General features: G+C 42.9%; 3 protein-coding genes across 20 annotated transcripts in view; 1 reads left to right on the top strand and 2 right to left on the bottom strand.

Annotated features, from left to right (window-relative positions):
• Positions 1-3,029, bottom strand: part of mthfs (5,10-methenyltetrahydrofolate synthetase (5-formyltetrahydrofolate cyclo-ligase)) — a 78,426-nt gene extending 75,397 nt beyond the window's left edge. The window contains exon 1 of the mRNA XM_072564871.1: positions 2,835-3,029. Coding sequence (XP_072420972.1) covers positions 2,835-2,987 — 153 coding nt within the window. The 5' untranslated portion in view covers positions 2,988-3,029. The remainder of the gene's footprint in view (positions 1-2,834) is intronic.
• Positions 3,030-23,549: 20,520 nt separating this feature from the next.
• LOC140468838 (bcl-2-related protein A1-like) lies at positions 23,550-78,748 on the bottom strand. 8 transcript variants are annotated; one of them, XM_072564874.1, is made up of 7 exons: positions 78,592-78,699; positions 47,316-47,368; positions 37,941-38,129; positions 36,281-36,550; positions 26,356-26,422; positions 24,029-24,503; positions 23,550-23,905 (listed from the first exon to the last, which is right to left on the bottom strand). In XM_072564874.1, exons 6-7 carry the CDS (start codon positions 24,449-24,451, stop codon positions 23,759-23,761), a joined length of 570 nt encoding a protein of 189 aa, XP_072420975.1. In that variant the 5' UTR covers positions 24,452-24,503; positions 26,356-26,422; positions 36,281-36,550; positions 37,941-38,129; positions 47,316-47,368; positions 78,592-78,699; the 3' UTR covers positions 23,550-23,758. The 8 variants fall into 8 exon arrangements, with proteins under 8 accessions (XP_072420975.1, XP_072420978.1, XP_072420976.1 ...); XM_072564877.1 differs by lacking the exon at positions 47,316-47,368 and having other exon boundaries at positions 78,592-78,619; XM_072564875.1 differs by lacking the exons at positions 47,316-47,368; positions 78,592-78,699 and adding an exon at positions 47,159-47,295.
• A 296-nt stretch (positions 78,749-79,044) lies between these two features.
• zfand6 (zinc finger, AN1-type domain 6) lies at positions 79,045-123,212 on the top strand. Of its 11 annotated transcripts, none has more exons than XM_072564865.1 (8): positions 79,050-79,152; positions 83,632-83,785; positions 86,995-87,157; positions 91,402-91,516; positions 96,025-96,120; positions 109,559-109,668; positions 114,596-114,712; positions 119,163-123,212. In XM_072564865.1, the coding sequence occupies exons 3-8, from the start codon at positions 87,010-87,012 to the stop codon at positions 119,309-119,311; spliced, it is 735 nt and encodes a 244-aa protein (XP_072420966.1). In that variant the 5' UTR covers positions 79,050-79,152; positions 83,632-83,785; positions 86,995-87,009; the 3' UTR covers positions 119,312-123,212. The 11 variants fall into 11 exon arrangements, with proteins under 11 accessions (XP_072420968.1, XP_072420966.1, XP_072420965.1 ...); XM_072564864.1 differs by having other exon boundaries at positions 79,055-79,167; XM_072564862.1 differs by having other exon boundaries at positions 79,072-79,229.
• Positions 123,213-130,075: the final 6,863 nt, after the last annotated feature.

Genomic DNA, 130,075 nt, shown 5'->3' with positions numbered 1-130,075 from the left:
GGAGGGAGACGGGGAAGGGGGGGAGGGAGGGAGACGGGGAAGGGGGGGGGGGGGGGAGGGGGGGGGAGAGGGGAGGGGAGACGGGGAAGGGGAGGGGGGGAGGGAGGGAGACGGGGAAGGGGGGGGAGGGAGGAGAGACGGGGAAGGGGGGGGGAGGGAGGGAGACGGGGGAAGGGGGGGGGAGGGAGGGAGACGGGGAAGGGGGGGGGAGGGAGGGAGACGGGGAAGGGGGGGGGGAGGGAGGGAGACGGGGAAGGGGGGGGGGAGGGAGGGAGACGGGGAAGGGGGGGGAGGGAGGGAGGGAGACGGGGAAGGGGGGGAGGGAGGAGGAGACGGGGAAGGGGGGGGGGGAGGGAGACGGGGGAAGGGGGGGGGAGGGAGGGAGGGAGACGGGGAAGGGGGGGGGAGGGAGGAGGGAGACGGGGAAGGGGGGGGAGGGGGGAGGGAGGGAGGGAGACGGGGAAGGGGGGGGGGGGAGGGAGGGAGGGAGACGGGGAAGGGGGGGGGGGAGGGAGGGAGGGGAGACGGGGAAGGGGGGGGGGGAGGGAGGGAGGGAGACGGGGAAGGGGGGGGGAGGGAGACGGGGAAGGGGGGGGGGGGAGGAGGAGGGAGACGGGGAAGGGGGGGGGGGAGGGAGGACGGGGAAGGGGGGGGGGAGGGAGGGAGACGGGGAAGGGGGGGAGGAGGGAGACGGGGAAGGGGGGGGAGGGAGGGAGACGGGGAAGGGGGGGGAGGGAGGGAGACGGGGAAGGGGGGGGAGGGAGGGAGACGGGGAAGGGGGGGGAGGGAGGGAGACGGGGAAGGGGGGGGAGGGAGGGAGACGGGGAAGGGGGGGAGGGAGGGAGACGGGGAAGGGGGGGGGAGGGAGGGAGACGGGGAAGGGGGGGAGGGAGGGAGACGGGGAAGGGGGGGGAGGAGGGAGACGGGGAAGGGGGGGGAGGGAGGGAGACGGGGAAGGGGGGGAGGGAGGGAGACGGGGAAGGGGGGGAGGGAGGGAGACGGGGAAGGGGGGGAGGGAGGGAGACGGGGAAGGGGGGGGAGGAGGGAGACGGGGAAGGGGGGGGAGGGAGGGAGACGGGGAAGGGGGGGGAGGGAGGGAGACGGGGGAAGGGGGGGGAGGGAGGGAGACGGGAAGGGGGGGAGGGAGGGAGACGGGGAAGGGGGGGGAGGGAGGGAGACGGGGAAGGGGGGGGAGGGAGGGAGACGGGGAAGGGGGGGGAGGGAGGGAGACGGGGGGAGGGGGGGAGGGAGGGAGACGGGGAAGGGGGGGGGAGGGAGGGAGACGGGGAAGGGGAGGGAGACGGGGGAGGGAGGGAGACGGGGGAGGGAGGGAGACGGGGGGAGGGAGGGAGACGGGGGAGGGAGGGAGACGGGGAAGGGGAGGGAGACGGGGAAGGGGAGGGAGGGGAGACGGGGAAGGGGAGGGAGGGAGACGGGGAAGGGGAGGGAGGGAGACGGGGAAGGGGGGGGGGAGGGAGGGGAGACGGGGAAGGGGGGGGGAGGGAGGGAGACGGGAAGGGGGGGGGAGGGAGGGAGACGGGGAAGGGGGGGGAGGGAGGGAGACGGGGAAGGGGGGGGAGGGAGGAGACGGGGAAGGGGGGGGGAGGGAGGGAGACGGGGAAGGGGGGAGGGAGGGAGACGGGAAGGGGGGGGAGGGAGGGAGACGGGGAAGGGGGGGGAGGGAGGGAGACGGGGAAGGGGGGGGAGGGAGGAGACGGGGAAGGGGGGGAGGGAGGGAGACGGGGAAGGGGGGGGGAGGGAGGGAGACGGGGAAGGGGGGGGGAGGGAGGGAGACGGGGAAGGGGGGGGGAGGGAGGGAGACGGGGAAGGGGGGGGGAGGGAGGGAGACGGGGAAGGGGGGGGGAGGGAGGGAGACGGGGGGGAGGGAGGGAGACGGGGAAGAGGGGGGAGGGAGGGAGACGGGGAAGGGGGGGGGAGGGAGGGAGACGGGGAAGGGGGGGGGAGGGAGGGAGACGGGGAAGGGGGGGGGGAGGGAGGGAGACGGGGAAGGGGGGGGGGAGGGAGGGAGACGGGGAAGGGGGGGGGGAGGGAGGGAGACGGGAAGGGGGGGGGAGGGAGGGAGACGGGGAAGGGGGGGGGAGGGAGGGAGACGGGGAAGGGGGGGGAGGGGAAGGGGGGAAGGAGGGGGAAGGAGGGGGGGAGGGGGAAGGAGGGGGGGAGGGGGGGAAGGGGGGTGGAAGGGGGGGGAAGGGGGGTGGAAGGGGGGGGAAAGGGGGGGAAAGGGGGGGAAGAGAGGGGGGAGGGGAGGGGCGGAAGGGGGGGAGGGGGGGAAGGGGGGAAGGGGGGAAGGGGGGGAAGGTGGGGGAAGGAGGGGGGAGGGGGGGGAGGGGGGAGGGGGGGGGGAGGGGGGAGGGGGGGAGGGGGGGGAGGGGGGAGGGGGGGAGGGGGGGGAGGGGGGGGAGAGGGGGGAGAGGGGGGAGAGGGGGGAGGGGGAGGGGCGGAAGGGGGGGAAAGGGGGGAAAAGGGGGGTGAAGAGAGGGGGGGAAGGGGGGAAGGGGGGGGAAGAGAGGGAGAGGGAGAGGGGGAGGGGGGAGGGGGGAGAGGGGGAGGGGGGAGGGGGGAGGGGGGAGGGGGGAGAGGAGGGGGGAGGGGGAAGAGGGGGGGGAGGGGGAGGAGGGGGGGGGGAAGAGGGGGGGGAGGGGGAGGAGGGGGGGGGAGGAGGGGGGGGGAGGAGGGGGGGGGAGGACTGGGGGGGGGGAGGTGGGTAAAGGAGGCGGGGCCTAGGTTGTTGCTGGATCCCCTCCTCCGGGGGTTGGGTCTGCTCCAAACGGCGGGATATGGCGGTGGGCGGGTGTCTCCCCGCTGTCACTCACCCGCCGGCTGACGGCTTCCGTCTGCCTCCGTCTCTCGGCGTCACTCAGCGCCGCCACCTTCCGCTTCATTTCCAGACGCAGAGCCTTCTTCGCAGCTCTCAGCGCGGCCATGTTCTCTGGACCGGGAGCGAGCGGCGCGCCACCGGCTTCCATCAGCAACGGGAGCGCGTGTTGACCAGGAGCTGGAATGTACCTTGACCCCGGAGGCTCCGCCCGTCAGCTCTGACCACGCCCATGGCACCATAGCCCCACCCATCGGTCCGACCTGACCATGACATGAACCGAGCTGGCCTGGAACCTGTCCCTGAGCCTAACCGAATATAACCTCAGCAATAACCCTGCCCCTGATCTTAACCATAACGTTGGGCTGCGGTGGACATGGTTAAAAATCATACTACACCAGACTTATTTCAAAGTACAAGCTTTCAGAGCATCCATCCAAATAAACCTGTTGCATTATAACCTAATCTTCATGCAAATCCTACACTGACCATTGGCAAGCATAACCACCTGCCAACATTCTCAAAATAACAATTTCTACAGTTAACACCTAACTTGATACTAAAACTGATATTTCTTATTAAGTAATAGTGACTAAAAATGTGGCATGTCTTGAATTGGGTCAACCAGAATGTGAGGCTCAAATCATGTGCTGGTCAAACTAAGCGTGAGATAGGTTCTTTGCTACTTAGGAAATTTTGAGAAGCAGTTGATTTTTCTTTCTCAGTTAGAAAAAGCAGCTTTCGGGATCAGAAACAATCAATTGTATTAAATGAAGCATCACCTACGTTCTGTCAGCAGAAATGACCCTAAGCTTCTGGTTGCCTGCCACTTGAACACACCACTGTGTTCCTTGGCCAACATGGTTGTCTCGGGTTTGTTACAGTGTTCCAACGAAGCACAGTACAAGCTGAAAGAACAGTACCTCATTTTCCACTTGGGAACCCTACAGCCTTCCGAACTTAATATCGAGTTCAACAATTTTAGGGCTTGAACACTTTCTCCTATATTCTCACCCCAATCCCTACACACCAAACCTTGTCATCACATGGCCTGTTATCACAAACAACCAGTTGTCATCCACTAAGGGTCCCCATGAGCAACTATTCTTTTTCTCGGATGACCTGTGCCTATTTCTTTTCTACCCAACTGTTGATTTCACTCTCTCTGGGATCCATCTCCACTTGTCATAGAGCTCCTCCACCGCCAAATCAAGTACACCCACTAACTGAAGGAAAATCGCCTCATCTTCTGCCTTGGAACCCTTCAACCAAATGGCATCAATATCGACTTCACTAGTTTCCAAATCTTCCTTCCCCTCACTTCATCCCAGATTTAACCTGTCCTACCTATCCATCTTTTTTTCCACTTATCTGCTCCACTTTCCCCACTGACCAATCACAATTATGTCCTACCTCTATCCACCCATCACTTTCCCACCTATCTTCTCCCTCAGCTCCAGGCCCACCTCCCCTTTCTCTCATCCCCTTCCCTTTCAACATTCCTAATGAAGGGCTTATGCCCAAAATATTGACTCGCCTGCTCCTCGGATACTACCTGACCTGCTGTGCTTTTCCAGCACCATCCTTTTAGACCGTTTACAAATACATGTAATCTCTCAGAATCTCTCAGAATCCCCTCCAGCAACTTACCTACCACTGATGTCACACTCACCAGTCTGTAGTTCCCTGATTTTTCCTTTCTTAAATAATGGCACCACATTAGCCACCCTTCAGTTTTCCAGTATCTAACCCATAGGTATCAAATATCAAATACACAAATATCTCAACAAGGAGCCCAGCAATCACTTCCCCAGCATCCCACAAGGTTCTGGGAAATACCTATTGGAACCCCAGGGATTTATTCACCTTTATGCATTTTAAGATGTCCAGCACCTCTTCCTCTGTAATTATGGACACTTTTCAAGATATCACTGTTCATTGTCCAAATTCTCCAGATTCCATATCCTTCTCCACAGAAAATACTGATGAAAACTTTCCTGTGATTCCACACATAGTCAGCCTTGTTGATCTATAAAGGACCCTATTATCTCCCTAGTTACTGTTTTGCCCTTAATGTATTTGTCAAATCTCTTTGAATTCTCCTTAACCCTATTTGCCAAAGCTATCTCATGTCCCCTTTTGCCCTCCTGAGTATACTCCTAATGCCCTCAGATTCACTCAATCTCTGCTGTTTATACCCCCATATGCCTCCTGCTTTTTCTTATCCAGAACCTCAATTTCTCTAGTCATGAGGCATTCCCTACTCCCACCAGCCTTTCCTTTCAGACTAAGAGGAACATACTACTTATCGTTATCTCATTTTTGAAGGCCTGCTACTTTCCAATGGTGCCATTACCTGTGAATATATGATCCCAATCAACTTTTGAAAGTTCTTGCTTAATATCGTCAAAACTGGTCTTTCTCCAGTTTAGAACTTTAACTTTTAGATCAGGTCTATGATTTTCCATAACTACTTTAAAACTAAAAATCATACAGTCAAACAGGTTATAGTCAAACAGGTTTATTTGGAAATACTAGCTTTCGGAGCATTGCTCCTTCATCAGGTAGCTCTGATAGAATAGAATTATGATCACTGGCCACAAGTGCTTTCCCACTGACACCTCAGTCACTTGCCCTGATTTATTTCCCAAGAGAAGGTCAAGTTTTGCTCCATCTCTAGTAGGTTCATCCACAAACTGAATAATGAAATTTTCTTGTACCCACTTAACAAATTCTTCTCCATCCAAGCCCTTATCACTATGGCAATCAGTCTATATTTGGAAAGTCAAAATCCTATACCATTACAACCCTATTGTTCTTATAGATATGTGACATTTCCTTCCAAATTTGCTTCTCGATATCCCACCGACATTGAGGGTGGTTTGGAGGGGTGGGGGGGGGGAGGTGTTGGTGCTGCTATAGTATAATCCAATAAAATGATCATCCCTTTCTTACATAATTTTATCCCTAATCAAAAATTCGCCCGCCTCTCTTGCCCCCGTTCTATCCCTCCCATAGCATCTATACACAGGAACATTAAGCTGTCAGTCCTGCCCTTCCCTATGCCACATTTATGTAAATGGTATGATAGCCCAATCCTATGTTTCCAACCATGCCCTGAGTTTATCTCGGTAAAAACAATGACTGCAGATGCTGGAAACCAGATTCTGGATTAGAGTGGTGCTGGAAAATCACAGCAGTTCAGGCAGCATCCGAGGAGCAGGAAAAATGACATTTCGGGCAAAAGCCCTTCATCAGGAATAGAGCTCTATTCTTGATGAAGGGCCTTTGCCTGAAACATCGACTTTCCTGCTCCTCGGATGCTGCCTGAACTGCTGTGCTTTTCCAGCACCACTCTAACCCTCAGGTTATCCGCTTTGCCTGTCCGGCTTCTTGCATTGAAATCAATGCAGGTTAATTTATCCCTCTTACCTCGTTCTCTGCCTTGCTCTTGCCTGCTTTGACCATTCGACTTGCTTCAGTTCTCAACCGTACCAGTCTCAGACTTATATCTTTTACAGTACCTCTTTGAATCTCACCCCTACTCCCCCACCTCCTCTTATTGCTTTGAAGCCTCCTGAATAGCACCGAGCAAATCTCATCACCAGGATATTGGTCTCCTTCCAATTCAGGTGCACACTCCTATCTCAGAAGAGATTCCAATGATCCAAAACTGTGCCCCCTGCAGCATTTCCTCAGCCACACATTCATCTGCTCAATCCTCCGACTCCTATTCTCACTAGCACATGGCCCCAGGTGTAATCGAGATATTGCTACCCTTGAGGATCCACTTTTTAAACTCCTGTGTAATTTCCTACATTCTCTCCTCAGAACCTCATTCCTTTCTCTTTCCATATCATTGGTACCAATGTGTACAACAACCTTCCACTGGTCCCACTTCCCTTTGAGAATATCTGCGCCCTCCCCTCCTGGCACCTTTCCCTCCCACTGCAGGAATTGCAAAACCTGCGCCCTCACGTCCATCCAAGGCCACAAAGGAAACTTCCACATCCATCAGAGTTTTACCTGCACTTCCAAACATGTCATTTATTGTATCTGTTGCTCCTAATGTGGTCTCCTCTACATTGGGGAGACAGGACACCTACTTACAGAGCGCTTCAGAGAACATCTCCGAGACACATGTACCAACCAACCCCATCACCCCGTGGCCAACCACTTCAACTCTCCCTCCCACTCCACCAAGGACATGCAGGTCCTGGGCCTCGTCCAGCGCCACATCCTAACCACCCGACGCTTGGAGGAAGAACGCCTCATCTTCTGCCTTGGGACCTTTCAACCACACAACATCAATATGGACTTCACCAGTTTTCTCATTTCCCCTCCCCCCATCTTATCCCAATTCCAACCTTCCAACTCGGGAGTGCCCTCATGACCTGTTCCACCTGTCCATCTTCCTTCCCACCTATCCGTTCCTCTCTCCTCTCTGACCTATCATCATTACCCCCGTCTTTGTCCCCCTATCACACTCTCAGCTATCTTCCCCCTCAACCCCCCCAGCCCCACCCACCTCCCAATTTTCTGTCCACCACCTCGGCGCTCAAGCCTCATTCCTGATGATGGACTCTTGCCCAAAATGTCGATTCTCCTGCTCCTCAGATGCTTACTCACCTGCTTTGCTTTTCCAGCACCACACTCTCAACGCTGATGTCCAGCATCTGCGGCCCTTACTTTCTCCATAGTGTTCAGGAATGTGTAGGTGAGGTGCATTAGTCAGGGGTAAATGTAGAGTAATAGGGCAATGGGTCTGGGTGGGATACTCTTTGGAGGTTTGGTGTGTACTTGTTGGGCCAAAGGACCTAATTCCACACTGTAGGGTTTCTATGATTCTGCATGTCCAACAGTTCCTTTATCTGATTTATTTCAATGGTAGTTGATATTTACAGACTCTTCTCATAGAACCAGATCCAAATAGGAATTCTAATATTGTAGCAAATCCCTTACTATCAACAGGAAGTGATATCACCCACCACAACAGACCAGGACAGATAAATCAACTAGGAGAAAATGAGGACTGCAGATGCTGGAGATCAGAGTTGAGAGTGTAGTGCTTTTCCAGCACTACAGTCTCAACCAAGACAGATAAATAACAAGCAGGACAGAACACCAGCGCTTCATCGGAGGCTCGCTGTTGATATTATCTAGCAAGGTGATGAAACGTCTGAGAACAAATCTACCAGCTCAACGAGCAAACTTACAACCTGACCCTTACTATTTCTCAGCACAACCCAGAGTCTATCTGACCAGCTCATTTAATAAAAAAAACTATGATTTCCCATTTAACCCTAAGTTAATTATTCCAGCACTCTTCTTCGTTCCTAACTACCTTATTAAAATATCATAGCTGTGAATATCTAGTTCCCAATCTTGCATTGTTTATAGCCACCTTCCTGCCAAGATTATGAAATAGTTTCACTGTATTTTTCTGATGTCGCTTCACAATCGTATGAAATCAAATATTATTATCCTTCCTTTGGTGTCCTGATTTATTTCATCTTAGTTTTGACAGTGTTAGCTCATGTGGTTTTGAAGTCACATGTCAGCCAGACCAGGTAAGGACAGAGAAGTTTTAAAATACTCAATCACTGATTTATGATCATTAATATTGAGACTGGATTTTATTGCCAGGTTTATTAATTGAGATTAAGTTCCACCAGCTCCAGACCATTAACATAGGCCTCCAGATTACTAGTCTAGTGACAGTAACACAATATCACTGTCTCCCTGTTAGTTAATTGCTGACAGTAGAAAAATAAACAAAAATGTTGACGATATTTCTGATAGGTCTTACTACTCCAAAGTGACAGAAACCCAAATCCCAACCATACACAAGGTCTCTGTTTGCAAACTGGTAGTGTCACTTGAAGAGATTACCACAGATTCTTTGTCTCAATAAAGATCACATAGATAGGTTATTTAAAACTATTTTGTTTTCAGTTTCTATGAGAGACAAAGCATTACTATTGGGTCAAAATTCTGGAACACTTTCCCTTATGGCACTTTGGACATGCCTGCACCAAGGATTGCAGTGGTTCAAAATGTGGTTCAACACCATTTCCTCCAGGGCAATTAAGGACAGTCAATAGTTGCTGGCCATATCCTGTGAATGCATTTAAAGCAACATAACGTTGTGAACAAATTCCCTTCATGAATAAACCTTCTATTGCTGGAAGACTTGTTATGTGTTAGTCATCTCCCTATTTTAATGTTGCTAGACTGGAAAGGAAAATTGAAGATGAGGTAGTATAGTTGTAGTCCATGTGGACTTCAGTAGAGTTTTTTAATAGATATTTTTATTGATAATTTAATATGTTTTTACAAGTTTACAAAAGAAAACTAAAAAAAGACCCAAGTATAAACATTGATAGACAGTTAAATCTTAAATAAATGATCACCAAAATCTATCAAACAAGAAACAGAAATACCAACAGAAAAAAAAGACAAAACTCAACTAACTACTCATCTAACTCACAACTAACCAGAGTGTATCATTAACATTCTTACATTATTCAAGAGGAAAAAAAACCCAACAGATAACATATAAATTGAGCAGTGATATACACGCTCGGAATGTGTTAACATCAGATCACAACAAAACCCGTATTTATCCAAAACATCCCGAGCATAGAGCATATAAAATTCACAAAAATAAAAGCTCTTTAGTACATTCAGATCAATATAATAAAAAAACTACTTCTAAATAGTAAAAAAATGTATAAAATGTACTTAAATGGAGATCTTCCCCCTTATTCCCAGGGGGCATCACTTACTTTCCAAAAAACCCATCATAACCTCTCCCAACCAGTGCCCCACCCTTGACCCAGGCACCCCACGATAGGATAAAGAAAATTCAAATATACTACTGAATTAGAACGAACAGAGAGTACCCGATCCACCCCACCCACCCACACCAACACCAACACCTGGGTATATTTGGTAATGTTAATACCATTTATGAACATAAATGACTATAAAATTACAGTCTCAGCAAATAATAATTAAATATATTAATACAAAATAACAGGGGAAAACAACCCCGCTCCCAAGGACAAAGATAAAATAAGATAAGGTAGCCACCTTTCCCCAATCTACATTAGCTAGACCCCAGCCTATATATATTAAAAAAAATTAAAGAAAATCGCTAAGCAAAGGATAAAGAAATAAACCCTTCTTCCCACCCCCCGGAGATAATATTAAACAGTAAGGTAATGAAAGGAAAAAAAAGGGGTAAACCGGGGTGGGGGTAGGGCAAAACAACATCAAATAACTCTTATAATTTGTCTAAGAGAGTCCAAAAGTTCCTTGGCCTTCTCTGGTGATCCGAAGTTATACACGGACCCTTCATGGCTGAAGCATAGTGTAGCTGGGTAGCGCAAGGAGTATTGAATGTTTAAATCCCTTAAATGCTTCTTCGCTTCATCAAACGCCTTCCTCTTTCAGACCAAAGCTGGGGAAAAGTCTTGAAATAACTTAATCTTAGATCTTTTATAAGTCATGGCTTGGGGAGCTTTCCCAAGATTTCTGGAGGCTTCCAAGAGTATCTGCCTCACCTTATAGCTCTGCAGCCGGAACAGGACCGGGCGGGGCGCTGGTTCAAGCCGGGCCCGTGTATTGTAACCAGGTAGGCCCATTCCACCCTTACCTGGCCTGATCCAGCCTCCAGATTCAATAACTGCGGAAGCCACTGTTCAAGGAACCTTGTAAGCTGGCCTTCTTCTTCCCATTCGGGAAGGCCCAGCAAAGGAATATTTTTTCGACGACCTCGATTCTCGAGGTTGTCAATGTGATTCTCTAAGTTCCGGACTTGCTGCTCGAGAGTCCGGACTCGATCCACGGCCGATTCTGCAATGACATCGGAGGTCGCGGCCTTTAGCTCCGCCCCTCCGACTCGGCATTCAATTTCTTCGATGTGCTTTTGTAGCGCGGCCGAGAATCAATTCCATTGACTTCGGGACTCTTCAATGAAAGCATCGATCTTCGCATCGAGTTTGGAGATTATTTCCACGAGGCTCGCCACCGTAGGTAAGCCCCCCGGGGCGGCTGCAGACACCTCTGCTGCAGCTGGGGAGGGTGGGGGAGGGGCTCCTGCCTGCTGAGAACTGCAGGCTCCTTTCCCCCTAGTCATTTTTACAGGAGACTGAACTGTTTAAATTTAGTACTAAACCACTAATTACATTAAGTAAAAACTATTTTTAATTGATTTGGTGAGTGTGGTGGAGTAGGGTGGCCCACTTTGCCTAGGTCTTGGGAGGAGCACTATAGACTCAGACTTGCTGAGTCGCCGCCATCTTGGATCTCCTCCAGTAGGGTTTTTGACAAGGTGTCAACAGAGAGACTGCTCAAGGAAGGAAGAGGCCATGGAATCCTGGGCCATTTAATAATTTGGTTGCAAATAAGCTCAGTATCGAGAGACAAAGGTTGATGGTCAAACGTTGTTTTTGTAACTAGAAACCTGTGTACAGTGATGTACTGTGGCCTTTTGATGTTTGTAGTCTACATTAAAGATTTGCACACAAATGCAGGAGGTTTGATCAGTCAGGAGGTTTGATCAGTCAGGAGGTTTGATCAGTCAGGAGGTTTGATCAGTCAGGAGGTTTGCAAATAACACGAGAACTGATGGTGTGGTGAAGAGTGAGGAGGAAAGCCTTTGACTTGATGACGATAATGTACTGTCTGGTCAGATGGGCAAAACAATGGTGAATGGAATTTAATCTGGAAAAGTGTGAGGTGATAAATTTTGGATGACTACTAAAGCGTGGAAGTACTTAATGAATGGTAGGATTCTAAGAAGTAAAGAGGATCGGGAGACCTTGGTGTTCATGTCCAGTTTCTTGAAGGCAGTAGGACAGTAGATAGGGTAGTTAAGAAGGCCGGGATGATACTTGCTTTGTTAGTCAGAGTACTGAACACAAGATCAAGGAGGTTATGATGGAGCTGTATTAGATACCAGTTGGGCAACAACTGGAGTACTGTGTGCAGTTATGGTCAATATACTGGAAGAATGTAATTGCAGTAGAGAAGGTGCAAAGAAGATTCACCAAGATGTTACCTGGGCTGTAATGATTCAACTCTGAAGAGAAATTAGATTGGCTTGGATTTCCTTAGAGCAGAGAAGGCTAAGGGGGGAGCCTTATTGATATGTACAAAGTTATAAGGGACATTGACAGGGTAGATAGGAGCAAATCTTTCCCTTAGTAGAGAATTTAATACCAAAGGGTATAGATTTAAAATAAAGGGCAGGAGGTTTAGAGGGGATAATGGATTTTTCTCCCACTCAGAAGGAAGTGCTTATGCACTTTGCTTTGTTTTATTCATAATCAATCAGGTACCCTGATAGCTTTGTTTGTCATTCCTCCTTGTGACCATGTACTCCGACTATCCCTAACAATCTCCTTTTTAAAAGTAGCCCATTTCTCCTTTACAGTTTTAGACTGTAAGACTATAAGAAATAGAAACAGAAGTAAGCTATTCAACCCCTCAAGCCTGCTCCACCATGGAATAGGATTGTGGCTGATCTGACATTACTTGCATCCACTTTCCTGCCTTTCTCCCACAAACCTTGATTCTTCAAAAGATCAAGAATCTAACTATCTCAGTGTTAAACATTCACAAAGTCTCTGCACAAACTCTGTGACCCCACAGCTCTCTGTGGTTTGGAGTTCCAAAGACTCTCAATCCTCTGAGAGAAGAAATTCCTTCTCATCTCTGTCTTAAATTGGCACTTCTTAATTCTGAGACCATGTCTTCTGGTAATAGACTGTACAATGATAGTGTTTACCCTATAAAGCCCTGTAAGAATTATTTTGTTTCAATGCGATCACCTTTCATTCTTCTAAGTTCCAATGACTAGAATCCCAAACTGTTTAATTCTTGCTCATAAGAGAATTCCACCAAATCAGGGATCACCCTAATGAGCCTTGTCTCAACTGCCTCCAATGAAATAATGTACTTTCTTAAATAAGGGGACCAAAACTGCTCAAAGTGACCAAAACTCACTTCCTTTCTCCAAGTCAATAATGTACATTGTAAACAATTATTGCCCCAGAACACATTCTCATGGCACAACACTACTTACAAGTTCCATTCTGAAAGTATCCTCCTTTTCCCCTTTCCCAGTTTCATCTCCATGACCCAATTCTCTATCCACGTCAATATACTACCTCCAACATGGTGCATTCATCCTATGACGTAACCTTTTGTGAGGTAACTTGTCGAATTCCTTCTGGAAGTCCAAGTACAACATTTCTACTCCTTGCCTTCTATGTACTCAGGTTACTCAGGACTCTGTGCTTGATTAAATTATAATTTTCTAAATGTTCTGCTACTACTTCCTTAATAATTGATTCTAATACTTTTCCAACAATAGGGGAGGGGATGGTATAATGGTATTATCACTTGACTATTCATCCAGAGACTCGGGTAATGTTCTGGGGTCATGGTTTCAAATCCTGCCATGGAGAATAGTGGTATTTGAATTTAATTTTAAAAATGTAGAATTAAGGGTCTAATGCTGACCAAAAAACTCTTGTCAATTGTCAGGAAAAGCCCATCTGGTTCACACGGGTGGCACGGTGGCTCAGTGGTTAGTACTGCTGCCTCACAGCACCAGGGACCCGGACTTGATTCTCAGCTCGGGCGACTGTCTGTGTGGAATTTGCACATCCTCCCCGTTTCAGCGTGAGTTTCCTCCCACCATTAGTCAGGGGTAAATATAGAGTAGGGGAATGGGTCTGGGTGGATTACTCTTCAGAGGATCTGTGTGGATTTGTTGGGCACAAGGGCCTGTTTCCATACTGAGGGGAATCTAATCTAACAATCTTTAAGAAAGGAAACCTGCTATCCTTACCTGGTCCAGCCTACATTTGATTCCAGACCCAAAGAATGCAGTTGACTTTTAACTGCCCTCTGGGCAAATCGGGATAGGCAATATTTGCTTCCCTAGCCAGCAATGTCTATATCCCATGAATGAATTAAAAAGAAGTTAGGCTAGTTGTCTCCCTCCCTTTTTGAATAGGGATGTCATATTGGCAGTTTTCCTATGCTCTGATACTTTTCCAGAATCCAAGTATTTTTGGAAAATTAAAACCAATGCATCCACCATCTCTTTAACGACCTCTCTTAGGATCCTACTTTGCACGCCATCAGGGCCAGGGAATTTATCAACCTTTAACCCCATTAGTTTTCCTATTGCTATTTCTCCAGCAATGTTGATGGTACTTAATTCTGCACCTGCCCCCGACCTCTGTATTCTTTAGTATTAATGAGATGTTTGAAATATCTTTCACCATAAAGATTGATGTAAAATATCTGTTTAACTCTTCTGCCATTTCCTTCTTTCCAATAACTGCTCCCCAGTTTAATTTTCTAAGAGACCTGTGTTCATTATTACCTCTCTCTTCCTTTTTGTCCTGGTAGTTTATCTTCTCTGTGTTATTATCTTTTTAGTCCTCCTTTGCTGGATTCTGAATTTATCCCAGCCTTTGAAGCTATCACTGACATTTGACTTCAGTATGCTTTTCTTTCAACTTAATACTCTCCCTAACTTCCTTCGTTAGCCATGTATGGTTTATCCCTCTCTTGGAAACTTTCCTCCTGACTGGGGATATATTTTTGCTGACAGCCATGCATTACCTCCTTAAATGTATGCTGCTGCTTGCTCACTATCATTCCCATTGATCTATTTGCCAAGTTCACTTTAAAGGTAATCCTGTTCTCATTTCATTGTAATTCCCTTTATTTAAGTTAAATGCAATCATTTCCAACTTATATTTCTCGCTCTCAAATTTAATATTAAATGCTGTCATGTCATGATCACTACTTCCTACAGTCATGATTTGGAGATGCTGATGTTGGACTGGGGTGTACAAAGTTAAAAATCACACAACACCAGGCTATAATCCGACAGGTTTATTTGGAAGCACTAGCTTTCGGAGCACAGCTCCTTCATCAGCGCTCTGAAAGCTAGTGCTTCCAAATAAACCTGTTGGACTATAACCTGGTGTTGTGTGATTTTTAACTTTGTACTTCCTAAAGAATCTTTTATTTGGAGGTCATTTCTTAAACATGCATCATTATCCATTACCAGATCCCAAGTAGCCTGCTCCTTGGCTGGCTCTGTGAGATATTATTGTGTTACAGGTTATCTTTATTAACTCACTCACCAGCTTGCTATATTCATTAATAATGGGGTCATTCATAATCCTTTACTAATCCATTAAATTACTATTACATAATTTCATTCATTCATAAAACCACAGTTCTGCAATATATTTTACTATCCAAATTTAAAAACAACCCTTTCAAACCCATTACTGCATTTTCAAACCTTGTCAGCCCTTACTACAAGCAGTGTTTACCTCAGAATAAATGTAGCATGCAGAACACTACCATCCTCATCAAGTCTCCATGAAACATTATAATATTAATCAGCCCTTACCAACCATCTTCTGGACATGAATAGATTCCCCAATTAGTAAGTACCTGTTAAATAGCTTTTAACTGGGCCATTATCCCTTTAAGAAACTAACTGACAAAACAGCGTTTCCACGAAATTGCATGAATGAATGGAATTTATACCGGCAAACAGTTAATAAATCTAATAACCCAGCTGCAGTGATCAGTTTAATATCCTTTATTCTTTTTATTATGTATAGGTACAATTTATAACATAGTTAGAGCATAGAGGCCTACTATTTTTTACTACATTGCAAAATTTGACAGACTCTTGGGAAGTAAGGCAGGGCAGGTGACTGAGGTGTCAATAGGGGAGCACATTGGGGCCAGCGACCATAATTATATTAGATTTAAAATAGTGATGGAAAAGGATAGACCAGATCTAAAAGTTGAAGTTCTAAGTTGGAGAAAGGCCAATTTTGACAGTATGAGGCAAGAACTTTTGAAAGCTGATTGGGGGCAGATGTTTGCAGATAAAAGGACAGCTGGAAAATGGGAAGCCTTCAGAAATGAGATTACAAGAATCCAGAGAAAGTATATCCCTGTCAGGGTGAAAGGAAAGGCTGGTAGGTGTAGGGAATGCTGGATGACAAGAGAAATTGAGGGTTTGGTTAAGAAAAAGATGGAAGCATATATAAGATATAGACAGGATAGATCGAGTGAATCCTCAGAAGAGTATAAAGGCAGTAGGAGTATACTTAAGAGGGAAATCAGGAGGGCAAAAAGGGGACATGAGATGCCTTTGGCAAATAGAATTAAGGAGAATCCAAAGGGATTTTACAAATACATTAAGGACAAAAGGGTAACTAGGGAGAGAATAGGGCCCCTCAAAAATCAGCAAGGCAGCCTTTGTGTGGAGCCGCAGAAAATGGGGGATAGTATTACTAAATGAGTATTTTGCATTAGTATTTACTGTGGAAAAGGATATGGAAGATATAGAATGTAGGGAAATAGATGGTGACACCTTGCAAAATGTCAAAATTACAGAGGAGGAAGTGCTGGATGTCTTGAAACGCATAAAGGTTGATAAGTCCCCAGGACCTGATCAGGTGTACGTACCCTCTAACTCTGTGGGAAGCTAGAGAAGTGATTGCTGGGTCTCTTGCTGAGACATTTGTATCATCGATAGTCACAGGTGAGGTGCCAAAAGACTGGAGGTTGGCTAACGTGGTACCACTCTTTAAGAAGGGTGGTAAGGACAAGCCAGGGAACTATCGACCAGTGAGCCTGACGTCGGTGGTGGGCAAGTTGTTGGAGGGAATCCTGAGGGACAGGATGTACATGTATTTGGAAAGGCAAGGACTGGTTAGGGATAGTCAACATGGCTTTGTGCATGGGAAATCATGTCTCACAAACTTGAATGAGTAACAAAGAAGATTGATGAGGGCAGAGGGATAGATGTGATCTATATAGACTTCAGTAAGGCGTTCGACAAGGTTTCCTACGGCAGACTGGTTAGCAAGGTTAGATCTCACAGAATACAGCAAGAATTAGCCATTTGGATACAGAACTGGCTCAAAGGTAGAAGACAGAGGGTGGTGGTGAGGGTTATTTTTCAGACTGGAGGCCTGTGACCAGTGGAGTGCCACAAGGATCAGTGCTGGGTCCTCTACTTTTTGTCATTTACATAAATGTTTTGATGTGAGCATAAGAGGCACGGTTAGTAAGTTTGCAGATGACACCAAAACTGGAGGTGTAGTGGGCAGTGAAGAAGGTTACCTCAGATTACAACGGGATCTTGATCAGATGGGCGAGTGGGCTGATAAGTGGCAGATGGAGTTTAATTCAGATAAATGCGTGGTGCTGCATGTTGGGAAAGCAAATCTTCGCAGGACTTATACATTTAATGGTAAGGTCCTAGGGAGTGCTGCTGAACAAAGAGACCTTGGAGTGCAGGTTCATAGCTCCTTGAAAGTGGAGCTGCAGGTAGATAGGATAGTGAAGAAGGCATTTGGTATACTTTCTTTTATTGGTCATAGTATTGAGTACAGGAGTTGGGAGGTCATGTTGCGGCTGTACAGGACATCGATTAGGCCACTGTTGGAATATTGCGTGCAATTCTGGTCTCCTTCCTTCAGAAAGATGTTGTGAAACTTGAATGCGTTTAGAAAAGATTTACAAGGATGTTGCCAGGGTTGGAGGATTTGAGCTATAAGGACAGGCTGAACAGGCTGGGGCTATTTTCCCTGAACCGTCAGAGGCTGAGGGGTGACCTTATAGAGGTTTACAAAATTATGAGGGGCATGGATAGGATAAATAGACAAAGTATTTTCCCTGGGGTTGGGGAGTCCAGAACTAGAGGGCATAGGTTTAGAGTGATAGGGGAAAGATATAAAAGAGACCGAAGGAGCAACTGTTTCACACAGAGGGTGGTACGTGTATGGAATGAGCTGACAGAGGAAGTGGTGGAAGCTGATACAATTGCAACATTTAAAAGGCATTTGGATGAGTCTATGAATCGGAAGGGTTTGGAGGGATATGGGCCAGGTGCTGGCAGGTGGGACTAGATTGGGTTGGAATATCTGGTCAGCATGGACGGGTTGGACCAAAGGGTCTGTTTCCATGCAGCACATCTCTATGACTATGACTCTAATTTAAACGACAGAAGGGCTAACACCTCCTAATTATGCAAGTAGACCAGACAGACATCCCATCAGTAGCAGCCAGCACTTAGCACGTTTTAACCCATCTCCTATCTCCCAGGACAGAAGCCCTTAAAATCTTTGTGTTCAATAAATAAAACAATGTAACACCATAGTAATGGAATTTTAGTACATGTAAGAACAGTGTGCAAAGGAGCTCTTGTAGGTCCTGTAACTCGGGATTGTCTTGCTGCCTCGAACTTGCACTGTGGTTACTGAATAAAAGAGGCTACTTTCACCACGTACTGATTTAGGTCATTATTTGGACACGATCCCACAACTCCATGACATAACGTTCGAAGAAGCTATCCCAAATGCTCTCTATGAATTTGTTGTTGTAGCTACATTTCCGGTTTGGTTAATCCAATTGTCTGTTAATCTTTCATTTCAATTTATCAGAGCCAGACTCATTCTCATTGGTCTTCTGATTGATGTATTTTGCTCTGGATTGCTATGGCCAACTTAAATGTTATAGTTGTCACTGTCTCCTAAATGTGGTCCTAATGACACATCATATTCTTACAGAGCTAGCTACACCAAACTGACACCAACCCATTCAATACATTTACTGCCAATGATAATTCATATAATGCTGGTCTGAAGTATTGGATGAGCTCCTAAATGACTGCTTGGAGTTGGTGGACTGGTCCACGTTCAGGAACTCCTGCTGTCCTAGACTTCATGCTACTTAACAATGTGATTTGCCTGTATTGCTTGCAAGGCAAAGCTTTTCACTGTAACTCGAACACATGACAATAAATTCAATTCAATTCAATGAGTAAGTGTGTAGAGGATAGCATGCTAAAGAAGTTAATCCCAGTGTTCCCCATGGAAACCATGGATGAACCAGAAGATCCACTCCCTATCAATTTTAAAACAGCTATGGACAAGGACAAAACTGGTCTACGGGTTCAATTTCTAAATTGGTGTAAGGTGAATTTTGATGGACTTAGGATCTTGATTGGAGTAGTTTATTTGCAGTTGGAGGCATTTAAAAGTGAGTTAGTTAGAGTTCAGGGTCTATATGTTTCTGTGAGGGTGAAAGGCAAGGTTGGCAGGAATAGGGAACCCTGGATGACAAGAGATATTGAGGCTTTGACCAAAAACCTCAGGTACAAGTAGCTGGGATCAAGGGAATCCCTGGAAGTATACAGGGAATACAGGAGGTGAAAGTGAGGACTGCAGATGCTAGAGATTTAGAGTCAAGAGTGTGGTGCTGGAAAAGCACAGCAGGTCAGGCAGCATCCGAGGAGCAGGAAAATCGACGTTTCGGTCAAAAGCCCTTCATCAGGGAATACAGGAGTTTACTGAAGAAGGAAATAAAGAGGACATCAGATAGCCTTAGCTGAGAAAATTAGGGTGAATCCAAAGAGGTACTTTAAGTATATTAAAAGAAAAAGAATAACTCAAGAGACAATAGGGCCCCTCAAGGACCAAGGTGGACATGTATGTGTAGAACCACAGATGATGGGCAAAGTTCTCAATGATTATTTCTCCAGTGTTTACCGTGGGGAAATACATGAAGACTTAAGAACTTGGGGAAGTTAGTGGTCATATCTTAGGGACAGTCCATATCACAGTAGAAGTGGTGTTGGATGTATTAGAATGTATAAAGGTGGATAAATCTTCTCATCCTGACCAGATATACCCAAGGACACTGCAAGAGGCTAGAGAAGAAATTGTGGGGCCCTGGCTGATATTTTTGTATCATCGTTAGCCACTGGTGAGATCCTAGTAGTGAATATTGTGCTCTTATTCAAGAAGGGCTGCGAAGACAAACTGGGAGCAATATACCAGTATGCCCAACATCTGTAATAAGTAAGTTACTTGAGAAGACTCTTAGAGATAAGGTATACATGCATTTGGAAAGTCAGGGTTTGATTAGAAATAGTCAGCATGGCTTTGTGCATGGGAGATCAAACCTCACAAATCTGTTGGAGTTCTTTGATGATCATAATTCCATGAAAGTAGAGTCGCAGCTGGATAGGATAGTAAAGAAGGTATTTGGTATGCTTTCCTTTATTGGTCAGAGCATTGGGTATAGGATTTGGAAGGCCATTTTGCAGCTGTACAGGACATTGGTTGAGGTCACTTTTGGAATATTGCGGGCAATTCTGGTCTCCCTCCTATCGGAAAGATTTTTCAGACTGTAGGCCTGTGACTAGTGGAATGCCACAAGGATTGGTTCTTTTTGTCATTTATATAAATGAATTGGATGTGAGCATAAGAGGTACAGTTTGTAAATTTGCAGATGACACCAAAATTGGAGGTGTAGTGGACAGCGAAGAAGGTTACCTCAGATTACAACAGGATCTGGACCAGATGGGCCAATGAGCTGAGGAGTGGCGGATGGAGTTTAATTTAGATAAATGTGAGGTGCTGCATTTTGGGAAAGCAAATCAAAGCAGGACTTATACACTTAATGGTAAGGTCCTAGGGAGTGCTGCTGAACAGAGACCTTGGAGTACAGGTTCATAGTTCCTTGAAAGTGGAGTCGCAGGTAGATAGGATAGTGAAGAAGGCGTTTGATATGCTTTCTTTCATTAGTCTAATTGAGTACAGGAGTTGGGAAGTCATGTTGTGGCTGTACAGGACATTGGTTAGGCCACTGTTGGAATATTGTGTGCAATTCTGGTCTCCATCCTATCAGAAAGATGTTGTGAAACTTGAAAGGGTTCAGAAAAGATTTACAAGGATGTTGCCAGGGTTGGAGGATTTGAGCTATAAGGAGAGGCTGAACAGGCTGGGGCTGTTTTCCCTGGAGCGTCAGAGGCTGAGGGCTGATCTTATAGAGGTTTATAAAATTATGAGGGGCATGGATAAGACAAATACACATAGTCTTTTCCCTGGGGTGGAGGAGTCCAAAACTAGAGGGCATATGTTTAGGGTGATAGGGGAAAGATATAAAAGAGACTCAAGGGCAACTTTTTCGTGCAGAGGGTGATACGTGTATGGGAATGAGCTGCCAGAGGAAGTGGTGGAAGCTAGTACAATTGCAACATTTAAAAGGCATTTGGATGGTTATATGAATAGGAAGGGTTTGGAGGGATATGGGCCAGGTGCTGGCAGGTGGGACTAGATTGAGTTGGGATATCTGGTCGGCATGGATGGGTTGGACTGAAGGGTCTGTTTCCGTGCTGTACATCTCTATAACTCCATGACTCTAAATAAAGGCAAAATACAGCTGATGCTGAAAATCCGAAATCAAAAAAACAAAGTGCTGGAGAAACTCAGCAAGTCTGACAGTACTTGTGGAGAGAGGAACAAAGTTAATGTTTCAAGTCCAATACGACCGTTCTTCAGAAATATTAATTAATCCTACTTAGCTTTGGAAAATCACATTTGGTCCCCAACTTCAAATCATTGGTATGTAATGTGATCAGTTAGAGCCCAAGGACCCTTTGGTCCAAATTGTCCATGCTGATCAGGATATCCTAACTTACTCTATCTTAAAGAGTGGGGATGGGGGTGTGTGGAATGCACTGCCAGCAGTGGTAGTAGATTCAGATACATTAGGGATATTTAAGTGACTCTTGGCTAGGCACATGTAAGATAGTACAATGAAAGGTACATAATTTAGTCTGGTCTTAGAGTAGGATAAAAGGCTGGCACTACATCGAGGCTGAAGGGCCTGTACTGTGCTGTACTGATCTATGTAATCTAGTCCTATTTGCCAGCACTTGGCACATATCCCTCGAAACCCTTCTTATTCATATACCCATCCAGATGCCTTTTAAATCTTGTAATTGTACCAGTCTCCACCACTTCCTATGGCAGCTCATTCCATATATTCACTCTTTGCGTGAAAAGGTTGCCCCTTAGGTCCCTTTTAAATCTTTTCCCTTCACCCTAAACCTATGCCCTCTAGTTTTGAACTCCCCACTCCAGAGAAAAGACCTTATCTATTTACCCTATCCATAACCCTCATGATTTTATAAACCTCTATAAGGTAATCTCTCAACCTCCAACGCTCCAGGGAAAACAGCCCCAGCCTATTCAGCCTCTCCTTATAGCTCAAATCCTCCAACCCTGGAAACATCCTTGTAAATCTTTTCTGAACCCTTTCAACTTTCACAATCTTTCCTGTAGGAGGGAGACCAGAATTGCACACAATGTTCCAAAAGTGGCCCAATCGATGTCCTGTGCACCTCCCAACTCCTGTACTCAATGCACTGACCAGTAAAGGCAAACATACAAAATGTTCACTATCCTATCTACCTGCGACTCCACTTTCAAGGAACTATGAACCTGTACTCCAAGGTCTCTTGGTTTAGCAACACTCCTCAGAACCTTACCATTAAGTGTATAGGTCCTCGCGGAATTCCCGAGCCATTGCCTAACAAGTCACAATTTATCCATTTACTCCAAGTCTGTTTTCTGTCTGTTAGTCAATCATTAATTCAACAATATCAACTATCACATACGCTTTAATCTTTTTAACCAACCTAAGTGTACTGTGTCCATCAACTCTCCTTGATCAATTTTGTTTGTAACAGCTTCAAAAAGCCTCAACAAGTTCATCAAACACAATTTCCTATTCACAAAATGTATTATTTCCTACTCTAATGTTCTTTGCCAATCCCAAACATTTAAAGGCTCCTAACTGTTCTCTCATATAGATGTAAAGGATACCACAACTCTACTTTGACAGGGAAATATCTTGGGGTCCTAGCTAAGGTTTATCTTTTATCTAACTTCACTCGAACAAATGACATGGTTGTTACCATATTGTCCTTTAACGATTATCCAATGTTACGACAGTGATGTTACAACAGTTACCCTCCACTCCTTGCATCTTACCTTCCACTACAAGAAGTGCAAACGCTGCATACACACCTCCCCGTCACCACTGTCCAAGGCCCCAAAGGATCCTTCCACATCCGACAGAGCTTTACCTGTACTTCCACACACATCATTTACTATGCTCATTGCTCTTGATGTGGTCTCCTCTATATTGGGGAGACAGGATGCCAACTTGCGGAACATTTCAGGGAACATCTCTGGGACAAAGGCATTAACCAACCCCACCGCCCTGTGGCTAAACACTTTAACTCCCCCTCCCACTCCACCAAGGACATGCAAGTACTGGGCCTCCTCCACTGCCAAACTCCAACCATTCGATGCCTGGAGGAAGAACGCCTCATCTTCTGCCTAGGGTCCCTCCAACCACATGGGACCAATGTCGATTTCACCAGTTTCCTAATTTCCCCTCCCCCTATGTTATCCCAGTCCCAACTTTCCAACTCGGCATCATCCTCTTTACCTGCCCATCTTCCTTCCCACCTATCCACTTCACCCCCACCTTCACCTACCTTTCGCATTCCCAGCTACCTTCTTCCCAGCCCCAAACCCTTTCCATTTATCACTCAGCCCCCTTGGGCCACCCCCACCATTCCTGATGAACACATTATGCTTGAAAAATCAACTCTCCTGTTCCTCCGATGCTGCCTGACCAGCTGTGCTTTTCCAGCACCACACTCTTCCACTCTGATCTCCAGCATCTGCACTCCTCATCTTCTCCAATTACAACAGTGAAATGGTAGATTTGGCTGTAGTGTTTCCAGGCATCCTGGGATTATGACAGGCTCTACACAAATGCAAACCTTCTCATTGTAATATTTATTTAAATAAAAAATATACATTTTATTACAAATCAGAGCTTACTGTATTTAACCTTATGTATTCGAATGAGATGCAACAAACTTTACGAAAGGTTCATAAAACCCAAATGCAGATTCTCCCGTCAGGAGCCAATGTTCTTCCGCTGAGCTGTTATGCTGTGTTAAAGAGCTCAGGTATTTCCCTGTTTTCAGTGTTGGTAAATCACAAAGGAGAATGCAGCAATAATCCCTGTGACAGCTGCTAGTTTTGCATATGAAAATCGGGGACTTTTCTGCCGGAAATAATCCACAAAACCGGTGTCTTCCCGTTTAAAGTATTCTACGAACCCCTTCTCCTAGTTAAAAAAAACAAAAGTAAACTTTATGAATGAATGCAACACCGTAACACAAACATCTGTGATCTCAAACAGCAGAACAATGGGCAATCTGGCGGTGAATGTTTGGAAGTAATTCCCTACCCAGCTACCGTTCTCCTTGATCCACGCAGCTTTGAAGGTCCACGTGTGATGAGCCATACACTGAGCCACGTCCTCAACCAGTTCTTCTTCTGGAATGCCTCTCCTTTTCAAGTGCCTCACTAACTCTCCACAAAAAGCATACAAAGCCACAAGTCTGCTCCAGTTATCCTTCCCATCTGAGGAGATCTCGCTCATTAGAATGGGAAACGCCCGCTTCACGTCCTCTGTGGAAGTGATGTTGAGTTGTTTGATGTAGAGTTCAAACTCCTGCTCTCTGGCTCCCTGGAAGAGGGAGGCCGCCTTACGCAGTGTTTCAGCCGCGCTGCTACTCGCAGGAGCTGACTGAGGTCCTTCCAATGCAAACTTCAGATAATCCTTTATCAACATGTAGACGAACTGTCTCGAGTGTGAATCGTGGTTCATGATCAGTGCTGATCTTTCTCAGTTGCTCGCTCAGTCTCAGCCCAGTGTCATTCTGCAATGAACACACCGACCTTGGTTTTATTAGCAGCAACCTGACCCGGACTTTCCATTTTGCAGAATTGATGTGTTACTGAGATCCGCCCACCCGCCTCTGACCGAAGCAAATTTCCCCTCGGTAATTAACCGGAACAATTCTGTTCGAGTAACTCTCCCTCAAAGGGGAAAGTGGAAATCGCCCAATTGCAGGAACCTTGTCTCAGCAGAAAGGAAAATCAAACGTTCAAAACATGTTTGTAACTGCTCTGCGCCTATTTACATACGTTTTCGAATCGATTCTGTAATCGGCAGAAGGCGCGCACCATGAATAAATATTAGGTTAAAAACAATGACTGCAGATGCTGGAAACCAGATTCTGGATTAGTGGTGCTGGAAGAGCACAGCAGTTCAGGCAGCATCCAAGGAGCAGGAAAATCAAACTGCTCCTCGGACGCTGCCTGAACTGCTGTGCTCTTCCAGCACCACCAATCCATGAATAAATATGGTTAATCTGGAGACACTCTCGGAATCTCAGGCCATCTCAAAAGGCTACACAGCCAATTAGGTACCGCCGAAGTATAGTTACTATTCCAATGTGTGAGTCAGCTAATTTGAGCACGGCAAGATCCCAAAATATGAAATGTGGTCATCACCAGATAACCTGTGGGGGGAAAAAAAAGCTACTTTAAAGAGTCTGACTTGGAAGTCGCACTTGGCCTCCATTTTGAAGGATAAAGACAAGACAGACCAGTATGTCTCACTGGGAGAAAGTGAGGACTGCAGGTACTGGAGAATCATAGTCAAAGGGTGTGGTACTGGAACAACACAGGAGGCCAGGCTGCATCCCAGGAGCAGGACTGTCGGCTTTTCAGGCTTATGCCCGAAATGTCGATTCTCCTGCTCCTCGGATGCTGCATTACTCGCTGTGCTTTTCCAGCACCACACTCTCCACTATGTCTCATTCCCCATTTTTATTGATGTGGGTTCAAGGATAGTTAACCTTGAGAATATCAGGGAGATTACCTCAGCTCATTGACCCATGCCACACTATCTGCTACATTCATTTTGGTTTGATTTATTACCGTCACGTACTGAGATTGAGTGAAAAGTATTGTTTTGCGTGCTATTCAAACAAATTGTACCTTACACAAGCACACCAAGATATAGAATAGAATGCAGGATATAGAGTTACAGCTATAGATAAGGTGCAGAAAAACAGCAATACTAATATAAGAGAGGTCCATTCAAAAACCTGATAACAGCGGGGAACATGCTGTTGATGCATGTTTTCAAACTTCTGTATTTTTTGCTTGATTTAAGAAGGTGGAAGAGAATATAACTTGGGTGGAAGGGGTCTTTGATCATGTTGGCTGCTTTGCTGAGGCAGTGGAATCCTGAGACAGAGGCAATGGCTGGACTGGTTTGCATGATGGACTGTGTTACATTCACAACTCTCTGTAATTTCTTGCAGTCTTGGGCAGTGCAGTTACCATACCAAGCTATGACACACCCTACTAGGATGATTTCTGTGGTACATCTATAAAAAAGTCTTAGTTTAACTTCCCAAGTGAAATCTACATCAGTACAAAATCTAGGCTGACATTCCAGTGTGGGAATATTGCAGAAGCCACTGTTCAGATGGCACTTTGTGAAAATAAAAACAGGTGGAGAGTTTTCCTTGTATTCTAAACAAATTGTCTCCCTCAACCAAGGTCACCAATACAGGTCACTTACCTTATTGCTGCTTATTGCAGCTTGTCCACCATATTTTCCAACATAACAATGATAATAATTAAAATAATTCATGAGTGTGCAGTGTTTTAAGATATTTTGAGATTGTCAAAGGTGCTATATAAATACAAACTTACTCTTTCAAATAGGAATGACCAATCCCAGTTATTTTCTGTACATCAGATTGTTGCTTGGAAATTGATTCTGAAACAAATTGGGCAGAATATTTTAATTCATTGAGTGACAAAAACAATTTACTTAAGGACAAGAACTTCATCATTCAAATTATAAAAACAGAAATTATGATCATTGAAAAGGTCAGAACCCAAACACTTCCTACAGCATTAGAACTCACCTATCCACACACAATACATCTCCGTGTGAATCATTTACTGTATATTTGATCACAATAGCACAAAAAAGTCAAATTAAAATCTGTGAAATAACTTGGTCTGCTGTACACTGAGGAAAACATTTTACTTTCTTTCAGAAGCAGCAGCTAGGATCGTGCAGCATTAATTGATGTTCTTCAGGTCAGGACACACCTGTAGCCTGCACTCCCAAGGTGCAGCAATCTGCCCTTACGTAGATGATTAACATGAATGTGAGGGGTCCTTATTTGCTGTAAATGATGGAGTGATTCTTAGATTTAACATTTTTATTCAAATATCAAATACATTTGTGGTGAGTATTCTCTGTTGCTAAATAAACAAAATCTAGATGTCATGATTATTTAGTATCCTGATGGGCTACCTAGATAATGTTTCTTTTAATTTGCTTACTCCTAACTGATCCTGTCATCAGCTTTGGGATTTAGCTGTTTTAAAAGTGAAGAAAAACAAAATCAGCACTTTCTAAAACTGAAATTGACATGTTTTTTTTTTAAACTGCAATTGTAACTAAGTAAAACAGCAAAACACAAAGCAAATAGACCAACATATGCTGTGAAAATGCAGGCTGCAGAGGTTTGGGAAAGTTGAAGTTAATGGAGGCTGGAGAATGGCATTACTTGGCTGGTGGTGAGAAGGGTATTACCTGTGAGATCCTTCATGTAGACCTGATCAGTCTACGCTGCTCTCAAAACGGCTGGTAGGGGTGGGGGCCGTGGTAGAGACTATTACACAATCTTCTGGAATGTGCTTTGGCAAAGGAAGTCTGGAGAAAGATACAGCAGTTTTGTCACGATTTGTCCCGAGTAGTTCCGTGACACAGGACTCTAGTTCTACAGCCTATTCCCCATGACACACAATGAGACAAACATCAACTGCACCTGGCAGACCATCAACTCAGTGAAGGACACTCTTTGGTCTGACCAAAGCTTGTTGGTCTTCCAGAGCAAGGAGGTGACCTTGAAGGGCTCCTGCCCAAAACGTTGATTTTCCTGCTCCTCGGATGCTGCCTGACCTGCTGTGCCTTTCCAGCACCACTCTAACCTTGACTGAGTGTTGCAGACTGGTACATTCTAAGGTCCAGGACTATGTGCTAACAGACTCACTAAAGCTTGGGACAGCTGCTGCTAAGAAGCAGTGGAGAAAGACCACTGAGATCTTTCTGCTGATGTTAAGTGGGAGTATCCAACCCTCCACTGCCTCAAATGCATATAGTCTTGCATGTGTAAGAAATGTCTTTGTTTTATTTGGATGGTGTCAAACTCCAATGTTTGTTTGTTTGTTTCATTGATACACTACTAGAACCGAACTGCATTTGTGACTATGTATATATACAAAGATTTTTTTTACGAATAAAGTATATTTTTTAAATTAAAAAAAAAAGAGGCTGGAGAATGGCATTAGAGCATTGAAATCACCCAGTCTGGCACTTTCTACCAAACAGACTGAGGCAGGCTACTGACAGGCAATGTCATGGGGCAACAGGAATTTTCTTGTGGTGGTGAAATTACGGAGGAACCTCAATTATCCGAATACCAATTATCCAAAAATTGGATTATCCAAAGGAAATGTCGAAGTCCCGAGAGAAACATTACATCAAAGACGTGTTTCCAGCAGTGATCGCGTCTTTTGTTTAGTGATTAAAGAGGCACCATCTCAAATGACTGATCTCCTGCCCCCTCAGTCTCCGCACACTTTCCCTTCAGTTCTACAGAGAGGTGTACCCTAAACTCCATTCCCCAGATAACCTCTCTAACATAATCTCCTGTACGTGTGTGTGTGTGGGTGTGTTGGAGTTTGGGAGCGAGGGGGGGGGGGCGACGGCGTTGAACTGGTTTGGGGCAGGTGGGGGGCGGTGTTGAATGGGTTTGGGTGCAGCTGGGGGGGGGGCGGTGTTGGACGGGGTTGGAGGCGGGCAGGGTGCGGTGTTGGACAGGGCTGGGGGCAGGCGGGGCGCGGTGTTGGACGGGGCTGGGGGCAGGCAGGGCACGGTGTTGGACGGGGTTGGGGGGTGGGTGGGGCGCGGTGTTGGACAGGGTTGGGGGTGGGTGGGGCACGGTTTTGGACAGGGTTTGGGGGACGGGGCGCGGTGTTGGACAGGGTTGGGGATGGGCGGGACACGGTTTTGGACAGGGTTGGGGCGGGGCATGGTGTTGTACAGGGTTGGGGGTGGGGGCAGTGTATGTGGTTTGGGGGAGGACAAGGGTCAGTGTTGGATGGGGTTGGGGATGGGTAGGGGACAGTGTTGTATGGGGTTGGGGGGCGGGGCAGTGTTGGGTGCGGGTGGGAGGCTGTGTTGGGGGCGGGGGGTGGTGTTGGATGGGTTGGGGGTAGGCGGGGGCTCGTGCGCTGTGTGCTGCTGCCTCATTTCCTGAACGGGGAGCAGACTTTAAAAACTTCAAGCCCCAGAGAGGAAACGTATTTAATGGATTAACTGAATAATCAATTATCCGAACGAAATAGTGCTCGCCCTGTATGTGGTTAGCTCAGTTTTGTTCTTTATTGAGTACCTTTACCCTTTCTAATTATATTATTTCTAAAGATGACACCTTTCAGTTTACACTCAAGTGATGTCACGTTATAATTCAGAATGCTTCTTGTGTTGTTTACAGTTGAGTACATGACAAATCTACATAGTCATGGCTCACATCAATCTTAGCTTCCCAGCCTACCTCAATCCATTGAAATTTGCCTACTCGTGCAACAGGTCCATGGCAGACTCCATTTCCTAGCCCTACTCTCATCTCTGGAACATCTGGATAATAAGGATGCATACATCAGGCTTCTACCTATTGACTACAGCTCTGCTTCAACACTATAATCACAACAAAACTAACCTAGGCCTCTACTCTGTCCTCTGCAACTGGATCCTTGACTTCTTGACCCACAGACAGCAATCAGTGAAGATAGACAACAGCATCTCTTCCCAGACAATCGTCAAAACCGATGCCCCACAAGGATGCACACTCACCCCTCTATTGCACTTTCTGTACACTCATGACTGTGTGGCCAAATTTCTTCCAAATTCCATCCACATGTTCACTGACAACATTATTGTAGTAGGTCAGATATCAAATAACGACAAGACAGAATACAGGAAAGAGGTAGAATACTTGGTGACATAGGGCAAAGATAACAATCTCTCTCTCAATGTCAACAAAACTAAAGAGCTGATCATTGACTTCAGGAAAAGGAGGACATACCCTGATCTACATCAATAAATCTGAGGTGGAGATATTCAAAAACTTCAAGTTCCTAGAAGTGATGATCACCAACAATCTGTGCTAGACCAGCCATGTTGATGCAATGGTCAAGAAGGCTCAACAATGCCTCTTCTTCCTCAGGACGCTAAGAGAAATTCGGCATGGCCACTAAGATGCTCACCAACCTTTGCAGATGCACGATAGAAAACATTCTATCCAGAGGCATTAAGGTTTAGTACAGCAACTGCTCTGCCCAGAACCGCACGAAACTACAGACAGTTGTGAACACAGTCCAGTTCATCATGCAAGCATGCCTTTCATCCATTGACTTCATCTTGTTACCTTTAAGGTAGAGTAAAAGCTGGCACGGACCTAGAAAAGCACAGAGTGTGCTGAAAACATTTAAAATGTAATATTTGACTGAGAAACAAATAACTGCACTGGGTTGCTATGTTACACAACAAATTCAAATTTGGCCAATCAGTTTAAAACCCAATCAAATTTGAATTTTACTGTTTTGACGACATTCGACCACTGAGATGATGCAATGCTGTGGGGTTTAAAATCAGGCATTTTGGACAGTTAGCCAGAGAGACAAAGAGCACCATACTGCCTGCAGACCCTCTCTCTGAAAGGTACCTTTTCATATGAAATCTGCAGCAGATGACCCAGGAAAATCTACAGAGGAAGATACAAAGGGAATTCCAACAGCTAGCTAGATTTGAAATTTGATTTTTGTTTTGCAAGTCTTAATCGGGGTTTTATTGGATCAGTATGTTGTTGTAGAGTGGGAGATAGATAAATCGATCAGACAAAAGAGGCTTACATGTTCGAAGGTTGTTATTTAATGTTCTCTTTCCTTGGAGTTAAAGAATAAATTGTTTAAATAAATTGTTTAATAAAAGTAACAAAAAAATTACCTAAATCTCAATATTTAAAGAAACAATTGTCACTCATACTTTAATAGGTTATGATGCGAGGTGAGCTTTTCTGTATGTCTGAATGTTAAAATAGCAAAAGTGTTTACCCCTTGTCATAACAATCTACACTTCTCGTTGCTGTGGAAAGGGAGCCAACATTATCAAAGACCCCTCCCACCCTGGGCTTTTTAAAAATTCATTCGCAGGATCTGAGTGTTGCTGCCTAGACTAACACTTATTGCCACTCCCTAATTGCCCAGAGAGTACAGAGGAACCTCAATTATCCGAAAATCGGGTTATCTGAAGGAGATCTCGAGGTCCTGATGGAAACATTACGTCAAAGATGTGTTTCCAACAGTGATTGCGTCTTCTGTTTGGAGGGCAGTGTTGAATGTGGTTGGGGAGCGGGAAGAGGGGCACTGTTGGAATGGGGGGGGGGAAGGGCGGTGGCTTGCACACAGTGTGCTGCTGCAGTCTCCTGAATGGGGAGCAGACTTTTAAAACTCTGAACCCCAGAGGAAAGGCATTTACTTGATTAACCAAATAATCGATTATCCGAACAAAATAGTGCCCACCCATCTCATTCAGATAATCAAGGTTCCCCTGCATTGAAGAGTCAAGCACATTGCTGTGGATCTGGAGTCACATGTAAACCATACCAAGTAAGGATAGAACTTTCCTTTCCTAAAGGAGATTAGTGAACCAGATGGGTTTTATGACAATCAGTAATGGAATTATGGTCATCATTAGACTCTTAATTCCAGATATTTCAGTAAGGCCTTTGACAAGGTTCTACATTGTCGGCTTCTCTGGAAGGTTAGATCGCATGGAATCCGGGGAGCCAGCAAATTGGATGCACAATTGACTTGATGGTAGGAAGCAGAGGGTAATAGTGGAAGGATGTTTGTCAGACTGGAGGCATGTGACTAGTGGAGTGCCTCAGGGGTCTGTGCTGGGCTCATTACTGTTTGTTATCTAAATCAATGATTTGGATGAGAATGTACAAGGTTTAATTAGTAAGTTTGCAGATGACACCAAAATAGGCGGTATCATGGACAGTGAAGAAGGCTACCAGAAGTTGCAGCAAGACCTTCATCAGCTGGGGAAGTGGGCTGGGAAATGGCAAATATAGTTTAATACAGATGTATGAGGTCTTGCATTTTGGAAAATCAAATCAAAATAATAGTCTCATGATGAATGGTAGGGCGACAGGAACAGAGGGACCTTGGAGGTCAGGCACACGGTTCTCCGACACTGGAGTAAAAGGTAGACAGGGCAATGAGGAAGGCTGTTGGCACATTGGCCTTCATCAGTCAGGTCATTGACTAAAAAAGTTGGTAAGTTATGCTGCAGTTGTACAGGACATTGGTGAGGCTGCCCTGTTGTGTTCAGTTTTTGGTTACCTTGGAAGGAAGGATGTTATTAAGCTAGAAAGAGTGCAGAAGAAATTTACAAGAATGTTGCCAGGACTCAACAGTCTGAGCTATAGGGAGAGGGTGGACAAGCTAGGAGTTTTTTTTAGAGCAAAGAGATTGGGGTGGGGGGAATCTTATAGAAATGTATAAAATCATGAGAGGTACGAACAGGGTGAATGTACTCTTTCTTTTTCCCAAGTTTGGGCATCAAGGACTAGAGGGCATCAGAAAGGAAAGAATAAAAGGGAACCTGAGGGGCAACCTTTTTACACAGAGGGTGATACGCAGATGTGATGAGCTGCTATCAGAAGTGGTTGTGGTGGGTATATTAACAACATTTAAAAGGTATTTGGACAAATACATGGGCGAATCCATACATCTGCCATGGTGAGATTTGAATCCGTATCCCCAGAATATTACCTGGGACTCTGGATTAACAGCCTAGTGATAATACCACTACGCCAATGCCTCCCCTATAATTTGTTCCAACCTCTTCAGTCAGGCAGAAGATAAAAATGCTTTTACTAACAGATTCAAGAACAACCTCTTCCCTGCTGTTATTAGACTTCTGGATGGACCTCTCAAATTTTGAATCTAATGTTGTTCTTGCTTCTTGAACAACTTCTTTTCAGCTTAACTTTGTATTTCTCGCTTTGTTCAATCACCCTTTGAGCTTGATGTCTTTGTATGTTGTGATCTGCTGTACTGCATGTAAAACAAAACTTTTCAATGTCCTGAGGTACATAGAGTCAAAGAGATGTCCAGCAAGGAAATGGGCCAACTCATCCATGCCAACCAGATATCCTAACCTAATTTAGTTCCATTTGCCAGCACATCATGGCCCATATCCCTCTAAACCCTTCCTTTCCATATATCCATCCAGATGGCTAAAATATGTTGTAATTGTACCAGCCTCCACCACTTCCTCGGGCAGCTCATTCCATACATGAACTGCCTTCTGCATGAAAAGGTTGCATTCTAGGTCCCTTTTAAAAATTTTCCTTCTCTACCAAACCTATGCTCTCTAGTTTTGGATTCCCCCACCTCAGAGAAAAGACCTTGTCGATTTACCCTGTCCATGCCCTCATGATTTTATAAACCTCCATAAGGTCACTTCTCAGCCTCCAATGCTCTGAGGAAAACAGGCGCAACCTATTCTGTCTCTTCCTATAGCTTAAATCCTCCAACCTTGGCAACATTCTTTTAAATCTTTTCTGAACCCTTTCAAGTTTCACAACATCCTTCCAATAGGAGGGAAACCAGAATTGCACACAATATTCCAAAAGTGGCCTAATCAATGTTCCATACAGCCAGAACATGATCTCCCAACTCCTGTACTCAACACTCTGACCAAGAAAGGAAAGTATACCAAATGCTAAAAATCTCACAACATCAGGTTATAGTCCAACATGTTTAGTTGGAAGCACACTAGCTTATGGAGCATTGCTCCTTCATCAGATCATTATACCAACTGCCTTCTTCACTATCCTATCTATCTACGACTCCACATTCAAGAAACTATTAAGCTGTACTCCAAGGTCTCTTTGTTCAGCAATACCCCCCAGGACCTTACCATTAAGTGTATGAGTCCTGCCCTCATTTGCCTTTCCAAAATGCAGCACCTCACATTTATCTAAATTAAACACCATGGGCCCACTGGCCCTCTGATCAAGATCCTGTTGTATTCTGAGGTTACTGTCTTTGCTGTCTGCTACACCTCTAATTTTGGTGTATTCTGCAAACTTGCTAACTATCCTTCTATGTTCACATCCAAATCATTTATATAAATGATAAAAATCAGTGGACCAAACACTGATCTTTGTGGCACACCACTGGTCACAGGCCTCCATCTGAAAGGCAGTTTGTCACCAGCACCCTCTGTCTTCTACGTTTGAGCCAGTTCTCCCTGTATTCCAGATGAGCTAAACTTGCTAACCAGTCTACCATGAGGAACCTTGACCAATGCCTTACTGAAGTCCCTGTAGATCTTGTCCACCACTCTGCCCTCATTAATCATCTTCGCTACTTCTTCAAAAAACTCAATCAAGTTAGTGAGACATGATTTCCCACGCACAAAGCCATGTAGACTACCCCTAATCAGTCCTTGTCTTTCCATATATATAAATGCTGTCTCTTAGGACTCCCCCCCACCAACTTGCCCACCACCAACATCAGGCTCACTGGTCTATAGTTCCCTGGCTTTTCCTTACCACCCTTCCTAAATAGTGGCACCATGTTAGCCAATCTCCAGTCTTTTGCCACCTCACTTGTGACTATCGATGACACAAATATCTCAGCGAGGGGCCCACTAATCACTTCCCTAGTTTCCCACAGAGTTCTAAGGCACACCAGATTAGCTCAGAGGGATGTGTTGCCTTAATGTCGTTTATACCTTTATGTGTTTATGACAACCAACACCTCCTCCGCTGTAAGTTGGACATTTTTCAAGATGTCGCCATTTATTTCCCCCACATCCTATATCTTCCATGGCTTTCTCCACAGTAAACACTGATGCAAAATACTCGTTATTATGTGACAATAATAAATCAAATCAAATAATAACTCTTTCTCTTAACGATGAGTTATATCAATCTATCTTCTCCATGATATTCTGGTTGCATTTGTTTCACCTTCTCATTACTTGTGTCTTCTATTTGCACAGATTCAATTTCATCTGTTAGTAATCTGCCTGAGACCCGGGTTCAATTCCCGCCTCAGGCAACTGTCTGTGTGGAGTTTGCACATGTTTGTGTGGGTTTCCTCCCACAGTCCAAAAATGTGCAGGGTAGGTGAATTGGCCATGCTAAATTGCCCATAGTCTTAGGTGTAGGGGAATGGGTTTTGGGTGGGTTGCTCTTCGAAGGGTCAGTGTGGGCTGAAGGGCCTGTTTCCACACTGTAAGTACTCTAATGTAAGTAATCTAATCTAATGTATCCAATTACAGGTTATATTTAACTCACAATTATCAGACCCCATGCACTATCTCCATCTCCATAACGCTTCCTAGTTTAGTATCATCTGTGATGTTAATCAGTTTGCATTGAGTACGTGAGCACAGATCAAGTCAGTAGAGCTTCAGCACCACTCCTTTAACTACCTTGAACAGTAAGATTTTCTTATTGTTTTCAATTTCTGCAGCAGCCTTGTTAACGCTACCAATGCCAACTTTTTCAAGAAATGGATGTTCGGCTGTACAGAATTTTCCACTTTACCAGCCATTATTTATTTCATTATGCACAACCTTTGTAGATTTCCTCCTGGTGTTTAAGATTAGATTAGATTCCTACAGTGTGGAAACAGGCCTTTCGGCCCAACCTTCCACACCGACCCTCCGAAGAGTAACCCACCCAGACCCATTTCCCTCTGACTAATGCACCTAACACTATAGGCAATTTAGCGTGGCCAATTCACCTCACTTGCACATCTTTGGACTGTGGGAGGAAAACGGAGCACCCAGAGGAAATCCACGCAGACACGGGAAGAATGTGCAAACTCCACACAGACAGTCTCCCGAGCTGGAATCGAACCTGGGACCCTGGAGCTGTGAGGCAGCAGTGCTAACCACTGAGCCACTGTGCTGCCCCTGAACATTCAAATAGCAAAATTACAATATTTTACAAAGTATTGGTGTGTTACTCTGGTCGGTCTTTCGCTGTCTGGTTGAAATTTGTCCACTTTTTTGTGCAAACTATGTCAGCGTGATTTCATACTAAATCTGTATCTGTTAATTCGCCAGCTCTTAACTCCGCTCAAATGTTATATATATTCCTTTATCAAATACGATCAGGAATAGGGTTGCTCTGAGCCATCCTCTTAGCTTGGCTAGAAATCGTGGGTTTAAGCCTAGATTCATCACAATCATCAATCCTGCCTCCAGGAGACAGTTGCTTTCTGTTTTCATAAGTTCAAATAAATCTGCGTTAAACAATCCAATTAACTGATCTTCAACCTCATTTCCTTTGGCATTCTTCAAGGTTCTCACTCCTTCCCCGACTGCCTTCATAATATTACATCAGCAGAGAAATATTTCACGTTGTATAGCATCTGCAGTTTATTAATTTCTACTTCCTTTTAATGACACTTTTGATGTACTTCTGAAATTTCTGTTGTAAACCAAGAGCATGTCCTCTCCTACCTGTTACTTCCTGCTGGGTTTTTGGCACCAATTTTTCTTCCTCTTTTCACTTCTGATTTTCTCAATGAACCATGTGTATGATGCTATTTGAATGTTCAGTTTAACTTTGCCTTGATAATGAGAGATGTCCTTTTCTGTAGTTTCTCTGTACTTTCCCGAACCTTGATGACTTGTTTGGTCATGAGTTTTCACGCTATCCATTTACTAATTTTTGATTTTTATTCACGTCCTGTTTAAAATTTGGCAGATTAAAATCTCCCAATTATACTGCTGAAATGGAAAATTAACAAAATTAACATTTACTCTGAAATCCATTTACTCTGAAACCTGAAAGACAATGCTTTACTAAATTTAAAACTTTCTGACACTTTGCAACTTTGCTGAAGTCTCTTGTCTCTGCGGAAATTTGTAAACATTCAACAAGAGAAAAATATAAGAACAGTACGTCCACAACAAGGGAATGAAAAGAATAACAACTCAAATCTTCACAGTCTTTTCCCTTGATAGTGTGATAAGAAACAGTATAAGACGAATATCCGAAATATGCTCAATGCCCTTGCACAAGGCATTTTTGTCAAGTGCATGTGGTCCCTCTGCAATGCAGAGGTTAAAAAAAAATTAATAAAGCTTTTTGGTTGTTCTTGCTAATCGTTGAGTCAAGTCAATTTAATTTCCATGACAGTAAACATGGGGGTTCGTCCCGGCACCCCGCAACTGGGTGAGATTCTGAGGATTCCCAGGAGGTGCAGGCGCCAGTGCCTTGAAGGTCTTTCACTTCATCTCGAGCGCTGAATTGGCCCCTTTGCATGAGAGGGCTGTGAATCTGTGGATCGCCCCAGCGCAGGGAGATCGAATCGAATAGAGTTGGGATAAGAGTCATGGCTTAAGTAATCCTGTATAGAGACTCATTCGAAGAGAATAAAAGAAGCAGGAAAAGGGTTCAGTAAACTCTCGCGTGGTATTTGAGCAAAACCCAAGGGAAGGGGATTGCTGTCTCTACAGTGTTTGAGAGACAGCAAGTTTAAGGGTGGTTTTAGACTTGGAGCCACCATTGGCTGAATTGGACTTGCCAATGACATACCGGGTACGTGGTTTCTTGGTTTATGAAAACCAAGGCATTGAGGCGGATGTGCCCAATGCAAAGGGGGACCTCCGGAGGTAAAAGCAACTAAAAGGGAAAAGATAACGGTACCGGAGAGAGAGAGAGAGAGAGAGAGAGAGAGAGAGAGAGAGAGAGAGTTGAACACTTTTCCAGTAACACTGAAAATAGGCTCCAGCAAGAGCAAACAAAAAGAGGGTCCACAGAGGACTTGAAATAGTCAACCAAAAATACAGTACATGCAAAATAATTACGGCCCAGAGTCTGTAAAGCAGTTAGAATTGTGGATTAAGGAATGTGGTTTTCTGGAGGGAGGAAGTTTTAGTAAAAGACAGTTGGAAATATTGAGGTTGAGGTTGGAGGAGAGAGAGGAGAAATGCAAGAGAAAAATAGAACCTGTGAATTGGAGTGCTTATAACATGTGGAAGGCTGAGGCTGATATCAGGGAAAGAAAATCTCAAGTAAAAGATAGATCAAATACGTGTACAAACACCAGTGCACATGCGCGGCAAACAACCTAACGAAGCTGTACAGTGTCTTAAGTCTGTTTCAGATCCTGACCTTGATGACTGCCCTCCGAAACCTACAGCCCTCCCTACGAGATCCGCCTGGCGAAGGTTCCACGTCAGCGGCCGCTGCCTCAGGGTCTGCTGGATCACCGGTAGCATCTCGTACCCGCAACAGATTGAAACAAGAAGCCCAAGAGAAGTATAAATGGCCAGCTGCAAACGTCCATGCCAGAGCAGCCCGCTAGTGGAAGAGAACAGAGACTTTAATGCTTTTGCTGCAGTGCTGGCAACCGCCTGTAGGGAGGCATTTCCAATGCGAATGGACATGACCAAAATAGCAATGTGTAAACAACGGGAAGGTGAGACAGTGTCCCAGTACCTTACACGCTTCACTGAAGTCCATAATGTCCATAGTGGACTGAGACTACCTGAAGACATCACGGCAGCAGAAATCATGCCGTATGAAGCACACCTGAGGAACAGCTTCATCAATGGAATGAAAGATGAAACAGCGAAAAAGGTAAAAGACACATGTATTACCTGGGACATGGGAAAGCTCAACTTGATAGAACAGCATGCGATACATGCTGAAAAATTGCTTACCCAAGAGAAGGATAAAGGGAAATTGAAGGTGGAACAGAAAGCACATAAAGCTCAGCTTATTTTGATGCAAATGCCCAGCCGTTAGAGGGAGGTGCTGCAGGAAAAGAGGGCGGAAGAGGCGATGGCAGAGGTAGATCTGGCGGGTGCTCTGTTTGCGGAGCAATGGCCTACTGGACGAGGCAGTGCCTGCACAGACAGCCTCAACTGGCCCTGGAGGCTGGACAGCAGGGTGACTGATAGGGGAAGGCTGAGTGGAGGTGGACAGCCCACAAGATGCAGGTCAGCCTCTTTCCCTTATGCTTGTCAATGAAGACTCGCTTATGCTAATCTATTCTACTAACCTTACAGGCAATGAAACAAGTCCCACCCCTAAATTGAGCGCTGAGATTGCACAGCGTGGACCATATGTTCAGTACAATGATGATATGTATAAGTCAATGCCTATCTCTATGTTATATGTGGAAGGTACCCCAGTTACCTTTTCTGGTAGATACAGGGGCATCCCTGAAAGGCTTAGTAGTGACAATGGGACATCAGTGATTATTTGGGAATAAACATGAGACAACATTGTGCTTATCACCCAGCGAGTGGTGGGGCAGTGGAAAGAGAAAATTATACCTTAAAAAATAAATTGACAAAATGTTGTGAGGATCTAGGGGTAGCATAGACAAAGGCACTTCCAATTGTGCTATAGTGTATGAGATCTAGGAGGAGAGGAAGAGCTAATCTTGGCCCGTTTGAAAGTTTGTTTGGTAGGCCGCCCAATACAGGAATTGACCCAAGACCTAGGGTAAGACAAATAACAGGCCACTGTGAGGATGAGATGTTGTGTTACTGCATAAAACTCTCTGCACGTTTGTCTCAAATACAGAATCAAGTGAACAAAGTTTGGGAGAAGATTTGTAGCTCGGGTGCTCGTTGTTGTGGTTCTGTTCGCCGAGCTGGGAATTTGTGTTGCAAACGTTTCGTCCCCTGTCTAGGTGACATCCTCTGTACTTGGGAGACTCCTGTGAAGCGCTTCTGTGATGTTTCCTCCAGCATTTATAGTGGCCTGTCTCTGCCGCTTCCGGTTGTCAGTTCCGGCTGTCCGCTGCAGTGGCCGGTATATTGGGTCCAGGTCGATGTGTTTGTTGATAGAATCTGTGGATGAGTGCCATGCCTCTAGGAATTCCTTGGCTGTTCTCTGTTTCGCTTGTCCTATAATGGTAGTGTTGTCCCAGTCAAATTCATGTTGCTTGTCATCTGCATGTGTGGCTACTAAGGATAGCTGGTCCTGTCGTTTCGTGGCTAGTTAGTGTTCATGGATGCGGATCGTTAGCTGTCTTCCTGTTTGTCCTATGTAGTGTTTTGTGCAGTCCTTGTCTGCAGTGCAGTGTGTTGTGGCCTTCTTGAATAGTGTCTTGATGTAACTTATTTTGTGTGTGTTGGGGTGGTTGCTTTCATAGTTCAGGACTTGGCCTGTGTGTGTGGCTTTCCTGTATACCTTTGTGGTGAATTCTCCGTTAGGTGTTCTCTGTACCATCACGTCTAGGAATGGGAGTTGGTTGTCCTTTTCTTCCTCTCTCGTGAATCGGATTCCTGTGAGTGTGGCGTTGATGATCCGGTGTGTGTTCTCTATTTCTGTGTTTTAATGATTACAAAGGTCTCATCCACATATCTGACCCAGAGTTTGGGTTGAATTTGCTGTTTGTTCTAACCGTTTGTTCTAACCTTTGCATTACACACCGGAGAACACCGAACGGAGAATTAACCACAAAGGTATACAGGAAAGCCACACACACAGACCAAGTCCTGAACTATGAAAGTAACCACCCCAACACACACAAACGAAGTTGCATCAAGACACTATTCAAAAGGGCCACAACACACTGCAGCACACCAGAACTGCAAAAAGAGGAAGAAAAACACCTATACAATGTATTCGCCAAAAACGGATACCCGCGCAACTTCTTCAACAGATGCCTAAGGGAAAGACAACGGAACGAGGACATGCTGCAACCCAAAGGACTAGCCACACTACCATACATCAGGAGCATTTCCGAACTGACAGCCAGACTACTGCGACCACTAGGACTCATAACAGCACACAAACCAACAGCCACTCTCAGACAACAACTCACCAGAACGAAGGGCCCGATACCCAGCATGAGCAAAACTAATATAGTGTACAAAATCCCATGCAAGGACTGCACAAAACACTACATAGGACAAACAGGAAGACAGTTAACGATCCGCATCCATGAACACTAACTAGCCACGAAACGACAGGACCAGCTATCCTTAGTAGCCACACACGCAGATGACAAGCAACGTGAATTTGACTGGGACAACACTACCATTATAAGGCAAGCCAAACAGAGAACAGCCAAGGAATTCCTAGAGGCATGGCACTCATCCACAGATTCTATCAACAAACACATCAACCTGGACCCAATATACCGACCACTGCAACGGACAGCTGGAACTGACAACCAGAAGCGGCAGAGACAGGCCACTATAAATGCTGGAGGAAACATCACAGAAGCGCTTCACAGGGGGCTCCCAAGCACTGACGATGTCACCTAGACAGGGGACGAAACGTTTGCAACACAAATTCCCAGCTCAGCGAACAGAACCACAACAGAATCAAGTGAAAGCAGCACTACCCCAACCAGCAGGAGGGAAGCTGCACGATCTAGAACCTGGAGATTGGATAATGGTGAAAGACTTTAGGAGGAAAAACTGGAAAGCGAAGAGGTGGCTGGAACCATTTAAAATGCTCCTTACAAAACAGAAAGCTCTTAAGATCGCTGATTTTTAGCTATCTGGCTCTGTAAAATTATTTTTTAGTCTGGCACTATTTTTTGTTGTCCTGGTTGTCATAAAATGACAAAAAGGGGGAAAATGTAATGGAAAATTAACAAAATTAACATTTACTCTGAAATCCATTTACTCTGAAATCTGAAAGACAATGCTTTACTAAATTTAAAACTTTCTGACACTTTGCAACTTTGCTGAAGTCTGCTGTTGAGGGACCGCTTGTCTCTGCGGAACTTTGTAAACATTCAACAAGAGAAAAATATAAGAACAGTACGTCCACAACAAGGGAATGAAAAGAATAACAACTCAAATCTTCACAGTCTTTTCCCTTGAGAGCGTGATAAGAAACAGTATAAGACGAAAACCTGAATTATGTTCAGGGCCCTTGCACAAGACATTTTTGTCAAATGCATGTGGTCCCTCTGCAATGCAGAGGTTAAAAAAAATTAATAAAGCTTTTTGGTTGCTCTTGCTAATAGCTGAATCGAGTCAATTTAATTTCCACAACAATTGCCTCTTTGTTTTCTCTATTGCTTCAGGAAGTATTTTGTCCTTCCTCAAATTAGGAATTGATGTTCAATAACAAATTGAGTGACTTTATTTGGCTGAATTAAAAATCTCCAGCCAAACTATATCACTATGCATTTTCTCCTTCCAACAATGTACCATTCGTGTGTGATAACATACAGAACTACCCTTATATCCGCCATTTTTCTATCCACAGAATTGTTACAGAATGTGAAGAGGGTATTCGGCCCATCATGTTCTGTTACCTAGTGTTAATTTCATGCTTTTCCCCCATATCCCAGCACACCATTTATATCCAAACATCTAACCAATGCCCGTCTTGAATGTCTCAATTTAACCTGCCTCCACCACATTTCTAAACAGTGCATTCCATATCCTAACTACTTACTCTGTGACAGTTTTTTCTCACATCTCCCTTGCTTCATTTGCAAGTGTTTCAAATCTATGCCATTTCATTCTTTTTTCTGTTACAAGCAGGGACAGCTTCTCCCTGTCCACTCTGTCCAAGCTGCTCATGACTTTGAAAACATTTATCAAATCTCCTCTCAGCATTCTTCTCACCAAGGCTCAGTATTGGGACAACTTTTCACTTTACACATTAACCATCTCGATGAAGAAACTGAGGGCATTCTGACTAGGTTTGCAGGTGATACAAAGATAGGTAGAAGGACGAGTAGTATTGAGGAGGTGAGGAGGCTGCAGAAGGATTTAGACAGGTTAGGAGAGTGGACAAAGAAGTGGCAAATGGAGTATAATGTGGGAAAGTGTGAGGTCATGCACTTTGGTAAGAAGAATAGAGGCATGGACTAGTTTCTAAATGGGGAGAAAATTCAGATGTCTGAAGTGCAAAGAAACTTGAGAGTTCTGGTCCAGGATTCTCTCAAGGTAAACGTGCAGGGTTTTTACAGCTCTTGTGAAAGATGATACCATGCAAGAAATGTGAAAAACACTACATTGGACAAACTAGCAGGAAACTTGCCACCAGGATAAATGAACACCAACTGACCAGCAAAAGACATGACCCCCCATCAGTAGTTTCTATACATACAGACAAAGAAGGACACCACTTTGACTGGGACAACACACACATCCTTGGACAGGCAAAACAAAGACAAGCATGAGAATTTTTAGAGGTATGGCATTCTAACCAGAACTCCATCACTAAACACATCACTTTCGATCCGATCTACCTTCCCTTGAAAAAAGAACCGGGAATGACACAAACCAAGACCTATAAATAGAGAGACAGGACATAACACCAGCGCTCACCGGAGACTCTCACTGATGATGTTACCTAGTATGGTGACGAAACATCTGAAAACAAACCTTCAAACTCAATGAGCTAACTTACAGACTTACCATCAACCTGAGCTACAAATGTTCTCAAAAATTGCTACCACTTTTTCTTAGCTGCTATCAGTTCTGAACACAGGTCACTAGACTTTAAGTGCTGACTCTGTCATCTCTCCACAGATAGAACATAGAACAATACAGTGCAGAACAGGCCCTTCGGCCCTCGATGTTGCGTCGATCTGTGAACTATTCTCAGCTCGTCCCTCTACACAATCCCATTATCACCCAAGTGTTTATCCAAGGACTGTTTAAATCTCCCGAATGTGGCTGAGTTAACTACATTGGCAGGTAGGGAATTCCATGCCCTTACCACTCTCTGAGTAAAGAACCTGTCTCTGACCTCTGTCTTAAATCTATCACCCCTCAATTTGTAGTTATGCCCCCTCGTACAAGCTGACCTCATCATCCTAGGAAAAAGACTTTCACTGTCCCCTATCTAATCCTCTGATCATCTTGTATGTCTCTATCAAATCCCCTCTTAGCCTTCTTCTTTCCAATGAGAACAGACCCAGGTCTCTCAACCTTTCCTCATAAGACTGTCTCTCCAGACCAGGCAACATCCTGGTAAATCTCCTCTGCACCTTTTCCAATGCTTCTACATCCTTCCCGAAATATGGCGACCAGAACTGTACACAACATTCCAAGTGTGGCCAGACTAGCATTTTGTATAGGTGAAGCATGATATTGCAGCTCTGGAACTCAATCCCTCTACCTATGAAACTTAACACACCGTATGCCTTCTTAACAGCACTATCCACCTGGGTGGCAACTTTCAGGGATCTATGTACATAAACTCCAAGATCCCTCTGCACAGCCACACAACCAAGAATCTTTCCATTGACCCAGTACTCTGCCTTCCTGTTATTCTTCCTAAAGTGCATCATCTTACATTTAGCTGCATTGAACTCCATTTACCACCTCTCAGCCCAATTCTGCAGTTTATCCAAGTCCCCCTGTAACCTGTAACATTCTTCCACACTGTCCACTACTCCACCGACTTTAGTGTCATCTGCAAATTTACTAATCCATCCACCTGTGCCTGTGTCTAGCTCATTTATAAAAATGACAAACAGCAGTGGTCCCAAAACAGATCCTTGTGGGACACCACTAGTAACCGGACTCCAGGCTGAATATTTTCCATCAACCACCACTCGCTGCCTTCTTACAGAAATCCAGTTTCTAATCCAAACTGCTAAATCACCCTCAATCTCATGCCTCTGCATTTTCTCCAACACCTACCATGTGCAACCATCAAAGGCTTTACTGAAGTCCATGTATACCATGTCAACTGCCCTACCCTCATCTACATGCTTGGTCACCTTCTGAAAAAACTCAATGAGGTTTGTGAGGCACGACCTGCCCTTGACGAAATCATGTTGATTATCTGAAATCAAATTGTTGCTTGCTAGATGATTATAAATCATCTTATAACCCTTTCCAAAACCTTTCCTACAACAGAAGTAAGGCTCACTGGTCTATAATTACCTGGGTCATCTCTATTGCCCTTCTTGAACAGGCATACAACATTTGCAATCCTCTGGTGCTAAACCTGTAGACAATGACAGCTCAAATATCAAAGCCAAAGGCCCTGCTATCTCCTCCCTAGCTTCCCAGAGAACTCTCGGATAAATCCCATCCGGCCCAGGGAACTTGTCTACTTTCACTCCTTCTAGAATTGATAATACCTGGTCTAACTAACCTTGATCCTTTCTAGTCTAATATCTCGTACCTCATTCTTCTCCTCCACAATATTCTCCTTTTCCTGAGTGAAAACTGATGAGAAATGTTCGTTTCGCACCTCTCCGATCTCCACAGGGTCCACACTCAACTTCCCACTTCTGTCTTTGACTGGCCCTATTTCTATCCTAGTCATCCTTTTATTCCTCACATACCTGTAGAAAGCTTTAGGGTTCTCCTTTATTTTATTTGCTAAAAACTGCTTGTGTCCTCTCTTTGCTCTTTTTAACTTTCTTTTTAAATCCTTCCTAGCTGATCTGTAACTCTCTATCGCCTCATCTGAACCATCTTGCCTCATCGACATGTAAGCCTCCCTCATCTGCTTAACAAGAGATGCAATTTCTGTAGTAAACCACGGTTCCCTGACCTTATCACTTCCTCCCTGTCTGACAGGGACATACCTATAAAGGACACGCAATATCTGTTCCTTAAACCAGCTCAACATTTCCATTGTCTGCATCCCCTGCATTTTGCTACCCTGTTCTTTAGTAATTGCCCTTGCCCCATCAATAACTCTTGACCTGTGGCATGTACCTATCCCTTTCCATCGCATTATGCTCACTCTCTCCAAAGTGCTCACCTACAACTAAATCAAACATCTGGCCTGGTTCATTACCAAGCACTAGATCCAGTATGGCCTCCCCTCTTGTCAGCCCTTCGACATACTGTGTCAGGAAACCCTCTTGTACACATTGGACAAGAACTGTCCATCCGATGTACTAGAGTTATAGCATTTCCAGTCAATGTTGGGGACCACCCTATTCCTTTCACTCCTAACCAGAATCATTTTGCCAATCCTCTCTTTCACCTCCCTCGAACTCTGCGGAGGCCCATAAAAGACTCCCAGCAGTGTGATCTCTCCTCTCCTGTTTCGAACCTCAGCCCACACTACCTCAGTAGACGAGTCCTCATCAAAAGTTATTTCAGCCATCATTATACTATCCTTGACTAACAAGGCCACACCTCCCACTCTTTTACCATCTCTCCTGTTCTTAATGAAAGATCTAAGCCCTGGAACCTGCAACATCCATTCCTCACCCTGCTCTATCCATGTCTCCAAAATGGCCACAACATCGAAGTCCCAGGTACCTATCCATGCTGCAAGCTCACCTACTTTATTTTGGATACTTCTGGTGTTGAAGTAGACACACTTCAAACCAGCTTGCTGTTTGTCAGCACATTTCCTGTGACCGTGAAATCCTGTCCATGTCCTCCCTACTCTCATCCTCCTGTGCACTGCAGCTACACCTCAGGCTCCCATCCCCCTGCTGAGCTAATTTAAACCCACCTGAATAGCACCAGCAAATTTCCCACCCAGGATATGAGTACCCCTCTGGTTCAATTGAAGACCGTCCTGTTTGTACAGGTCCCACCTTCCCCAGAATGAGCCCCAATTATTCAAGTACCTGAAACCCTGCCTTCTGCACCATCCTTGCAGCTGATATCACTCCCTGGTCCTCGCCTCGCTATCATGTGGCATGTGTAACAAACCAGAGATAACAACTCTTTGTTCAAGCTCTCAGCTTCCACCCTAGCTCCCTGAAATCCTGCCTTACATCCCTATCCCTCTTTCTACCTATATCGCTGTACCTACATGGACCACGACTTGAGACTGGTCACCCTCTCCCTTCAGGACCCCAAAGAAACGATCCGAGATATCACGGACCCTGGCACCTGGGAGGCAACACACCAACCGTGAGTCTTGTTCGTTCCCAACAAACTTCTATCTGACCCTCTAACTATTGAGTCCCCAATGACTAACACTCTCCTCCTCTCCCTCCTTCCCTTCTGTGCAACAGGGACAGACTCTGTGCGAGAGACCTGGGCTTTACTGCATATCCCTGGTAAGTCTCCCCCCCCCCCCCCCCCCCCCCCCCCCGCCCCCCAACAGTATCCAAAATGATATACATGTTTTTCAGGGGAATGACCAAAGGAGATTCCCTCCACTGACTGCTTTTACCCCTTGAACAGTTACACAGCTTTCTTCATGCCTAGGAGTAACTACCTCCCTGTAACTCTTATCTATCACCAGCCTCTGCCTCCTGAATGATCCGAAGTTTATCCAGCTCCCACTCCAGTTCCCTAAGGTCTTGGAGGATCAAGAGTTGGGTTCACTTCCTGCAGATGTACTTGGATGGGACACTAATGGAGTCCCTCACCTCAAACATCATGCAGGAGGAACATTCCTCTCCCTGCACTGCCATCCCTGCTAGTCCCCTTATCACAAAGTAAAAAAGAAGACACGCTTACCTGATGTAGTTAGATGGGAGGCCCTACAAAGATAAGGTCTCGGGTTTAGAAAACACTGACTTACATAACTGGACGGAAATTAAAAGAAGAAGTCCCTCCTTTCCCAGAAACCTCTGCTCTCTGATTTCAAATATAAAAGCTCAAATCAGTGACTGACCACTCCCAGCAGGCCTCTGGTCCAAGCTCCCACCCTTTGAGTTGCTGCTGTCACTGAAAAACAAAAAAAAAACACACCTGCTGAGTTTCTGTATTTGACATTTTATATTGACTGTTATTCTATTCTCATATTTTCTTTGCCAGCCTTATTTCTCTATTCTACTTTCCTCTCAATTCCTGGATCTCTGTTGAAGAGTTCACCTGATGTGCATCATCTATTTGTTTTCTTACATTTAATCATTTTTCTCTATCTCCCTTATCATCCCAAAACCCAAAAGCATCTATTTGTTAAAATCGCCCATGACTCCATGACATTTTTCCTATTTGTTTTTGTTTCCAATTTACTCTGTATAGATCCCTTCTCAGTTAATTGTAATTAGTATTCTTCCACCTTAGACTTTAGATTGTTCTCATTTGTTTTTAGCATATGTGTCATGGAACTAATCACTATCAGATGGTAGTTAGGGTAGAGTGCAGCTATCAATTCTCCTTTCTATCCTTCTGAAGTAAACATTAATCAGGTTAAATAGGCCCTGATGGGTTCCTCCATTCTATACTGAGTCAGAGGAAGTGTTGGTTAGTCTGAAGAACAGGAAATTGTCTTAACAACATGATGTCTTTTATTGCATGATTGCAATAAGTATGAATTACCAAAAGACTATAAGAAATAGGAAATTAAAGTTGTTTTAATTTATACAAACTGATTAGATCTCATGGAATACAGGGAGAACTAGCCATTTGGCTACAGAACTGGCTCAAAGGTCGAAGACAGACGGTGGTGGTGGAGGGTTGTTTTTCAGACTGGAGGCCTGTGACCAGTGGAGTGCCACAACGATCAGTGCTGGGTCCTCTACTTTTTTGTCATTTACATAAATGATTTGGATGCGAGCATAAGAGGTACAGTTAGTAAGTTTGCAGCTGGCACCAAAATTGGAGGTGTCGTGGACAGCAAAGAGGGTTACCTCAGATAACAACAGGATCTGGACCAGATGGGCCAATGAGCTGAGGAGTGGCAGATGGAGTTTAATTCAGATAAATGCGAGGTGCTGCATTTTGGGAAAGCAAATCTTTGTAGGAATTATACATTTAATGGTAATGTCCTCGGGAGTGTTGCTGAACATAGAGACCTTGGAGTGCAGGTTCATAGCTCCTTGAAAGTGGAGTCGCAGGTAGGTAGGATAGTGAAGAAGGCGTTTGGTATGCTTTTTTTTATTGGTCAGGGTATTGAGTACAGGGGTTGGGAGGTCATGCTGCGGCTGTACAGGACATTGGTTCGGCCACTGTTGGAATATTGTGTGCAATTCTGGTTTCCTTCCTATCGGAAATATGTTGTGGAACTTGAAAGGGTTCAGAAAAGATTTACAAGGATGTTGCCAGGGTTGGAGGATTTGAGCTATAGGGAGAAGCTGAACAGGCTTGGGCTGTTTTCCCTGGAGCGTCGGAGGCTGATAGAGGTTTACAAAATTATGAGGGACATTGATAGGGTTAATAGGCAAGGTCTTTTCCCTGGGGTGGGGAATTCCAGACTAGAGGGCATAGGTTTAGGGTGAGAGGGGAAAGGTATAAAATAGATCTGCAGGGCAACATTCTCACACAGAGGGTGGTGCGTGTATGGAATGAGCTGCCAGAGGAAGTGGTGGAGGTTGGTACAATTACAACAGTTAAGAGGCATTTGGATGGGTATATGAATAGGAAGGGTTTGGAGGGATATGGGCCGGGTGCTGGTTGGTGGGACTAGATTGAGTTGGGATATCTGGTCGGCATGGATGGGTTGGACCAAAGGGTCTGTTTCCAAGCTGTACATCTCTATGACTCTGACTATGACTCTGACTCTCAGTGTTGGCCATTTAGCCCCTTTGAGCCTGGTCTGCGATTCATGGTTGATCCGACATTCTTCACGTCACTTTCCTGCTTTTTCTCCTACTGATTGATAATCTATTTATTTCAGCCTTCAATATACACAAGAACTCTGTCCCCACAGCTCTCTATGACAAATAGTTCCAAAGACTTTGAGAGAAGAAATTCCTCTTCACCTTAGTTTTAAGTTGGAGACCCTTTTGTTCTGAAACTATGCCCTCTGGTCTTAGACTCTCCCATGAGCGACAACATTTACTCTGTCAAGGTGCTTAAGAATCCTGTGCGTTTCAGTAAGATCATCTCTCATTCATCTGAACTTCAGTGGGTAGAGTCCCAACTGCTTTGGTTTTTGCTCATTAGACAATCCCTCCATACCAGTATCATCCCAGTGAACCATCTCTGAACTGCCTCCAATAAAATAGTATCTTTCCTTAAATAGGTGCATCAAAATTGTTCACAGTACTCCAGATGTTGTCTCACAGGTGCCTTATATAGTTTAGTAAGAGTTCCCTACTCTTATACTCCAACCCCCTTGAAATAAGGGCCAATACTCCATTAGGCTTCCTGACTACCTGCTGTACCTGTGTGTTTTGTGCACACATACCTTCAAGTCCCTTTGTGTTGCAGTTTTCTGCAGTTTTTCTCGACTTAAATAATACTTAGCTTTTGTTCTCCTTTCCAAAATGAAAACATGCCCATTTTTTACAACATACCACATTTGCCAACTTTTTGCTGTCTTACTTGACAGTTTAGATTCAGTGGGCTGAATACTGTGTGCACTGTATGATTCTATGATTCTTAGCTGATCACTATCTCTCTGTAAACTGTATCCTCTTGCACCTTGTCCTTCTGCCTATTTTTGTACTATCTGCAAATTTGGCTTTTTACTTCCTTCCTCCAAGTCATTAATATATATTTTAAACAGTTTACTGTCCCAGCACTGATCCCCATGGAACCCCATTGGTCACAGATTGCCAACCTGAAAAAGAACCCACTTGCTTTTCCTGCCCATTAGCCAATCCTCTACCCATGCCAATATATGACCTCCAACACTATGGGCTCTTAGCTTTTGACTTAAACTTTTGTAAGGTACCTTATCAAATGCCTTCTGGAAGTTTAAATATAATCCTTCTACTGGTTTCCCCTGTATTCACTCTGGTTGAAACTTTCTCGAAAAACTCTAATACCTATAAATTAGTCAGACATGATTTCTCTGGCTGACTGCTTGAGTAGATTATGATTTTTCCAAAGGTACTGCTATCGTTTCCGTAATAATTAATCCAACATTTTTCCAACAATGGATGTTTGGCTAATAGTTACCCACTTCTTGCCTCCCTCCTTTTTTTCAGTCAGGATGTCACATTGGTATTTTTTCAATCTTCAGGTACATTGACTAGTTAGGTATATTTGCTATGACTATCAAGAGCTGAAGTTGGCACATCTGATCTCATCGGGATGTCAAGCTGGACTCCTTTGTTACGACCCAAAGCTACATGATGTCTTCAGATTGGATGGAACTTAATGCAGTCCCCAACATTAATCCTTTTAAAACCGTTCCTACACAAAAGTCTCCATTACTAAGCTAAACTTTATAATATGATCACTCAGCAACAACATGTGACACAGAACAAGGCAATTCAGAATAACCAGTCCATTTTGATGTTTATGCTGCAAGTCAGCATTCTCCTTTCTTCTCTCTACAAAACTGTCAGCAGACCCTCTCTTCCCTTCACATTTTTAATAGAATCCTTATAGTTTGGAAACAGGCCCATCAGCCCAACACCAACCCTCCAAACAAGAACCCACCCAGACCCATTCTCTGACCCTATTAGGTAAAAACAATGACTGCAGATGCTGGAAACCAGAGTCTAAATTAGAGTGGTGCTGGAACTGCTGTGCTTTTCCAGCACCACTCTAATCTAGACTCCGAGCCTATTATCCCATATTTACCCCTGACCAATGCACCTAACCTACACACCCCTCTACACAGTATGGGCAATTTAGCATGGCCAATTCACCTAACCTGCACATCTTTGGACAGTGGGAGGAAACCGGAGCACCCGGAGGAAACCCACGCAAACTCCACACAGACAGTCACCTGAGACTGGAATCTAACCACTGAGCCACTGTGCCACCCCATGTCCGTCTACTACTTAGATTGGTAGCAAGTTCCATATTCTCACTATCCTTTGGTAAAGATATATATTTCTGAATTTTCTATTCAATTTCTTCATGACTATCTTGTATTGGTGGTCTCTTTGAGATGAGAAACATTTTCTCCTTATTCATTCTACCAGAAACTTGACTGATTGTAACGATCTCTCTGATTGTAATGATTTCTATGATTGTAACGATCTCTCTGATTGTTGCAATCTCTCTGATTGTAAGGATCTCTATGATTTCACCCACCAGACTTTTTTTCAGGAAAAACCAGCTTGTCCATCATTTCTTGATATGGACACCCTATTATTCCTGGTAACAGCTTCTCTGCACCCCTTTCAATGTCTACTTTTAATAACATGGTGACTAGATTGCACAGAATACTCTGAATGTGGTCAAGCAAAGTTCGATGCAAGTTTTGTATAACTTCCCTACTTCTCAATTCTATTCCCCTAGAAATACAGCTTGGTCTTTGGTTTGTTTTCTGATGATTTTGCTAACTTGGAATGAAAATCCCAAGCTATTATTGACTGGCCAAGAACCAATTCCTTCTAAACAACCCAGCAGCCCAATAACATCACCCTATGATCTGCCATCAACAAAAGCCCAAGGGGAAACCAAGAGCACCTCATTAATCCTTTAAAAAAGAGGTTCCCGTCTCTGAAACTGCACTCAGGCAATCAAAAAACAATCCTCATTCAATTCTCTATCTCTTAATTCTACTTACATAAAACTGTATAGTACAGTACAGGCCCTTCAGCCCTCAATGTTGTGCCAACTTTTTATCTGACTTGAAGATCAAACTAACCGACATACTTTACATTTTACTATCATCCATGTACCTATCCAAGAGTCGCTTAATGTCCCTAATGTATCTGACTCTACTATCACTGCTGGCAGTGCATTCCACGCGCCCACCACTCTCTGTGTAAAGAACCTACCTCTGACATCTCCCCTAAATCTTCCTCCAATCACCTTAAAATTATACCCCTGCATGATAGACATTTCCACCCTGGGAAAATAGTCTCTGGCTATCCACTCTATCTATGCTACTGAATATCTTGTACACCACTATTAAGTCACCTGTTATCCTTGTCCAATCCAATAAAAAAAGCTCTCGCTCCCTCAACCTTTCTTCATAAGACATGCCCTCCAGTCCAGGCACCATCCTGGTAAATCCCCTCTGCACCCTCTCTAAAGCTTCCACATCCTTCCTATAATGAGATGACTAGAACTGAACACAATATTCCAAGTGTGATCTAAACTGGGCTTTACAGAGCTGCAGAATAAGATTGAGACTCTTAAAATCAATCCCCCTGCTAATGAAAGGAAGGCTGGAGGTTGGCTAACGTGGTACCACTGTTTACAAAAGGTGGTAAGGACAAGCCAGGGAACTATAGACAAGTGGGCTTGACGTCGGTGGTGGGCAAGTTCTTGGAGGGAATCCTGAGGGACAGGACGTACATGTATTTGGAAAGGCAAGGACTGATTAGGGATAGTCAACATGCTTTTGTGCATGGGAAATCATGTCTCACAAACTTGATTGAGTTTTTTGAAGAAGTAACAAAGAGGTTTGATGAGGGCATAAAGATGTGAACTGTATGGACTTCAGTATGGCATTCGACAAGGTTCCCCATGGAAGACTGGTTAGCAAGGTTAGATCTCAGACAAGCAGAACTAGCCACTTGGATACAAAACTGGCTCAAAGGTAGAAGACAGAGGATGGTGATGGAGGGTTGTTTTTCAGACCGGAAGCCTGTGACCAGTGGAGTGCCACAAGGATCGGTGCTGGGTCCACTACGTCATTTACGTAAATGATTTGGATGTGAGCATAAAGAGGATTCTGGGTAATCCAAGATGAAGAACGGGAAAAATTTCTGGCTGTAACAGCTGCCCCTTTATTGAGGCATTTTAGCTGGTGGAGGTGATTTCGTCGAATTGCAGGAGCAGCAATCACTGTTTTATATGCTATTGCATTGTTTTGGAACTTTGGAAAAAAAAGTCAAAACAACAGCAGTTTGAAAAGGGAGAAGAACAGACAAAGGAAACACCTGGTCAGGTCAGTGCAGGAGAGAGAGAGAGAGAAAGAAACTGACACAGCAGTGTACCTGCACAGTTACTGCCTTTGCTGTAAGAACTCATGTATCACTGGACATGGGAGTCTGGGAAAATTAATAAACAGTGACATTCACAACTGATCTTGGAGGAACTGTTGGTTGAAGTTCACAGCACAGAAGCAGATAAGTGTATTGTTTTTAAGTGGGACCAAAATAAAGTCTGCAATAGTGAGTAGAGTGAGTTCTTTCCTGGTTACATATTTTTTGAGATATGTCTCTTGATTAGAATAAAAATATAAGCCATAACTATTAATTTAATCTGGGGCAGTGTTTTGTAGAGGAATAAGACTGTTATTTTCTGGGTCTGTAGATTGTGAAGAAGCAAAAATGGCCTTTAGTAGAGTGATATGCACTTCTTGTCAGATGTGGGAGTTTAAAGAGAATTTAAGGGTTACTGCGGATAGAGAGACAAATGCTGTCGGTTGCGAGTCTTATCAGTACGGTTGGAGAGACAGTTAGAAGCAATGAGGAATTTGCAACATCAACAGTATGTGATGGATGGCAGTTATAGGAAGGAGAGAAAGTCTCAGATTCAGTCACATAGATGAGTTAACTCCAGGAAAGGTAAGAGAGGTAGGCAGCTAGTGCGGGAGCCTTCTGTGGCTACACCCATTTCAAGCAGGTATGCTGTTTTGGAAAATGTAAGGGGTAATGGATTCTCAGGGGAACGTAGCATAAATAGCCAAGTTTCTGGTATTGAGACTGGCTCTAACGCAATGAGGGGTACATCGGGGTCCAAGAGATAAATTGTGTCAGGGGACTCTCTAGTCCGAGGTACAGACAGACGTTTCTGTGGCCAGCAGTGAGAAATCAGAATGGTATGTTGCTTCCCTGGTGCCAGGATCAAGGATGTCTCAGAGAGGGTGCAGAATGTTCTCACGGGGGAGAGACGTCATTGTCCACATTGGAACCGACGACATAGGAAGGGAAAAGGTTGAGATTCTGAAGGGAGATTACAGAGAGTTAGGCAGGAATTTAAAAAGGAGATCCTCAAGGGTAGTAATATCTGGATTACTCCCAGTGCTATGAGCTAGTGAGGGCAGGAATAGGAGGATAGAACAGATGAATGCATGGCTGAGAGCTGATGTATAGGAGAAGGTTTCACATTTTTGGACCATTGGAATCGCTTCTGAGGTAGAAGTGACCTGTACAAGAAGGACGGTTTGCACCTAAATTGGAAGGGGACTAATATACTGGTAGAGAAATTTGCTAGAACTGCTCGGGAGGATTTAAACTAGTAAGGTGGGGGGAGTGGGACCCAGGGAGATAGAGAGGAAAGAGATCAATCTGAGACTGGTAGAGTTGAGAACAGAAGCGAGTCAAACAGTCAGGGCAGGCAGGGAATAAGGTACAACTAATAAATTAAACTGCACTTATTTCAATGCAAGGGGCCTAACAGGGAAGGCAGATGAACTCAGGGCATGGTTAGGAACATGGCACTGGATATCAATTACAGAAACGTGGCTCAGGGATGGGAAGGACTGGCAGCTTAATGTTCCAGGATACAAATGCTACAGGAATGATAGAAAGGGAGGAAGGAGAGGAGGGGGAGTGGCATTTTTGCTAAGGGATAGCATTACAGCTGTGCTAATGGAGGATATTCCTGGAAATACATCCAGAGAAGTTATTTGGGTGGAACTGAGAAACAAGAAAGGGATGATCACCTTATTGGGATTTTATTATTGACCCCCTAATAGTCAGAGGGAAATTGAGAAACAAACTTGTAAGGAGATCTCAGCTATCTGTAAGAATAATAGGGTGGTTATGGTAGGGGATTTTAACTTTCCGAACATAGACTGGAACTGCCATTGTGTTAAGGGTTTAGATGGAAAGGAATTTGTTAAGTGCGTACAAGAAAATGTTCTGATTCAGTATATGGACATACCTACTAGAGAAGGTGCAAAACTTGACCTACTCTTGGGAAATAAGGCAAAGCAGGTGACTGAGGTGTCAGTGGGGGAGCACTTTGGGGACAGCGACCATAATTCTATTGGACTTAAAATAGTGATGGAAAAGGATAAACCAGATCTAAAAGTTGAAGTTCTAAATTGGAGAAAGGCCAATTTGTACGGTCTTAGGCAAGAACTGATTGGGGGCAGATGTTCGCAGGTAAAGGGACGGCTGGAAAATGGGAAGCCTTCAGAAATGAGATAACAAGAATCCAGAGAAAGTATATTCCTGTCAGGGTGAAAGGAAAGGCTGGTAGGTATAGGGAATGTTGGATGACTAAAGAAATTGAGGGTTTCGTTGAGAAAAAAAAGAAAGCTTTTGTAAGGTATAGACATGATACATTGAATGAATCCTTAGAAGAGTGTAAAGGCAGTAGGAGTATACTTAAAAGGGAAATCAGGAGGACAAAAAGTGGACATGAGATATCTTTGGCAAATAGAATTAAGGAGAATCCAAAGGGTTTTTACAAATACATTAAGGAGCAAAGGATAAGTAGGGAGAAAATAGGGCCCCTCAAAGATCAGCAAGGTGGCCTTTGTGTGGAGGCGCAGAAAATGGGGGAGATACTAAATTAGTATTTTGCATCAGTATTTACTGTGGAAAAGGATATGGAAGATATAGACTGTAGGGAAATATCTTGCAAAATGTACAAATTACAGAGGAGGAAGTGCTGGATGTCTTGAAACGCAGGATCCCCAGGATCTGATCAGGTGTACCTTATCAGAGGTGAAGGTGGGAAGCTAGAGAAGTGACTGCTGGGCCTCTTGCTGAGACATTTGTATCATCGATAGTCCCAGGTGAGGTGCCGGAAGACTGGGGGTTGGCTAACATGGTGCCATTGTTTAAGAACGGTAGTAAGGACAAGCCAGGGAACAATAGAACAGTGAGCCTGACCTCGGTGATGGGCAAGTTGTTGGAAGGAATCCTGAGGGACAGGAAGTTCATGTATTTGGAAAGGCAAGGACTGATTAGGGATAGTCAACATGGTTTTGTGCGTGCGAAATCAGTAAGGGGTTCAATAAGGTTCCCCATGGGAGACTGGTTAGCAAGGTTAGATCTCACAGAATACAGGGAGAACTAGCCATTTGGATACAGAACTGGCTCAAAGGTAGAAGACAGAGGGTTGTGGTGGAGGGTTGTTTTTCAGACTGGAGGCCTGTGATCAGTGGAGTGTCACAAGGATCGGTGCTGGGTCCACTACTTATTGTCATTTACATAAATGATTTGGATGCGAGCATAAGAGGTGCAGTTAGTGAGTTTGCAGATGGTACCAAAATTGGAGGTGTAGTGGACAGCAAAGAGGGTTATCTCAGATTACAACAGGATCATGATCAGATGGTGGATTAGTGGTGCTGGAAGAGCACAGCAGTTCAGGCAGCATCCAACGAGCAGCGAAATCGACGTTTCGGGCAAAAGCCCTTCATCAGGAATAAAGGCAGTGAGCCTGAAGCATGGAGAGATAAGCTAGAGGAGGGTGGGGGTGGGGAGAGAGTAGCATAGAGTACAATGGGTGAGTGGGGGAGGGGATGAAGGTGATAGGTCAAGGAGGAGAGGGTGGAGTGGATAGGTGGAAAAGAAGATAGGCAGGTAGGACAAGTCCGGGCAAGTCAAGGTGACAGTTACTGAGCTGAAAGTTTAGAACTAGGGTGAGGTGGGGGAAGAGGAAATGAGGAAACTGTTGAAGTCCACATTGATGCCCTGGGGTTGAAGTGTTCCGAGGCAGAAGATGAGGCGTTCTTCCTCCAGGCGTCTGGTGGTGAGGGAGCGGCGGTGAAGGAGGCCCAGGACCTCCATGTCCTTGGCAGAGTGGGAGGGGGAGTTGAAATGTTGGGCCACGGGGCGGTTTGGTTGATTGGTGCGGGTGTCTCGGAGATGTTCCCTAAAGCGCTCTGCTAGGAGGCCCCCAGTCTCCCCAATGTAGAGGAGACCGCATCAGGAGCAACGGATACAATAAATGATATTGGTGGATGTGCAGGTGAAACTTTGATGGATGTGGAAGGCTCCTTTAGGGCCTTGGATAGAGGTGAGGGAGGAGGTGCGGGCACAGGTTTTACAGTTCCTACGGTGGCAGGGGAAAGTGCTTCCTCATTTCCCCTTCCCCCACCTCACCCTAGTTCTAAACTTTCAGCTCAGTAACTGTCACCTTGACTTGCCCGGACTTGTCCGACCTGCCTATCTTCTTTTCCACCTATCCACTCCACCCTCTCCTCCTTGACCTATCACCTTCATCTCCTCCCCCACTCACCCATTGTACTCTATGCTACTCTCTCCCCACCCTCCTCTAGCTTATCTCTCCATGCTTCAGGCTCACTGCCTTTATTCCTGATGAAGGGCTTTTGCCCGAAACGTCGATTTCGCTGCTTGTTGGATGCTGCCTGAACTGCTGTGCTCTTCCAGCACCACTAATCCAGTATTTGGTTTTCAGCATCTGCAGTCATTGTTTTTACCATCATGATCAGATGGGTCAATGGGCCGAGAAGTGGGAAATGGAGTTTAATTCAGAGAAATGGGAAAGACTGCATTTTGGGAAAGGCAAATCTTAGCAGGACTTATACACTTAATGGTAAGGTCCTAGGGAGTGTTGCTGAACAAAGAGACCTTGGAGTGCAGGTTCATAGCTCCTTGAAAGTGGAGTCGCAGGTAGATAGAATAATGAAGGTATGCTTTCTTTTATTAGGCAGAGTATTTAGTGCAGGAGTTGGGAGATCATGTTGTGTCTGTACAGGACATTGGTTAGGCCACTGTTGGAATATTGCATGCAATTCTGGTCTCCTTCCTATCGGAAAGATGTTGTGAAACTTGAAAGAGTTCAGAAAAGATTTACAAGGATGTTGCCAGGGTTGGAGGATTTGAGCTATAGGGAGAGGCTGAACAGGCTGTGGCTGTTTTCCCTGGAGCATTGGAGGCTGAGGGGTGACCTTATAGAGGTTTACATAATTATGAGGGGCATGGATAGGATAAATTGACAAAGTTTTTTTCCTTGTGTGGGGGAGTCCAGAACTCGAGGGTGAGAGGTTTAGGGTGAGAGGGGAACGATATAAAAGAGACCTAAGGGGCAACTGTTTTACACAGACGGTGGTACGTGTATGGAATTAGCTGCCGGAGGAAGTGGTGGAGGTTAATACAATTTCAACATTTAAAAGGCATTTGGATGGGTCTATGAAAAGGAAGGGTTTGGAGGGATATGGGCTGGGTGCTGGCAGGTGGGACTAGATTGGATTAGGATATCTGGTCGGCATGGACAGTTTGGACCGAAGGGTCTGTTTCTACGCTGTACATCTCTATGACTCTATAAGAGGTACAGTTAGTAAGTTTGCAGATGACACCAAAATTGGAGGTGTAGTGGACAGCGAAGAAGGTTCCCTCAGATTACAAGATCTTGATCAGATGGGCCAATGGGCTGAAAAGTGGTAGGTGGAGTTTAATTCAGAAAAATGCAAGGTGCTACATTTTGGGAAAGCAAATCTTAGCAGGACTTATACACTTAATGGCAAGGTCCTAGGGAGTGTTGCTGAACAAAGAGGCCTTGGAGTGCAGGTTCATAGCTCCTTGAAAGTGGAGTCGCAGGTGGACAGGATAGTGAAGAAGGCATTTGGTATGCTTTCCTTTATTGGTCGGAGTGTTGAGTACAGGAGTTGGGAGGTCATGTTGTGGCTGTACAGGACACTGGTTGGGCCACTTTTGGAATATTGCGTGCAATGTTTGTCTCCTTCCTATTGGAAAGATGTTGTGAAACTTGGAAGGGTTCAGAAAAGATTCACAAGGCTGTTGCCAGGGTTGGAGGATTTGAGCTACAGGGAGAGACTGAACAGGCTGGGGCTGTTTTTCCTGGAGTGTCGGAGGCTGAGGACTGACTTTATAGAGGTTCATAAAATCATGAGGGGCATGGATAGGATAAAGAGACAAAGTATTTTTCCTGGGATTGGGGGGAGTCCAGAACTAGAGGGCATAGGTTTAGGGTGAGAGGGGAAAGATATAACAGAGACCTACGGGGCAACTTTTTCACACAGAGGGTGGTATGTGTATGGGATGAGCTGCAGAGGAAGTGGTGGTGGATGGTACAAGTGCAACATTTAAAAGGCATTTGGATGGGTATATGAAGAGGAAGGGTCCCACCTGCCGTGTGCTGACAGGTGGGACTAGATTGGGTTGGGATATCTGGTGGGTATGGATGAGTTGGACCGAAGGGTTTGTTTCCATGCTGTACATCTCGATGACTCGATGACGCCATATGCCTTCTTAACAACCCTATCAACTTGGGAGGCAACTTTGAGGGATCTATGGACATGGACAGCAAGATCCCTCTGCTCCTCCACACTGCCAATAATCCTGCCTTTAACCCTATAATCTGCATTCAAATTTGCTTTTCCAAAATGAACCAGTTCACACTTTTCAGGCTGAACTCCATCTGCCATTTCTCAGCCCTGGTCTGCAACCTGCCCAAGGTCTTGTTGCAACCCATAACAGCCCTCCACACTATCCACAACTCCACCAACCTTCGTGCCATCAACAAACTTACTAACCAACCTTTCACTTCCTCATTCAAGTAATTTGTAAAAGTCACAAAGAGCAGAGGTGGGAGAACAGATCCTGGTCAAACACCACTGGTCACTGAGAAGCAGAATGAATATTTTCAATCAACTACACCCTCTGTCTTCTATGGGCCAGCCAATGCTATATCCAGACAACCAAATTTCCCTCTGTCATATGCTTCCTTACTTTCCGGATGAGCCTACCATGGGGAACCTTACAAACACCTTGCTAAAATCCATGCACACCACATCCACTACTCTATTTTCATCAATAGGTTTTGTCACATCCTCAAAGAATTCAGTAAGGCTTGCTAGCCATGCTGACTATCTTTAATCGAGCTATGTTTTTCTAAATAATCATAAATCCTATTTCTCAGAATCTTCTCTTATAATTTGCCCACCACTAATGTAAGGCTGACTAGTTTTTAATTCCCAGGGTTATTCCTATTCCCTTTCTTAAACTGGGGAATAAAATTTTCCACCCTCCAATCATCTGGTACTACTCCAGTGGACAGTGAGGGTGCAAAGATCATTGCCAAAGGTGCAGCAATCTCTCTCTCGCATCCTGTAGTAACCTTGGGTATATCCCGTCTGGCCCAGGGGACTTAACCATCCTCACGTTTTCCAAAATTTCCAGCACATCCTCCTTCTACATATCAACCTGTTTCACACTGTCTGCACAAATGACAAGGTCCCTCTCAGTAGTAAATACTGAAGCAAATTAGTCATTAAGGATCTCCTCTTCCTCCAGGCACAAATTCCCTCCACTATCCCTGATTGACCCTACCCTCACTCTGACCATCCTCTTGTTCCTCACATAAGCGTAGAATGCCTTGGGATTTTCTTTAATCCTACCCACCAAGGCTTTTTCATGTCCCCTTCTACCTCTTCTAAGTCCATTCTTCAGTTCCTTTCTGACTACCTTGTAACCCTCTAGAGCCTTTCCTTCTTCCACCTGACTAGATGTTCCATATCTCTTGTCATCCGAGGTTCCTTCACCCGACCATCCCTTCCTTGCCTCAGTGGGACAAACCTATCCACCACATGCAGCAAGTGCTCCCTAAACAACCTCCACATTTCTGTCATGAATTTCCCCTGAGAATATTTGTTCCCAATTTATGCTCCACAGTTTCTGCCTAATAGCATTATAATTCCCCCTCCCCCAATTAAATATTTGCCCATACCACCTGTTCCCATCCCTCTCCATGACTATAGTAAAGGTCAGGGAGTTGTGATCACTATCAATGAAATGCTCTCCTATCGAGAGATCTGACACTTGACCTGGTTCATTGCCAAGCACCAAATTCAATATGGCCTCTTCATTAGTTGGCATATCTCCATATCAAGTCAGGAATTCCTCCTGGACACACCTGACAAAGTCTGCTCCATCCAAACTATTTGCACGAAGGAGTTTCCAATCAATATTAAGCAAGTTAAAGAAATCCAAGACAACAACCCTGTTCCTTCTGTACCTTTCCAAAATCTCCCTCCTAATATGCTCCTCCATGTCTCTGTTGCTGTTTGGGAGTCTACAGAAAACTCCCAATAAAGTGACTGTTCTTTTCCTCTTTCTGACTTCAACCCATACTGACTCTGTAGACAAACCCACCTCGATGACCTACCTTTTTGCAGCTGTTATAATATCCCTGATTAGCAATGTAAGTCCCCCACCACTTTTACCTGCCCCATATTCCTTTTGAAACATCTAAACCCTGGAACATCCAACAACCATTCCTGCCCCTGTGATATCCAAGTTTCTGTAAACATAGAATCATAGAATAGAATCATTGAATCCCTACAGTGTGGAAACAGGCCATTCGGCCTAACAAGTCCATATCAACACTTCAAAGGGTAACCCACCCAGACCCATTCCCCCTACCTTATTATCTTACATTTACCTCTGACTAATGCACCTAACCTCCACAGCCCTGAACACTATGGACAATTTAGTATGGCCAATTGACCTAATCTGCATATCTTTGGATCATGGGAGGAAACCGGAACACCTGGAGAAAACCCATACAGACATGGGGAGAATATGCAAACTCTACACAAATAGTCACTTGAGGCTGGAATTGAATGGAGGTCCCTGGCGCTGTGAGGCAGCAGTCTGCCCCCCCACCGCCAAACAAGTTTAAACCCTCCTGAAAAGGTCAAGCAAACCTCCTGCCCCAGGGTATTGGTGCCCCTCCACTTCAGGTGCAACTTATCCTCCTGGTACAGGTCCCACCTTCCCCAGAAGGTATCCCAATGATCTATGTATCTAAAGCCCTCCCCCCTATACCAGCCCTGCAGCCACGTGTTTAGCTGCACTCACTCTCCGTTCCTAGCCTCATTGGCCCATAGCACTGGTAGTAATCCTAAGATTACTGCTCTGCTCATCCTGCCTGTTAGTTCCAACCTAACTCACTATATTCACTTTTCACATTCTCCTCCATCTTCCTAGATATGTCATTGGTACTGCTGCGTACCACAACTGCTCCCCCTCCCCTTAAGGATCCTGTAGACTCGATCCGAGACATTCCTGACCCTGGCATCCGGGAGGCAACATACCATCTGGGAGTCTTGTTCGTGACCACAGTGTCTGTTCCTCTTAACCGCGAATCTCTTATCACTATCGCTGTCCTATTCTGCCTCATTGCCTTCTGAGCCACAGAGCCAGACTCAAGGCCAGAGACCTGGCCGCAGTGGTTTTCCTCTGGTAGATCGTCCACCCCATCAGCATCCAAAGCAGTATACTTATTATTGAGGGGTAAAAACAATGACTGCAGATGCTGGAAACCAGATTTTGGATTAGTGGTGCTGGAAGAGCACAGCAGTTCAGGCAGCATCCAAGGAGCTTCGAAATCGACGTTTCGGGCAAAAGCCCTTCATCAGGAATGGCGATTTCGAAGCTCCTTGGATGCTGCCTGAACTGCTGTGCTCTTCCAGCACCACTAATCCAGAATTATTATTGAGGGGAACAGCTACAGGAGATCCCTTAAAGCCAATAGTGAATAAGGTCTGTACAAAATCTAAAATTCCTTATAATCAGTTCTACAGATAAATCTCAGAATAGGAGAGCTTGCCAACCGATCAGCATCTTCTCTCATACACTGCAAATGTTGTTTTCTTCCGTGTCAAGGTCCCTCTCAGTAGTAAATACTGGATGGATGAGTGCAAGACCAATAGCTTCGACAAGATGCTTTCTTCTCAACAATATTAACATTTTGTGTATCAAGTGACTAGATGCTATTTCATGAATTCTACGCTTTAGGGTGGCACGGTGGGTCAGTGGTTAGCACTGCTGCCTCACAGCGCCAGAGACCCGGGTTCAATTCCCGCCTCAGGCGACTGACTGTGTGGAGTTTGCACATTCTCCCCGTGTCTGCGTGGGTTTCCTTCGGGTGCTCCGGTTTCCTCCCACAGTCCAAAGATGTGTAGGTCAGGTGATTTGGCCATGCTAAATTGCCCATAGTGTTAGGTGAGGGGTAAATGTAGGGGTATGGGTGGGTTGCACTTCGGCGGGGCGGCGTGGACTTGTTGGGCCGAAGGGCCTGTTTCCACACTGTAATGTAATGTAATCTAATCATACTTTGGAATAGAGATTTATACATTGCTGTATTGCAGGGAATGCACTACTTGAGTATTTTCACAACTGTGTGTCATTCCCTTATTGTGGGTTTTGGAAAATCTGAATTTGATACTTTTGTGAGACATTCTGGCTCCCAGTGCCCTTTGGTTTGAAAACAAATGTCCTCGCAACAGCTTTTGGACATTGTTACAGAATTGAAAGATAGCAGTTACACATAGACCTTCAAAAAGTCTGAAAGTCAAGACAGGTCTCTCTCTTTCTCTGTTTGTGAACAGAAAACAATCAACACAAAGTTCTGAAAAGAAGCACTTGTATCTCAATCCAACCTTAAGTCCCAACAGACCAGCTACTGAATTGAAGATCACCATGGTCGACAACATCATGATATCATCACTAGGAAGTGAAAGAGCTATAAGAAAGTCTCCTGATTCCACCTTGGTGGTTTGGATTTTTGATCCACAAAATTTTGCCTATGTTTTACCTCCACAATATTTCTGCAAAACTGTCTATCCTTTTGTCTTGTGCAGACCTTAGTCATTAACATCACAGTAAATGCTCATAGAAAATTCACTTCTTTGTCCTATCCTTATAATGATTATAGAATCCCTACAGTACAGAAGCAGGCAATTCGGCCCATTGAGTCCACACCAAGAGCATCCCACCCCCTACCCTACCCCCCGTAACGCTGCTTTTTCCAGAGCTAATCCATCTAACCTGTAGATCCCGGACACTTTAGCATGGCCAATCCACCTAAGTTGCATAACTTTAGAGTGTGGGAGGAAACCAGAGCATGGGCAGAAACCCATGCAGACACGGGGATAACATGCAAGCTCCACACAGACACCTAAGGATGGAATCAGACCAGGTCCCCAGCACTGTGAGGCAGCACTGCTAACCACTATGCCCCTATAGATATGACATGACACTTTTGTGTGTAAACCTGGCTCAAGATTTTGAAATCAGATTCAGAAGTCAGGTTTCTACTGTGGAGGCAATTGTCTCCGTAAGATGACTTTCAGCTAAAGGAGAAGGCCACAGCAATGGCCTCTAAACCTGCATGGACAACTCATCACCCATGTACAACCAAGAGACCAGGTCGTTGCACTGCCATTGCATCTGCAGGGATTTGGAGGCCAACTGGAAAATTCAAGTCACCCTCTGTCCATTATAAGGCAACTGAAAAAAAATGAACTGATTATCTGCCACTTAGGGCAGCCTTTGGGAAAATGACCTCAGGCAAGGAAAGTGGAGCTAAAGAACCAGTATTCCAGCCAGTTTGATTTGGTTAGATTCCCTACAATGTGGAAACAGGCCCTTTGGCCCACAATTCCACACCGACCCTCCAAAGAGTAATCCACTCAGACGCATTTCCCTTCATTTACCCCTGACTAATGCACCTAACACTATGGGCAATTTAGCATGGCCAATTCACCTGACCTGCACAACTTTTTTGGAATGTGGGAAGAAACCCAAGCACCCGGAGGAAACCCACACAGACACAGGGAGAATGTGCAAACTCCACACAGACAGTCGCCTGAGGTAGATTTGAACCTGGGTCTCTGGCGCTGTGAGACAGCAGTGCTAACCACTGAGCCACCATGCTGCCCCAAAATTAGTTTTGCAAAATCCCAAGCCAGTTACTCTGTTGTTGGGTGTAGACATTTAGACTCTGGTTTTGGTTTTGGATTCACCACACTTTTAAATAAAAGCAAAGCTCTTTCTGAAATATCAGAAACACAAAATGCAATTGGAAAGAACAAATAAAATATCAAAGTACAAATTTTAAAAAGTTGAGAATTTGCTGGGCAAGTAATAGCAAGTTTAATGTTCATTGCATTACGTTTTTAAAAAATACTAATTTTTAGCAAGGAAGAAGTATGAGTATGAGGAAGAAGTATGAGTAGCCTGCCAGCACAAAATTCCCTCATGTGGTAACAAGTGGGTGAAGTACGGTAGGCTACAGTTCATGAAACACAATAGTCATGATTTAGTATCATCTGTGGTCCAGACCAGTTGCATTAGTTTCATGAGCACAGATTGAAAACAGAAGTGATTTCACACCATTCTCTGGACATTCGAGCTAGGAGTTTAATTCCCAAAACAAATTATTTCCTCTTGCCTTATTCACACATCAGCTTTTGGCATTAGTTTTAGTTAGAGTAACAACTTTGACTTCCTTTTCACTCATTCATGGAGATGGAGGGAGGTGACTTTTCTCCCATTTGTTATCCATGTGATTGCATTTTCTAAGGCATGTTTGGGATTTGTGGGTGTCGTTTGAGCACAGTATTATGAAACACTGTCAAGTATTCATAACAGCTACAACTTTCATAACAGAAGGGCAGCATTGATGGCTCAGGGATTACCACCGCTTCCTCACAGCACCAAGGACCTCAATGAGATTCTTGCCTTGGGTAACTGATGTTGTGGAGTTTGCATGTTCTCCCTGTATCTGTGTGTGTTTTTTTTCTGGGTGCTCTTGTTTTCTCTCGCAGTCCAAAGATGTGTAGGTTAGGTGGATTGGCCTTGCTAAATTGCCTGTAGTGTCTAGGGGTGTATAGGTTAGGTGGGTTAGACATAGGGAATGTGGAGTTATGGGGATAGGACCCTCTTTGGACGGTCAGTGCAGACTTGATAGACCAAAATTGCCTCTCTCTGTACTGCTGTAGACCTTTTATGAAAATAGAATCTTACATTGTCTGGAAGAGGCAGCACATTGTCTGAAAGAGACAGAGTGTCAATCAGTCAATTGATGGGAAAAGATGCTGAAATTTGTTATTCAAGTTTGAACTAAACTTAACAGCCTGCTGTTAATCATTTGAAATCAAGCACAAAATTTGACAACAGAGCCTGATAGGACATTAGTTTATTATGGCGATTTTGGTTTGGAAAAGTATTGTAGTCCATAACAATAATTACACGTTAATCAACATAAGAGTCAGCACAGCCTTGTACCTGGGCTGCACAACCAAAGCCTCGCTTTCTTTGCAACCCTCTTCGATAGTCCCAAACTTCATCCTCTGAAACCAGAAGAAGCCCACGCAGACACAGGGAGAATGTACTAACTCCACATAGACAGTCGCCCGAGGCAGGAATCAAACCCGGGTCCCTGGCACTGTGTGGCACTGAGCCCTACCCTCCAGGTTCCAGATGCTCCGTTCTTGGATACTTTTAAGACTGAGATAGACAGATTATTGGTCTGTTGGGATATTAAGGGATATGGAGAAAACAACAAATGCTAGAGATGATAACGTTTCAGGGAGAGAGAACAAGCTCATGTTCTAACGAAGAGTCATCCAGAATCGAAACATTAGTTTGCTCGATCTCCGTGGATGCTGTCTGACCTCCAGCATTTGTTTTTTTCAGTACAGATTCCAGCATCTGCAGTAATTTGTTCTTACAAGGTATATGGGGAACAGATAGAAAAGTAAATTTGAGGCAGAAGTTCAAGTATGATCATACTGATTACTAGTGCAGACTGGAGGAGATGGATGGTCTACTCTTGATCCTATTTCTTCTGTTTTATTAAAGCTATGTTAGCTTGTTTGTATATTACGGTGATTATCTCAGGATAATTATTAGCTCTTCAGAAGCATGATCACATTTTCTATTCGCTTAGGGGTGGGAGTGGGAATTAGCAGCTTTGGTTGTTTTGAGTTCTTCTCTGAGTCTAGCTAGAACTTGGATTTGGAGGTGATGTAATCTTTAAAAGCTGAATGATCTGTCCAAGTAAGCTTTCATTGAATATTACAAATGTTAGGCCAGATTTTCCAAGGAGTGGCAATCTCACATAGACTATCTCTCTGCTCTTTTTTTTAATTAAACAAATGGCTTCATATTTCTAACAGGGTATTTCCAATCAGTTCTCCTTCAGAAACATGGAGCCATACTTCCATTCAGACAGGCTTCTCGAATTTCACAGCACTTAGCAAATGATATGCCTTTTCACAGCCGACCATTGTTATATTCTATATTTTAAAGATCTAGCATCACATGCTTTTGTCAGTTACTGAGAAAGGATAAGCATGCAAGTTAAGTGTGAGATTAGGGTGCTGGGGAGGTAGGGTGCCAGATAAGTAGGAAAGTAGCTGGGTAGGATACCAGGTAGATAAAGTGCCAAATGGGAAGGGATAGGGTGCCAGGTAGGAGACCTCGAAGTGGGTTGGGGAATAGGTTGCCTGGTGGGTAGGGTTTCAGGGCATACAGGGGTTCAGGTAAGTGAAGGGGTATTTAGGGTATGTCAAGATGAACGGTGGTTATTGGGTTCAGAGGTCATCCCAGATGTCCACCTATTTCGAATGCGGTTTTCCTCCCTTTGCCATCCAGTCAGCCCTCCACTGCACCACCTCCATTCGCTCTTCCACTGCTCTAAATCCGCACCCCCAATGCAAAAAGACAGAGTCCCCCTTGTCCTCACTCACTACCCCACCAGTCTTCACATTCAACGCATCATCATCAAACATGTCTGCCAACTCCAATTAGACCCCACCACCAAGAACATCTTGCCCTCCCCACCCCTCTCTGCCTTCCGCAAGGACTGTTCCATTCAACAGTCCATGGTTTGCACCAGTCTCCCCACCAATCCCCAAATACCTTCCCTTGTAACAGTAATAAACGCAAAACCTGCCAGTACACCATCCTCCTCATCTTCATCCAGGGCCCCAAACAGTCCTTTCAGATGAGACAGAAGTTCACCTGCCTCTCCTCCAACCTAGTTGACTGCATCAGGTGCTCCTGATGTGGTTTTCTCTACAGCGGGGAGACCAAACATAAACTTGGGAAATGGTTCGCTGAGCATCTCAGCTGGGCCCACAGCGGCCAACTGGACCTCCCAGTCACTGCCCATTTTAATTCCCCTTCACACTCCCCATCCGACATGACCATCCTTGGCCTCCTCCATTGCGACAATGAACCAAACAACAAATTGGAGGAACAACACCTCATCTTCCGCCTGGAGTAAAGATTAGAGTGGTTCTGCAAAAGCACAGCAGGTCAGGCAGCATCTGAAGAGCAGGAAAATTGATGTTTCAGGCAAAAGCCCTTCATCAGGTATGAGGCTGGGAACCTCGGGGGTGGAGAGATAAATGGGAGGGGGGGTAGAGCTGGGGAGAAGGTAGCTGGGAGTGCAATATGTTGGTGAAGGTGATAGGTCGGAGAGGAGGGTGGAGAGAATAGGTGGAAAGTAAGACTAACAGATCATGAAGACAGTGCTGAGCTGGAAGGTAAGAACTGGGGTAAAGTGGGTGGGGGGGGGGTAAATGAGGAAATTGGTGAAATCCACATTGATATCATGGGGTTAAAGGGTCCCGAGGTGGAAGATGACGTGTCATTCCTTCAGGCATCGGGTGGTGAGGGAGTGGTGGTGGAGGAGGCCCAGGACCTGCATGTCCTCGGCAGAATGGGAAGGGGAGTTGAAATGTTCGGCCACGGGGTGGTGAGGTTGATTGGTGCCCAGAGTACTCAACATTGAGTTCTCCAATTTCAAATAACCTCCCTTCCCAACCCCCAACTCCCTTACTGGCCCCTCCCCCTCCCTTTCATTCCTCCCTGCCAACCATCCCTACTTCACCACCCTGCCCCCACCACTCACTTTAGCTTCAGTTCCTCCCATACCCACCCGGAGTCCTGAAGAAGGGTTACACCCAAAACGTCAATGTCTCCACCTCCTGACGCTGCCTGACTTGCTGTGTTCTTCTAGCCTCCTGCTTGTCTACTTTGGATGTAGATTTGCTTGCTGAGCTTGAAGGTTCATTTTCAGACGTTTCGTCACCATACTAGGGAACATCTTCAGTGAGCCTCTGGACGAAGGCCAGAACCTCAACCTGAGCTGCAAATCTTCTCAAAATGCGCTGTCTACTTTGGATTCAAGCATCTGCAGTTTTTTTGTCTCTTAACAGGGGAATTCCAAGCAGAATTTTGAATATGCTTGGGAAATTTAAACAGGATCCGCTAAGCTGGGGATTTTGCAGGGTTCCCAGGGGCAACTGTCATCTATGACTCAGAAATTATTGTCTGGCTGATGGAAAATCCAGGCCATTCTCTTTTTATCTTAATTTTTATTGGCAATTTTTAGGATTCTCATCTCTTGCCTGACTACCTTCTATATGTTAAATGAAGAATAAATTTCTTGCTGTTGTTTAGCATCTGTAGCTTTATTTACTTTCACTTCCTTTTAATGACGTTTCTGAAATTTCCCTTGTCTACCAAGAGTCCATTCCCCACCCCCTCCTTTCTGTGGGTGTTTTGGCACCAATTAATCTTCCTCATTTCACTTCTAAGTTTTTTCAATGAACCATATGTGATGTTATTTGAATATACAGTTTAATTTTAGCTACAGAATGAGAAATGTCCTTTTCTGTAGTTTCTGCGTATCTTCTCGATTCTCCATGACACGCTGGGTCACGAGTTTTCATGTCTTACGTTTACTAATTTTGACTCTAAGTCACTTCCTGGTTTATATTTGAGGATGGAAATCTCCCATTAATAGAGCTTTCTTGCTTTCACAAACCCTCCTTATGACTTCAGTGGTTAGCACTGCTGCCTCACAGTGCCAGAGACCCAGGTTCAATTCCCGCCTCAGGTGACTGACTGTGTGGAGTTTGCACATTCTCCCCATGTCTGCGTGGGTTTGTTCCGGTTTCCTCCCACAGTCCAAAAATGTGCAGTTGAGGTGAATTGGCCATGCTAAATTGCCCGTAGTGTTAGGTGAAGGGATAAATGTAGGGGAATGGACCTGGATGGGTTGCGCTTCGACAGGTCGGTGTGGACTTGTTGGGCCGAAGGGCCTGTTTCCACACTGTAAGTAATCTAATCTAAAATATTCTGTCCTTCTTCGAACTGGAAGCTGATAAGTAAATAACAAATCGAATATTATCTTAATTTTGTTGTAGTAAAAATCTCCAGTAAGACCACTCAGATGGTTGGTTTTCGAAGCAATGTAATACCAACAGTGTGGGTTGATGTGACAAATCTGAGGTGATGCATTTTGGAAGGAGAAGGACAGGTGGAAATTTTACATTGAATGGCAGAACCCTTCTGAGTATTGATATGCAGGGGGATCTGGGTGTACACCGAAGGTGGCAGCGTAGGTAGATAAAAAATGCTTATGGCATGCCTTTCTTCATTGGAAGGGGCACTGAGTATAAGAATAGGCAAGTTATGCTGCAGCTTTATTGAATTCCAGTAAAGGGTAAAGTAAAAGTTTATCAGGGTGTTGCCTCATATAGGGAATTTTAGATATGAATAAAGTTTGGATAGATTGGGTTTATTTTTACTGGAGTTTGAAGGGTGACCTGATAGATTAGATTAGATTAGAAGTGTATAAGATTGTGAATGACAAGGATAGAGTGGAAAGTATGAAGCTTTTTCCCAGGGTGGAGGAGTCAATTACTAAGGGTCACAGGTTCAAGGTGTGGTGGGAGCAAGAACTTAAAAGAGATGTGATAGGCATGTTTTTCACAGAAAGGATAGTGAGAGCCTGAAACGCACTGCCAGAGGAGGTGGCGATAGTAGACACAATAACAGCATTCAAGAAGCATTTTGACAAATACATGAATAGGAAGGGAGTAGAGGGACACAGATCCTGTAAGAGAACATAGTTTTAGTATGGAAGGGTAAAATGTGTCAGCGCAGGCTTGGAGGGTCGAAGGGCCTGTTCCTGTGCTGCACTTATCTTTGTTTAATTCCTGCACCAGTTGAGGCTACCATGAAGGACTCTCCTTCTCAACCTCTCCCCACATGCCTGAGGTGAGGTGGCCCTCAGGTTAAATCACCGCCAGTTGTCTCTCTCTAATGAGAGAGCAGCTCTATTGTCTGGTAAGACTATGGCAAATTGACTCAACTATTTCGTAAAGATTACTGCTCAAGTACTCCTACCTAACTCATATTCAATGACCTAGTCTTCTCTCCTTTCTGAGAAAGAAAATTCCAAATGCCAAAATGTCTCTCAGAGAATAAATTGATATCTTGAATGGGAGACTCTTTATTTTAAACTGTGTTCCAGTTCAAGATTTCTTTGCTTCCTCACAGACTCTAAATAAGCTCTTCATTAGCCCAACTGCTGTCAAAATAATGCAATACTCTAGGATTTGTAATTCTGTCCATTTCCCACAAACACTGTGAATCAGTGGTTCTATGAATATGTAAATTTTTTCTTTTTTCTGTAACAGACAGAAATGTTAGCATTATGCTCTGATGATTAAGCAAACAATTAACAGAACAGACATAGCCAGTAAGATGATGTGATTATCAGGATGGTCATGGACATCTGACATAAAGATTTGCATTCCAAACCCAATTATAGTTGAATAGGTTACGTTTTGAAATGCAGTCACTGGTGTAATGTGGCAACAGGGAACCAATATACAGCCAATATACAATATATCTTGTCTACCTTTCTGTTCTATTTGAGTTTCTCTCCCCAGACAGCTTTAATGTGAGAGTCAGCCTCCTCCGTAATCCTGGTATTTGTCAGGTCCTCATGGCTGAAGCACGATTCCACTATCATTCAAATGTATGGCAGGATGTGGTCTATCAAAGTCCTCAACCAATGATTTCCAGCAGATCCTACCAATTGCAATCATCCCCACTTCCCAGTAATCTTTCATCACTTGTCTACAAATACATCCGATGCTACACTGCTGGCTGGTGGGTCTGCTGTAAGTGAAAGAATAGGCTGTCCGAATGCAGCTAAAAATCTCATCTTTCAGATCATTGGTATACAGAACAGGCTCAAAGGTAGAAGACAGAGGGTGGTGGTGGAGAGTTGTTTTTCAGAGTGGAGGCCTGTTACCAGTGGAGTACCACAAGGATCGGTGCTGGGTCCTCTACTTTTCATTTATATAAATGATTTGGATGTGAGCGTAAGAGGTACAGTTAGTAAGTTTGCAGATGACACCAGAATTGGAGGTTTAGTGGACAGCGAAGAATGTTACCTCAGATTGCAACAGGATCTTGAACAGATGGGCCAATGGGCTGAGAAGTGGCAGATGGAATTTAATTCAGATAAATGCGAGGTGCTACATTTTGGGAAATCTTCGCAGGACTTATACACTTAATGGTAAGGACCTAGGCAGTGTTGCTAAACAAAGAGACCTTGGAGTGCAGGTTCATAGCTCCTCGAAAGTGAAGTCACAGGTAGATTAGATTAGATTACTTACAGTGTGGAAACAGGCCCTTCGGCCCAACAAGTCCACACCACCCCGCCGAAGCGCAACCCACCCATACCCCTACATCTACCCCTTACCTAACACTACAGGCAATTTAACATGGCCAATTCACCTGACCTGCACATATTTGGACTGTGGGAGGAAACCGGAGCACATGGAGGAAACCCACACAGACACGGGGAGAATGTGCAAACTCCACACAGTCAGTCACCTGAGGCGAGAATTGAACCCGGGTCTCTGGCGCTGTGAGGCAGCAGTACTAACCACTGTGCCACCATGCCGCCCACCTTCATTGCATTAGCGAAGGTGGCAGCAACTACAATGAAGATGGGAAAGAGCCCACTGAGGGGATAGTGAAGGTGGCGTTTGGTATGCTTTCCTTTATTGGTCAGAGTATTGAGTCCAGGAGCTGGGAGGTCGTTGTTGCGGCTGTACAGGACATTGGTTAGCCCACTGTTGGAATATTGCATGCAATTCTGCTCTCCTTCCTATCAGAAAGATGTTGTGAAACTTGAAAGGAGTCAGAAAAGATTTACAAGGATGTCGCCAGGGTTGGAGGATTTGAGCTATAGGGAGAGGCTGAACAGGCTGGGGCTGTTTTCCCTGGAGCATCAGAGGCTGAGGGATGACCTTATAGAGGTTTACAAAATTATGAGGGGCATGGATAGGATAAATAGACAAAGTGTTTTTCCTGGGGTTGGGGGAGTCCAGAACTAGAGGGCGTAGGTTTAGGGTGAGAGGGGAAAGATATAAAAGGAACCTAAGGGGTAACATTTTCACACAGAGGGTGGTACGTGTATGGAATGAGCTGCCAGAGGAAGTGGTGGAGGCTGGGACAATTGCAACATTTAAAAGGCATTTGGATGGGTATATGAATAGAAAGGATTTGGAGGGATATGGGCCGGGTGCTGGCAGGTGGGACTAGATTGGGTTGGTAAACCTGGTCGGCATGGACGGGTTGGACCGAAGGGTCTGTTTCCCTGCTGTACATCTCTGACTCTATGGTATTGCCCCCTTCCATCTTAGTGACCACAGATAACCTGTGGTACACCTTCCTGTCTACGGAGAACAAGTTCAGTTTTTTCATCTCATCACCTCACAGTTGTTAATCTTCCCTATCAGCTCAATACTGGCAAAGCAATCTGAAGCATCTCTTTGACGCATCAGCTTCAAAACACCAGCTAGTATTTTCTGTAGCACGTCACATAGGGCACCACCTTGCAATGGTGCTGGGGACAAACATTTGCTGATGCAAAGGCCACACTGATTTCGATGGACCTAGGCTTTCAGAATCTTACCACCATTTCACTGTACTGGAACCCATCAGTGGGCTCTTTCCCATCTTCATTGTAGTTGCTGCCACCTTCACTAATGCAATGAAACAAACTATACCCCAGCCCCTGGTCAATTTTCAGGTTGCTTTTCTACAGGATCCATGGCCAATTTCTGTATGTACCCAACTCTGAGGTATCCTGTTAGTCACCTTAACATCATTCACTTGTCTCTCAGCCCTCTCCAGGTCTTGTTCACATTAAGGGTGGAACTCACGCATACTCTCCATAACCATAACGTGGAGGGGCCGGTGTTGGGTTGGGGTGGACAAAGTTAAAAATCATACAACACCAGGTTATAGTCCAATGAGTTTATTTGGAAGCACTAGCTTTTGGAACACTGCTCCTTCATCAGGTAGCAGGATAGGTTTGTTCAATATTTCATTTCAGTTGCATTACTCTATAAACTTTTGCTATAAATTCTGTGTCTTATGGTCCTGCTCCACAGCTACCTAATGAAGGAGTAGCACTCCAAAAACTAGTGCTTCCAAATAAACCTGTTGAACATTTAACCTAGTGTCGTGTGAATTTTAAGTTGCTCCATAACCAGATACTGTAAATACTGTACACCCCACTGTTTGAATTCTCTTCCCATGCATCCTCTCCTGCCTTTCACTATTTAATTCTGCCACCAGCAGATTCACTAGGAAGACAGACAGCCCTGTCTTCCAACTCCTTTACTTCTTTCTGAAACTGGTTTAATTTCTCTGTCAGAATATGAATTGCCTCTGTGTATACAGATGTACTACCACCTGCCCCTTCCCCATCTTCTCCACCGAATAGCTAGTGCATGTTAGGAGTTGCATCCACAATGCAAAAACCTTTAACTCGTTACCCGCATACCCTACTTTCCATTGACCTTGTTCAGGATTTTGTTGTCAACCATAAAGTCCTCCTCTGATCACCAGAATTTGTAAACAGTTCCTGTTCCACTGCTTGCAATGGTTCTTAAAATTACAGTTTTTATAAATAACAAAATCACAACCACTGAGCCTGGATCAACCATAACATTCTTGCTTCTTCAAATAACCCTCAAAATGTCCTTATAGACAACCTCTAAAATCTAAGCTAGCCTAAAAGACAGACCTAGATTGCTTCATCTGCTTTAAATCCCTCCATGATTTAACCTCTGCACTCACCCAAAACACAGTCGCCAAGACCTATTAGAAAATAGATAGAAAAAGCTGGAGAAACTCAGCAGGTCTGGCAGCATCTGTGGAGAGAAAGTAGACTTAACATTTCAGGTCCAGTGACCCTTCTACAGAATTGATTGTAGCTAGGGAAAGGTTAGTATATATGCTGGAGAAGAGGTGGGGGGAGGAGGAAGGTATAAATGATAGGTGGAGATGGGGAAAAGAGAGAACGAACAGCAGTTAGACAGACAACGGAATGGATGATGGTGAGCATGGGAGGAAGAAAAGCTGCTAATGCAGACTGTCAGTGGGTGAAAATTTTGTGGTGAAGAGTGGCCCATGTGGCAAGGTCTGGTGTCGGGGAACAAAGGGCTCTGGCCCTAAAATTATTAAACTCAATATTGAGTCCTGAAGGCTGGGTCCCCGTGAGAATTTGAGATGCTGTTCTTCCAGCTTGCACTGGGCTTCAGTGGAACACTGCAGCAAGCCCAACACAGAGAATTGGCAAGGGAACTCAGTGGTGTGTTGGACTGGCAGGAAGCTTGAGGTCACTTTTGCAGAGAGAACGTAGGTGTTCTTCAGAGTGGTTATCCAGTCTGTCTTCTGTTTCCCCAGTGTGGGGCAGACCACATTGTGAGCAGTGAATACACATACTAGATTGAGTGAAGATCAGGTAAAGCAGTACTTCACCAGGAAGGTATGTCTGGGGCCTTGGATAGAGGAAGAAAACAGGCAGGGGTTATATCTGCTGCAATTGCATAGGAACGTACCATAGGCGTGTGGGGAGATGATGGGAGTGGAAAAGGAGTGTACCAAGCTTTTCCTAACTACAATCAGTTCTGATGAAGGATCACTGGATCTGAAACATTGACTCTGCTTTCTGTCCACCAACGCTGCCAGATCTGTTAAGTTTCTCCAGCTATTTTTGCTTTTATTTCAAATTTCCAACATTCAGTTTTTTTCTATTAGAAAAACCTTTACTGAAAAAAACCACAAGTAAAATCCAACATTTCTCCTCCAAATTCAAATCTCCTGAATATGATTGTTACCCTTAAATTACTTCAACCTCTCAGTCCCTCAGATTTGGCTGATGACTTACAATCCTCCACACAGATGATCCTTCCTATGAGCCAGATTGACTGTTTCTGATCCTCCTCAACTGCAGATCCCTTCAGACTAAGATCGCTACAATTGGGCTAGAATCAATCCCAATACAGCTCGTGCATCCAGTGCTGATTGTAAGCCTTAGTTCCGCGATCAGTCCTGACACTTCAAACTGCCTTAAAGTTCCATTGATTTTATTTCTGGTTTTATAAAAATTCATATCAAACATATCATCAGCACACCAAACATTTTCCATGTTGTTTAGGATTGGCAATGCTAATCCTCTTCAGTGCATTACACACACAGTCCAGATAAACAGGATCAATGAAATCCCTGCAGTCCTTTTTCAGGGAAAAACCCAGTTCAGACGATATGATCAGTTCAGTCTTGTCCAAAACATCTCTCCTGCTATTTGGAGATGAATAGCATCAGCACCACTCCTAAGGTGTACAAAGGTTTGAACTATTTGTTTTCCTCCTAACTGGAAACTCATCATTATAACAATGACCAGATTCCAATAGTATTGGGTTATCAATCTCTTAATTGTACCTGGCAATGGCAAATAATGGCATTTCTCTGTACCTTTGTCCCATGAAAGCAGTCAATGTTGGTTTCTTCTTGTTGAGCCACTATCTTTTAATGTTTGTATTATCCCCATCCTATCTCTCCAACCCTGTATTTCCCATGGCTAATTCACAATCCCCTGGACACTATGGGCAAATTGGCATGGCCAATCCACCTAACCTGCATATCTTTGGATTGTGGGAGGAAACTGAAGCACCCGGAGCAAAGCCATCCAGACATAGGGAGACAAAAACAGAAATTGCTGAAAAAATTCAGCAGGTCTGGCAACACCTGTGAAGAGAAATCAGACATGGGGAGAATGTGCAAACTCCACACAGTTAGCTGGAATCGAACCTGGGTCCCTGGCAGCAGCGCTAACAACTGAGCCACCATGCCAACCTAGTTTATACATAAATTTATAATTTTACAAATTTACAAAATTCTGGTTAGGGGAGATTCTGAACCCACACTGTATCCTAGATAGTATCTCCACTACCAGAACATGCGGATCAGAGCTGGAAATCTGCAACAATCAAGTCACAAATCCAAATTGGTCTTTTGCACTATCTCTAACAGATCACTGGCATCCAGCTGTCAAATGCAAATACCTTCGAACGTTGTTACAGAACAATGATTCATAGTGTTGTGTTAGTGCAGATAAGTTGTAATACAATAATACACCTAATGACTAACTAGAGATAAACTTTCTCTTACTGTATTTTCAACAAGTTCATGTGCGATGCTTATAGCAGGTTAATCGTGTGTCCTCTGATGCACCAGGTTGGTGACCCAAATTTCATTTGAATAGTGATTTAGATTTTTGGATCCTAATTATCTTTGAAATTATCTACTTAAAATCAGGTATGGTGACACACTGCCCTTGCCTCACAGTACCAATGTAGGACTTGATTGGCTAAGGAAGTTGCATTCATAACTGTCAAACTAATTTGTGAAACAAAAACAGAAATTTCTTGGAAAACTCACCAATCTGTGGTGAGTGTCTGTGGAGAGGAGGCAGAGTTAACGTTTCGGCTCCAGTAACTCATTAGATCTATTTCCTGTTTGGCCAAGTAACACAAAGAAAATTAAAGCCTTTTCCGTTTCTATCCATTTCTCCAAAAGACAACATGTATGTGAAAGCAGCGGGAAGTCTCCAAGCGAAGGGCAATTGCCGAACATTTTGAGTAGCCATTTGTAACAAGTAATAGGTGTTTAATGCTTATGAAAATAGAACCATACTTGTGACAAGTACTTCGTACAAGCATCCTTGCCTATAAGGTGCAGAAGGCCATAAGTCATACAACATCACGTTATAGTCCAACAGCTTTATTTAAAATCAAGCTTGCGGACTGCTGCTCCAAAAGCTTCTGGTTTCAAGTAAGCCTGTTGGAGTATAACCTGTTATTGTGTGCCTTACAACCTTGACAACACCAATCCAACATCGGCACCTCCACATCATAAGGTGCAGTTAAGGTAAAACGGCAGGAGAATGGCAGCAAATCAAGATCCTCATTCGCAGAGTCAGGGCTGATACAATGGCCTAAACGGCTTTATTTGCAACGTAACAATTCTGTAAGGCATCAGTAGCTTCATTTAAGACCAAAAAAAAAGACTCGGGGTTCGTCAATCTGGTCAAGGCATCCCAGACAATTTAGCCGCGTCATATCAGAGATGGCACAGTGACAGCCTGAGAGATTCTAATAATTTAAGCAACAGGAGAAGATTACAGTCAAAAAGCATGAAATAATACCTTGGCCACCTTGCCTGCTGCAGCAGACTTGCACTGACCTTAACTTCCCAGGGACTTTGATTGGCAGGAGCAAGGTTTCTCGTGCCGGTGATGACGCGGCGGCCCCGCCCAACAGCCAATGGGAAGCACCACGCCGTGTGTGACGTCAGGGGTAGGCTGAGCGGGCCGCTTTGTCGGTGTAAACAGGCCTGGGGAGGCCAGGCCTAGCCCAGCCAAGCCGGGGGACACAGGGCGCTCGCTCTTTGCCAGTTCGTTTTCGCGTTATTTTAATTTCGCAGGTAGGTTACCACCGCCACGAGATTTCAGGCGAGTCCTGCCCAATCAGTATTTTCTTTTCCCCTCGCACTTGCGGTTTAATATACCTGCCACCGCGGGCTTGCGGCCTGGTCAGGTAATTTCCTTCGTCCCCACCCACGGCTGAAGGGATTGATTTTTGTGTCCTACCTACTCTTGCTTTATTTTACAACTATTATTCTCGCTCCCCTACCACTCAGGCCTTGAACGCCCTCCACTTGAAACCCGAACCGACAGAGGAAGCGCCGAGAGGGGACGCGGCTAGCCAAGGGGGCGGGGCCTGAATCGATCTGACTGACGTCGCCGTAAGCCAATGGGAAGTGGGTGAATCCGGTTTTGGCACCGTGATTGACAACGTCGCGGGGAGCCTGTGGCCACTCAGGTTGGAAGTAGTGGGCGGGATTTCCGGCTGTCTGTTTTGAACCGTGGGGAGGAGCTCGATGATGTCGGGATCAGGTCTCCGGTTTGGCAGTTGTTTGCTGCCCGGGCACGGGAGATTCTGGAGCGGAGCAACGCCGCCGGGAGTTGATGACGTATTGCCCGGTGTAAGGGGCGGGGCGCGGGGTAGGGTGGAATGGCCCGGTTTCATATCGAGGGATATTCTGTTCATTCAGCTTTTGGGGCCTGGCAGTTGCCATGGTGAGAAGGCGCGGGTGGGTGGGGCTAAACGGTCCCCTTCGCCCCGGAACCTGCTTCTGGGAGGTGATGTCATGTACATCACCAAACGCACAGTCCCTGAGCCTTGTCATTAGTACATTGTAAGTAAAAATATTCAAACTTTTTTTGAAAACAATATAAAGCAGGTATAATAGAGTCTTTAATATATTTAAAACCTCAAGATATGAGTCTGGCTGCATCGAAACGATGATATTCTGTAAGAAAAACATTTACTTTCTACATTTGCTACTTTACATTTTGTAAACAACGTTTAAGGACCTAATTTGTAGGTCAGGTTACGAATGAGGTTGTGGACTTACTCAGCTGGTAAATTTGCTTGCAGACGTTTCATGACCATGCCAGGTAACGTCATGAGCGAGCCTCCGGTGAAACATTGGCGTTCTGTCCCGGTTTGCTGAGATCGGTGATGTTTCCGGTTTTGTTCCTTAGCAGCTGGTAAGGAACTCTACATGTTTGTTAATGCAATTCTGGATTGGGTGCCAGGCCTCCAAGAATTTCTGTGCATGTCAATGTTTGGCATGTCCTAGGAATGTTGTACCAAGAGACAGGGTCATCTATCACTTTTATCCCCACACGGACAAAGAAAGACATCAATTCAACCTGAACAATGTATCTATCCTAGGGCAAGTCAAACTAAGACATCCACAGGAATTCTTGGGGGCCTGACACTCGACCTGGAACTCTGTTAGCTAACATGTAGAGTTAGACCCCCCTATACCAACCACTAAGAAACAAAACCGGAAAAGATATCAGCCAAACTGGGACATACAAACAGCAAGTGGGTCAGAACACCCAGTGCTTCACTGGAGGTGCACTAATGGTGTTACCTAGTATGGTGATGAAACGGCTGCAAACAAACTTACCAGGTCAGCAAGCAAGTCAATGACCTCAGTTTTACATGTCTCTTCCTGATTAAAGTATCTTTTAAATGTGTTTCTTTTTGTCTCCAAATCATGAAAGTTAGTTCCCATTTTCTCAGGCCAAAAGGCTGGATGCACATGGTAGGCTAATATAGTGTTAAAGCCTGTAAGACTGATACCGGATGGATTGCCAAGGCATCAGAAGCTGACATGACAAAGGCCTGCCTAGCTCAGTCTGCCCTGCAATATTCTCCTTACTAATATCTGCCCAGTGGTGCCAGATTTGGGAGAGCTGTCCCAGAAACTGGTCAAGCCACATAATTCTCACAGACTGTCAGTAAGATAGCATTCAATTTGTAAGATTAACTCATTCCTGATTATACTCTTATCCATTAGGAAGGGTATATAATCAAGATCATGCTGCCCTGGGAATTCACAACATTGATGTATCGTTGCAATAGCTCAAACCTGGGCAAGGAAACCTAAGAGAATGTCTATTAACATCATACTCTCAAAACACCCAGGCATATAACCCTGCCAGTTGTAACCAGTGACATCACTCTGCTCTGTAAATTAATGCTTCACCCGAATGGTATGCCCGTAGCCCTGTGGGGTGTAGAGGGGGTGGGCAGGTTGGAGGTGGAAAGGCTCATGTGTGGGTGCCATGGGGCAGGCAGTTCATGTTGAGGATTGATCAAGAGTGGATTCGGGTGCAACAGAGGAAACAGTACCTTTGCACTTCTGAAGAGGGTACTGTGCTGGAAGTGCATGTTTATTCAGTTAGGCAACTGATGAGTTGGGAAGGGGAGAAAGCTGACATGTAGGCAATGGAATTAAGTTTTGAGGGCTTCATCCTGGAGGAAGGTTGAATGAAAAAAGATGAAGTCCGAAACACTGAAGTCAGACAAATATGAGAGAAAATTTGGAAGAATGGACCATTGGGTAACTTGTGGATTTGCATCAGAAGAGGGAAGATTAAGGGATGAAAAAAGTTTGAGAAAGCAAGAATAGATTGGAATAGTTGGTTTACTCTAGAAGCAGTGTGTGATCCTACAACCAATGGTTGATAAGGCTAAACTGTATCCAATCAATGTTTGATGGCTAGTTGAGCAACTGTTGCGAGAAGGAGGCTACATGAGCACCTAACTTTGATAGAGCCTGACATGTGAATGCAAAGACCAAGAGAACTGTTTGCAACTAACTTCAACCAGAAATGCTGAGTGATTTAGCCATTTACTCATCCTGAGACCCTCATATCACAAATGCTAGTCTTCAGCAATTGAATATACTGTAAGTAATGTCAAATAATGGCTGAGTGCACTAAATCCTGTAAAGCTATGGGATTTGGCAACAAACCAGGTGTAGTGGGTTGTGATGGGAGATTCAGCTCATTTTATGCATGGGTCAACTGCTTTTTGTCATTTGTATAAATGATTTGGATGTGAACATAGGGGGTATAGTTGGTAAGTTTGCAGATGGCACCAAAATTTGAGGTGTAGCGGACAGCGAAGAAGGTTACTTCAGATTACAATGAGATCTTGATCAGATGAGCTAGTGGGCTGAGGAGTGGCAGATGGAGTTTAATTAAGATAAATATGAGGTGCTGCATTTTGGAAAGCAGGACTTATACACTTAATGGTAAGGACCTGGGGACTGTTACTAAACAAAGATCTTGAAGTGCAGGTTCATGGTTCCTTGAAAGTGGATTAGATCCCCATACAGTCTGGAAACAGGCCATTTGGCCCAACAAGTGCACACCGACCCTCTGAAGATTAACCCACCCAGACCCATTTTCCTCTGACTGATGTACCTAATACTGGCAATTTAGCATGGCCAATCTACCTGACCCCTGCACATCTTTGGATTGTGGGAGGAAATCGGAGCACTAGGAGGAAACCCAGGCAGACACGGGGAAAATGTGCAAACTCCACACAGACAGTTGATCGAAGCTGGAATCGAACCCAGCTTGGCACTGGTGCTGTGAGGCTGCAGTGCTAACTACTGAACCACCGTGTCATCCATTGTTTTATGAAAATAATGACTGCATAAGGGAAGTGTTCTGTTTCTAAATATACTGGACCAGCCCTGGGGCCAGGAACAGCCCTGTTTAATTTGACTTGATCCATACAAGGCACAAGTAGATAGGATAATGAAGAAGGCATTTGGTATGCTTTCCTTTTTGGTCAGAGCATTGAGTATAAGAGTTCCGAGGTCATGTTGCAGCTGTACAAGACGTTGGTTAGGCCATTTTTGGAATATTGCGTGCAATTCTGGTCTCCCTCCTATAGGAAGGATGTTGGCAAACTTGAAAGGGATCAGAAAAAATTTACAAAGATGTTGCCAGGGTTGGAGGGTTTGAGCTGTAGGGAGAGGCTGAATAGGCTGGGGCTGTTTTTCCTGCAGCATTGGAGGCTGAGGGGTGACCTTGTAGTGGTTTACCAAAATTGAGGGGCATGGATAGAGTAAATTGACAAGGTCTTTTCCCTGGCGGAATTGAAAATGTGGACGTAGGTTTAGCTGAGAGGGGGAAGATATAAAAGGGACCTATGGGGCAACTTTTCAGAGAAGGTGGTGCATGTATGGAATGAGCTGCCAGAGGGAGTGGTGGAGACTGGTACAATTAAACATTTAAAAGGCATCTGGATGGGTATATGAATAGAAAGGGTTTAGGGGGAATATGGGCAAAGTGCTGGCAAACAGGACTCGATTAGGTTAAGATATCTGGTTGGCATGGTCGAATTGGATCAAAGGGTCTGTTTCTGTGCTGTACATCTGACTCTATCAGTTCCCAGAAATAGTGATGATCTGGTCATTCTTGGGACATTGATATTTGAACTTTGTAGTGGGGTAGCTATTCTACTGTGTTTTTTTTATTGAAAGGTTAAAAATATTCGTACAGCACTTGTGCCATTCCTTTAACCACATGAGAGTTTGGGATAAGTGAATAGTAAAGAAGTTTAGGGAAGGAATTCAGAGCATTGAGACTGTGTAGTTGAAGGCACAGTTGTCAATGGTGGTACAATTCAAATTGGGAATGTGCAAGAAGTCAAATTATGTGACCATTGATCTGAAATGTTGTTTTCGATGCTTTTTCTATAGTTGCTACTTAACCTGCTGAGTATGTCCAGCATCAACAGTGTTTTACTTCAGTCATTTGGGAAAATATTGTTATCCAGCAATCTATTTTTCTACTGCTGGGGACAACCCATGCATTTCAATGTAATGAACTTCTCTTTGCTTTTTAAGGAAGCCCTGTTTGTGAAACTTGACGAGGTTACAGATGAGTTGTGTGAGATAGCCGCGCTCGGAGATCTTGTTAATGCAGAGGATTGCATAGCATCAATGAATGACATAACCAGGCTGACCTAATCAACAAGCCCATGCTGGTGTAATGCTCTAGGTTAGCGTCCTCTCTTTCCTCACCTATATCTCCCATTGTAATCCTCTAATCCCTTCTCCCTCAGTTGCTTGTCTAACCTCTCCTTAAATGCTTTCAAACTATTCAGTTTAACCACTCTGCTGGCAATGAGTTTCGCAACAAAAATGTTTCTTCTGAATTCCTTATTTTATTTTCTTGCTGAATAATTTCATTTTGGTAGCCCCAAATTAGAGGAAACAATGTCTCTGTATCCCCTCTTTCAAAATATTTCAGTATTTAAAGGCCTCTAATAGGTCATCTGCAGTTCTGTTTTTTTTCAAAGTAAGAGACTGGTCATTCAATCTTTGCCTGATCTGTATATCAATGCATTTGTGGTGTCACTTTTTTAAACTTTTCTGCATCTTTTCTAGTGTCTCCATACCTTTTTCATAGCGTCAAGTCGAAGTATAATACAGTACCATATAAATTTGATCTAAACAAGGTTCAGTACAGATTGAGCATAACTTCTTTCCTTTGCAATGTTATTTCGCTACAACTAAAGCCTGATTTATGTTTTAAATCAAGACCTCACTCAAATTGCAGCTTGTGATTTGCTCTATTTGTGCTTGTAGAGAAGTACTTGTGCTTCTCCTCTGTGCTTCTCCTCTGTGCTTCTCCTCTGTGCTTCTCCCCCCTGCAGTATTTTGTGTTCAAAATAGTTGGTGGTTCTGAGAGAAGATTTGGATGAAGTAAGCCTATATGTAGGAAATTGCTTGAAGTAGCTTAGTTAATTAACTGTATCTGGTATTTTCACCGGTTTCCTCCCCATTGGGTAAGGTGTTGCAGTGGGTGTGGCTTGCTGAAGTGACATCACATTGACTGACAGCTGATCTTGTGCTGACGAAACAATAAGTATTACGGTAAACCTGGGTGTGGGGGAAACCTGTATCCAGTCAGGGATACAAATTATGCAAAAATCAAGAAATTGAGGTATATGCTGATCTTTTAAAGTCATTTTAATGAGCGAGTTGGTTAGTAGAAAATTTTTAATCCAAGGATGAATTTCTAGCCTAAAATTCTGCTATGGTCTTCTATAATTAATCTAGCATACCTGAAATCTTCAGTTAACAAAACTTATTTTCCTCTTTCTTTGGACGTATTTAACATTGAATTATTATGCAGTGATTTAGTAGGTGACGTGTGCTTAAAGTGAGTCCAGATGTCAAGGATTGGTAAAATGGTCTCCACAGGTTTTGATATAATGATGACATGTTAGTTCTCAAGAAATGGGATTGTTCTTTACTTTGATAATTAATCCACTGGACCTAATTCTTTCTTTGTTAGGATTCTTTCTTTTCAACTTCTTGGGTATTTTTGCTTTTTAACCAAACAGGGGAGAGAGATGTTCAGTTCAGATTCTCTATTTGCCTCTATGTACAGATTTGTAACAAACTTCAACTCGGCTAATCTGAGGGCTGTTGTCAGGCTGTCTTTCCTTAACTCAATAACTCTTAGTGCCACTCTGTCTCAAAGTAACAACCTGACTACTCCAAAAAGCAGTATTGCACAGGTAAAAATGTGCGCTACATGATTTTTTTTTTCCAAGTTGCAAAACTCTCCTAGTATTTTGAGTGTACGATGGTGTACAACTTCCATTCCAGTTTATAGTCTAAAAAGGAAAAAATGTGGTCCTTCACACTGTAGCATAGATAAGTACCAAATTCAGAAATTATAAATTTATATTTTCTAAGCTTTAAAATTGTTGTACAAGATAATGGTTCTGAAAAGGTTAATGTTGGTGACTGTACAAGGACTTGGGGTCATCAAGACTTGGGTGAAGAAAAGGCAGAACAGCTTCGAATCTGTTGAGTGAAAATAGTTTGAATCCCTTCATATGTCTAACTTGCTAATGTTCCTTGTACATGAGGCAATACACTTCATTGGGTCTTGTCGTGCAATGGTAATGTCCCTATCTCTTAACCAGAAAAAGATGTCATGTGTCCAAACAGGCTGTAATGAAAAGACGCTCTTTTACAGTGAGTTAATTCACTGACCTCTGCCACTGTAGCCCCTTAAACCAGCAAGGAAAATAGAAAGGTGGCGGCAAAGCACCCTCGCTACAGTCTGGTGGCTGGCATCACACTAATTGACATCACTAAACTATCTTTGCATTGAAGCTGTGGAAAGATACCCCATTTGAGTTGCTGGTCCACATTTGCTAGCTGTACTGTTTGCCACTGATTGTATGACTGGTGTAATCAGTTGAATGTTTTCATTTACTTTTTGCTCCTGCAGTGAAACTTGCAAGCTTCTAAATTTTTAAAGTTTAATTCTACCCCTTGCTCTGTACTATCCCTTTTTAGAAATTTGTAAATTCATAAATGTATGAACACCATATCACTGTAATTGTGCATTATTTTCTGGAAATCTGTCCCTTTGTTTCTCCTCATTCCATTTCTCCCACTTCCAGAGCAAGACTTAAATGTACTGTGCCTGTTTTGTGATGTTAAGTACCTTAAGTTATCTTAATCACTACTCCCTTTATTATCTATACCCTGTTTTTGAAATTAAATTTATCTTTTTATAACTGTTTAAATGTTATGAATTAAAGGTAACAATGCAGTATCATCCCAGTTCAGAACAATGAAACTGTGGATCACAAATGATGAAAGTTTGGTTCCTTTCTATGATAGATCAAGTCCACCAGAAATGACAGGCATAGTCATGGGTGTGCAAATAATAAGTATAGTGCTCTAGCCACATCATTGTGGAAAAAAATTCACAGGCACACTGTAGCTAAATGTATTTCACTTGTGTATATTAACAAATGTCTACATATAATTTCCATGGAAGTAAAGTTCTTGATGATAAAGAAAAATTTTACCAAAATATATATGCATACTGTCATGCAGTGAATTTTGAGTGTGAACCTATGATCAAGTGTATTACTGTTACTAATTTGAAATGCATTTAGCTATATCTGCAATGTCAGCAAATCAGCAATGTTCTAGAGTGCTTAGTACTCTGCATTGAGTTAAGATCTTGATAGGCAAGGAGAATTATAATTGCAATCTGCCAATGAATTATTCTGCAAACGCTGATTTGAAAGTTGTTTTTTTCCTAATGTTCTTTCCAAGCTGTATTTTGTGTAGAGGTCAGTCCAGCTTACAACACTATATTGTGTTTCTGGTTTTGCATCTGTCCTATCTTGTGACCGTGACTCTTGAAATTTTCTAACTTTCTCTTGTAAGACCTGTTGGAGGAACATGGCTCAAGAAACCAATCAGACTCAAGTGCCTATGCTGTGTACCACTGGCTGTGGATTTTATGGGAACCCACGAACGAATGGCATGTGTTCAGTTTGCTATAAGGATTTTCTTCAAAGGCAAAACAATAATGGTCGAATCAGTCCTGGTAAATATCTTGCAACCAATAATTGAAGTTGATTTTTTTTTTAACTGGCCATAAATTTATTTTCTGATTAAAGCCACACTGTGGGAGTGAGGGAGAGATTTTGTTATGAATTTGAAAAATAATGCCACTACATAGAATTCCGTGTCCTCTCGAGGTGCTGACTCTTGATTTTCAATATCTTCAGATTGTGATATGGCCTGGTTCTAAGTAGTCATGCAAGACTCTAATTAGAATCTCAAATCAACACGTTTTTACTTGATTATTTTGCGCAGTCCCCCCTTTCAGGGAGTGATCTGATTAGCCTCTGCTTAATTAATGTGCAAGTAATCTACATTGCTTTCAAATTGAATTTTTTTTTCATTGCATTTAAAAATACTGGATGCCATCAGAACATGGTGCCGCTAGCCTGTGAAAAGTATTTTGTTGCTGTATGATTTTGTATCTCTTGCAATATGTTGTAACTATGTAGTCTTATCAAAGAAAGTATAATTTTCCCAGCAGAGAACAAAAGCCCCCAACCCCTCGACATCTGAAACTCGAATAGTTTTAAATATTTACTCTCATCAGCTGATAGTTTATAAATAAATTCCAACTCCCCAGTTAACATGTTGATATTTGCCTAGAGATGACTAGATTGTCCTGCTCTTCAAGCTGTTCTGAGAGGATAGGTTGAACTTATGGAACTTCCTGGTCAGTTGCATTCAGGAAAGTGGGGAATTTTGTAGAATGAAGGGTATCTTTCCCTTTTTAAAACCCTTGTCTTTTTCTACCTTTTGTTTTGAATTGCTTTTAAGAAGGTACATGTCCTTAAGTATCCTGCTAATGTTTTTTGCATGATTTCTATAAGTTCTAATGAGTTGTATGAAATTGAAACACTTTTTCTTTACTGTATTTAAGACTTCCTGTATGTTCATGTTGCTGCATTATTATAAGTGCAAAATCATGGTGTCTCAACTTTTTATCCATGAAGGACATTGCTGTTACCAGGTTTCTCTCTGCTGTTGTGATTTGGGCCACTTGCTTATGTTCTGGGTCTGTCTTATGACTTCTTCCATGTGCCAATGGTTTGGTGGTAATTACCCTGATAGGCTTAGGCTTAATTGGAAAAGAGAAGCTAATCAGCCAACCAGGATATTGGTGACTAAGTCATCAAGTGGTTTATAATTTTATTTCACATTTTGTTCTACACCTCAAGTGTTTTGGAATTAGTCATAAAGTTACAGATGTACAGCATGGAAACAGACCCTTCACTCCAACTCCTCCACACTGACCAGGTATCCTAAATAAATCTGGTCGCATTTGGCCCATATCCCTGTCAACCCTTCCTATTCATATGCCCATCCAAATGCCTCTTAAATGTTTTAATTATACCAGCCTCCATCACTTCCAGTGGCAGCTCTTTCCATACATACACCACTGTCTGTGTGGAAAATGTTTCCCCTAAGTCCCTTTTCAGTCTCTTCCCCTCTCGCCTTAAACCTGTGCCCTCGAGTTTTGGACTCTCCCCACCCAGAAGAAAAGACCTTGTCTATTTACCCTATCCGTGATCTCAATGATCAAGGGAAAATAGCCCCAGCCCCTCTCTGTAGCTGAAACTGTCCAATCATGGCAACATTCTCTTAAATCTTTTCTGAATCCTTTCAAGTTTCACAACATCCATTCTATACCAGGGAGACCAGAATTGCATGTAGTATTCCAAAAGTGGTCTAACCAAAGACCTGTACCGCCGCAACATGACCTCCCAACTCCTACATTCAATGCTTTGAACAATAAAAGCAAGCACATGAAATGCTGCCTTCACTATTCTATCTACCTGCGACTCCACTTTCAATGAACTATCAACCTGCACTCCAAGGTCTTGGTTCAGCAGCACTCCCCAGGACCTCACCATTATGTGTCTAAGTCCTGCCTTGATTTGCCTTTCCAAAATGCAGCACCTCTCATTTATCTAAATTAAACTCCAACGGCCACTCCTCAACCCATTGCCCTACCTGATCAAATCCCGTTGTACTCTGAGGTAACCTTAGCTCCTGATTTGCTTATTGTAGGGATACCAATGATTAACACAGCCACCTTTCCTGGCTTCCTCTGTTTCCTAACTGGCACGTAACCTTCAATATTGAATTCCCAATCTACTTTTCAGCCATGTCTGTAAGACCACCTGATCAGATCATACTTATTCATTTCCATTTCTGTTTTCCATTCATCAATTTTGTTTTGAATGTTATAGAAATTCCAAGTGAAGAATTTTTAGTTTTGCCCTTCTGCCCTAGCAGAAACTGGCAGTGAAACTTGGTAATTACAGTTATTACTCTTCCAAAACTAAAAGCAAAACTGCACGGCATGCTGAAATCCAGAAATGACTGTTGGTAATTCCACATTTTTTCAGTTCCATGTATTCTGAGGCAGACTTTGGATAACAAATGACCGGCCTAGAGTTTCTGCCAAAAAAAGTCTGAAAAATTGACACCTCATTGATTTGAGACAAAATTTGTTGGAAAGTTTGTCCATAGTTGTGCACATGGAGCCTCTTTCATAGTTTCCCTACACCGTGGAAGGAAGTCAGTTGTCCATCAGGTCCACACCAACCCTCTGAAGAGCATCCCACCCAGACTCATTCTATCCTCCCCACGTTATGCCAGTATAACTTTATTTTTGCTGAATGTTAAATGCTTTCATTGTTAAAGAAACCCTACAGTTTTTAAAAAAAAAATTGAATCCATTAACTCAGTTGTTCATTACTTTGTGTACTCCAGTTTGAATTATACTTTAAATTATGAATGTCACTAGTAAATTGTAAAGTCATACTTTGAGATTGAGATCCATGTTCAATCTCCACATGTGGGATAAAGTTCATCACAACTTGCAATGTGCCTTCAGTACGTTGGAGGAAAACTGTTTACAATTCCACAGGAATCATTCCGACAGCAACAGTGATGAAACTACCATATTACTTCTACTTTTGTATTCAGTGAGCAGCTTTCTTAGTTGCCATGTATGTCCCTGCAGTATCCTCCAACATTTATTTATATTCCCACTAACTGGTTCAACTCTTAAACTTTATTTTTTCAAATATCTTGCTATATAATTTTACTTAAGATGTTTTTAGATTCAAAGTCATACAGCACAGAAACAAACTTTTCAGTCCAACTCGCAGTTCATTCCACTTATGAACCAACTTGTTCTGCTATTTGTTGGCTCTACCATGATGTTAACTTTCTGATATTTGCTAAAGATATAAAAATCTAGCTTCTCTAGTTTGTATTAATAACAATGTTTTTTAAAAAAAACAGAATTATTTCCCCAGAATATTGTCCAGTTTGAGATTCAATTGCTATTTATCTTGCCTTATCTGAGGGTGAATGACCTATGAATGGGGCTTTAGCAGATTAATTCGATGGCTGAACATTTAAAGACATCAATTTTGTGTCTTTTCTACCTACCCCCCCCCTCATTTCCTGTGAGAGAATCTACATGGTGTTTTCTGTTTACTAAACGATAATGTTTAACACAATGGAGCTTGATCATCCACTTCTTTGCTACCCAATCCTTCAAGTATTTTGTAATTGCATCAACTAATTTTAAAATACATTTTTATCTGAAATTTTACTATTTTAACTGAACTAGCAGTAGGTACATACAAGAGGTAAGGTACATTTGCTTAGGAGTTAGAATAAGAGTAAATTTGAAGTAAAAGTTGAATTTATAAACTCTTTCACAAATTCCTGATGTCTTAAGTGTTTTATGACCAATGAAATACTTCTGGTGTAATGTTTTTTTTTTAAAAAACTGCTAATTTGCATCCAACAAGGTCCCTTTAAAAAAAATCTAATAATGACCTGACAACTGGTTTTTGGCTTAATGAGTAAATGTTGACCAGTTGCTGTGAAGAACTCAGTATTCTTTGAGTAGAGCTGTGAGATCTTTGCATACACTTGAGAGGAAAATTTGAGTTAAGGCCACATCCATAAGTAAGCACTTCAGACAGCGCAAAACTCCCTCTGTAACAGAATCCAGACGGCACTTCCATTATATGTTCAAACCTCGAGTAATGTGTAGCCTTCTGATTCAGACGTTCAGAATTCAGTAACTGAACCATGCTGGCACTAATCATGTAACCTTCCAACTGCCCTTATTTCCAATTAGTGTGAAGACTAGAAACTCCTGCAGCAATGTTAAATTAACAGCCTTCATAAAATACATATTTTAGAGTACGTTGTATAATTCATTTTTTCTTCATGCAGTGTCTCCCAATTTGAACAGTTTATCTGAAGTGTATCCTGTTCAATGTACACAAGACAATCTCCCAGCAATACCAACATTTTCCTCCTCCTCCTCCTCCACGTCAGGCCAATCAAGGTATGTAAACAACTTCTAGCCTGGGAAATTGATGTCAAATTTAAAGCTATTTTAGGCATAATAAGAAATGTTAGAACTGAACTGTTTCTGTAAATAATATAAAACTATAACAATCAAGTATATTTATTAATGACCAATAATATACTTTCATAACTAGCAGATGTACCTGTTAACAACCTTTTAAAATGTTGACTCAAACAAAGATTTCTGTGTACAATTACTGGTTTCTATCGGTCCTATTCTTTTTTTTAGTTGAATAAAGCAGACATTTTTGGTTGATTTTTGTATTCAGTTACAGGCAACAAGTGTGACAGAAGGATTGATGTAGCCTTGCAAGTAATAAAGTTAATGTCATAATACAACCTGTTAAGTGGCATAGTCACTGGAATTATTTTGTATAGTTTAAAGCATTTTGCATTCAAATTGAATGCTTTCGAAAATGTTTCCCTAGTTCAGTGCACAAATCACATTTCAATAATATGATATGATTTTAAATACAATAATCTTCACAGAAATGGAAATTGTATGTTCTGAATAATGGTACAAACCTTTTTTTTGGCATACGTTTGATGTCTTGATCAAAAATTGAATGACAAAGAAGTTGTTGATCCATTGTAATTGATCAACATTTTGATAAATAGTGATTAATTTAAAATTAGTCAGTATTCCTAAGGAAAACTTAAGTTTATTGTTACAAAGACCTGTACCGCAGATTAGCCGTGTCATTTAAAAAGAAATATCAAATGCAAGAGTTTGTTTCTAGAAAGATAGGTGGGCGGCACGGTGGCACAGTGGTTAGCACTGCTGCCTCACAGTGCCAGAGACCCGGGTTCAATTCCCGCCTCAGGCGACTAACTGTGTGGAGTTTGCACGTCCTCCCCGTGTCTGCGTGGGTTTCCTCCGGGTGCTCTGGTTTCCTCCCACAGTCCAAAGCTGTGCAGGTCAGGTGAATTGGCCATGCTAAATTGCCCGTAGTGTTTGGTAAGGGGGTAAATGTAGGGGTATGGGTGGGTTGCGCTTTGGTGGAGCGGTGTGGACTTGTTGGGCCGAAGGGCCTGTTTCCACACTGTAAATAATCTAATCTAATCTAAAATTAAGGAATTTATGCTAAACCTATCAAGCCTTGGTTTGGTTCACTCTGATTACTGTTTGCAGTTCTGGTTGCCCTATTAGAAATAAGGTATGCAGGCTGGATAGGAGATTTATAAGAATAATACTAGAAATGTAAATTAATACATGTTGGGAATGTATGAACAGTCTTGGTCTATGTTAACTCTGTGGAAGGAGCATAACTATAGGTTATCAATATCAGGTGGTCCCCAAATATTCCAATATGGGATTCCAGAATAATCTTTACCTAAAGAATGGCAAGAAAGTGGAATTCACTATAACATTGAGAGATTGAAATGTAGAGTCTAAGTACATTTAGGGGAGTTTGGTAAGCAAGGCAGAAGATTCAGTGGTTATAACTGTAGATCTAGATGAAAATGAACCATAAATCTTGGCATCAACCTGTTGGGCCAAAAGGCCTGTTTCTATGTCATTATACCTCCTAGTCTCAAGAGTTATTTGATACAACCAATCTGTAAGTTGTAGTTTCCCAGGCTGTATATAACTTTTAATACTGTATCCATCATCTCGTCAACTAGGGTAATTGAGAATAGTAAAGGAAAACAAGCACTGGCACTCTAGTTTGGAAAGCAAAGTTGAGAAGATAACATTTGCAAGTTGGCTATATGGGCACAAGCTCAGATTTGCTGAAAACAAGAAAAAATATAGCTAGAAATTGCAGGAATGGAATGCAATTCAGAAATCTTTTGGAGGTTTTGCTGTGTGGATTTCTAAAATCTATTTCTAATAGAAAGCATTTGTCTTTGTTCCTGCTTTTGCCACATCCAGTTTGATCCACTTAGCTCCAGGAACTATATCTCGTTGCTGAGAACATTCAGTGTTATAGCCTAAACTGCTTTCTGTGACAGAGAATTCTCAGGCTGAACACTCTAGGTGAAATTTCTCCTGTTCTCAGTCCTAAATGACATACCCTGATCTTTAGTCTGAGACTGTTTCTTCTGCCAACCCACCCCCCAAAAAAAACAGTTCTGGACTCATTGAGTGCAGAAGGGAGTGAAAAAAAAATCAAGAATTGTGGATGGTTGCAATCCGAAACAAAAAAGTAAATTATTGGAAAACAGCAGGTCTGGTGGCATTTATAGAGAGAAAGCAGAATTAACGTTTCAGATACAGTGACCTTTCTTGATAACCGAGAGCATGATGTGCACTGCATAGACACGGTTGGCAATTTTTAATTTATTGGATTACTAAATCAGTGATTTTAAATGAATCCGTTTGAGACCCCACACAATATTGTTGATTAATATTTTCTCATTGCATGATGCCTAGTCTAGAATAGTCTGTTCTGTAGTCCCTCCGTATACTGTATTGGGTTTAGAAAAAGAATGGTCGCATTCAAGAGTCCAAGAAATCTTCCTCTGCAATACTGTTGCAAGTTTTGGTTTGCCCAATCTGTATGTAAATTCAAGTCACTCTCTTGATTTATTTTATTGCATTTATCTCTGATTTCTTGTTTAATGCCTTTCTCTACATCTTCACGACTGTTTGGGGGGATGTAGACAGTCCTAACCACACTTAATGCTCCTAGTGTTTATCTCCCAAAACAGATTCAACGTCATGATGTTCTGAGCCAATATCTCTCCTTGGTGTGGCATTGATATCCTCATTCACTTGCAATGCCACCTGACATGCTTTCCTTTTTGTCTGCCCTTCCCAAATAATTCCCACCCTTGATCACCCTGCAGCCATATCTTGTGAAATCACAACTGTCATAATCATTTATATCTATTTATGCTATTGATTTATGTACGTAATTACAAGCACTCCATGCATTAAAACGCAAGCCTCCAGATTTGTCTAATTAGTCACTTAACATTATTGTACACGATATGGCCCTCTTTGTTTATCACTCTTGTTTTTCTGCCTTCAACTTTGGTTCTTGATCATTCTGTCTCCTTCCCTTTTGTTTTATCCTTGTTTCTGTTGCTCCTGTCCCTGCTCAGGTTCCCACCCCTTTGCCATTCTAGTTTAAGCCCTTCCAAACCGTACGAGCAAACACTTCAACTCCCGTAAAGGCTATTGACGCTGAACATTGTCTGGGTAGGTTCTGATGAAACCAAAGCATTAGCTCTAACTATATCTTCAGAACTCTGCCAAGCCTGTGGGAAAATTTACGATTGTTTCAAATATCTAGTATCTGTGTTAGTTTGTATTTGTGATTTTTTTTTTAAATAGTGCCTGGGAAAGGGATAGTCATTGCTCAATTCAACACACATGAAATGTTCTGGAATTAATGGATTAATTGGAACAGTGGACAAATAGAAACCAGTAACATTTATGTTCAGTGGATGGTTGTGTATGGGCCACATGTTCTTAAGTGATTTTGGAATGGTAAATGCACAATGCGTTAACCTATTTAAATTTGGTGTTAAAGGAAATCTGGGAAAAATAGTTTACAAAAGAAATTTACCATAAGTATTCATAAACCTCTAAAGTTAATTAATGATTAATATTAAGTGGGTGGTTTTAAAGTAATTTTCTTCATTTGTCTTCTGTCCTTGAGATTCAAAGAGTCTTCCTCTTTGTTCCATCCTGCAGGTGAATTGGTATTTTAATAACCATGCTTGTTGGCATTCAATTGTATTAAAAAAATACTGCCAGTTTAGAGCTTTGTCTTTAAGAGGACAGGTTCTTGTGCTATTCTGTGGTCATTGAACGTTGCCACGTCAGTCAGTTCTACTAAAATTGTCCCTTATTCCAGAACTCTGCAGGAGGCTTAAAAATAAAATTCAGCCAATACAATAACAACACACATTTTTGCCTCTCTGAAATCATTTCAAGAGCCAAACATTTTTGTTATCAAGTACTTTTCTCTTGTGAACAAATTAAGTTTTATAATTTGCATTAGTTTTGTGTGTCCTTATCTGTGGTTCTCATCAGTTTAAACACCATAGTGTTCACAAACAGATGTGTGCTAGTTGAAATTCTTTATTCTAGATTTTAGTGAAGGTGTTGGATCTCTTGAACATGTCATCTCTTTTTTTAAAAAAAACAGAGTAAAGCATTTTTTGCTAACATGTTCATGGATCAGTGCCGTGAGTGTTACCTTATGGCCACTGGTCAATCTGGCCACATGGCAATCGCTAAAAATAGAGTTGGGAATTCTACATCTGATCATTGTTTCTCAGCTCCTTGATCAATTAATGTAAACAGTAAGGAAAGGGCTTTTAAAAAAATCCTTCTCCTGTGAAAATCTCAGTTATAGGACACTATTGTTAAGCTCATTAACTAATTTTAATTAAGAGCTGTTGTAACTTGTTTGTTTTTTGCTGTTGCATTTTTTTTATCAATTTGATTTTAAAATAAATTAGTTTAATATGGTAAGGTTATAAATGGAGAAAGATGTATGAACTGTTGTATGTTTACTCAACCTTCAGTCCACAACCAATAATGGGAAGAGGGAAAAGGGGAAGAAAGCAAAGAGAGAAGAAGGGAAGATCTATTAAAAGAGAGGGAAGAAAGGGAAGGAAGAGGTAAGAAAAAGGATTAGAAGGGAACATAAATTTAAGGAAGAATAAGCAAAATACAGGAGGAAGTTAGAAACTCTTGAAGATTTGGGAATATGAAAAAATAACTATTGCGTGTCAAAACCAGTTCATGATATTAAATTCTGTGAATGGTTAATCTTTTCTCTATTAAGCTCTGTGGATCTTTTCCACAGTGAAAAGTTAATCTCTGATTATTTATGATCGGTTAACAGCAGAACTATAATGGTGAAGAGGTGATTAAGGCATATTTCCTGATGTAATTTGCTGCTAGTTTCACATTTTTTTGGCTATTGTTTTTTGCTGTATTTTCTCTGCACAGGGTTTATGTAGTGTCAGTTGCTTTCCTTTGCAAGAGCTCTATAGGTGAAATGTGCAACTTAATTGAATAAATTTTAATGCAAAATTTAATTGACAGATTTAAAACTGAATTGTGTATTAAACAACCAATATTAAAGGTTACTTCACATGATGCTTTTACTGTAGACATGAAGGTGGCCCTTTATAGCAAATCCTCAATACAAATGACCATAATTGACTATGCCTATATAGAAATGGCATGAAAATTCAATTTAGTCAGCAGTTAAGATTTTATTTGGTTTGTGACTTGCAAATAAAGTTTAGAGGGCAACATACAAATATAATCATATGGTACAGAAAGAAGTTTTAGGATTCCTAACTGGACTGAAAAGAACTGTGTGTAAGTTGGGAATTGTTTTTGCCCACTTGGCAAAATAAATGTCCACTTGGGCTGCTTGGTTAGATTAGTAACAAAATAATATCTCATTAGTGTGCGCAGTAAAGCAATTAATGGAATAATTACTCTAAAGGAATTTTTTTTGATTTAGATGTGGAAAATAAGGACTCTTTGAATTGTAACCATCATAATCCACTTACGTTTCTTTCTGTTGGCCACAGATTGGAGTGTGCTTATTTTCCATATTTTATCATAGACTTTAAAAAATAATTTAAATTATATTGGAGAGGGTGGAAAAGTGGTTAATAAATTTTGGTTTGTAAAGCTGAAAATGAAGATCAGGGAAGTTTAATTGCAACCTTTTTTTGTTTCCTTATGTTGGAAAGATTATAGCAGAAACTTATTGTCTGGGATCAGTTGATTAGAATTAAGAATTTTATAATCCTGTGTATCTAGTCATGATAATTTGTGTAGTAAACAACTTTTAGCTTTTATACAACAACATTAATGATGAATATTTAAACATAGGCTTCTCCAGTTATTATTGCACTTTAGTATTATTTTGGACTTTGATTTTTTTTTAAAAAACTACATCATTAGGTTCCTTTTATCCATTTTAACAGCAATTGTTGTTATGGTTTTTGGACAATGAATGTGTTCTCAATATTTTTAAATTTCAAAATGTTAGAAACTGCCTGTTGATTAGCTTTAACTGTTTGTAACAAAGAAAAAAGTGGCTTAATGCTTAAAGTACTCAGTTTCAACCCTGTGTTCCAAGTAGAACTTTTCCAAACCTCCCATTATGTTACATTTTAATTTTGTTTTCACTTTACTCAGTTTATTAAAATTGTTAGAAATGTATTTGCGAGGAATTTTCATTTTCATTTAAAATATTAACTGCTCCACAAATCTGATGGGTGTCATTTATCTCTCCTCCTCTGTTCTTTGGACAGCAGTTCCTGAAATTATTTTGTCACTATTTTTCTCTCCCATTTTAACTGAATATTTCTTCCCTGTTTTGATCTGCCTTCCCTTCCCTTTTCAACAAATTATGCTTCTTTTCTCTCCACATGTAAAGTATAAATTGCAGTTCTTAATCTACAACGGATTGTGAATTCCACAAATTGCTGGTCAGGACAATAGAGGATCCATGAAACTTAAGGCTGAAATGCTCTACATGACTCAAATTGAAATTGTTTGAACTTCTTTTGACCTTGTACTCGCCCACATTACAATCTACACACCACGCTTAAGTTAGCTTAAGCAATACAGAAGTTAATTTGATTATGGGGTAGGATTAAAACTTTGAGAGGTGGGGGTTATGTTTCTAGTGGCAGGCGAAGCTAACAGAAAAGTGGTTATGGTGAACGGCACCAAATATTAAATGGGATTTTAATATACAAGATTTGTATATGTACACTAACATGTAAAGAATAAACTTGGAGAATGAGAAATAGTTGCCATTGTGGAAGAAGAGACAATGACGTTATTTTAACTGAAGCTTTGTTTCAGAAACATCCAAGCTAATAATTTTTTTAAAAACCAAGAGCACACTAAGTGATGAGTTATGGCAGTACTTGCTGTGGAATAGATTTCCGCATCGGAAAGGAAACATTAAATTTGATTTATAACTGGTCCCTTAATTGAAAGGAATCCACTGTAAAGATGATTCTCGATAAACGTGAGAGAGACAGAGTAGTTGTCATGGGAGACTTCAACTTTCCAAATATTGACTGGGAACACTACAGTACGAGTACTATAGATGGGTCAGTTTTTATCCAGTATGTGCAGGAGGGCTTCCTGACAGTATGTAGACAGGCCAACAAGGGGCAAAGCCACATTAGATTTGGTACTGGGTAATGAGCCCGGCCAGGTGTTAGACTTGGAAGTAGGTGAGCACTTTGATGATAGCGTTCACAATTCTGTTATGTTTACTTTAGTGATAGAAAGGGATAGGTGTACACTACTGGGCAAGAGTTACAGCTGGGGGGAAAGGCAATTACGATGCGCTTAGGCAAGATTTAGGAAACATGGGATGGGGAAGGAAACTGCAGAGGATATGGAGCTTATTCAAGGAAAAGCTCCTGTGTGTCCTAGATAAGTATGTACCTGTCAGGCAGGGAAGAAGCTGTAGAGCGCGGGAGTGGTGGTTCACAAAGGAAATGGTATCTCTGGTCAAGAGGAAGAAGAAGGCTTATGTTAGGATGAGATGAGATGTGAAGGCTCAGGTAGGGCACTTGAGGGTTACAAGGTAGCCAGGAAAGACCTAAAGAGAGAGCTCAGAAGAGCCAGGCGGAGACATGAGAAGTTGTTGGCGGATAGGATCAGAGTAAACCCTAAGGCTTTCTCCTTAAGGAATTTAAGGTATTTAAGGAATAAAAGAATGAAGAGTAAGATTAGGGCCAAACAAGGGTAGTAGTGGGAAGTTGTGTGTGGAGTCGGAGGAGATAGGGGAAGCACTAAATGAATATTTTTTGACAGTATTCACTCTAGAAAATTAGTGTTGTCAAGGAGAATACTGAGATACAGGCTACTAGACTAGGTGAGATTGAGGCTCACAAGGAAGAGGTATTAGAAATCCTGCAGAGTGTGAAAATAGATAAATCCCCTGGGCCGGATGGGATTTATCCTAGGATCCTCTGGGAAGCCAGGGAGGAGATTGCCGAGTCTTTGGCATTGATCTTTAAATAGTCATTGTCTACAGGAATGGTGCCAGAAGACTGGAGGATAGCAAATGTGGTTCCCCTGTTCAAGAAGGGGAGTAGAGACAACCCTGCAAATTAGACCAGTGAGCCTTACTTCAGTTGTTGGTAAAGTGTTGGAAAAGTTTATAAGAGATAATCATTTAGAAAATAATAATTTGATTAGGGATAGTCAGCACGGTTTTGTGAAGGGTAGGTCGTGCCTCACAAACCTTTTGAGTTCTTTGAGAAGGTGACCAGACAGGTAGATGAGAGTAAACTTGTTGATGTGGTGTATGTGGATTTCAGCAAGGCATTCGATAAGATTCCCCACAGTTGGCTATTGTACAAAATGCGGAGGAATGGGATTGTGGGAGATATAGCAGTTTGGCTCAGTAATTGGCTTGCTGAAAGAAGACAGAGGGTGATGGTTGATGGGAAATGTTCATCCTGGAGTCCAGTTACCAGTGGTGTACCACAAGGGTTGGTTTTGGGTCCACTGCTGTTTGTTATTTTTATAAATGACCTGGATGAGGGCGTAGAAGGGTGGGTTGGTAAATTTGCAGACGACACTAAGGTCGGTGGAGTTGTGGATAGTGATGAAGGATGTTGTAGGTTACAGAGAGACCTAGATAAGCTGCAGAGCTGGGCTGAGAGGTGGTGAATAGAGTTTAATGCAGACAAGTGTGAGGTGATTCACTTTGGTTGGAGTAACCGGAATGCAAAGTACTGGGCTAATGGTAAGATTCTTGGTAGTGTAGATGAGCAGAGAGATCTCTGTGTCCACGTACACAGATCCTTGAAAGTTGCCATCCAGGTTGACAGGGTTGTTAAGAAGGCATACAGTGTTTTAGCTTTTATTAATAGTGATCGAATTCCGGAACCATGAGGTTATGCTGCAGCTGTACAAAACTCTGGTGTGGCCGCACTTGGAGTATTGTGTACAGTTCTGGTCACTGCATTATAAGAAGGATGCGGAAGCTTTGGAAAGGGTGCAGAGGAGATTTACTAGGATGTTGATTGGTATGGAGGGAAGGTCTTACGAGGAAAGGCTGAGGGACTTGAGGCTGTTTTTGAACCAAAGGGTCTGTTTCTGTGCTGTACATCTCTATGACTCTAAATCCCCAGGACCTGATCAGGTGTACCCTAGAACTCTGGGAAACTAGGGAAGTGATTGCTGGGCTCCTTTGTATCATTGATATTCACAGTTGAGGTCCCGGAAGACTGGAGGTTGGCTAGCGTGGTGCCACTATTTAAGAAAGGTGGTAAGGAAAAGTCGGGGAACTATAGATTAATGAGCTTGACATCAGTGGTGGGCAAATTATTGAATCCTGAGAGGTAGGATTAACATGTATTTCGTTTAAGTTTAAAAAAAACAGTTGTACAATGAAAGAGGAGTGGCCAGTTCTCCTGGTTCAGCTTTACTTTAGCTTGGTTTAGTTTTGGTACAGTAGTCTTTCAAAGCTGGTGGACCCAAAGAAGCAGGTCCAGGCTGGAACTCTGTGTCTCTCACGCACTCGTTTGCAAGACCCTGTTGATTTGACCTTTTGTGCCAAAGGGTGTTTATGGGGATTGTTGCAGGTATTTGGAACAGCATTAAGTTGGGATGATCTGTTGGGTTTTGCAGAGATTAAGTTATTCTGTATTCTGTTCTCATTTATATTTCATTTGGTAATCTGGTAAATAAATTGTTTTGTTTAAAACAAAGTGGTTTGATCAACTGCATCCCTCTTGGAATATCTGTGTTACACCTGCCTAAAACAACAAGCAAAGTTAGGGTTTGGGCTACTTTCTCAATGTTTTGAGGGGGTTTGGCCTGGTCTGTAACATTGGAAAAGCAAGGACTGATCAGGGATAGTTAACATGGATTTGTGTGTGGGAAGTCGTGTTTCATGAACTTGATTGAGGTTTTTGAAGAAGTAACAAAGAAGAGTGAGGGCAGAGAGGTGGAAGTGATCTATATGGACTTCATGAAGAGTTCAACAAGATTACTTATGATAATCTGGTTCGCAACATTAGATCATATGAGGAAAAAAAGGAGAATAGTCATTTGAGTACAGAACTGGCTCAAAGGTAGAAAACAGGATGGAAGTGGAGGGTTGTTTTTCAGACTAGAGTCCAATGAACAACAGTGTGGTGCAAGGATTGGTGCCGGATCCACAGCTTTTCATCATTTGTATAAATGATTTGGATGTGATCGTAAGAGGTATGATTAGTGAGTTTGTAGATGCCACCAAAATTGGAGGTGTAGTGGACAGCAAAGAAGGTTGCCTCAAAGTGCAAGGGATCTAGATCAGATCGGTCAATGGGCCAAGGAGTGGCAGATGGAGTTTAATAAATGTGAGGTGCTACATTTTGGAAAGGCAAATCAGGGCAGAATGTATACACTTAATGGGAAGGTCCTGGCGAGTGTTACTGAACCAATAGACCTTGGAGTACAGGTTCATAATTCCTTCCAAGTGGAATCGCAGGTAGAAAGGATAGTGAAGAAGGGTTTTGGTATGCTTTCCTTTTAGAGTATTGAGTACAGAAGTTGGGAGTTGTGGCTGTACAAGTGGGCGGCACGGCGGCACAGTGGTTAGCACTGCTGCCTCACAGCGCCAGAGACCCGGGTTCAATTCCCGCCTCAGGCGACTGACTGTGTGGAGTTTGCACGTTCTCCCCGTGTCTGCGTGGGTTTCTTCCAGGTGCTCCGGTTTCCTCCCACAGTCCAAAGATGTGTACGTCAGGTGAATTGGCCATGCTAAATTGCCCGTAGTGTTAGGTAAAGGGGTAAATGTACAGGAATGGGTGGGTTACGCTTCGGCGGGTCGTTGTGGACTTGTTGGGCCGAAGGGCCTGTTTCCACACTGTAAGTAATCTAATCTAAAAAAAAAGACATTGGTTAGGCCACTTTTGGAATATTGTGTGAAATTCTGGTCTCCCTTCAAAGGAAGGAGATTGCGAAACTTGAAAGGGTTCAGAAAAGATTTCCAAGGATTTTGCCAAGGTTAGAGGGTTTGAGCTCTAGGGAGAGACTGAATAGGCTGAGGGGAAGGATATAAGGGCAACCTTTTCACACTGAGGGTAGTGCATGTATGGAGTGAGCTACCAGAGGAACTGGTGGAGGTTGGTACAGTTACAACATTTAAAAGGCACCTGGATGGGTATATGAATAGGAAGGGTTGAGGGGGATATGGGCTAAATGTTGGCAACTGCGACTAGATTTGTTTAAGATATCTGGTCGGCATGGACGAGTTGAACCGAAGGGTCTGTTTCCATGCTGTATGACTCTATGCCTCTGTAACTCTTAAACACCCAAGCACTTCACTATCCAGGAACTGGTCAAAGAGCTGTTGTCAGGTTGATGGCATCCAGAATTGGTCGCACTCTAAACAAAGAACTGGATGCTGGAAATCAAACTCAAACAAAAATTGCTGGAAAAACTCAGCAGGTTTGGTATCATCAGTGGAGAGAAAACCGTAAACGTTTTGGGCCCAGCTCTGAAGGGGGACCTGCTGAGTAATCTATTGCCAGCTGGCAATCATTGCTCACGAACCCTAAAGTTTTGCTGTCTGTCCTCTTCCATTGCTTAAACAAGTCTCCTAATATGGCTCATAATGAGTTCCTGTAGCTTTTTTAAAAGATGTGCAACAGTTCCTTTCGCAGCTCCTGGATATTAAAAGTTGTTTCCTATTTCAATCGATGAAAAATACAGAAGAATTTTTAAAAATGCAGCCTTTATAGTATTCACCTGTTGGTCTTCATTATGTAAAGATCAAGAGTTAGCCCCAGGAAGCTACATTCAAATAGCAACTGATCTGCTATTGTGTCTTATCAGCACACAAGGGGAGAAACTTTGGTGAAAGTTTGAAACTCCAGACTTCTGTTGGCTCTCCAGACTGGTGGCCCAGCAATAGTGTTAAAGGCACATACTTGTCCCTGACTGAAAACTCCATTGCACAACTGGAAGATGATCTGGGTGACGGACTCCTCTCAGCAGCATTTACCTAGGTCAAAGATTCTGGAATTTCTAGCCAGAGGTATCGATGTACATGTCATCTGGAGGGATGAAAGCAGAATGTGTTTATGGTGTGATTTATTGGTAATAGGCCTCTGTAGGGTAGTCACCAGTGTCCTCACCGTTGAGAGAGAAGCTCACAGTTCTAGTCCGAACCTGAGATTGGGACTTGAGTAGACAGAGCAGGAAAGATGTTTTCGATAGTGACACATGTCAAGCTATAGCCTCTGGCTTCAGGCTAGTGACCTGTCCTAAGGAAGGTTGCTACAGAAAGTTGCTGGAAGCATCTGATTTGTCTCCCTGATATGTCTGTCGACACAATGTTTTCTAAATCTAAGTAATTATCATAGTTAAGGAAATGGAAAAGTGGTTTAAGGAATATACTGTTTTTCTACACCAACCTGAGAGAGTGCCAGACTTGAGCAACAGTAAAGCAAAACCTGCGTTGGCCAGAAGCTGAGGAGGGCAGTCAATATGGTACTCAATGTCTTAAAGCTTTAAAAATCATCAGTGGCTGGTGTTGATTGTGTTGGGTGAGATGAAGAGTGTTGCAAAATGAGTCTAGAGCAGTAGAAATTATTCATTTTCTGCAAGCACATAAATTCTTAAATTGCGATGAATTTCTGTAAAGATATTTTTCTGTTTGAATTGAGAATATGGGCCAGTTTATGATTACAAAATTACAGTTAGACCATTTTTTTGAAAGCTTTGGAGCTCAAATCTCCTCCATTCAAAGAAGAATCATAGCTGTCCTAGGCAGTACAGAGTAGATTCATATGATAATTTAGGGGTCTGTCTTGAGAGTTGATCAATGTAAATATTAGTGTTTTCTCTTACGGATACAAACTTGGCAGAGTATTAGCAAACCATAATGGACAATGAATAATTTCCTTGCTGGTGGAAGGTTTGTAGTGGAATTCCATAGGTCCATATTAGAACTTTGCTCTATCTTGTTGTGAGGTGGACCATTTCCATTTCATCAAGATGATGCAAAATATAGAAGCATTGTGAACTGAGAAGTGTACAACTTCAGGTTGGAGGAGTGGGCAGATAGGTAGCAGATAAAGTTCAATGCAGAGATGTCTGACTGACCATTTAATGATGAGATATATAAAATTGAGGGGCACAGCATAAATGAGAAGGAGCTTTTTCCTTTTGTGGAGAGATCAATCACCAATTAGCATACCTTTTAAGGTAAGGGATAGGAGATTTAGAAGGGATGTGAGGATTTTTTAATTCACCATGAGGCCGTAGGGAGCCTGTAAATGTAGTAGAGTCAGAAATCTTGTACCATTTAAATAATATTTAGATGAGCACTTGTGACGCTAGGGCATACAAGGCTATTGGACAAATGGTCCAAGGTGGGGTTAGAATAGTTGGGTTGTTACTTTTGACTGACAGTCTCAATGGGCCAAGGCATTTTTCTAAGCTGTAGACATTTTTGACTATGTGTGAGGTGATGCATTTTGGTAGGAAGAAATAGACTGACAATATAAAATATGGAATGCAGTTTTAAAGGGGTGCAGGCACAGAGGGATATGGACAGTTGATAAAATCAAACTGTATTCACATTTATTAATAGGGACATAGAACACAAGAGCAAGGAGGTCATGTCGAACTTGTGTAAGACACTGTTAGACCTCAGCTTGAGCATTGTGTGCAATTCTGGGTGCCACGGTATGGAAAGGATGTGAATTCATTGGAGACAGTTCAGAAATGATTTACAACAATGATTCCAGGGATGAGAAATTTCAGCTATGAGAACAGATCGAAGGTGTTTGGAAAGTTCTTGGAGAGAGTAAAAGTGGAGATTTGATAGAAATGCTCAAAATTCTGAGGGTCTGGATAAAATAAATGAGGAGAAGCTGACGCCACATGCAAAAGGAAAAGAATGAGAGAATAAAGCTTTAAGTTGATTTGCAAAGACAATACCTGTTCTCACAACTTTGAGACTGGGATACCTGGTGAATATTTGCTGTACTGCCTCCAGTGCCAATATTGCCTACCTTATTTATGCATTCCAGTGTGGTCTCACCGAAACTCTGCACAGTTATACCAAAACTTCTAGTCTCCATACAATAAAGGTCAACAAACTTTGTTTTCCCCAATTGCTTGCTATGTCTGCATACTGTCTGTGTGTAGGTTGCCAAATCTCTTTGGATAGAGTTTGCACGTTCTCCCCATGTCTGCGTGGGTTTCCTCCAGGTGCTCTGGTTTCTTCCCACAGTCCAAAGACGTGCAGGTTAGGTGAATTGGCCATGTTAAATTGCCTGTAGTGTTAGGTGCATTAACCAGGGGTAAATTCAGGGTAGGGGAATTGGGCTGGGTGGGTTACTGTTCGGAGGGTTGCTGTGGGCTTGTTGGGCTAACGGGCTAATTTCCATACTGTAGGGAATCTAGTCTAACCTAATCTGACATATTTGCATTTCTATTCACCGATCAAAGTGAATACTTCACACTTTGCCACACGATTACTCAAAATGTCCACCTCTCTAACTTGTCTACATATCTTTGCAACCCCTCTGGGTTATCCCCACAGCTTCCAGCTAGTTTAAATATAAGGAAATTAATTACATGACTTTTTTCCACCGTTATTAATAGAAGTCTTAAATAACTGAGGTCGAAACACTGATTCTTGAAGTACTCTAGAAGTCATAGCCTGCCAGCTTGAAAATGTTCTGTTTAGGTAAAAACAATGACTGCAGATGCTGAAAACCAAATACTGGATTAGTGGTGCTGGAAGAGCACAGCAGTTCAGGCAGCATCCAACGAGCAGCGAAATCGACGTTTCGGGCAAAAGCCCTTCATCAGGAATAAAGGCAGTGAGCCTGAAGCGTGGAGAGATAAGCTAGAGGAGGGTGGGAGTGGGGAGAGAGTAGCATAGAGTACAATGGGTGAGTGGGGGAGGAGATGAAGGTGATAGGTCAAGGAGGAGAGGGTGGAGTGGATAGGTGGAAAAGAAGATAGGCAGGTAGGACAAGTCCAGACAAGTCAAGGAGACAGTTACTGAGCTGGAAGTTTGAAACTAGGATGGAGGTGGGGGGAAGGGGAAATGAGGAAGCTGTTGAAGTCCACATTGATGCCCTGGGGTTGAAGTGTTCCGAGGCGGGTATCATTTATTGTATCCGTTGCTCCCCTTGCGGTCGTCTCTACATTGGGGAGACTGGGTGCCTCCTAGCAGAGCGCTTTAGGGAACATCTCAGAGACACCCGCACCAATCAACGAAACCGCCCGTGGCCCAACATTTCAACTCCCCCTCCCACTCTGCCGAGGACATGGAGGTCCTGGGCCTCCTTCACCGCCGCTCCCTCACCACCAGACGCCTGGAGGAAGAACGCCTCATCTTCCGCCTCGGAACACTTCAACCCCAGGGCATCAATGTAGACTTCAACAGTTTCCTCATTTCCCCTTCCCCCACCTCACCCTAGTTCTAAACTTCCAGCTCAGTAACTGTCTCCTTGACTTGTCCGGACTTGTCCTACCTGCCTATCTTCTTTTCCACCTATCCAGTCCACCCTCTCCTCCCTGACCTATCACCTTCATCTCCTCCCCCACTCACCCATTGTACTCTATGCTACTCTCTCCCCACCCCCACCCTCCTCTAGCTTATTTCTCCACGCTTCAGGCTCACTGCCTTTATTCCTGATGAAGGGCTTTTGCCCGAAACGTCGATTTCGCTGCTCGTTGGATGTTGCCTGAACTGCTGTGCTCTTCCAGCACCACTAATCCAGTATAATGTTCTGTTTATGCCTACTCTCTACTTTCTGTATGCCACCAATCCTCTGTTCAGCCTAATATTATTACATTGAACTTCATTATCTTGCCTATTAAAGTTGTGTGTTGTACCTTTTTTTAATGGTTTTTTTTTTGGAAATCCAGACACACAACATCTAGTTCCTGCATCAACCCTGGTAATTGCATCAAACAATTCTCAATTTGTCAAAACCGGTCTTTCCTTTTTGTAAAACCATTTTGAATTATTCTAATGACTATTAGAATTTGGTGCATGTCTAATTAACTGCAAACTTATGAACCCAGCTGACAATTGTGCCAGACAAGTTGGAGCCCAGAGTGTAAGCCTGACTGACCATAAATTTTAATTTGCAACTTGGTTACTGTTGTAGTTATGCACTGAACATATTCACAAGAGACTTTTCGAAAAGGGAAAAAAAGCTACTTTATGCAACACGAGAAAAATTCAACCCTTTTAGACTCAACAGCCTTGGAGATGTGCAAACCTTAATGAAGGACTACCCTGTTTCCACTTTAAACTACCTTGTTCACTTGCGCAGTGTACTTTGTTTATTTGAGGAACACCTCTGAATTCACTCATTCACTAGTTAATGTTTCTTTTTGAGACCCTTGAACTGCTAAAGCAACTCACTCACTCCTGAAAATGGATCCCTTAAACTTAATCTCCTCTTCCACAACCTTCTGTTTGTCTCCTTTTTTTAGTACTGAACAATTTGCCTAAAATATTCTGTTAAAAGCCTCATTTAAATGCATTTGAATACCTTTCAAGACAGCACTGACTACTTTCTGAACTCTAATTGAAAAATGTGGTGCTGGAAAAGCACAGCAGGTCAGGCAGAATCCAAGGAGCAGGAAAGTCGACGTTTCAGGCATGTCTCCAGCATCTGCGGCCCTCACTTTCTCTCTCGATTTCAGAACTCTCCAATCGATATAGCAGCACAAAACAACCTTAGAGTCCCATGTGGTCCCATCCACATTCAAACCTAAGTTTCCAAATAAGAACAAACCTTCAATCAAACTGCACTCACTGGTTCGAAACTTCACCTGCTTCATGGCTGGCTTGGTGTCCTTTCATGTAGCCTCAGTCTGTTTCTATCTGCCCACCAGGTTTGATATCCAAATCTCTGGTTCATTTTGTTTCCTGAGAAGCAGGGTGGGTCAATTTCATTGCAGTTTTTCTCTTTCTAGTTTTCATTGTCAATTCCTGTTTTAAGTTAGGTCATGTATTGATTTTCTCTACCTGATGTTTCGTAGCTATGTTGTAATCTTTTAATTGCACAACCTCCAGCCTTTTTACATTTTGTTGACCCAGTTTCTACTGTTTTTAACAAGTTTGTTGTTATACTTTTCTTAATAGAATCCAAGTCTTTCTGTAACAACTGATGTCAGGCTAAAACTGGCTGGCAGTTGCATGTGGTTTTATTCCCCTCTCCTCTTCCTTTGTTGAAAAGCAGAGTTACATTTGCCAGTTGCCAACCTGATCAAACCATTCCTGAATCATTTTGGAAAATCGTAGTTGATGTCTCCATTATTTGGTTTTCAGATTCCATCAGGCCCAGAGATTTCCTTTTTCTAGCTCCTTTTGTTTGTCCAATACTTTGGAGCTTCTAATTAATCACCTTCTCTGTTACTGTAATGTACTCTGCATTCTTTTCCATTATTCTAATGTACTTGTGTAAGGTATGAATTGTCTGGTTAACGTACAAAAAATGTAAAGACAACATTTCTTCACCATCTCTGCTATACCCTCACACCCTATAATGACTACTTCTGTCCCTGTTTCAAATGTTTCCTTTGTATTTCCTTTTTTAAGAAAATTTACTTTTACTTTTATGGTTAGTTTACTTATTCTATTTTCTCCCTTTTTTAATGTTTTAGTGACCTTTTGATTTTTAAAGCACTCCTTATCCTCATTGCTATTTTCCTTTTGTCATGTTATACTCAACGTTGGTTCTGAATTTACCACAGTTGTTCTTGTTGTAAAATGGGAAAGGGCATCTAATCCAACTGCTCGCTTTGCCTTTAAGTTGTGCCAAAACAGAATAATAGAGGAATTCAGCCTTATTTTCAGGCAGTGTTGCGGGTACTGAGCTCATAACGGCATTTGTGGAGGTATGGATGAATGAGTGGGGGAAAATAATGTGAATGACAAAGCAAAAAAAGGGCTATACAAAAATTCCTCTTGGTTATTGAGTGATGTATAGAATATTCTTAGCACTTGTAAGCCTTAGGCTAGACCTGCTCTCTAATACTTTTAATTTTACCTTTTTGTATTTTTTCTGCTTTCCTTTACAGATCAGTGTCCAACCAGCTGCTGCTACTATCCCGTGAATCAGTAACAAATCCCCAAACTGATGGGGACCACACAGAAGATAACCAAGCAATGACTAAAAAAGAGTTGCAGGGTAATTTTGCTTTCAGATATAATTTCCGTGCCATATGATTAAAAATGCAACTTTAAATCTACTTGAATGCAAAACATAACATGCAAATTAGGTATTTTTAGTAGAAAACATGTACGATCAGTATTCATTCTAAATACTTTTAGATAGGGAGAGTAAGTAATGTAGGGTGGTTAATGTCTGAATTGTTTCTTACTCACATTGTGTGTGGAGCACTTGCAATGCGTTTGTGTTTTAAATTGGGCAAAATCTCGATGTTCACCTCCAATTTGAAATTCATTCAGAGCACCTCTAACTCATTAAAAGATCTATTGACTCTGTTTCTTACCCTCCTTTTTCTTTCACCTCTTGCCTTTCTCTTCTGTCCCATTAGCGCTCTCAATCAATCTCCCTACCCCTTTCCTGATGTCCATGTATAGTGTAAGTATCAAGTACCTGCTCTTTTTGTTAGCTTGTTACAACCACTGCACTATCCTAGTTGGCCTTGCCATCCCTGAATAGCAGAGAGGAAATTAATTGAGTTCTATTCTGGTATAATAATGTTTTACACCTATGGAAATGTGCTGAAAAATATGTTGCTGGAAAAGCGCAGCAGGTCAGGCAGCATCCAAGGAGCAGGAGAATCGATATTTTGGACATAAGCCCTTCTTCAGGAAATGTCCCCTAAGGGCATGTAATGAGAAGGCTGGATGAATCCTTTATGGCTGTGATACCTTTTATGGTTCCAATGTCTGCTAAAACCAGCCTCGTGTAGAATAATGGTTTGGTAAGTTGAAGAGCTGGCATCTTCAGGAGGGGAATAAAATGGAACAAAAAGTATTTTTGGTAAGTTTTAGGTGAACTCTGAAATTTGATCAAATAATATTAAGAGATTACAAGTTTGTTAAGAAATGATAGCAAAGTACCATTTTTTAAAAAAAACTCCAGATTAAAATAGTAGAGTGGAGTTGGAGACAAAAAAGCTTGAAATTTCAACTGATCTGATTCTTGTGGCAGATTTGGGTGGGAATCAGCAGTTAGAGAGAGCAACGCTGGACAGTTGTGACAGATCATTAGTGGGAAATAATGGCGAAGACTGTTCAGATTACTCCAGCTCATCCAAGAACACAGACACAGGGTACAGCTATGATGCTAGCACAGAGAGTGAGGCAGATGACTACATACCGCTGGAGGAGGTTTCACGGAGGACTAAGAGAAAAATAGAGGAGGCATATACAGACCTAGGTAAAACTTTCTTTTTGAGGTTATACTATGCACTAATAATACTGTGGCAGTTCTCCCTTCCCCTCTTTCTCCCACCATTTCCTGTTGAAATGTTGCACGTGATCCATGTGCAACTTTTTGGAGCACAGTACTTTTGGGAGTAGGAGTAGGCTTTTTGGCCGTTCTAGTGTAGTCTGCCATTGAATAAGATCGTGGCTGATTTGGTTATGATCTAAGCTCCTTTCACCTGTCAGTACCCATAACCCTCAACTTTTTGCCAAAAATCAACCCTAACCCGGCCTGTTACCTTCTGGAGAAGAGAATTTGACGTTCAGATGACTGAGAAAAAAATTCTAATCTCTTAAAGGAAGACCTCTTATTCTTGAGCTATTCCTTGGTCCCAGAGGAATGCTGTCTTGTTTTTATTATATCAGTTGTATATGGTAGAAATGACCAAAGTGTCTTACGCGCGCTTGCTCTTTTTCCCTAGGTTTAGTCTCCCCACACATTTCCTCCTGGTAACTACCCTGTACAACCCCCTTAGATCATCTTCTGTTTTGATAAGATCATCTCTCATTTTAAACTCCATTAGATATAGCCTCAAACTGTTAAACCCCTCTTTGCAGGCTTTGCATTCCCAAAATGTGTTATGTAAACCTTCTCTAATTAGCATCGAAAGCAATTATATCTTTTTCAAATAAGGAAAATAAGCACTACAGTTATATGAATTGGTCTCACCAAAGCATTGCAAAACTTCTCCTCCACTTTTAAATTCCAAATCCCTTGTAATAAAAGTCCATGTTCAATTTGCATTCCTAATCACTTACTGTACCTTTTACTAACCTTTTGGACCCTCAGATCCCTCAATCTCGATTCTGCAATCTCTTTGTATTTGAATAATGTACTGTTTTTCTTCTCTTCCTGACAATGAGTTCATCTTTTTCCATGTTGTGCTCCATTTGTCATGTTTTTGCCCACTCATTTAACCTGTCTATAACCCCCTTACCTCTTGGCAGTTTAAGACTTTTTACCTACCTTAGTGTCATTGGCAAATTTAGACACCTTACTTGCATTCATCCAAGTCATTGATATGTATTGTAATAGTTGAGGATTCAGCATTGATTTCTGTGGCAGTCTTGAGGTTACAGCTTGCCTATCCTGAAAATACCCATTTATTCCTTCTTAGCTTTCTGTCAGCCAGTTAATCCAAACCAAGCTCCCTCTTCCCCCACCCCCAGCCGTTTGGTTTCGATGGGTGTACTAATCTTTGTGGCACCTTTACCAGATTCATTCTGGGAATCAAAGTACTCCACACCCACTAGTTCTCCTTTGTCAGTTGTGAATATAACTTGTCAAAAGGGTGGTGCGGTGGCTCAATGGTTAGCACTGCTGCCTCACAGCTCCAGAGACCCAGGTTCGATACCAAGTGCTGGCCACTCAATGTGGAGTTTGCATCTACTCCCATGTCTGCATGGGTATCTGCTGAGTGCTTTGATTTCCTCCCACAGTCCAAAGATTTGCAGGTTAGGTCAATTGGCCAAGCTAAATTGACCATAGTGTGCAGGCTAGGTGGGGTTAGCCAGGGGCTCGGTCTGGGTGGGCGTTCTTCAGATAGTCAGTGTGGATTCGATGGGCTGAATGGCCTGCCTCCACAGCGTAGCGTTTCTTAGAAAAAAATCTATTGCATTAGTTAACACACTTCCCTTTCATAACTTCTTGTTAGCTTTGCTTGATGATATGGTGGATTTCTGAGTAACCTGCACATACTCAACAATGGATTCTAGCACTTACTGTATGATAGACCAAATGGCCTATAGTTTTCTACATTTTTGCCTCTTATCTTGAATAAAGGTGTTGCATTTGCTATTTTCAAAATACTAGCATCTTTCCAAAATTTGGATAAATTTTGGAGGATATAACCAATGTTTCTAGTGTTAATTGCTCTGTCTTTTTAAGATCCTGGGATGCTGGCCATGTTGTCCTTGGTCTTGTCTGCCTTTGGGTCCATGTTTTATTTTAAGTTCATTCTTCCTTATGTCGTCTTGATTTTCAATTATCTTTAGGAAGTTTACAAAGTCATCTATCATGAAGACAGAAAATTCCTATTAAAAACCTCTATTTCCATTATAAAATTATTTTTTCCTATCTAAATACCTATAAAAAGAGTATCCATTTTATATTGCTGACAAGCTTTTTCTAATACCATGCTTTCTGCCTCTATTCTCTCTTTTTTTTAGATTAGATTACTTTGTGTGGAAACAGGCTCTTCGGCCCAATAAGTCCACACTGACCCGCCGAAGCGCAACCCACCAGACCCATTCCCCTACATTTACCCCTTCACCTAACACTACAGGCAATTTAGCGTGGCCAATTCACTTAACTTGTATATATTCGGACTGTGGGAGGAAACCGGAGCACCCGGAGGAAACCCGCGCAGACACTGGGAGAATGTGCAAACTCCACACAGCCTGAGACGGGAATTGAACCCAGGTCTCTGGTGCTGTGAGGCAGCAGTGCTAACCACTGTGCCATCGTGCTGCCCACTTTTTGTGATTCTTGAAGTTAATCCAGTCCTCTGATCTTCTAATGCTTTTAGTATTACATTGAAAATTTAATCTACAGACTTGCTTAGCCATGGATAATGTATGTTCTCAAACAACTCTTTGAAAGTCTGCCACTGTACTATCCTACCTTTATAATCTAGTTTCTCAGTTCATCTTAGCCAGCTCTGCTTTCATACCTTAATGGCCATCTTCATTTAGTTCTAAAACACCAGTTTTGGCCCTCCACTTTACTATTCAAACTAAACATTCAATTCTATTGTGTTTGTGATTGTCACCAAGAAGCTCCTTTCACGTGATTAATCTTGTGTCCTTGCATATTGCCAAGTCTAAAATTGCCTGCTTCCTGGTTTTGGCTATGTAACATGCTGTTCTAAGAAACATTTTGCAACTCCTTTCACTTCTACCAATCTAAAGGCAAGGTGACTTTGTCTGCATGACCCTTTTTTATGTGCCTGATTTACTTCCTGTATGCCCCTTCCTATGTGTAAGTGTTTGGGATCTATAAATTTATACCCAAAGGTGGTTTCTTACCTCTTATTATTTTCTATCTGTAACCAGACTAAGGTCATTCTCGGTATTAAAGTAACATCGTTCTTAATTAACAGAGCTACTCTGGCACCTTTTTTTCTAGCTTTCTGCCTTTCCAATAGATTAAATGTCTTTCAATATTAAGATCCCATTCTTGGTCACCATTCAGCCATGTCTCCATAATATCTGTGTGTGTGACAGGAATGCATCCCTTTTTTTAATTAAAAATACTTGTATGCATTCAGATCCAGGGCCTTAAATGGTTTTAAAAAAATTTTTGCAGTTTCTGGTCCTTTCTGCTGATGCACTCCGAAGGACTGTCAGTTTTCTCACTCCCTGTCACACTCTGGTAATAGTCATTTAAATTATTGCCCTTTGTATTATTTCTTTTTCCCCTTTATTATATCCTATCTCCTGTGATCTCCCATGCCCCCGCACCTTTTTGGTTTTAATGACCTCCCTGCCACGCTGGTTGTATAAGCTTGACAAAACACTGCCCCAGCAATAGTACAGCTCTCCTTTTTTGAGCCAGGCCTTCTCAGTCTTGTCTTTCTTTGTTACCTAAGCCACAAACAAATTGTCAATCAGAAATTGGATGTTTGATAATTAAGTTCATAACTAATTATCTGTTAAAGCTTCCACATCTGAAGAAATTGCACAAACGTCCTCTGATGGGCAGGACAAGTCTCCTGAAAAACCCAAGCAGAAGAAGAATCGTTGTTTTACTTGCCGGAAAAAAGTAGGACTGACAGGTCAGTTTTGTGTGCTGGACTGGATTCAGTGTGTAGGATGTGTACATGTAGAATAGATAAGAGTATCTGATTAGGCATGTTTTGGTGCTGGAATGCAGAAGTGGTGATTGCATTATTGCTGATTTGAAATTTTCATCGGTCTAATTTACCATCTTATTAACTTTTTGTTATATGTCTACTTTAAGTTGGCATCAAGTCACTATCTCGGCTATAACTTTATTTAGAATTTTTTTAAACTTCTGTCATGGTGATTAATTGTGGCCTGTGTGTCAGCCAGTGGAGCAAGATGGGAATTTGTTACTTTGTTAATGCTACTGATAGCATTTGACCTGGTAATGGAATAGCCTAATGTTCTGTCATCCCCACTGGCTGATCCTTGCGTGAATTGAGTTTCTTAAAATTATACATTTGCTATCAATCCATGGCTCTGTTTGTTGATGCACCAACTCTGTTTGGCATACTATAACCTTGAAGTTGTAGAATGACTTGATAAACAATGTGTTTGGATATGTGCACTGTGAACTTGCATGGAAATAATATTGTATTACATGAAGTTATTTAATTGTCATTTCTTGACTGTTTTACCACTCCAGTGTTAACAAGGAAAGCAAAGAAAACTACAACCTCCTCTTCAGCATAAGCTAAGAGAAGGGCTCATCAATTTCCTTTGTAATATTGAGGTTGTCCATACAGCTATCCCTGCCTGCTTCCTTGTCTACCTTCACTCTTATCCAGAGACTTTTTATGAAGATCTATGTCTGCCCCCTCAACTTCTTTTCTTTCTTGCAATCTCCTAGCACAATGTTTCTGATGCCCCAATGTCTGTCTTTTTTGGGCAGATTGTTTCTCTTTTCTGACCTACAAAATTCAGATGACCCTAGTCAAAGTGCATACTGTTGTATGACTGCTGCTATGCACTGTTGCACTTTGCCTGCCATTTCTTCATAGTTGCCTGTACTATAATTCCTTTTGGTTCCATATTGTCTCCACCCTATCTTGATTTTTTTTCTTGCATGTTCCAAGAGAGTTGGTAATTCTTGAGGGGAGCTTTTACAACAATGTTGAGGGTGTATAATTCTGTATGTAATTTGTGTTATAACTGCCCTGGGAATATTTTGATGATGTGGTTTTCTCAGGATCCTCAAACTAAGTAATTTGAAGTACAAAGAAAGATGACCGGGGAGAAATTAGTGAGTGAAAGAAAAAATCAAGAAATATAAAAACAGACAATAAAGCCTGCATACTCTTTTAGAAAAGGAAAATTTGCTAAAGCAAGCAATTGTCCCTTAGAAGGCGAGAAATGAGGAAATTGTGTAATATGAGAGACTGTCAGGGGCTTTGAACAAGTAAAAATGAGGCAAAAGAGAAACTTGACGCAATCAATATCATTGGAGGGAATGTCATGGGAAAGCTAGAACTAAAGACTGACAAATGCCTCCTCGAGAAAGGAGGGAGGCAGAAAACAGGAAATCATAGTCTGTTGTTGTTTGTCATTTATATAAATGATTTGGGTGAAAATATAGGAGGCATGGTTAGTAATTTGCAGATGACATTAAAATTGGTGGTGTAGTGGACAGTGATGGTGGTTACCTAAGAGTGCAATGGGATCTTGATCAACTGGGCCAGTGAGCTGAGGAATGACAGAATTTAATATAGATAAATATGAAGTATTGCATTTTCTTAAGACAAACCAGGACAGCGCTTGTACAGTTAATGATAGGGCCCTGGAAAGTTCAAACCCATCTTTATATCATCAGCAAATTTAGCAATAATACATTTCAGCTCCTTCATCTAAGTCACTGATATATTCCTTTTACTGTCTCTTTGTACTCCCCTCACAACTTACTTCCTCACTTAGTTATGTATCATCAAAAGATATAGCTGCAAGATAGTCCCATCATTCATGTCATTTTCATACAGAGACCTAGGGGTGCAGACACATAGGATACCGACCTTCATGGAGCTATTTAACCAGAACCAAGTCACCCTTTGTTAAACTTGCGTAGTACGTGACATGATCCAGTTAGCCCAGATCTGCTCAGTGTGTGAACAGAACCTGTGACACTCCTGTTTATTTTTTTTTTCTCTTCTCTTTTTTTCTCCCCCACATTACCTCCTAACTGCAGTGACACTCCTGTTTATCTGTCAGCCAGAACTCTGGGGCTGTTAACCTGGTCCAATCACAATCAGGGAACTCATTTTCTGAGATTCACCTAGCTGACCACATACCAATCACAATACACAGAACTTTGAAACTAACATCACAGGTAGACCGGGTGGCGAAAAAGGCATTTTACCTGTTGGCCTTCGTATGTCAGAGCATGGAGTATAGGAGTTGGGACTGCATGATATGACTGTACAAGACATTGGTAAGGTCACATGTGGAGTACTGCATACAATTCTTCTGGTTGCATTTTATATGGGAAGGATGTTACTAAACTGGAAAGGATGTAGAAAAGATTTACAAGGATATTATTGAGATTGGAAGGCTCGAGTCTTAAGGAGAGGCTGGATAGGCTGGAATTTTTTTTTTCCCTGAAGCATAGGAACCTGAGGAGTGACCTTTAGAAATTTATAAAATCATGAGATAAGATGAATAGCCAAGGTCTTTTCCCTGGAGCAGAGGAGTCCAAAACTAGAGGGCATATGTTTAAGCTGAGAGGGGAAAGCTGTAAAAGGGATCCAAGGGACAACTTTCTCTGTGGTATGTGTTTGAAATGAGCTGCTGGAAGAAGTGGTAGAGATGAGTAAAGTTGTAACATTTTAAAATGTGTTTGTACAGGTATATGGGTAGAAAAGATTGAGCGGGATGTGGGCTAAATGCAGGCAAATGGAATGAGTTCAGTTTAGGACGTCTAGTTGGCTTGGACAAATTGGGCTGAAGAGTCCATTTCTGTATTGTATAACTCTGCAGGCAGGTTTGTACAATATCTGTCACTAGGAGATAACTAGAGTACCTTATTTAAGATAAGGCATTTTGATCAGGCAGCGTCAACATAGTTTTGTAACATGGAATTTATGCTTGACAGACTTTTTGGAGTTTTTCTTTGAGACTATAACAAGTTGGGTTTTTAAAGTGGAGTGGGTTGATGCTATATTTGTTTCATATTGTGAAAATTTCTTGTGTATGTAAACACACATGTTGCAGGTGATCTATTAGCATGGATTGAGGCCTGGCTAATAGGAAATAATAAGGATAAAAGGGCCATTTTTGAGTTGGCAGACTTTTAACTACCTCGTGGAGTGTTAGAGGGATCTCATCTAATTAGAATCTGTATAAAAATGACATGAATGAAGGGACTATCTTGCAGCCAAATCTGAAGTAAGTTGTGAGGAGGGTACAAAGAGACAGACAGTAAAGGGATATATCAGTGACTTCGATGAAGGAGCTGAATGTATTGTTGCTAAATTTGCGGATATAAAGATGGGTTGGAAACTATTGTTTTGAAGACAAACATTAGCAAAGATATATAGACAGGTTGAATGAATTATAAGATGTGAAAATGTGAGGCTTTGCATTTGGTGGGAAGAATAGAAAAAGAGTGCAGAACTCAGCAGTATATTTGGGTATCCTTGTACATGAATCACAAAATGCCAGAATGCAAATGCAGTATTTAGGAAGGCAAATGAGTGCTCCTATTAATTACAAAGAAGGTAGAATATAAAAGTAGGAAAGTTTTTTTTGTTACAGCTATATAGAGCATTGTGGCCAAGTGATCAGAGTACACATTATTTAAGCAGGGATATATTTGCATTGGAAGCAGTTCAGAGCATGTTAAGTCGACTCCTCCTTGATGTGAAGGATTTGCCTTTATTTGAAAAGGTTGAATGTTTGCTTATTAGAGCTTAGAGAAAATGGCGCTATCTGATGAAAAGTATAACATCCTGAAAGGATTTGACTCTAGATTCTGGGAGTGTGTTTCCTCCTCTTGATGTGTTTAGAGCTAGGAGGCACAGTTTAAAATAGCAGGTCTCCCATTTCAGCTGGAGCTTGGAAAGAATTTCTTAGTTATTTGTGCCGTTCTCTTGAGAGAACGGTGGAGACTGGAGCATTTAGCATATTCAATACTGAGTTAGATAAATGTTTTCTTGACAAAGAAGTCAAAGGCTATTGCGGGGCAAGCAGGTGCAGATAGAAAATGGAATGAAGGCCGCAATCAATCAGATGATTTTATCGAGTTAGCAGAACAGGACCAAGGCACCCAAATTACCTACTTCTGTTCCTATTAATTTTTGTGTAGCACTTAGCATGACCCAGGATGTTGCATAAATACAATTAACATCTTTAAAATTAAGAAACTTGAAGAATAAAATGTAGTGAGGGAGAGAGGCGATATGGACCATATAATCTTACAGTATCCATGAAGTAACAGAGTCAGACATAAGGGTTTGCTTTTCCAACTCCTAAATTTAAAGTGGATACATGTTTTAACTCTGTTTTTGTTTGCAGGATTTGATTGCAGATGTGGAAATTTGTTCTGTGGATTACATCGTTATTCTGATAAACACAGTTGTCCTTACGATTACAAAGCTGACGCTGCTGAAAAGATAAGGAAAGAAAATCCTGTTGTAGTTGGAGAGAAGATCCAGAAGATTTGAACTGCTACTTACATTAAATTTTTTCTTTTAAACCACGTGAACCTAATTAAACAGCGGAGAGGATAAGCTGAGCTTTGTAGTTCATTCTGGGAGTTTGGAGCATTGTACTTACATAGAACTTTAAATCATGCATGCCACGAACAATAGAATTTGAGAACAGAGTGAAATGTTCTTTTCACTTTTCTTTAAATATTGTGTTTGGAAAATTGCTGTTTAAGAACAAGTCCATTTGCAGCCATTTTAATCTTAGTTAATTATTGAGCTCATTTTTAAAAGAAAATAGGTGTTGAAGGGCAGGGTTTTTCCATATTATGCATGTTTCAAATTTGCCTTTTCCTCCTTTTGTGTATGTGGCCTTTCTCAGTAGCATAATCTTCTTTCAAGCCAGTGTCCCAAATGGGCCTATCAGTAACTACTCTAATCACTGATTTGTTCCAGTCATGAAAAGGGCCCGTGTGTTAGCATCATAGCTTGTTTGCTGCTCCATCTCATTACATATTTATGTACATAAATTATTATGGTTTATGAATTTTGTCCTGAATATGTGCATCAATGCTGAACCATACATTTGATCAGAAAATACAATAAGGCTTAACCCTAAACATAAATCAAATACCAGTTGATAATAGTGCTGTGTTTTGTTAGTTTATTCACTGTCTTAATTTTGATTAAATAAAGTTTTATAAAGGAAAACTACTGATTGTTTGGCGAAACAACAAAAAAAAATCTGCAGTAGCAAATTCCAATCTGTGCCTTGAAATAAATATAGGCCTGTTGTTTGGTAGTACAGAATTTTAAATATTGCTGCAAAGAGAGACATATTGTCAAAGCTTTTTATTTCACACATCAGGGTAAACATATGAATGTCAGCAAGTGTTAGGAAGATTTGTAGCTCAGGTTGAGGTTCTGAATGTAGTTTTGCTCACTGAGCTGGAAGGTTCATTTTCAGACTTTCATCACCGTACTAGGTAACATCTTCAGTGAGCCTCCAGACAAAGCACTGCTGTTAATTCCTGCTTTCTGTGTTTGGGTTTCTTCTGGTTGGTGATGTGATTTTCTATAGTGATGTCATAGGAAATGACATCACCAACCCAAAGAAACCCAAACACAAATAGAAAGCAAGAATCATTAGCAGTGTTTCGTCTGGAAGCTCACTGAAGATGTTACCTAGTACGGTGACGAAACATCTGAAAATGAACCTTGCAGCTCAGCAAGCAAACCTATATCCATATGAATATCAACTTGTATTCCAGGCAAAAAGGATGTTGCTTTATTTGGCAAGTCATTCCTGGCCATGACTGTAGGTGTACCAGACTCATGGGTAATTCAAAGCAAGGCTTGGGAATATTCCCTTTCTCTGCAGAGAAATGGTCCCAATGTATAATGTATGTTACTTATAGCAGTTCTCAGGGAGCCATGTTACACAGGGGAAAAGAAAAGGAATACATGTTCAAGCCTTGCCCATTTTAAATTATCTGGGAGCTTGGAGACCCTATCATTGCTTTCTCAGCCAGAGTCAATTTGTCAGTCAATCAACATATGTTTCTCCTGCTGTCTGAATTATTTTGACAATTTGATATTCTTGCAATTGTCCTAATGCATATGGGACTTTGGTCGAAATATTCCTTTCATACACCCTGTCATCAACCATTTTGATGATGACGTTTCTAATTATTTTTGCATGTGAGTAAATTCACTAGTTACTAAACCCTACAGATTGCATCCAGTATAGAAACCATTATATATAGATTTTTGACTTGTGTAACTAAGCTTTGCAAATGTGGACCAGTCCATAATGCTACTAAACTAACAATGAAGTATATTTCATGTGGATACATATTTAAAGAGGATTGTACTTTAAAGTGTTCATGTTAGTTACTCTGAAACAATATTCTTTGCCAATTTTTTTTGGTTTGGTGCTCATAGGGAGATTTGGTTTAAGCACTAGGGTTTAACTCCCTAATTCTTTATAATGCATTTTATGGCTTGTTGATTTAAATAATTACGGTCAAAAATAGAGCCTTATGATGTTCTTCCTGAAAATCTTGACATTGAGCACTTGGCTATGTCACACTTGTTTGAAGGGGACTGAATAAAAATATGAACTAAACATGTGCAATGTTGGAAAGAAATATGATGGTGGGAGTTTTTATTTCAGGTGATCGTGTTGATTTGAAGTAGCAAGAAAGTAAAACAACTTAAATAGCAAGTTGAAAGCAGCAGGCGTCTTTTGTTTTTATTTCCCACTGACACAGTTCTGTAAGTGCTCAGTAATATTAAAGCATGATCCTGTAGTCAGCAATGGCTCTGTCTTATGACTCTGGAACTTTAGATATAGTGACCTAGTCAAGTATATAACAGCCAAGCCCATTCTTGTTTGCTGCATCTATGTATATTTTGCAGCTGGAATAATGAGCAGGAACCTCAGCCCACTCTTTCATTCCTCCCTAAACTGAATACTTATTCTGATTCTAGCATCTCCAGAAATAATGTTGAATGACTTAGGAACATTTAGCAATTCAGCCTATGCCATCCTGAAGTAAAATCTTTAGAACAATATTATGGAAAAACAGGTGTATTGTATCATAACCTGTGGAACAACACGATAGCAACAAGGTTTTGTTTTGCCATTTTCTGAGCAGTAGTATCAAATTATTAGGTTATTCTAACATTTTACTTCAGTGTAGGGAATAAAGTCTCAGATCAGTAAATCACCACTGTGATTTGTAATCTCTAGCCATGTGGTTACAAATCCAGCTCTGAAGACCAGAAGAGCATTTTGTCTGCCTGTCTATTTAAAAGCACTCTGCATTCAGGTTCTCAAAACTTCCTTCAAATCGGTTCGGTTTTGTTTTAGCATTCCAATCTGACAGGTCCCCCTTATCCAAGCACATCATGTTTGATGTGAAAACTTAAGCACTATGTCAAACTCTTGCGAAGGTCATTGACACGAACCTGATTTTAACATGTTTCCAAAGTAATAGCATTACCCACCATTAACCAATTTTTCTCAAATTATATGTTTTTTATTTGATTGATTTTCTGGCATACCAATTGGTGCTTCCACAAATAACAATAAGTACATTTCATGGGAATTCACTTGGATATCATTTGATCTGAATATCAAGTCTTGAAAAGATTTTCATTGTCTAAGCAGCCATCTTTCATACTTATCGAATGTATCTGATTACGCTGCAGTCAGTTTCAACTTGAAGGCAAGCTTGAGTGTGATTATGTATTTTGTAAAAATTTCACTTTCCGAAAATGTGATTTCTGTATTATATTTTTATATAACTGTAGATAGCCAAGGTTAATGTATTTTAGAAATTACTATTAAGGTCACAGTCTTCCTACTGAACTTAAAATTGCAGTCCAGAGCCCAGCTGCTTACAGAGTACTGTACAGAAGCTAGGTTTTAGCAGCTTATCAAAGTATTGCTCATTTCAAAGGGCATTAGATATCTGCCAAATTTGGAGTTGACATTTCAATTGAGGAATTGTTCCCATTCCTAGCAAAATATAAAATTTACTGACCTGTTTTCCTCTAAACAGCTCTGCTATTATTTTTTCTTTAAGCCAATTTAAGAGTATAAAAATAAGTTGAACATCCAATAGGATTAGTTGAGATTGACTGTTGACATGCTGTTTACAAGAACTAGCTAATGGTTGATATCAATGGATCATTGAGAAGAATCAATTAAGTTGGACATTGCCTTGAGGAGAGTTGGTGAATGATTCTCAATTTCCAATAACAGATACTCTGAAAGCTACTGAAACAAACAAGGAATTTGGGCTTTGCAAGCATTCTTTTTGCATAAGACAAATATTGTATTAGTTTTTTTGTGTATTTTTGCTTCTGTATAATACTTGTAAATAAATTTTTGATTTTAGTTTTAGTCTTATATTTGGTCTGGTATGGTGGCTTTACTGGCATTGAAATAGACAGTAAGAATTCCAACTAACCTCAGTCAGGACTTGCAAGTAATTAGGTAAACACAATAACTGCAGATGCTGGAAACCAGATTCTGGATTAGTGGTGCTGGAAGAGCACAGCAGTTCAGGCAGCATCCAAGTAGCTTCGAAATCGACGTTTCGGGCAAAAACCCTTCATCAGGAATAAAGGCAGAGAGCCTGAAGCGTGGAGAGATAAGCTAGAGGAGAGTGGGGGTGGGGAGAAAGGAGCATAGAGTACAATGGGTGAATGGGGGAGGGGATGAAGGTGATAGGTCAAGGAGGAGAGGGTGGAGTGGATAGGTGGAAAAGGAGATAGGAAGGAAGGACAAGTCTGTACAAGTCATGGGACAGTTACTGAGTTGGAAGTTTAGAACTAGGGTGAGGTGGGGGAAAGGGGAAATGAGGAAACTGTTGAAGTCCACATTGATGCCCTGGGGTTGAAGTATTCCGAGGTGGAAGATGAGGCGTTCTTCCTCCAGGCGTCGGGTGGTGAGGGAGCGGCAGTGAAGGAGGCCCAGGACCTCCATGTCCTCGGCAGAGTGGGAGGGGGAGTTGAAATGTTGGGCCACGGGGTGGTTTGGTTGATTGGTGCGGGTGTCTCGGAGATGTTCCCTAAAGCGCTCTGCTAGGAGGCGCCCAGTCTCCCCAATGTAGAGGAGACCACATCGGGAGCAACGGATACAATAAATGATATTAGTGGATGTGCAAGTAAAACTTTGGATGTGGAAGGCTCCTTTAGGGCCTTGGATAGAGGTGAGGGAGGAGGTGTGGGCGCAGGTTTTACAGTTCCTGCGGTGGCAGGGGAAAGTGCCAGGATTTGAGGGTGGGTCGTAGGGGGGTGTGGACCTGACCAGGTAGTCGCGGAGGGAACGGTCTTTGCGGAAGGCTGAAAGGGGTCGCGGAGGGAACGGTCTTTGCGGAAGGCTGAAAGGGGTGGGGAGACAAATATATCCCTGGTAGTGGGGTCTGTTTGGAGGTGGCGGAAATGTCGGCGGATGATTTGGTTTATGCGAAGGTTGGCAGGGTGGAAGGTGAGCACCAGGGGCGTTCTGTCCTTGTTACGGTTGGAGGGGTGGGGTCTGAGGGCAGAGGTGCGGGATGTAGACGAGATGCGTTGGAGGGCATCTTTAACCACGTGGGAAGGGAAGTTGCGGTCTCTAAAGAAGGAGGCCATCTGGTGTGTTCTGTGGTGGAACTGGTCCTCCTAGGAGCAGATCCGGTGGAAGCAGAGGAATTGGGAATATGAGATGGCATTTTTGCAAGAGGTGGGGTGGGAAGAGGTGTAATCCAGGTAGCTGTGGGAGTCGGTGGGTTTGTAAAAAATGTCAGTGTCAAGTCGGTCGTCATTAATGGAGATGGAGAGGTCCAGGAAGGGGAGGGAGGTGTCAGAGATGGTCCAGGTAAATTTAAGGTCAGGGTGGAATGTGTTGGTGAAGTTGATGAATTGCTCAACCTCCCCACGAGAGCACGAGGTGGCACCAATGCAGTCATCAATGTAGCGGAGGAAGAGGTGGGGAGTGGTGCCGGTGTAATTACGGAAGATCAACTGCTCTACATAGTCAACAAAGAGACAGGCATAGCTGGGGTCCATACGTGTGCCCATGGCTACCCCTTTGGTCTGGAGGAAGTGGGAGGATTCAAAGGAGAAATTGTTAAGGGTGAGGACCAGTGTGGCCAAACGAATGAGCGTCGGTGGAAGGGTACTGTTGGGGACGTCTGGAGAGGAAAAAACTGAGGGCTTGGAGGCCCTGGTCATGATGGAGGTGTAGAGGGATTGGCTATCCATGGTGAAGATGAGGCGTTGGGGGCCGGGGAAACGGCAGTCTTGGAGGAGGTGGAGGGCGTGGGTGGTGTCTCGAACGCATGTGGGGAGTTCCTGGACTAGGGGGGTTAGGACAGTGTTGAGGTAGATAGAGATGAGTTCAGTGGGGCAGGAGCATGCTGAGACAATGGGTCGAGCAGGGTGGTCAGGCTTGTGGATCTTGGGAAGGAGGTAGAACCGGGCAGTGCGGGGTTCCCGGACTATGAGGTTGGAAGCTGTGGGTGGGAGATCTCCTGAGGTGATTAGGTTCTGTATCATCTGGGAGATGGTTTGGTGATGGGGGGTGGGGTCATGGTCGAGGGGGCAGTCGGAAGAGGTGTCCTCGAGTTGGCGTTTGGCTTCAGCGGTGTAGAAGTCAGTGCGCCAGACTACCACTGCGCCCCCTTTTTCCGCTGGCGTGATGGTGAGGTTGGGAATGGAGCAGAGGGATTGGAGGGCTGTGTGTTGTGAGGGTGAGAGGTTGGAGTGGGGGAGGGAGGTAGATGGGTTGAGGCGGTTAATGTCCCGGCGGCAGTTGGAAATGAAGAGGTCGAGGGCAGGTAATAGGCCAGCGCGGGGTGTCCAGATGGATGCAGTGTGTTGGAGGTGGGCAAAGGGGTCCTCGGAAGGTGGGCGGGAATCCTGATTGTGAAAGTAAGCTCGGAGGTGGATGCGATGGAAGAGTTGTTCGACATCACAGCGTGTGTTAAATTCATTGATGCGTGGACGGAGGGGGATGAAGGTGAGTCCTTTGCTGAGGACTGATCGTTCGTCCTCAGTGAGGGGGAGGTCTGGGGGGGTGGTGAAAACTCGGCAGGGCTGGGAGCTGGGATCTGGTGGGGTGTAGAGCTGGGAGTGGGGGCGGAACCTGTAACTGGAGTGGGTGTGATGGTGGGGGTAATGGGGGTGGAGTCATGAGCAGGGGTAGTGTTCCCCTTGGGGTTCTGGGGAAGTAATTGTCAGTTTTGTAGTATGTCACTTCTACCATAAACATGCAAATTTTGCTGAAAAGACTTGTGGAATTTGCTATTTTCCTGTAAGGAAATTCAAACTGCTTTTTTTTTTGATAGCATGTAAATGTACCTATTTTAATGGCAGAGTACATCTTATCTCTGACCTACCAAATGTATACTCTTCCAGCATTTTTTTTAATATATTATTATTATGTTTATAAACAGATTTAGTTTCTGTTTGTGGCATCTTGTGCAGAAATTGGCTACTGCAGTGCCTACTGTGTTACAGTGGCTGCATTTCAAATGTATTTGCTTGTAAAGTGCTTTAGGGTATCCTTTTGAAAGATGCTAATTAAGTACAGATCTTTTTTTCACTGTTTTAGTTTCTCAGCTGTCTTTACACCATTTTTCAGCTTATGCCTCCAAAGTAAAGCTTTTGTAATACTTTTACTGCCATTCTCCAGCATTACTAAGTGTTTGGATCCCCTATTACTTTTTGTATTCAGCACTTGCCATAGCACTAGGTAATTCTACAGTTTGGTTGCTTTTATTATAAGCATAGATGCAATGCGCAGGACCTGACTTGGAAGAACTGATGACTGTCAGGAAAGAAATGTAAACTTGAAATTGGGTAAATCTCTGCCCATCTTTTAATCTGCTGTAGGTCCTGTTACCATGTCATACACAACATTCCTATAAAGTATCCTGGGCTATTTTATGTTCAAGATGCTGCATGAATTCATGAAAAGTAGTAATGTAATGTTACTGAAGTAGTCATGTAAAAGCCAGATCAGATGCTCTAGAGGTAGGAATTCAAATTGCACTGTATTAGCTGGAGGAATTTAAATAAAGAATGATTATGAAAACCTGGGTTGTTTAAATTTATAAAAGTTTATTAATCCAGGCTGGCCCAGCTATACTGTATAATACATGATGTAAATGTGCATTATCCAGACATGATTTTTATTAAAAATGTATGAATAAAATTCAAATTGGTAATGTAAAATTTTGTGATTTGCTTTAACTTAAAAGTGAACAAGATAGAGTTGACAATCAGCTTTTAAGGTAGGTCCATATAAATGATCATTCTGCCATGTGTATACAATATATTTGTGATATTAACTTTTATTAGCCATTTATGAAAGTGCTAATAAATTAAAACTGGGAAGTTTACAATAGTATTTACGACACAGTCTATTTCAGTGTTCACGCCTCACTTAAATCTTCCCTTGCAATAATCCCTCCCATGAAATTCTTATCTAGCTTGTTCTGAATGTTGCTACTATTCATTTCAACATGCCTTGTGTTAGGTGGTTCCACATTCTCACTGTCTGCAGTAGCAGTAGAGGGCAACAGGAAACTAATGAGCACTTATGTGTGGAATCTCTGGAGTGCAATAAGCATTCCAAGATGTGATAATAACTGGTAACTGATGGCTGCGTGATATATTGCACCTACGGTTGTTGTACATTGTTAAACCTATAAAAGCTACAATACACTGGTGCCCGTGAGAATTGTCACCTTGAACAAGGGCAGCATCTGCATAGGAACATCATTAGCTGTAAATAAGTATTACGAGGTCAGTTAATAACTATAGTGGCTATAGCAGCCAAACCAGTTCCTGCACAAAGTTAAAAATCACACAACACCAGGTTATAGTCCAACAGGTTTAATCGGAAGCGCGCTAGCTTTCGGAGCGATGCTCCAATCACCTGATGAAGGAGCATCGCTATAAAAGCTAGTGTGCTTCCGATTAAACCTGTTGGATTATAACTTGGTGTTGTGTGATTTTTAACTTTGTACACCCCAGTCCAACACCAGCATCTCCAAATCATGACTACTATCGACCACTAACCGCCGGCTTAAAAGTGGAGAGGATCTCCAAGAAGATTGCACATATCGACACAGACGTCAAAGACAATCACCTGATGAAGGAGTGTTGCTCTGAAAGCTAGTGTGCTTCCAATTAAACCTGTTGGACTATAACCTGGTGTGTGTGATTTTTAACTTTGTGCAGGAACTGGTTTGGCTGCTATAGCCACTATAGCTATTAACTGACCTCGTAATACTTATTTACAGCTAATGATGTTCCTATGCAGATGCTGCCCTTGTTCAAGGTAACAATTCTCACGGGCACCAGTGTATTGTAGCTTTTATAGGTTTAACAATGTACGACAATCGTAGGTGCAAGTCTGCTCTGGGGTCTCCCATCCTGACCAGATCTATGTGTAAACCCTGGGGTATTGTGTGCAGTTTTGGCTCCTTAGCAAGGACGATGTGCAGGCTATGGAGGAAATAGAACATAGGTTTACCAGACTGAATCCTGGGATAGCAGGACTGACCAATGAAGAGAGATTGGATCGGGTAGGACAGTATTTACTGAAGTTTTGAAGAATGAGGGAGATCACAAATAAATGTGGAGTTAAGGATAATGCAGAATGATGATGCAGGTTACAGCGGGATATAGATAAGCTGCAGAGCTGGGCTGAGAGGTGGCAAATGGAGTTTAATGCTGTAAAGTATGAGGTGGTTCACTTTGGAAGGAGCAACAGGAATAAAGAGTACTGGGTTAATAGTAAGATTCTTGGTAGTATAGATGAGCAGAGAGATATTGTTGTCCATGTACATAGATCCCTGAAAGTTGCCACCCAGGTTGATAGGATTGTTAAGAAGGCGTACGGTGTGTTAGCTTTTATCGGTAAAGAGTTTGAGTTTCGGAGCCACAAGGTCATGCTGCAGCTGTACTAAACTCTGGTTCATTGGAGTTTGCGTACAGTTCTGGTCACCGTTTTATGGGAAGGGCGTGGAAGCTTTGGAAAGGGTTTAGAGGAGGTTTATTAGGATGTTGCCTGGTATGGAGGGAAGGTTTTTTCAGGAAAGGCTGAGGGGCTTGAGGCTGTTTTCGTTAGAGAGAGCAAGGTTGAGAGGTGACTTAATTGAGACATAAGATAATCAGCGGATTAGATAGGGTGGACAGTGAGAGTCTTTTTTCCTCAGATGGTGATGGCTAGCACAAGGGAACATAACTTTAAATTGCGGGATGATAGATATCAGACAGAGGTCAGAGGAAGTTTCTTTACTCCGAGATTAGTAAGGGCGTGGAATGCATTGCCTGCAACAGTAATAGACATGCCAGCTTTAAGGGCACTTAAATGGTCATTGGACCAGGAGAAAGCCTTTGGCAGGATATTGCATACCTACATGAAGGATGTGGTCTCTAAAATGGGCTTTGGGCAGGGAATCCACATTTACATCCGACTGTTCTACACTGCCATCAGTCAGGCAGCCCCACTCAGTGGGAATGAGAAAGCTTCTCGATCAGATCCGGAGTCAGGCAGGGCTACTCACTCTCTCCTGCCTTGTTTGTGTGTTGTATAAAGTCTTTTGCTGAGACCATCAGGAAGGATGCGAGCCTGAGAGGGGTAAGGCTTGCAGCTCAAAGCCTCCCTCTACATGGATGATATCGCTGATTTCTGCTGGGACCCACTGTCTGTGCTCTGACTCATGAGCATGTGCAACTAGTTTGAACTGGCCTCTGGTGTCAAGGTAAATCGAGGCAAGAGCGAGGCCATGTTCTTTGAGAACTGGGCTGACTGATCCTTTCTCCCTTTCGCCATCAGGTCATGTTGCCTGAATGTGCTTCATTTCGGATTCGGAAGGGTTGGGTCCATGTGCTATAACTCAGCAGGAGCATATCACTGAGGTAATGCAGAAACTGGCTGTGTGGGAGTGCTGCACCATCTCCACGGCAGATATAAACCTAGTTACTACGTTTTAGTATATGTAGCATAGGTCTGGTCCATTTCCCTGTGCTACAGAGGTCGCCCAAACCAGCTTCTACTTCACCTGATGTCAAAACTGGATCGTTCCCACAGGGAAGCTATACACAAATCTCTGGATAGAGGTAGGATGAATGTAACCAATGTTATCCTCATTCTGATGTGCGTAGACCCTCAGTACACAAACACCAAGTGTCACTATGTGATCAGGTTCTACCTGTCCCCAGTGTTATAAAAGTATGTGCCTGGTCACATTGCTGCAAATGCTCTAAGCAGTT

The sequence above is a fragment of the Chiloscyllium punctatum genome, chromosome 48 (genome assembly GCF_047496795.1).
Source record: "Chiloscyllium punctatum isolate Juve2018m chromosome 48, sChiPun1.3, whole genome shotgun sequence".
Taxonomy (NCBI): domain Eukaryota; kingdom Metazoa; phylum Chordata; class Chondrichthyes; order Orectolobiformes; family Hemiscylliidae; genus Chiloscyllium; species Chiloscyllium punctatum.
Note: the sequence above shows the minus strand (reverse complement) of the source record. Positions and strands in the feature narration are given on the sequence as shown.

What these genes read in the sequence shown, in the direction of transcription:
- LOC140468838 (XM_072564879.1), bottom strand. Translation starts at nt 24,451, where the DNA reads ATGAACCACGATTCACACTCGAGACAGTTCGTCTACATGTTGATAAAG. An exon ending in TCAAGGAGAACGGTAGCTGG is followed by an intron (nt 23,906 to 24,028) that starts GTAGGGAATTAC and finishes TTTTTTAACTAG; the next exon opens with GAGAAGGGGTTCGTAGAATA.
- zfand6 (XM_072564860.1), top strand. Translation starts at nt 79,288, where the DNA reads ATGATGTCGGGATCAGGTCTCCGGTTTGGCAGTTGTTTGCTGCCCGGG. An exon ending in TTGATGACGTATTGCCCGGT is followed by an intron (nt 79,393 to 86,994) that starts GTAAGGGGCGGG and finishes TTCTCTTGTAAG; the next exon opens with ACCTGTTGGAGGAACATGGC. An exon ending in GACTAAAAAAGAGTTGCAGG is followed by an intron (nt 109,669 to 114,595) that starts GTAATTTTGCTT and finishes TATCTGTTAAAG; the next exon opens with CTTCCACATCTGAAGAAATT.